Below are 144,179 nucleotides of genomic sequence, written 5' to 3'. Positions count from 1 at the left end.
CCTTGGTCTCGCAAGTGGTACCTTTGGCTTGTACTAGCGGTACAAGGCACTTTTATGCTCTTCATAGGTGCACGGTTAATTATATCCTAATTTCTGTCAGTTTTCCAAGATAGATATACACATATATACATATTATTTTCCGAAATTAACGGATGCACATGCACCCCAACTTTGCATATGAATCCGCCTTTGCTTACATGTAACTATGAATCGTAATTAAATCTCACTTTAAAGTTCAAAACTTCTGAAATATGGATTTGAAGTTGAACTTTACAAAATAACATTAACATAAAGTCCAAGTCCAATTAATAGTGACTCCAGAAGGGAGAAGAGGGAAAGCTATTACTCGTCCGGTAGGATGATTGACGATATCCTACTCTAGTTATGTTGCTCAGTCTTCACAAAAATGTCGTGCATGATGAATCTTTTATAAGTAGTGTATTTTTAGAGAATCCAACACGGATACACTAACACTTTTGAAAAGTCCGAGCGAAATATCCTCTAAATGTTTCTTAAAAACACACAAAAAAAAAAAGAAGGAAAAGTGAGGTTCTACCGAGATTTGAACTCGGGTTACTGGATTCAGAGTCCAATGTCCTGACCACTAGACCATAGAACCATCTGTGTTGCAATACTTGTACCAAATATTAATATATTATTTCTGTCTTAAGCAAAACACTAATTCAAAATTTATAAAGCCAAATACATAGTGCCTTTTCAATCAAAATAGTTTTTTACAGTAATTTTATAGTGTTTGAGTAAGATAAAAAAAATTATATAAGTTTAAGCACGAACAACCTCTTTATCTCTAATTTTTGTTTTTAATGCCAATTTAAAAAAGTATTTTCAAGTATGACATAATTTTGCTAAATAATTTTTATTTTATTTTTAAAGAAATATCTAAATTCAGTATTATCTAATTCAATTATAAATTCATGTCTTACTAGATATAAATTTAGTTTTAATATTTTATGCTTTAAAAAATTCATATTGCAGGTATTACACCGTGTGAGTTTATCCGGTGCGGACAAAGTGCTTACCTAAATCAGGCAGGTTAATTTTTCTCTTTAATTACTTGTTTCTACATTAATCCCAATATTCATTTTGAGCTTGTATAGTATTGTAGTCAAAGTGTTTGTGAAAATGCCTCAATGAAAGTTCAAAATTTGACTTTGCTCTTTGTAATTTTGTCTGATTGCAGTTAAGGGTTTTTGTTGGAGCAGTTGAATAGTGATGTTTCTTCACAGAGTTGGATTAAGAACAGCATTACCTTTATCAAGAAGGTTATTTAGTAGTATTGGTAACCATGATATGTCTAAAGCTATTTCCGAGCTCAATCAGGTATGCCTAGTTCAAATATCTGTTTGCTCATGAAATTTAATCTGATCAAGAATATTTTCAAGTTCCCAAAATATGGCTTAGATTAGTTTTTGGAGTTTTGGGATTTCCACTCACAAAAGTTCAAATCTTTTCTGAGTAAAATGCATGTCCAAACACCACTTCAAATTCCAAAAATCACAACTTTAAAAACTCAATTTGCAAGTTTCAACTTCAAAATTTATGGCCAAACGGAAGCTGAAGTTTTGTTTCAAGATTTTAACGTTTTTCTTTTTGAGACTTTAGTCTTATGTTTACTTATTAGATGAATGTTGTGGTTCATTAACAGTATAATGAACTGGTAGTTCAATCATTAAAGGCTTGAGATCTTTCTGTTGAAGACATTTTAAAATTCAATCAGCTGATTGATTTAAATAATATATCTGGAATCTCATCCTGTGTCCCATTGGGCAACTAACAGGTTGAACGGGTTGGTGTCGATAGATACCGAGCTATGTTTTTTCTTAATGCTTGGAAAATGCAATAGAGGGCCAATTACCTCTTGTCAGCTTCTATTGAATAAACCTTGGAGTTTGTGCATGAACCATTTATGTTAGTTGGTCAAAATGTTTGCTTATTTGCAGCCAGAGCTTTGAGAATGACTTAATCTGCAGAGTGTAAATGATGAGACTTGAAAGTTTACCAGGGTTCGTACTAATGAAAAGTGGGAAAAGGGAGGAGATAGTTAATTCTGGACTCATATTTTGCAAAAGAATATAAGTATTTAATCTCATATTTTCATTGGATATTACTCATGACTCATGAAGGAGACATAGCTTTAGCCGTTGAACCGAAACGATTTTTATGAGCTGTCAGTGACCGACTTCATTTTATTAGCCGTAATTATTTGCTTTGTTGCTTGAATCTTGTAAAAAATAGGCGTTGGATGCTTTCTGAAAATTTTTGCTCATCTTCTTACTAGGAAATGGAATCTGTATTTGGTGAACCTCCTCCGTCTAGCCTTTCTGGTTCCATTGACAATCAAAGTATGACACAAGACTTGAAGCTTGGTACTGTCGAAATGGATGATAAAAAATCTTTTGCTGGATTGACACATATTGGCAGCAAAGGTGAAGCTCAAATGGTGGATGTATCTCTTAAAAATATTAGCAGGAGAGTGGCCATTGCACGTGGCAAGGTTATTTTAGGACGTAAGGTATTTGATCTGGTTTCAGCCAATCAAGTGGGAAAAGGAGATGTCCTGAGTGTGGCAAAGTTAGCTGGAATTTGTGGAGCGAAGCAAACAAGCAATCTCATCCCACTATGTCACAACATCAACTTGACACATGTCCGAGTGGACTTGGCTTTGAACCCTCAAGATTTTAGCGTTGAAATAGAAGGGGAAGCTGCCTCAGATGGAAAAACTGGTGTGGAGATGGAAGCCTTGACAGCAGTAACTGTTGCTAGTCTAACAGTGTATGACATGTGCAAGGCCGCTTCGAAGAATATTCAGATTACAGATATCAGGCTTGAACGTAAAACTGGAGGTAAAAGTGGGGACTGGTCCAGGGACAAATGATCACAATCTAAAGACATGAGAAGGCAAGTGCATTAACAGCATGAAAGCCAGTGCTTGCGGGAATTATGTATGTCACTTCCATTCCATCAAATGTCCCTTTGCTATAAAATGTGGTAATTCTGCATTAGGATATAAATAGATAGCTAGTGAAAACATGATCCGTCCATAAACATAAAATGGTGATACTTCTGAAGTTGATTTTAACTAGGATCTGTTAAGTGTACGACATGTGTTTGAGAACATTTTCCTTGCACTCCTATCTATTAACTACTCTACTAACTATTTTGTCATGGTTAATTATATTTAGTTACAGGAGCATAAAAACCATCCACTCTATTAGTTCTTAAAGTACACAGCACAACCTCTGAAAGTTTCATCGCAAGCCTCACAGGAAATTTACACCATAAATACACTAGTAAATATAGTGAAGGAACAGTTACATCTCAGTAAAACTAGAATTTCAAAAATAACTTGTTTGAAAAGATCAAGAATTTGAGATGTAACATTCAGCTAGTTAAAAGAACATGCTCGCAAGAGCAATATCAAGGCTTTCCTCCGACAGTGTTGGTACTTGGCAGTATTTACTGAGGTATCATATGTCACTGGAAGTATTTGGTACTGTTACTGTGATATCATATATGTCGCTGAAGTATTTGAAGTTGTGTTTTATTTGTGTGTCAATGTATAGCGCATAGTTTAGGTCACTGAAGTATTTGAATAGAACAGTTGGAATACAGTAAAGAGTTGATGGCTCAAGTATGTGTTACACACAACCAATTGTAGATTTATCAATTGCTTTTACTATCAACTTTCTTTCTTGGCAATTATAAGAATGAATTCTTGTGCATTTATCTGAGTGAGAATTTTCATCACAGTATATTCTTCAATGAATCAGGTGTTGTATTCTTCACCCCATCTTTTTACATATTATGTTCCTTCTTTTTCTGGTTCTCTTTGTCATCTCCTTCCATTTTCAGTAGAGTGAAGATGGAACCCGTGCTGCGTAATCTGCTTACCTTTGAAGGAACTTCTTTTAATTTCTTTTTCCAGGAATAGTACTTGATACCTTAAGAAACTAGCTTGTCATTTACCTAACATCTTATTTCCAGAAACAACCTTTCTACCTCCACGAGGTAAGGAGTAACGTCAGCATACACCCTACCCATCCCAGAACCCACTTGTGGGATTTCATTGAGTATGTTATTGTTGTCAACATCTTATGATTCATTGACGTTGCTTTATAACTCCTCCTTCCATCCTTTTCTATGACAATTTTTGTTGGTAGGTGTAGGATTCATCATCTGTATTTTAAGTAGTGTGTAAAATCTGATGGAAAGAAAAGAAAGAGAGACTTGGTCTTGAGATGACAAGGAGGGACTAGGGGGCGGAACTCTGGGGTGCAAGGGGTTCAACTGAATCCTCTTCGTCGAAAAAGTACATGGTATATTCAAGGTCAATTTATTTATTTATGTGTTGCTACACTACTCTTTGTAGTGAAGGTGTTGTTGAAGTTGTTTCCGAGATGATTATAATTAGTTCTTTGAAAGAATGATTTGATCGATGAATATTACACTCACTCTTCAATGTAGATCTGATTACTTCAGTTCTTCTACTTTTTTTAAAAAATATATATAAAATGTATTACCTACTCTTCATCTTTACTAAAATTATTTACATTGTTATAGATACTAATTAAAGAAAAATCATTTTAGGAGATGGAATCTACACTGAAATTGCTTGTTTTCTAATTCTTTTTTGTCATTATTTGAATAAAAGTCCCCATCTTGGCCGTCTATTTACTTCTTATTTTTCTTTTACGTTTTGACATTTTCTAATAAGAACAAGTCAATATTCTTGATTTTAGGATAGAATAAAATGTCAGTGGCAGAATTTAAGCTAAAAAGTATAACTTGGAAAATACTACAAGTGAAAGGGATATTGACCAAGTCTTTCACAATTAAATGGGTTTGAGAAAATTATTAAAAACTTGTAAGTAGATATTAAAATTTTAATAATTATTTAAAAAATTCATTACTAGTTTTCAAATAATTTTAAATCTTAATTTTTCCTCGAGTTAGATTTATCATATGATTACTCAACGAGTAATTATTGTCTTAAAAAGCTACTTTGTTAAATAATTTGAGATTTTTAAACTATGTGTTATTAATATTGATTTATATTTATAAAGTATATTCTACATATATTAATTAAAACTTGAATCTCTTTTCCTGTATTTAAAAAAGACTCGAAGGTCTCTTTTAATTTAAAACTCCAAGTTAAAAAATATAGACAAGACTGACTATTAATTTTGAAATTATTTGGACAGACCATTAAAATCCAATTGACTATTGACTTGAAAGAAAAAAAAAATCTCTTCATGAAAACTATTTTAAAAATATGATTAAAAATATATAGTATTTAATTATAATTAAATAATAGTAATACATATATATAAATAAAAATATACCTTATATTTATTTATTTACTTAATATAAATATAGAGTATAATTTATTTTTTATAATAGTGACAAAAGTGAAAGTTGTTGGGGTTGGCCATAGAACGTGAGCAGCAGCTCGAAAAAAGGAAGAAGGAAAATGTGTGGTGACGTGCCGCATTCTGATTCGTGGTGTCCAAAATGAGGCAATAATGATACCTTCCTGTTTAGTGGGAAGGTAATGATTTGACATATTGGGGCCGAGTTTCAATTGAGCATATGAATATAAGGTTAAATTGCGATTAGTTTCAATTGAGCATATGAATATAAGATACATATTTCTATTAGATATAAACATAATCATAAATAAGGGTTTTACGGCTTATATGAGATTAATGTATATAATTAAAGAATGTGATATATTTTAACTGATTTTTTTTTATTTATATAATAGATGCTTGAGAATATACGTAAATATTTTCTCAATATTTGAATTAAGTATGTCTAACAAACACATATTATCATATATTCAGGTCCTCAACTGAAATAAGCTATAATTCAAATACCTAAATAAAAATTTATTACTAATAAATTTAATATATTAAGCCACTATTAAAATTGGGAAATTTTTTAGTGAATATTAAAACTTCTTAAACTTTTAAAAAGATTCCAGTATCCCATTATTCAATTCCACAAGTTTAAAATTTGAAAACCTCACCTCTCTCCTCTTCTCTTTTTCTTTCTTTTTTCCTTTTCTCTTTTTTCTTGTCATGTCAAGTAGAAAGATCAATTAAGAGAGAGGTAAATAATTTTAAATATAATTTTATCTTTTATATTTAGGGGGATTTTACTTGAATTTAAAAAGCTTAAGATCTTTTTTTTTGTTTTAAATAAGTCAAATCTCATTGATCACTAATTAAAGAAAAAAAGTCTCTTTCAACCTAAAGAAAAATCTTAATTTCTGTCTTAATTGAAGTTGAACAACCCTCTTAACCAACCCACCATTCTTTATTATGATGTACTTCCTCAAACAAAATAAAATGGCTTAATATGAAATTTCAATAAATTTTATTTATACATTTGAATTATGACTTATTTTGATTGAATATCTAAACATATGATACATTATTTTTGTTAGATATTTTTAATTTAAATTTTGATTATTTTTTAGCATGTTTTTAAGTGTCCACTATATAAATAAAATTAACCACTTAAAATATGTCACCTTCTTTAATTATACGTATTTGCCTTCAGAGGCGAATCTAGGATTTTTCGAACATGGGTGTACCAAGTAAAATGTATTGAAGTGAGAATTGATCCTTAATCCTCAAGGTCAAAAGCTCAACATTTAACCATGTGGACCGTTTAGACTTTTTGTAGTACGGATGCAAGAATATAATATTATACAAAATCTTAAAAAATATACATATAAAATATCTAATTTTACGAACAGAGCACGGGTGCGATTGCCCTTTTTTTTGGCTCTAAATTCGCCATTGTTTGCCTTAGTGAATCGTATTACACGTAGGAGGCCACGTAGGGACACAAAATATTCATGTAGGGTGTCAAGTAGGACGAATATGCCCATTTGCTCAAATTTATACAAGTTCAAATGTCTACTTGTGCACACCCAAAGTTAAACGTCATAGTTGTCAACTAATACCAAGTTAAAGGTCATGTTTATGTATTATGTCTTCCAATTGAGACTCATGCAATAATTAAAAGAGACAAGGTATGTTATGAGGTTAATTTACTATTCAGAGGTATGTCATGTTATGAGGATCTTATATACACAATATAATTTTTCAATTCAAGGGTTTCAAATGAACCCCTGAAGTTCACGTAGATTCATCCCTAATTAATTAAGATAACGATGTGATCATATCAAATTAGTCGGTACACAAAAAGAAATTTTTCATTGATATTTAGTAAAATAACATAAACAATACAATAGAATAAAATGGGGTAGAACCATCTTAATAAAGTGTAATAGAAACAATTTATCAAATGTTTATGTGCTCAATCAAAACATTGCAATTGAAATGTGGAAATTAAAATTTAGGAGGATATTTATGTATGAAGGCAAAATAGAATAAATACCCACAAGGTTTTAAAGCAAACAAAAATAGAAAAGCAGTCAATAAAAGTGGAAAAAAGCACCATTCTTTCCTCCAAGCAGAAGCTTAAAGGTTTCTGTCTCTCTTCTTTTGTCTCTTCAATCTCTGAATCAAAAACAATGATTTGAAAAAGAAAAAGAAAAATTGATGGAAACCCATCAACAAATTACCTCAAAAACCCAGAAATTCATCACATCTAAATACAGAGAGTGTTGAATTTGAAAAAAAAATCATACATTCTTGATTTTACTGAATAAAGAATTGATCTTTTTGTGTCAAGAATGGAGTTGGATAGCATTGAATGTGTATCATCTTCAGATGGTATGATAGATGATGATGAGATCCCTTTACATCACCCACATATTATTCATTCTCAATATTCATCTTCAAAGACACCCAACAACAACAACAACAATATTAACAATAGCAGCAGCAATAATGATGGGATTGCTGCAATTCATTCCACAACAAGTGTTCATGAGCTTCTTGAATGCCCTGTTTGTACAAATTCTATGTATCCTCCAATCCATCAGGTTTGTTCTCTTTCTACCTAAAATTTTGGACCCCTTTATTGGTTTGATTGAGGAAAGATTGAATTTTGATTGTTGGGGTCGTGCTATTTTTTGATGTATAGATTTATTAAGTTTCTTGAAATGATATGTTGGCTAGTTTTGGGGATCTATCTACCTGTTTGACTGTTTTTTGTTGCTAGAAGATTGTAATATTAGAAGCATCAATTTGCTTCCTCTGGTGAATCATCTGCAAGACTTTTAATTTCCTTTTCCTTTTTCTGTTTTATGGATTTGGTGAGTTGAGTAGTGAGGAGTGGTGTGAGTTAGGGAGTTTGTTTGTGGTTAGTGAATGAATTAGATTTGGTTTAGCTTTCAAGCTTCTGGAGCCTGGCTTATTAGGTGAACTCTGAGATTTGGTTCTGCATAGGACTATTGATGCATTGGGTGGAATTAGCTTGATTGATTGTTGTTTGTTTTAGTGTTCTATTTCTTCCTTGTGTGTTGAATCAACTCCAATTGCAAGAAGGGTTTGTGGTGTAGTGGTTTGTTTGTCCCTTTGCTCATGAGAGGCCTTACGTTTCAAAACTCGAAGCCATTCATTGCGGATAGTCTTTTCCTTTTTGCACCTATGGGTGTGTCCTAATGGTCAATTAAGAGACGAGAATCATGAGGTCTTATGCTCAAAATCTTAGTGGAGGCAAAAAAAAAAAAAATTACCTTTCTGAATGATATTGTTTTGCAGCGAAGAGGGTAGCCTAGTGTTTAATGAAGCGTCTGCACAACTTGGAGACCAGGTTCAAATCCTAGCAGAGAAGAAATACACTAGATGATTTCTTCCCATCTACATAAGCCTTGGTAGCCAAAGTTACCCAATACAAGAGGAGAGACGAAAACACTAAAATTAACCTAGTTGACCTCTTCTCCAGTTTAATATGGAAATAAACTCCAGCTCCTTGCAACTTGCAACTATAGCAAAGATTGGTTATTCTTGGCTCGACTTGATTTGGGCCAGTATTGATGCTCTCATCTTGACGTGCAGGGTGCTACTTGGGAAATTGGCTGGAATAGATAGTAAGACAATACCATTTCTTTTGAGCCTAGGGTCTATGAGAAACAACCTCTCTACCTCACTAAGGTAGGGGTAAGGTTTGTGTACATCCTACCCTCCCTAGTCCCCACTTGTGGGATTACACTGGGTATGTTGTTGTTGTAGATAGTGAGATGATAAGAAGCTTACAACCTGTTGTAAAGGTTTGAAAAATAAAAGAAGCTAATCTTATTCCACTGCAGGAAAGAAATTTATTAAGGTGCCCATTTTTCAATTACTCCGAAGCTGTCTATTGCAGAATCTGGCCTTGTTTATACAGCCCCGTAGTGAAACACTAATTCAATTGTAATATTCCCACAAGATATTTTGATTATGGAGTACCACGTAAGTACTGAATAGTGAGATGTGAACTTCCTTAACAAGATCCACATATTATTACCTGTAATTGTGCTTGAATCATGAAGCCTCTAATTTTGAAATTGAATGCTAAAAAATTTCAGTCAACTCCTTTGCTTTTCATAATAGGTCATATCTTATCCCTCGCGATGCTATGTATTACATACGCTTTCACCCTGTTCATGTTTTTCCTTGCCATCCAACAGTGGCATGAATTTTGATTGCAGGCAGTGTAATATCCTATGATCCACAGCTATTGCTTACCAATCAATGAATTTTGTTTGTAATTATGGCTTAAACTGACATGGAGTTTAGTTTATGAATTAGTTGAGCTTATCTATTATGAGTGTTGGGTGGCGTATGTAGGGCTCAAGTGGATGATCTTGAATGAAGGTTCCTCCAGTAACATTGTTGTTCATATTGAGTAAAACCGATGCTTTTGAGATGTGTTCAGTCTTCCTAGTTTATATTGTCACGGAGATTCTCACCTTATAGGCTTTTTGGGATCGAGTTACATCTAAGGTCCATTTCCTTAACATGGTATCGGAGCTAGCTTATGGATCTAAGATATACCAAGTCCATTTTCTTGCAAAATTATGCATGTTTTTAAGATAGATATCCCTACATAGCTTTATCTGTTCGTACTGGCATTAGGAGGCTTTCTGGTGTCTTTTTAATTACTTGTGTGGATGGAAATGATGCCTTAGCTTTTTCTCTAATTATTTGGTAGGAGCCATTTATAAGCTGCAAGCTAGTCCATTCAGTTATCTGATATGCTACTTAGCTGACTCTACCACCCAATGTACGGTACCAAATCAGTCTCCCAAACAGGGAAGCTAAAAGTGAATACACTTAATCATAACCCTGAATAGTAATGAATTTTGCAATGCCCTCTGCAACTCCATTTCTTGTTAATAAACTTATGGCACATTTGTTTTGCTGTATTAGCAAAAATGTCATGGTACAAAAACATGCATTGTTTGGTTACTAATTTTAATTTCAACATTTCTAATACTGGTATAACTTATTTCTAAACCAAACAACCCTTTAATGTATCATTTTGTGTGTTTTATTGCTGCAGTGTCACAATGGACACACAATCTGTTCGACATGTAAAGCGAGGGCTCACAACCGATGTCCCACTTGTAGGCAGGAGCTTGGAGATATCAGATGTTTAGCTCTGGAAAAGGTGGCTGAATCGCTTGAGCTCCCTTGCAAATATGGCTCTGTTGGCTGTCCTGAGATATTTCCTTATTACAGTAAGCTAAAACATGAGTCAGTTTGCAACTTTAGACCATACAGCTGCCCGTATGCTGGGTCTGAGTGCTCAGTTGTTGGTGATATTCCTTACTTGGTTTCTCATTTGAGGGATGATCACAAGGTAGACATGCACTCAGGATGCACTTTCAACCATCGGTATGTCAAATCTAATCCTCGAGAAGTAGAAAATGCGACGTGGATGTTGACAGTAAGTCGGAAATCTCCTTTTTGTTTTATTCTCAGTATGTAAATTAAAAGGATATTATTGGCCTTGTGTTTTGAGTTAACATGTTCTTCAAAATTTGAGCATCTGATATCTCATCAAGGCTCTTAATATTTAGAAGGTGCGTAGTCACCATTCAATGCGTCTACTCTACGTAAACCTTTAGCATTCATCTGCTTCATTTTTTTTCTCTTTACACTTGATAAAATGGCTTGCCATATCTGCACCTTAGTTTTTATCTTGTGGGAAGATTTTTATCAAGAATTACACTTCTGCTATTGAAATTTCGAGTTATGATATCATACCGTGTATGGTTTACTTGTTTTACTCCTTTAGGAACTATTTTAAATTTATTCCACAAGATCTCAAAAGCAAGTTTATCTTAAGCGACTGTTACTTTCTTTTCAGGTTTTCAATTGTTTTGGTCAGTGCTTCTGTCTCCATTTTGAAGCCTTTCAGCTGGGAACAGCTCCTGTATACATGGCGTTTCTTCGGTTTATGGGAGATGAGATGGAGGCTCGAAACTATAGCTACAGCCTGGAAGTTGGGGGAAATGGAAGAAAACTTACCTGGGAGGGTACACCCCGAAGCATAAGAGACAGTCACAGGAAAGTAAGGGATAGTCATGATGGGCTCGTCATACAACGTAACATGGCCCTTTTCTTTTCTGGAGGGGAGAGAAAGGAGCTTAAGTTACGAGTAACTGGAAGGATATGGAAGGAACAACAGAATCCTGACGGAGGAGCATGTATGCCCAACCTCTGTACTTAATGCTGGTTTTGAACTCAACACCTACTGTTCTTGCTGTCCCATGTACTGATTTTTCAAAACATAAACAGATTCAGACATTGAAGATTGTTCGAAAACTGTGTGGAAAGTTTTGTTCATATGTATGAACTGACCAGTGTATTTTTGTTATTAACGCTTGGAAGAGCTTGTACCATAAACATTTTAACTTACTTCTCCTAACAACACCTACTTGTGTGCCTGCATTGTTGCAAATCTGCCTTCATTCTATGGTAGTACTAAAATGCTCACTTGGCTCATCACTAACATTTTGTTTGGATGGTTGTTACCTATTGTTTGATAATGTATCGTATTGTATTGTAGTATATTGTTTTAATGAATACAATGTTTGGATAGATTGTATTGTTCGATGTTCTCTGTCCTTGCGTAATGTTACACTTCAATAATTTGGATGATAAAACTTCAAGAAAAGTAAAGTATGAGGTAGAGCTACTATGGAAATGTAAGGTAAAAGATAAAATAGGATTATCAAATAATAATAATAAAGATAGAATGAGAAGAAAATATTAAGGTTACAATGTGATCACACTAAATTGGTCGTTACATAAAATGAGACTTTTTGTTGTTGCATAGTGATGAATTTAAACAATATGACACAATTTAAGTAACAATCAAAAGGATTTAACTTATACTATACGTAAATGGTATAATAAATTTTTTGTCAATATATAGAAGTTAAATTCCGCTAAATAATGAGAGTTGGTTGGAAAAGAACCTCCATGAAATTGAGCCAGTCATCAAGAAGATTCAATAGGGTTTAGGAACAAATACATTGGTGCCAAAGGAAGTATCTGACAAGGCATCAGCTGATCTAGGTGGTCCGAAGAGGGTTCATCTGAACACTTTTTGTCGGAAAATTGTATGTAGGATCAAAATTTTGTTTTTATTTACAATAGATGTTGAAACCCCTTGGTACAAACTAAAAACTTGACTAATGGTAAAGGTGGTTCAAAATTCTCTTATATGATGTAGGTTCAATTTATGCTAGCCACAGTTTCTAATGTTTTTATCTTTTGCATGCTTGTTTCTTTAATTTTTTGAATCCCCTTAGCAAATTTTTTTGAATTCCCTTAGCAAAAATCCTGCTTTTAGCACGAGCAGCTGAGTAATTTAGTTTGAATTGAATCGACATTACAACATGCACCTCCTACTTAAGAACTTGAAGGTCACCTTTAAATGTTGAGAAATGGTGGACATTAATCGAAAACTCCTATAAATTCATTGTCACGAGTGATAGAAGTAATTTTCTTTAAAGCTTATGTGAGATAGATTGTAATTTGCAGTGTATCATAACATATTATGTCTTTTTACTTTTATCCATAACCCAAATATGAGTAAAAAACTTTACAGTATTTGTACAATTGATACTGACATAGAACTTGCTAAAAGCCTAGCAAGATCATTTCCAGTAAACTGCAAAAAAAATCTAAGGTTATCTCTTTCTTTTCTTTTTTTTCTTGTTTTTTGTTTTTACTTTTGACAAGTAAGAATCAAGATAGTCTCTTGAAATTGATGTTGGCAAAGTAAGGGTGTCCTCAGACACTCCTATGTACACCACCCCCCATATACCAACTCTTGAGTGAAATGTCGTCAGGCAATCTCATCAAGACGACGGTCCATTACATGGGAGACGGATACAAGGAACGAATCTTCACTTGAGCCAGGGGGCTTAGAGTCCAATGCTTCTTGAAGAATCTCCTCGATCACGGATTCCTTGTTCAAGGTTTCCCTGCACATGATGTTCCCTATGGTAAATGGTGTGAGACCCCTCTCTGCACCTTTCTTCAAAAGCATGGTGGAAATGCGCAGTGTGCGAGCACTTTCCAAAGGTATGTCCCACCCATATAACTTCAATAAGCCTATGTCTTCCTCAGCGTCAAGTGATTTAATGTACTCAATGGTCTCGGAGCTAAAAGGTTGACGAGCTTGTGGCCAGTAGAGCCAGTCAAATGTGACATCTTCAAACTGCATCATTGTTTAGGTAGCAAGGACTCAAAAGTCAGGATGACTAAACAACATAAGAAAACCATAAAACAAGCATTCACAAATCTACACATTCTCTGCCAATTCGTCTTGGAATATGTCATCAATCTTTAATCAAAAAGAGGAATGTAACAAGAGAACTTGAATGCCATGAACAAGCTGAGTGCTCATTAGCAGGATCATAGCAGAGAACAAAACAACAAAGGAATATACTAGTAAATGTTTATAAGAAGATCTTTTTGGTGCCCTTCTGGTGCAGATCATAACAGCTCTTCTGACAGCAAGGCAAAGGAAAGAGGGGTTCGGGTTGTAAAGATAGGAGCCTCTCAACTACTATTTCGCGAACTAAAATCCTATCGATACTAAAACATGATGAGCACAACATGATATTCCTTTTCATCCAACAGTCTATGCTAGGCTCATGCCCCCTATTGCAAGGGCTTGTAGTTACATGAAAATTCCTGATAAATAGTTCATATAGAGTTTAAAGCTACATCACAGTTGCTTCCTAAAATCATAAAAGAAAAAAAAATCTCTTGTTACAAGGACTTGAGAGAATAAACAAAATAAAAAGAAAGATTACTGACATGATAGAAGAATTATTCAACAAATGAAGGCCAAAATGAGGAACATCAAAAATATGACGAGATGCAACACGAACTATCAAACAAATAACAGCATCACATTTTTGTTTTTTGATGACAAGGGAACCCACAACAGCTATCCTTAGGGTGTGCACAATAACAACATCACATTATATCACCAAATGGACAGGAAAACGAAAGATGACTTACACTATCGGGCAAGCAGTAACCATGATCAATTGGAATGAGCTCAACCTGGCCATCTTCACCTTTGCTCATTAAAATATTACCTGCATGCCTATCTGCATTTGCCAGCCTCATATCTAATACTGCAATTTTATGCACCTCCTCTACAGGGAAAGAACTAGGACCTAAATCCTCACAACTGCCATTATTCTCCATGAATTTCTGCAAGGACCCAGCTTAACTGTAACACCATCAGGATGGTTGAAACCCTTATGAAGGCACTTCACAAAAGTAGTTGGAGGTACACCAGCAAAGCCTTTCAGCTCACCTGAAAGTGAGCGTCGTCCACTCTTTGGATGATCCAAAATGTAGGCAGCGCATTCCCTGAAACCACCTTCTCCAACTCTTGTTCCTTTCTTCAAGCCCTCGCCATTAACTGACAGAGGCAACCCTTGGGGGTTGTTCACAGCCATAGGCTCCTCATCAATTGGCTTAAACACTGCAACAAACTTATTCCCTGATGCATCACGCATAAAATATGCTCCTCCCGTGCCTTCAGTTGATCTAATAGGATAATTTCCTCTATCTAAGCCTTCAAATGCAGAAACAATCATATCCCTAAGTACCACAGGAATTTCAATCCTTGGGTTAACAATTACAGGTTCCAAATATATTTCCCTATCAGGAGGCTTCCTCGGGACCAAAACTTTGTGATCTGTTTCAGTCCCACTCCCGTTTTCTCTAACCACATCATTCTGGTATGGTGCCACAATGGACAACTCAAAATTTTTGTCCAATGGTCTAGCCCTAATTTTCGCTTTTTTACGCACAAACAAATGAATCACCCCATCATTATTCTTGCAAAGATCATATACGATCCTCCGATCTTCAACATATTCACCTTTACACAACACTTCCTGTTCATCAATATCACCTAAACCAACCTTCTTTTCAGCAAGTTGACGTTTAACATATCCAACATCCCGACTCCTCTCTACATTAAATGTAAACTCTTCACCACAAGAAGTTGTCACATTAATAACTTGAAGATCAGATAACCTAAGGACTAAATGAAGAACATTCCCATCAGAAACTCCATAATCCCTGATAAGTGAATCTCTCCTAGCCAATTCACGACCCCCACAAACCAATTTTTGATTTTTCACCACAAACCCTTTACAACTCTGAATCTGTACCTTCACAGATTCAATTGAATCATACTCCAAAACCCTTAATGGCATCATCGAACCCGACATAGCTACGTAAATCAAAATTGATTCTTGACCATGTACAAGCGGAATTACCATATTCTTTATACAAATTGGACTAATTGCAACCACCCCAGCAGACGACATTTTCCTCTACGGAAAATTTGTTCCAAACCCTATATTCACAAATCAACCTACAAATTATCAAAGACCCTAAACAAGTGAAAAATGTGTTGTGGGTTTCAACACATTTTTCACAATGCAATCTGTACAGATATTACTTACAAATGTAACAATAATTAAGAAAAAAAAGATAAAAAATAAAACCTCTCCCAAAGCCCCAGAGATTCAAGATTGGTTCTTTACTTGAATAAATGTTATAGTTACCAAAAAAAATATGAATTTTGGGAGCTTTGGGGAAAAAATTGAAAAAAAACTATTTGGGGGATGGAGAAAATGGAATAGCTTTAGATAGGGAAATTGAAAGGCAAAGAATAGAGGACGGATTCTTACAGGAGGAGGAGAAGAATCGAAGGAAAATTGGATAGCTTGAAGGATGATATACCGAGAATTTTTTAACGGTGCCGGCGAATTTTCCGGTGAATGAACGGAGAAAATACGTACAGTTGGAGAAGAATATTACTCAAACCACAAATCAATATTTTAGCCGTTTGAACTTTGAAATTGCCTTTGAATAAATAAATTACAAAATTTGTCATTCAAACTTTAAATTTAAAATAATTATAGAAAATAGAATCCGAAACAGATTAGAAATAATATACAAAATATTTTTCTACAAGAAAAAAATTAAATCCACTAAATACATAGTGTGTCCTTAAGGAAATTATTCATTTCAAATACCCAAGGTTAATGGAAACTATTCTCCTAGAAAAGAACGATCCTACTCAAGGATGAAACACCTAAAACTATAATGTCAGCGAACCACTCAACGGTAGGAAAGTACACTAGAATTTGTTTACATAGAAGAAGAAAAAGTCCTTAAGTTTAAAAAATTCGTTGTTGAAAAATAAGAGGAGGCCTCTATTTATAGACAATAAATGGCAGTTTAAACATATGTGTTTATTGTGCCTAATTGGAAAGATAATTCTTTGGAAAAGTCATAACCCTTGGTAAACGTCACAACCTTACAAAAAAGACAATTTTTCATAAAAATCGCAATTTTTCATAAAAGTCGCAATTCTTCATAAAAGTTACAACTTTTCATAAAAGTCTCAATTCTTCATAAAAGTCACAACTTTTCATAAAAGTCGCAATTCTTCATATAAGTCACAATTTTTCATAAAAGTCGCAACTCTTCATATAAGTCACAATTTTTCATAAAAGTCACAACTCTTCATAAAAGTCACAACTATTCACAAAAATCACGACTCTTCATTTTCCATTCACACCTTTTAAAACCCAACAATATTAACATATTGAGTGATAGTTCATAATTGAAATCTGAAGAGGATAAAATGTATTATCTCGTGGAAATAGAGAGTCGATTTTTGAAAGACTTTCGACTCGAGTACACAAGTCAGAGTAAGTATGAAATGAAAAAATGATAGTGAAGAAAATATAATAATTACTACAATAACGATAATAAAATGGTGTAATAACTAAAAACACCATAAAAACATTTGGTGATAGAAAGCAAAATCAAGACACTAAAATAATAAAGTGAATACTACGACAGACATCACTGAGCCTAAAACCTTTCGAGAAGCAAGAGAATACTTCACTAACTACTAATATTCTATCATAATTCGTGATCTCTACACCCTCTTATCTAAGGTCATGTCCCAGTAAGCTGAAATTGCGTCATGTCTTGTCTAATAACCTCTCTCTTATACTTTTTTGACCTACCTTTATCTTTTTTACACTCACTTTATCCAACCTCTCACATATCCTCATTGGAGCATCTGCATATCTCCTATATCCAACTAATATCTATAAAGAAAACATGTCAATTATTAAGAAAAAATCTTACCGAACATTCTAGAAAAAGATAATAACAATAATGAAGTAATGTGATAACTGAAATAAAACTATTTTAATTTTTTAAACACAATGTATGAACAAAAGGCTAGTCTATTCCCCAACCGTATAAACAATTTTTATATTTGAAATATATCCGTTGGTTTCAATTTATCGTTGCACTTTTTGATTATTGCCCACACCTTTTTGTTGAAACAATAATTTAACATTTCAGTTGTGATACAATGTCAATTTAAGTAATTAGTATTGATTTTAGTTTATTTAAAAAATAAAGTATACTTGGCAATTATCTAATTTCAATATGCTAGGGAATAGTACACACTCATGATATTCTAATAAATGGCTGGTTACATTCATAGTTATGGAGTATTATTTGGTAACGGTGTAATTGTATGTTCAATGATTGATTGATCCTTATTTTCAAAGTTTTAATCTTAATCGTTCAGAACTTATCATTAAGTACATTTGTTTTTTTTTTTTACAATCACTTAATGAGTTTGAATAAGTATGAATGATTAAGATCTATAACTAGGTATTTATATCATTAAGATGTCTATTTAAGATTTTTTACAAAAAAACTAACAGTTCACCGTTATTCCATCTGCTTTCACTCATCACCTACAACCACAATTTAAGCTAAAACTATCACCACCACCTATACTATCTACAACTACCATCCTCAATCCAACCACAACTATCGCTAATGTCAATTATCTAAATCAATTGCCATCACCATTAGCCATCATTTGTGATCACCACCACCAACCATTATTGCATCCATGAATCATTAACAATAATTATCATCATTAGTCAATATTATATATCGCTAACCACTAAGCATATTTCTCGAACTAGGATGATTTAGATTTGACCTCTATATGAATATTCCATCAATTTGTGGAATATTCGAGATGCCTTTTAAGGGAATTTAGTACCCTCTATATAGGCATGAAGTAGGGTTTAGGATTTAGCCTCCAAGAATCCTAATTGGAATTGAACACACCTTCTAGAGTCCGAATTCGAATTAAACACGTCTTGTAGAGTCCCACAAAATTTCAATGTCTACACCATCATCATTCACCTCCAATATCATTCCACTACTAATAATCAGTCATCACCACCAGGGGCGGACCTACAGTGGTTCAAGTGGGTTCATATGAACCCACTTCGTTGAAAAATAACACTGTATATATATGTATATTTAATCAGTTTTTAAAATTTTATATGTATATATTAAATTTTGAACCCACTAACACAAGTTGAAGTTTAGCCGAGTGGCTAAGGGGGTTCAATTTTCCCAGCCAACTCGGGATCGAATCCCTATAGCCACATTTCAGTTTTAATTCGTTTTTTTTTATATATAAAACATTCACACACAATTTTGTCCCAAGTAACTTTTGTCCTTTTAGTTACTTAGGAACTATAAAAAGTAGAACAAACTTTTTACTTTTACATTTAAAGTCCAATAGTCAACAACTTTTGTCCTTTTTGTTTTTAGTTTTTTTTTTTTAAAAAAAAAAAACTCAACTAAAAAGGCACTAATCCCTATTATTTTCAATTCTAAAAATCATTTTATCTTCTTCTTTGTTGAAATCTTCTTGAACCTCCTCTCTTACTTTTCCCCCCAAAATTTTGAGCATATTTTTTTGTTGAAGGAAAAAAACTCTCCCCATCTCTCAAATCTTGCACAAGTATGTTTTTCGCTCTTGATTCTAGTCTTTATATATTCATATATGATTATTGTGGTTATTTTTTATTTCTTCAACTAAAAAATCCCTTATCATTCTAAAATCAACAAAAAATTACAAATAATATTAGGTATGTTTCTATGTATTCAATTCTGAAATTAAGGTTATAATTATTTTGTTTAATATTTTATTTTTATTTGTTAACTATTGAATGAAGAGAAATCATTCATAATATTCTTTTATCTTCTTAGTTTATATTGAAGCCTAGTTTTTCGTTCATCTTGTTATTTACCGTCTCATTCATAAGTCAATGTAATTTTTTTTCAAATTTATTAACATTGTTTAGTATAGTCAAATATGTATGTTGTTAGCCTCATAAAAATTACAAATAATATTAGGTATATTTTTATATCTTGAACCCACTTCGTGAAAATCCTGGGTCCGCCACTGATCACCACCAACAACAACAGTTAATCACTACTACAAACCATTATACGCAGTGATTAACTATTGGTGGTGGTGATGATTATTGATTGTTAGTAGTGGAATGATATGATCAGTCAACACAATCACAAATCGACACATACAATAGCTATTGTTAGTCATCACCATCATCAATTATCATATAGAAATTTTAAAATATTTTGCCAATTTAGTATTTTATTTGAACTTTATAATTATGATTTTTTAAGCAACGACAAATTCTATACATTCAGATATTGAGAAAAAAAAAGTATTAAGTATTAGTATTTAGATTTTAATGCAACATCTTAACATTCAGATGAATAAAAAACAATATTAACTATTAGTATTTTGATTTTAATGCAACATATTAATATTCAGATGTCTATTCAGATTCATGCTTCTAAATCTTAATGCACTCTTAATATTCAAACATAGATTTAGATTCATACGTCTTAATCTTAATGAAAATAAATTAGGCTGTAGTCGCCCTACATGATGCCTACCAGTACATAGTATTTGTACTGATGCTACTCTTGAACTTTTTTTTTGTATAAACTGTGATCCAAAAGCGCCTACGAGACCCCATATTCAGCAGAGTTACTTCTAGATCTGAAGGTGAGCTTCTTCCGTTCGGGCTACCGTAGATCTTCCTTGCTTTGATGTCTTTCTTTATTAATTTACTTATTCATCAGCTACTCTCAGACAATTTTTGTTAGAGTTTTAGTACGATGATTTTGGAATTCTAAAAATGTAATAGTTTTGACTTTCGCTATTTTATTAATTTAGCTTGACACTTTAGAATTATTTTGTTATGCTTTGTATTTATGTCTGAATTTCTTAAATGTTACATGAGTTTGAGTGTTTAAGTGTTGATTAGCCTACATTGGATTGATGTGGGTGTCAATCATGATGATTTGAATAGTAACAACTAGTCTCTTAACTATTTTGATTAATTACAAAAACTGCCCTCTTCTAGTACTTCAAGTAATGCATGTTTCTATAGTTTTAAGATTAAACAGAATAAGTTCATAAATTATAGACAAGAGAGTAATTTCAGATGTTTAATAAAAATGTATACATATTTATTTTATTTAGTGCATGAATTGTCAATGTATTCATTATAGATCTAATTTCATATACTCGGAAACAAATAATCTTAGGCTTTAATATTAATGCATAATTAGTTTTGTAATATGAATAGCGTTTTTGTATATCTGTTAACAATAATAAAAATTTACGATTTTGATGTCGATATTATTTCAAGCTGAACTGAATTTCACTAGAAAATAAAGTTAAATCTCCCCAAAAATAATTATTTGTTGAATGAGGAAGAAAACATGTTTAATTCAATCATTTAAAGTAGAGAAGAAAGGTTATCTTGGAGAAATTGTTATCCCCTACTTTTCACTTTGATAATTGTAGAAGTTAAAAGATGTGAGGTAATTTTTTCATGGGAAAATTATGTGAGTTGGCAAACATTACTAGTTTATTATTCACTATGGTTACAGTTCCAATTAATTATTGTGTCTGGTTATAATTTAATATAATTTGCTATTAATTATGGGACCCACGAACGAATTGTATAATGAAAGAAAAAGAGTCCTTCCCTTATTTGAATTCTCTCTTAAAATCACTCATACACATTGATTTTGAATTTCGAAATATACTTTCTCCCTCCTAATCATGGTATCACAATTCAAGATTATCGCCCAAAACATGTTTCAACTCTTTTTTATTGTTTTTCGTTTGTATATGATTTATGCTTGTATGTTTTTCTCAAAAATCTTTCTTAAGTCTTCAAATTTTCAAAAAAAAATGGATGAAGGAACTCCATTCAAGAGGATTACTAGAGGTATGCCATTGCGTGCCAAATTTGTTGATGTTCCACCATCGTTCTCGTTGGATCTAACTCAAGCATTCTAAGATATTGCAAGATCTATTGTTAAATCTAGACCGAATGAAGAGACTAGTTGAAGAGCTTGGATCCAAGCACTGAAATGACTCAATTAAGATGCGACAAATTTTGAAATTTTTTCAAGAAAAACATAGACGCGGAAAAGTTGTGGAAAAAAGTTTGATGGTTCAACAGGGATGAATCAATGGTATATGTATTTGTCGTTTTTATTGTATATTTCCATGTATAATTTGTGTATATATATATATATATATCAATTGCATATATACAAAAAGGTTGTCAATTGTATATATATAAATAGTTGCCTAGCATTTATCATTTGTATATCTTATACGATTGAATCTGTTAATAATTTTCTAGCATTTATTATTTGTATATATTATACGATTGAATTTGTTAATGGTATTTATATACATTTTAATTTGTATATCAAATGATATATATGTATTTTTCATTTTTAGAAATAATATATAATTACTTATTTGTATATATGCACCAGTTGTATATATACCAATAGTTCTCATGCATTTATCGTATGTATATCTTATACGATTGTATATGCTCATGATAATTATATACATTTTGATTTGTATATTTCAGAGTTAATAATCTGAAATTAATTTTTTTTGTTTCAAATGAACAATTAGAAAGGAAGAACTAAATCAAATTATTAGTTTTAAATCGAAAAATATTTGTTGTTGTATTATGGATGAAGAAATCAAATCAAATTTTAATTGTTAAAACTCAGTAAAAATAAAAAAATCTGAATTTTAAGGGAGAATTTTATAGCTTGAAGAGTCCATTTTGGTAAGAAATGGTAAGGAAATACACTTGGAATGAATCATGGGATATTTTCTTTTTTTAAAACTAATTTTGTCGCATCAATTAAGGGATTAATTAACAGTTATATTTTGTTACCGTATTTAGCACTCATGTATTCATTTAATTATTAATTTTTTTTTGTATAAATTTAAAACAAAAAAAAACGAGATATACAAATCTAATGCTCCATAGCAAACTAAACTATACCCATAGAGCGTAATTCGATAAACTATAGTTATGGATCATTATTTGCTTAAATCTGTTTGTTATATATGAAATTTACCCTTTTTTCTTTTAATGTTGACTATAACAACAATAACATATCCACCGAAATTCACTATATAAAGTCCAGAAAAAATAGAGTATACATAAATTTTACCAGTACCACAAAAGTAGAAAAATAACCTCTTAATGTTATCTCTCCTAATAAAGATCGAGTCAAGTCACGTAAAGCACGACCCACAACCCAAAATCCAACACATAAGAATATAGGAACTATGGTTATTTGCATATGCAAATAGAACATAGAAATATTTCTATAAGTTAATAACCTAAATAAATGAATTAATTTACAAAAATATAAGAGTGCATTACTTATTTGTTTAGTGTTAGGTAAGTAGGTAAAAATAATAATATTATAACAAAAGTATTTATACGTAATCTAGGAAATACTATTGAAAAATCACGAATGAAATGTGGTAATCAAGAAGGAAGTTTACAACATTGAAGGAGAAAAGATACTGAACTTAGCCATTTATAACACTTGTTTTCTTATTTTAATTAAAGGAATAAATTTTCTAATTTTTAAAAGGAAAAATCTTTTTGGCCAGAAAATTTGGCTAGAAAAATTTTTTATCTATGTTATTTACCTTTTAAAACATTTTTAGCCTTTTAACTTTAATACCTTTTAACTAAAAAATGGAAAAAAGATCAATTTATTTTAAAATAAAAAAAATATTATAGTTTTTTTAATTTTCTGGCCATTTATCACTTCTTACAACTTTTTTCATAAATGAAGAACACCTTTATTTATCATATTTTCCTAAAGTTTTGAGCATTTAGTTTTCCCCCATTAATTGTTTTAAATCTATTTAGTGTAATTCAAACTACAAATACCAATTTATACAATTTTCACTACTAGATTTAGTTATAGCTTTGATCAAAGTTAGTGATTACTTCATAGACAATCCTAGTGATCCCATATCTATCTCGTTACTTTGTGCACCAACTTTCGTGTGCCCTTGTGACCCAACACCTATCATTTCCCCATATGCCTCGGTGTTCGGTGCCTAAATTTGAGCTTCGACTGAATTTAGATCACACATTGTAGGGCTCATTGAGGGGTTGACACTCCCAACATGATTTTCTCCATCCTCAGGAGCCCGAGACTTTTAGTTAAGGGTTAAACAGTCCCACCACTGGACTACAACTCATGATGGACATATGCCTATGCTACTCTACGTTTCAATGCTAAATTAGGTAAAGACATTTTTTAATTGAATTAATAATTATTCACGATTTGTTAGTTTAATATTTAAATTATATGATAGTATTGCTATACTTTGAACTATAATATTTTATTTGAGTGAGTGTTTGACTATGAGTAAAATATAGTGAAAAAGTGAAAATAGAATATTTCAAAATCTTAAGGATAATTGTAATTTTCAGAGTTTAATTTTGAAAAAAGTGAAAATTTCCTAAGAATTGATTCAGAGAAAAACGAAGCATAACATGAAATTAGCGACAAATAAATTTTCAATATTTCGTGACCAAACAATTAAACTCCTACAGTACTAAATGACATGAAAAATCATCTCATTTTCTTTACAATGTGTAAAAGCTAGAAAATAAAATATAAAAAGGCTACTTTATGGTATTTTCAATCATTTTTTATATCTGAATTTATGTAGTATTATTTTTTACTTTTCAAAAGTCAATTTAAATAATTTTAAAAATATCCGTAAATAATATTTTTTCTCATATCATCAATATAATTAAACGACAAATAATATATTAACTTGAGTTTCAAAAACACAAATAAATTAAGACTGAAAAAGGGTCCTGGTATTTTCTTAAAGCGGTTCTCCATTCAAATGCGAAACTCAAAAAGCTTTCTAATTTCAAAATCTTAGCTCTCTCACACACACAGCTGCACACAAAAATTGCGAAAAGCCTCTTTCTTCTTCTCTCCAATATCTCTTCATCTTCCCCTCTTTTCATCTTCTCATACTGATTCTTACTCTTGTTGACTATCAAGTCGCCGATTGATATGGAGAATCTCATAGCATTAGTTAACAGATTACAGAGAGCTTGTACTGCACTTGGAGATCATGGCGAAGAGAGTTCGTTGCCTACTCTTTGGGACGCTTTGCCTACTATCGCTGTTGTCGGTGGACAGGTTTTGACACATCTAGATTCTCTCTATTTTTATATATTCTGTTTCGTTACTGTATTGTGAAGCAAACGCAAATTCTGTTTTATTGCGGTGTTTTATGTATGAATCTGGAAGTGTTAGCTGGCGATTCGAATTTTTGAAAGTTGTTGCTTCGTTTGAATAGTCGTGTTCGTATTTATTGAGCTTGAGTTTGTTGATTTGCGTGTTCATTGAAGTCAGATCTGCGGTTTGTATTGTATTTTTTGGTACTTGTATGCTCATAGTTTCTGTAAGTAGTTGTTGTTTGTTGCAATATCTACGTTGCTTCCATTTTTGGTCATTTACTTGCCTTATTTTACCTGAAGGTTTTGTAGTGGAGTGATTTCTTCGGGTCTTGTTACTTGGCTCAGCTTGATTTTATGGTTAAGTTACTTGCCTCAGGTTGATCCGATAACATTAGTCATGAAATGCTCATATATGTAGGTTTCACATTTATTACTCTCGTTGTGTCAATTCTTGTGACACGGTTGGAATTTCGAGATTCAAATTTCTAAACTTTTGGCTTGAATTTGGACATAGAAGCTTTAAGTTTTTTGAAATAAAATTTATATATTTGAAAATTGCGTAAAAAAATACTATAAATCACAATAATTAACAAATTAAAATATTTAAAAGGCATATAAAAGAATTTCAGTAGAAAACTTGGTTGACTCTTGAATTCCAACTGTCCACATAAATTGGGATGGGGAAGTAGTTAAAGTATTCTCTCAATTTTATTTTATGTGATATTTGACTTATATAGTGATATATTAGTGATAGTGAAGAGACATTTGAGAATTTTGTTTAATTATAAAAGCATCATATTAGAAGGTCTGAAATTGAATAGTTAAATGAATTTGAATTCTTGAGAGTTGTAAAGTTCTATAGACATAAACATTTTGGAATGTCTCAAAAGGGATTAAAGGGGGCCGGACCTAGTATGTATGTTATTTGAATAATTCAGGACCAAGTTTTTTCTAGCTTTATTTGGGTTGAAACTTTGAGAATTTTGGTTCATGTTAGGCACATGGGAAGAGGCAATCTAGTACCATAGTTTCTGTATTGAAATGTAGAAGCTGAATGTATTAATGTAATATGTGGTATATGTTTATCGTATTGAAGAAGTTTTATGAGCTGCTTGACATCATTGCTAAGAACGTGCTGTTACATAGCTGGACATGTTTCTGAGTGTGCATTCTATGCTAATATACAATGGCTGTTGTGGAGAATGGACGTTTGGGTCCAGAAGTGAGTGATCCAATGCCCTTTCTGCTCAACTCAAACTTAGGTGCATGCTAATAGTTTTCTAATGGTGGTGTGCATGACCTGTATCATGTATCATGTGTCTCCTCTGTGATAATCTATCTTCTATTGTGTACTTAATGTCTTCCAAAAACTATTGATTCCTCTGATTTGTAGGTTTATTTTGCATTTATGTTGCTTAACTCCGTCTTTTGGATGACTTGTAGAGTTCTGGGAAATCTTCAGTGCTTGAGAGCATTGTTGGAAAAGATTTTTTGCCTCGTGGATCAGGTAATAATTCCATCAATTTGAATCATAGATGCAAAACTTTAACAATACCAGAATTCTCACATATCATGTACAGGAATTGTCACCCGCCGCCCCCTTGTTCTACAGCTTCATCGGATAGAAGAAGGTAGAGAATATGCAGAATTTGGACACCTACCAAGGAAGAGGTTTACTGATTTTGGTGAGTTTTTGACTAGCTATTCTACCGTATTATTTGCTCAATTCTACTTTTCATCTTCTGCATGTAGCACCTGTCAAGTGTGTTTTCTTGTTTTCATTATCTTCTGGGACTTCATTAGCAAACTTTTCCTCAACATTCACTTCAGTCTGCTGTTGATTTTGCTTCTAAGTCTTATGTGTCTTTCAGCTGCTGTGAGGAAAGAGATTGCTGATGAGACTGATCGAGAAACTGGCCGCAGCAAACAGATTTCTAGTGTGCCAATTTATCTCAGTATATACTCTCCATATGGTATGAAGAACTGTTTGTTTTCTATTTGTGCAATTCAATTGTCTGCAATGATGTATTTTTGAGGTTTTTGGTGGGTTTTTTTTTTTTGGACAAAGGTTGTTGATGATGTATTTGTTTTGAGTAAGCAGGATGTTGAAATTTGTAGGATGAGGTTGAATTTGATTACAAAAAAAAAAGTATTTTACTGAAGTCTGGTGTTAAATGTTTCTCCCCCAATAAATGCATTCAGGTACTAGCAACTAAAAGATTGTTGCTTCTGATAGCTGTGTGGACAATTGCTTTTAAAATCACCACTAACATATAGTGGATAGTTATCTGGTGAATTCCTTTGTTGTGTGTGCTTAACTATTGCTAATATTGCCTTTTCAGTTATACATTCACTTGTTAGAATCCATTTGGTGTTGAAATCAGTGTTTTTTTGGTAATTTGTTACCAGTTTGGCGTAGACTTCTAATTTTACTTGCCTCAGTTGCAGCATTTTTTGTAGCACCAATACATTGTATAGTTATCCAAAAATCTGAGAAAAGATTTTCTACTCATTCCATTCTAATTTTACATTGCCTCGACATTTACTACTTCATCTACTTATTTTGGATTTTTGTCATGGCAGTTGTTAACTTGACTCTGATCGATCTTCCTGGACTTACAAAAGTAGCAGTTGGTGAGTGTAGGGTTGCTGTTCATTCGTGTCATTGATTTCAAATGCAGAAAAATGTATATTGGTCGAACATGTTTGCATTGATACATAACTTTTGTTTTCAAAACAAAAACTGTTTCTGAATTGATATTCTGTCCATTAAATTTATGTAGAGGGACAGCCTGACAGCATTGTACTAGACATTGAAAACATGGTTCGGTCTTATATTGAGAAGGTCAGTACTAGTCTTTTATCCAAGAGAAAATGTTCCAGTATGTAGTGTTAACATTTTGAAAAACAATAATACTACAGTTCTCTAGTATTGCAGTAGTTTGCTATGCTTGCTCTAATATGTCAGGAAACATTTAAATTGTGTTTGAAGATCGCAATTTGCTCTTAATACTTGTGAAAGTCATTGCTTTCTGTTTTCTTGACATTGCAGCCCAATTGTATTATTCTTGCAATTTCCCCTGCGAATCAAGATCTTGCAACATCGGATGCAATCAAGATTTCTCGTGAAGTAGACCCTAAAGGTTAGATTCTGGGAATTTTCTTCGTATAATTTTCCTTCCCTCTAGCTCTGGATTGTTCTGAATGTGTTAATGGACATTTTCTTTTATTGGTGGGAAGTAGTTGTATCTAGTTTATTATAGTTGGTTTAGTTAATTACTGTAAGGCAAATTATACACTTTAACAGAGCTGCCACATGCATTATAGATCTGCCACTTGATTAATAAAATTGCTTACCTTATAAAAGACTGACAACTTTAGTGTAGACATGAAAAACTTTATCCATCTTCTCTACCTTTCTCCAAAACCTATCTTTAGCATCACAAAGTTCTAGAAGTTCCAATTCACGTGGTCATACACATTCTCTAGATCCAACTAACTTTCAAGAAGCCACTGCCTCATTTTCCACCAATCCTGCATGTAGAATTTATCTGCCCTCCACAGATACAAACACATCCTAAGAGAGAGACATTGTATCACCAGACCTTTATTCGTATACTTGAAACCATCTTAAAATTGATCTGTTGATGTTTCCTGCTAGACTAATAGTTCCACATTCCCCAATATTTGAGGCTCCCTCCTCCTTTTGGGTGATGCAATGAATGCAGTGGGGCTTTTTACAAGCTTTTCTGATTTCTGGAATGATGTAGCAGTCTTCATGTTGTCTTCCTTCACGACACTCCCAACATTGCTGGAAAAAAGTTGGAGTGAAGTCCTCCAGTCTGATGGTTTATCTCCCGCACAATTCTCCAGTCTCCCTCAACTCCTCTCCTCTTCTACTCTCCAACCACTCTTTCATTTTCTCTCATATTTGGTTAAACTCTATCCTCCCGAATTCAGTCTCTATTCTTCCTTTTCTTTGTACACACTCTCCAACCACTCTTTCATTTTCTCTCATATTTGGTTAAACTCTATCCTCCCGAATTCAGTTTCTATTCTTCCTTTTCTTTGTACACTCTCCAACCACTCTTTCATTTTCTTTCATATTTGGTTAAACTCTATCCTCCCGAATTCAGTCTCTATTCTTCCTTTTCTTTGTACACTAGGGAATAAAAACTGCAACTGACTTGACCTCTTCCTCATCTTTATAAACCATCTACCCCACTTCTGTTCACTTCACTAAGAACTTTTTATTGGACCCTCCTCTTTCAAACAGAGTGTTCCATTTATTTTGTTTTCAGCTAGTCTCCCAAGCTGTTGGTTCATCTTTTCTCCCTTGTTTAGCCTCCCCCCCACCCCCCAACACACACTAGATCTCCCGATTTGTTCATTACCTCCCGCATCTTAACCTGCACCCTTCCAAAGATGTCCCTATTCCACTCCTTGTCCTGTTTAACAGTATCTTAGCCAAGCAAAATGTAGTTTCACTTCATCTAAATTAGAATTCTGAGGATTACGAGTGCATTTTTATTTACTATGTTACTTGGACTCTTCAAAAATGTCAACGGGTGCGTGTCGGATTCTCCAAAAGTAGTGTGTTTTTGGAGAATCTGGCACAGTAACGACAATGAAAGTGAAGAGTCCGCACAACTTAAACCCTAGGTTTATTGATTATGAATCAAAGATAAATTCATACAACTTATTTCTTTTTTTTGATAAAGAAGATTAAGTCATACAACTTTTATATCTTCTGTAAGAAAATTGAAGTTTCTTCCCAGTGCTCACATTCTTCAAGGTGAACAAGAGTTGGGAAACTTGATATAACATAGACCTTCAATGTGCTTCACATTTGTACTTATCTCGTTTACGGTGGCAAAACTCCAATATTTGAAGCCCTAAATGTTTTTCAAGTTTGCCAATGCGTAATTTCATTTTTTTTTATGAACAGAAAGATCATCAGTGTTTACTTATCCAAAAAGAATAAGAGGAAAAATGAAGGCAAGAAAGACCATTCCTGTTTCTTAGTTACCTGCTAAAACAGTCACTACTAGTGAAGTCTAGTGAGACATGTTCCTTTTATTTTATGCTTATGTTTATTTCTAGTATTGATTACCTTTTTTACTTGTCGTTTTGCAAATTTGTTCATGTTGTGGATATGTCCATTCAATTATCTTTTACACTCAGAGAATTATTTGTTCTCACACTCATTTGTGATCATTTTTTGATTGAGCAAATAATGTAGTTTAAGTTTTATCTAGGTTCATAATCTCAGCTCATTTGCTATCTCTGACTCTCAACTCTCGTCTTTTCCTTGTGTGGTAATGTGCTAGCTCGATGCTAGTTGTACAATATGGTTCATTATTGGTCAAGATTATGCATACTCATATCAAGAACAATTACATCTTTTAAGACGTTTTTGACTCAGTATCTGACCACTTGTCTCAGGAGAAAGGACATTTGGAGTTCTGACCAAGATTGATCTCATGGATAAGGGTACCGATGCTGTCGATGTAAGCTTTTATTTGGTTGATAATAATTACTGCTATACTTGTTTGAACATGCATTTTTACTTAAATGTAGCTTCAATTGAGCGTATATGAGTATGGACCTTATCTATTTTTGTATCCTTGAGATAAAACTAGAGAAAAGTTGCTTTTAGTCTTTTCATTCGATCCAAATTTATGCCATAAGTTGATTTTTTAAGTTTGATAGTTAACCATACATGGGTCTAACGAAATAACCTCTCTACCTCGGAAAGGGAGGGGTAAGGTCGCGTATACCCACCCTCCTCAGACTCCATTTGTGGTAATATACTGGGTATGTTGTTGTTCTTGTAGTTAACCATACATTGGTCTTTCGTAAACAACCTCTCTACCCTGCAAAGGTAGGGGTAAGGTTTGCGTAGTTCCCACCCTCTCCAAAACTCACTTGTGGGAATATACAAGGCATGTTGTTGTTTTTGTAGTTAACCGTACATACATGTAGCTTTTTAAAATTAATGCCATTAAGTGTACTCCATCTGTTCAAGTTTTGTGGTGATGCTTGACTTGACACGAAGTTTATGGAAAAAAAGGAAGTCCGGGACTTTTCTTGTACCTGTGACATTTTTGTGACTATAAAAGCATGTCATTAAAGGTAAATGAGAAATTTAAAGTTCAAGTGTTGCCTTGTATAGAAATGTGTCATTCTTTTTGATAAAAACTCATAAGGAAATAATGCCACCTAAAATGGAACAGAGGGATGAGTTACATTCTTACATTGGGAAAAATGGGGAAGTATCTTTTATATAAAGAGAAATACCAAAGCTTCTGTGAAGAATAAGGAACCTCTGTACATAAAATGGAACAGAGGAATGTTTCATAATTTTTCTAGTTTTTGGAGAACTTGTGTATTTTGAGTTTGATTGGGTTAAGGTGATTGTAGTTTCTTATTCTAGTTTGATAAAGTCCAAATATCAATTTTTTGTTGATTGTTGTTGTAGACTTGTAGTAGATTAGTAGTAGTAGTAGTCTAAGTTGCTCGGACTCTTCACTTTTGGTGCTGCACCTGTGTTGACATGACATGGGTGTGGAATCCATGTCCGATTTGGTCAACTGATTTTGGGTACTTTGATCAAAATCGATGGGGAAAGTCTGGACAGTTTTAATCATTTCAGTAGCCAATACTAAAACTAAGGTGAAATTGAAGAAAATGGTATACCTTTTATATAGAAGTTTTTATGTCACTCCTTTTCCTTTAATCTCCTTCCAGGATTCTCCTCAAGTTCTCCACATAATTTACGTTTAATAACTCTTATTTTTATATATTTTAATTATTTTTAGGCGAATCCTCGCACCCGTATCCATACATGGATCCATATCCCCAAATCTTAAAAACTAGATCATGAAGGATCCGACCTTTAGATCTGCACTTGTATCGGATACCCGCACCGAGTCCGAGCAACTTAGGTAGTAGTATCTTAGTGAATACATATTCTCATATTGGGTGAAGAGTTATTTGAACAGATCTTGTGATAATACCCAAGGAGATACTATTTGAGTTTGCTTTATTAAGTAAAGAAATTAAGGCAATGCACATGACATGACATGATGTGGAGGATGAATGTTATGATTTTGCCAATCACTCTACTTGAGTACTCTTCTTTTAAATTTATGATTTTGGACATTGAAAGCCTATCCTTGTGTTCTTAGTCTGAGCATCTTAAAATACTACCTATTGGAATAGACAAAGGCACTTCTTCATGCCCTCTTGACATTTGTAGGAGCAGAAGTGGTAATCATATCTTTATTTGTTTCTGCAAACGTGTTTGTCAGTATCCACTGTTTAATTCACATTCCTATGATTTATGCTTTCTGATTAAAACTTCTGCTGCCATCAAGATGTCTGTTAACATTTACAAGAAAAAATTATAATGGTTCTTATTTACTTACAAATATTATCAATTGTTGATTATTCTAAATCAAGTTCTTGGATTTCCAGATGTTGGAAGGAAAATCATATAAGCTACAGTTTCCATGGATTGGTGTTGTCAATCGTTCACAAGCTGATATCAACAAAAATGTGGATATGATTGCTGCTAGGCGTAGGGAGAAAGAGTACTTTTCTAGTACCCCTGAGTACCGGCATCTTGCTAACAGGATGGGTTCAGAACATCTTGGGAAAGTTCTGTCGAAAGTATGTCATATTCTTTCTAATGGAATATTCAGGGGTTGAAGTTTTTTTCTTTTTTAAACTAGAGCATTGTTCATCTTATTTCACTTTTCTGCCTCCAATGAAATTCCTCTTGGTGCTCTAAATGAAGCCTAAAGGTCTTTATGCTTTTCCTATTTGATGTAGACTTGTAGTTGTGGTTTATGTTGGATAGCTAACTGTTTTTCTTTGATTTTCTGTCTACGTTTTTAGCATTTGGAGTCTGTTATCAAGTCTCGGATTCCAGGTCTCCAGTCTCTTATCAACAAAACTATAATTGAGCTAGAAACTGAGTTGAGCCGTCTTGGAAAGCCCATTGCCACGGATGCGGGAGTAAGTATCCTATTTAAATCTCTACCTTTCTGTTGTATTGGTTATTGAAACCTGTGAGGCAATTTACTTTCTTCTCTGTGCTTCCATTAGTCTGTAGAATATGAGTTTGCTTTTGTTGCTCTTCTGAGCGTGAATCATATGTCTTGTCCTTGTTTTGCATGTTCTGATCAGGGAAAATTGTACATGATAATGGAAATCTGTCGTAGTTTTGATGGAAATTTCAAAGAACATCTTGATGGAGTGTAAGTGTTCCATGTTTATTTTTTGTCAACATATCCAAGTAAACTATATTTTTATGTGGTCTAAGCTTGTTTTCTGATGTCTGGATGTCACAGTCGACCAGGAGGTGATAAAATATATTACGTGTTTGATAATCAGCTCCCTGCTGCATTGAAGAGACTGCAATTTGACAAGCAACTTTCAATGGACAATGTAAGGAAACTTATAACTGAAGCGGATGGATATCAGCCGCATTTGATAGCTCCTGAACAAGGATATCGTCGTCTCATTGAATCTTCCATAGTTTCTATGAAGGGTCCTGCTGAAGCAGCTGTTGATGCGGTATGGATTTTTGCCCCCTGTTGTTTGTACCTAAAATATACTATTATAAGTTGCACTGTGTATAATGGTTTCAACTAGCTTTGTATCTTTTCGGAATGGGTCAGATGTCTCCTTTTCTTCAGCCGTTTTTTGATGAAGCCTCTTTTCATCAGCCATTGATTCTTCTTTGCCCTTTTTTGGGATTTCCATTCTAGTATTCTGACTCAAATTATCGAGAATTGGAATAAAACAGGTCCCCAAATGGAGCAAGCTGGATTCTTATAGCAGACACAACTAAATTGAAATTGAGGCTTAATTGTTGTTGTGTACTGCTTTTTGTTGATTTACATTTCAGTCTTCTTCATGGAGTAGTCAGGTGTGTAGTAGCTGGGGAAGGAATTTCACTAAGGGATTCAGAAAAAGAAAAAAGAGAGGCCAAAATGCAGAATTAGGAGTTGAATCTGCAACCTAGGGCATTTTTTAAACCTCTGCAACTATATATACACATAATTTTTTGTGCAAGCCCACTACATGGCTGTTGTTTTAGTCTTGTCAAGTTACAAGAAATAATAGCAATGAGACTTGAAGCTTGGTATTGCAATATGAGTAGATGGGGTGTTTTATGACATCAGGACGAGTACGATGTTCATTCTCAGAATGCCAGTTTTTTTCTCACCGTAGCAGCTTTTGGAACTTTGATAATATGTGACTTCAAAGTTGGCATTACTGGGAAAAGTACAAACTACTAAACAAAATGATATTAGGAAATAATTTTTGACATTGAAAGTAAAGCTGGAAATTGGCAAGTGTGGGTCCTCTGATTAGGGATCACTTTGTCAATAATGTCAACCGAAGTAGATATGTGTAATTTGATTTTGCTGTGTTTGATTTTTCATTGACTTGTTCCTCCCTGTCAACTTGACTTACAAATCTTGTTAATCTCCTATTAAAAAACAAAAAAGTAGTGAACGAAATAGAATTTAGTTATCTATATTTAATCTTGTAGATTCCTTTCTTAAAATTTAATCAGCTTATCTGACTATTCTGACTGTAATTAGATGCTACCAAGATTAGGAAACATTGTCTGAGTTGTTTTCTGCTTAGTATGGGAGGTTTTTCTCCGTCATTAGGGGCAAAAATCTTGTACAGTTGAGCAAACAAATCACGGAGTACTAAGTTACTTCCTTTGTGATGATTGCAGGTTCATGCTATACTGAAGGAACTGATTCACAAGGCAATCAGTGAGACTGCGGCAAGTTCCCTTTCGTTTCTAGTTGCTGTTCGGAGTTAATGATACATAAATTGTTATAATTATTATTCTGGTGTGTTAAGGGTCTAACAGCTGGACGCATGCTTCTTCTCTGTGCAGGAGCTAAAGCAATACCCCTCCCTACGAGTAGAGGTCAGCAATGCAGCTGTTGAATCACTAGAAAGGATGAGGGATGAAAGCAAAAAAGCAACTCTTCAGCTGGTTGAAATGGAGTGTAGTTACCTGACCGTAGATTTCTTCCGAAAGCTTCCTCAAGATATTGAGAAGGGAGGGAATCCGACACATTCTATTTTTGACCGGTACAATGATTCCTATCTTCGCAGGATAGGTAAGTTGTGAACTAGCAATCTCCCCTTAATTCTTTGATTCTCCGAAGTATTTTGATAAATGCATTAAAATTTTCTGCTAATTACTCGTAAAATAGTCACCTAAGATCTTTTCCCTTGCAACTTTTTTTGGGGTTATCCTCATAACTGCCTTTTGTGAACAGGGTCAAATGTCTTGTCTTATGTCAATATGGTTTGTGCAACTTTGAGGAATTCAATTCCAAAGTCTGTAGTTTATGGTCAAGTGCGGGAGGCCAAACGCAGCTTGCTTGATCATTTCTTCACTGATTTAGGCAAGAAGGAGGTGAGATTCTGCCTTATTTGTTAATCTACCTGAAACTCTTTCTGGGTGAGAGGAGTGCAGCAATGGTATGACTTACACGGATATTAATGTTCGCCTTATTCTTTTGCAGGGGAAACAGCTTGGTACTTTGTTGGATGAGGATCCAGCAATTATGCAGCGTCGCCTCTCTCTGGCAAAGAGACTTGAGTTATACAGAGCTGCTCAAGCTGAGATTGATTCAGTAGCATGGTCTAAGTAAACAGAACTACACAAGCTTCCATTTTTCATCACTTCTCGTTCACCACGATTTGCGTATAGAGATAGGTGACCAGTGATTCTTTGCCTCGATTTGTATTTCTTATTGTAGTAGTTATAAGTAGTGATTAGGTTAAAACTGCTGCTTGCGTGGGTAGTGTCATCGACAGTACTAAAAGCCAAGTGTATGGACTTGATATTGCTATTACATAGAAAACCCCTTTGCTTGTAGAGTATATAATATATTGAATGTGATGTCTTGCCATTTCATACACATTTTGGCAGGATCAATGCGTCTTATAATATATCGACAGAATTAGCAAGTCACATTTTTGTGTGACCTTTCCTCTTTTGTTGGCTCTGATTACTTGGCCATTATATTGTACGAAGCTCAGTGGGGTTTGGTTCGGGGTTGACTCGACCCAATACTATAATAAGTTTGGTCTAACTCAGCTTGGCTCCAGTCGACTTAATACCATAGTAAGTTTCGTTAGACTTGGCACCGAAGCCTATGTCGTGCGCTGTAATTGACTTTCTTTGTGGAAACTGAATTAAGAAAGGAAGTCAACGTGTTTTCGTTTTAAGCATTTTCTTCCTTTGTTTTTGTAAAATATAGTCTCAGTTAAACGAGCTCATTACATACGCAGAACGTAGTTAGGAACATAAGCCTTGTGGTGGCTTCTGCCTTGCGGTTTTTTGGTTTTTCTAGAAAAATAAGTAAATTTGATACGTAAGCAAAATATATTATTATAAAAATATTTTTATAGAAGTCTAAATTTTCTTCATCCCACTAATGTGAGACTTTACATCCAGCCTCATTTCCAAGGTGCATGGATAATGTAATATGGATGTCCAACATTGATAAATTATATATTGGAATGGATCTGGCTCTATTACCGTTTCACCAACCATATAAGCATTTTTGCAAAATTCACCTTGAAATTGGTCTTGGGCGTAATTTACATCCCGAAAATTAGCTATTATCCAAGTCCATATAAGGAGTTCAAATTTTCCTCATCCCACTGTTGCGAGACTTAACAGGGGTGGGGGTGGGAGGTGGTGGGGAAAGGGGCTACAAGAGTGTGGTGAAGATGAGGTGCGGTGAAGAGTGGGGAGGACACAATCAGTGTGGAATGCTATTTTTTCAGTCCTTTCCATCTGCCTGCATTTTTCAGCAGTATATAATCTGTATACTAGCAAACCACACTTTTTCAGCGTTCAATTAGTAACAGACATTTAAAAATTATAATCAAAGAAAAGTTAGGTGTTACAAATGTTTGTATAACATGACGAAAGAGAGGGTATTCTCAATTCATATGACACTCTTTTTCATTTTGGACAGGTATAAACTTTAAGCAGAAACTCAGAAAGTATACGAGTATATTGTCGGAAGATATCTAGATCAGATGCAAATACACTTCCATTAGAGGTGTCAAAAGAATAATTTTGCTTCGTGTACAAAGTAATGAAATCAATGAGTAGCATTTGAGGAAAAAAATGGAGCAATTGTCACTGGTGAACTAAACAGTGAATACTGCTCCTTAATGCCAAAAAGTATGATCAAACAAACCTGCACTAAAAAAATACTCATCAGAAGGACCATCTTTTTCCTCAGGTGGCAGAGGGTTGGATAGGATTAACAGCAATATTTGTCTTTGTTCGAAAGAACTAACCTTCAAAACAAGTTGATGTGGCATAACAAAACGCAAACAATATCGAACTGTGAGTACTACCAGCGCTTTTAACCAACACCTCAGCAGTCTTAGCATGTGAGCAACAAAAAACGTGTACTCAGCTTAAACTGCCCATCCTGCTACAGTTATCTTGTGAAAGCTGTAAAACTACCTCAAGGAGTAATCTCTATACTAGTTCCATTTGGATCAGAACTGGTAGAGTGGGAACCTCAGTCTCTTATTACCCTGCAACATACAGCTTTGAAGGGCTGAGAAGTATATGGTCTCTTAAGCAAACTCATCGGCATTCTCAGAGTTTGTTTGCGGTTCCTCCTACCCCTTACTAAAATGTTGAAGGTCTTCTCCTCATCAGTCTTACAAGGGTGTCTCTGTATGTAATTATCACAGGATCCAGCATTCTCATTTGGAGCGTCACCCTTCTGTGATTGATTGTCCGACAAGGTAATGTACTCTGAAGCCAATGTGTCCATTGCTCTCACTTTTTCTGATCCAACCTCAGCTATATCATTCAAAGTTTCCACTGCATCTGGTGCTGGAAGATTTGCTTCTGCCTTAACCTCATCCCCGGAGATGAGATCAACACGAAAGCTTGGTACCAGACTCGAGCGCTCAGAATTATCAGATGACTCTTTTGTGACCGAAACCAAAGTTGACTCAGTAATTGGTTCAACCACAGGTAGCGAGACAGAAAACTCTATTGGATGGCAGCCAGACCAAACTGAGCCTGGAACATAATCTGATGCTTTAGGAGTCATATTGCACTGCCAAGCATAATGATTGGGATGGAAAGCGCTGCTGTTTACTGGGAATGTAGTTGGAGCTAACATCTGGGGTTGAGAATAGGGAGGGTACATAAAGGGCAAACAGTGCATCATGTTTGGGGTGGGCGGAGGTGAATGATATGAGTGATGAGGGGAGGAGCACATTGGGTTGGGCAAAATAGTGGGTGTTCCTGGATGACCACTCATGTTCATTGGCCAAGGACCTACTGGCGGTAGTCTTCCAGGACCAGAAGGGCGATTAATGTTCATAGGCAGTGGCACTATACGAGCAACGGCTGGGAATGGGCTGAATGGTGCCGCTGATGCAGATAACTGTTTATTGGACAATTCTCGACTAATATCACTTGAATAAGATACTGAAGCTTTTACCTCTGGGTACTCCATCTCTTGTAAGGTAACATTTGAATTACCATTTGAATCTAAATTGTCAGAAATACACATGCTATGAGTGTTGACACCTTCCTCTTCCATTGGACTAACATCAACATGGCTGGATTGAACTGAAGGCAAGATTGGACACATGACATCTGAAATTTCACCACCTCCCAAATAACTCAAAGAAATTCCTTCTTTGTTGTCAGTAGCTACTGTTTCATCCCCCAGCTTGATGGATTCTGCATCGCTTCTCATTACCTCAGAATTTTGTTCCTCCCCATTGGCTTCTTCTCCAAGTTCCAGAACTTCTTGATTATCAGGAACTTTGTCTTCAGAAAAACTCTTCTGCAACATACAGATGGTACCTGGTGGGGCAACTGCTACATCCTTGTAGGAAGGAGATATTCCTAAGCTTACTATGGAACTCCTCTTTGGTATTGGTCCAGCCTCTTTTACTGCAGAGACTTGAATCTGCACCACTGAAGAACATAATAACTCACCTCCAGTATTAGAGGTCAAAGCAACAACATCTCTGACAGACGATGGCACAGACTTGACCCGATACATGACAGCTTTGGCAACTCTTCGACCAAGTTTGGTACTGGGAGATGGACTCTTTGCTACATAGTAATCTGCATTATTTCCGTCTGATGTCTTTTTCTTTAAGACAAAATATCTACCAGCTTGATAGTTATTCTTCAATCTAGCATGGCCAACTTCAGAAATTGAGTCTTCATTCTGATAATCAATGACCTTGCTGATGGTTTGCCACCTCTGTCTTAGTTTTTGGCCATAAATACCAGCTGATCTTGGTTTCTGTACTGGCTGCCATCCATCATCTGCTTCCGCATAAGGTTCAGATAAGTTAGTGCCATTAACACACTTCTCCAATCTAGGTTCAATGGGTTTGTTGTACTTCTCTGAAATTCTTCGGTCTGCATTCAGATTGGACTTAACTACTATGTCAAAGGGTTCCTCATTCGTCTGGGAATCATTATCATCTTTGCAAATTAGTTTCTGATCATCTTGCTTCACTTCCAGGACATTTTTAGGAGTGTCGGAGTTTGCTGAGGCATAATTGGTCTGATCAGATTTTCCCTTTACCTGAGAAATAAAAGCATGAAGCATAAAGAGGGCAGAAGCATTACGGAGGTTTATGCTATGCAAGCCTCAAGCTTCAAGCTAAATCTAATTTCACATAAATGTGGAACAAGCAAACGGCAAGAGTTCTTGAGACGTAAAAAAATAGCACACTGTAAAATTTGAATTTCACAGCAACGCATTTGCATTAACATATAGCAGGAAGGCATACAGACCTTTGGAAGCCTGAAACATATGTTGAAGCATCTACCTAGAACCAAAGTTTCCTTTTAAGCTAATTCAATCTTTCTCTGTAGGCTTGTGCTGGCATTATGGACGGTAGACCTTTCCAACAAAACAGCTCACGCTAGACTTTGAATTTCACAGTTTAATCTATGATATCCTCCAGCCATTTCACTTACTCGAAGTTTAATATGATAATTAGACTTATGTATCATATTATTGAAAGTGGACGAAAATATTACAGTATTCGTTGAAAGTTTGATAGGGAACATCATATCAAAATTTAAAATTTTGAATAGTTAAATGAATTTGAGATTGAAAGATGTAAATGTTGCACAGTATAACCTTTTAATAAGCTAGTGTTACAAATTTTTTGAAACGTCCTAAATGGAAAGAGTGTTATATAAATTGTTTGCATATTGCATTAACATTTTTCTTTGTTAAAGAACATATTTGCATTAGCATATACAACTTTGTCCCAAATTACAATTACTTACCCCTTCACGCTGATAAATATTTGCAGCATTTAAGGAAAAAAACAAAATATAGAAACATCACAAGCATCCTGTACCTTTGAGGCAAAGCCTTTTCTTTTTGCTAAAATAGCGTTTCTCCCTTTGGCATCAGAACCAGGATTGATATAGTCGAGCAAATCCGACACACTGTCCATCAAGATAGTATGTCATAACAAGATCAAAACCCAAGTGTTTTACTTATCAGTCTCTAGAGTAAAGCTCTGTCGAAGCATTCTTTTGAGAAGTTATTGTGCAAGTAAAGCAAATTACAAGATCTTTATGTAACATCTAAAAATTTTACGTTGACAGCATAAAACATTGTCACTTCCTAAACAGATTCATAGTCAAACGACTTAGCTTCTCAAAATAAGCAAAATATACCGCATGGAATGTCATAACTCATAACAAACTCAAATGTAAGTAGGTGGATTGAAGGTGTTAAAGAAACATGAAGACAGGACCTAACTTAACCCCAACTGTTAGCTCATAAAGTGAGGATCATTCAAAATGATACAGAGGAACTACAACTCATATCCTCAATCAGTGAGATTCTAACATTCCCCTCCCTGGCACAACTGGAGCTAGACATCTGAAACGTGAATAACATAACATGGGGTCCAACATAGAGTAACCCAACATAAGATATGGGTCTAGCTTTTATACCATGTTTAAAAACTGGTCCTTGGTCTAACTAAATCCAAAAAGCAAGCTCATGACGTCAAAATTGACAGAGATCATATGAAGAGACTCATTGTATCTTCAGTCAACTTGTGACTCTAACAATAGGACTCTGATTTAACAAAAGAACCAACAAACCTTAAGCATAAGTCAGAAGAAAGTAACATAGTAATGTCCAAAGATATTTCAAAGGAGAAGGACAAAGGCAGCAGTCAAGGGAATGGCAAGAATAATGATCACTTAAACAATGGGAGCTCAAGCCCTCCAATTATCACATCAGCTAGCCATGTAATTAGATGTAAGACAAATTGAGACAAATTCTTCTTTGCTGATTATGCCTAACAGTATCTAATCCAAATAAATTTAAGAAAGTAAAAGTGCTAATATACCTTAAATGGCCCTTGCTGGCTATTGATGCATCTGGCTTCCTAGTCCCATTTCGAGCAGCTTCTTGCTGTTCAAAAGCCTTGGACTCGAAATACTCAAGCCAAGCAGCAGCATCCTGCAGAATTCAGTAACAATATCACAACAAGATAAACTTGGTTGAGGTTAAAATAAGCAAGCCATAGAAATTGCCGTAAAGAACTTTATCATATTTCAGCAGTCTCATTGCTCATTCCCATTACTTAAATGTCAGCTTATGAAAGAAAAAGATATTCACATAAAGACTATCTAACTATTTGCGTGCATACTTACAGTATATGAAACTCTGAGTACATATTTTTTAATTAAATTGGACTGTTATTTTGTCAGTATTATTTGCCAAATAAAAAAAAGTAAAAGAAACAGACAAATACTCAAGTAGTAAAGTGACAGAAATTGTAATTCTTCATGCAGCACCACTCTGGGAAGAGAGCATTTGTTTGTGCTTGTATACATGTGCATGAAACAGAAGGTACCTGTGTGCGAAGGTCATCTGGACCAAGCTTTGTTTTGAGTATCTGCAAGGTTGTTTGCTCATGTTGAACACTCAAAGGATAAGCTTCCATCAAAGAGAGAGCAATTGCTATAGCATGGTAACTCGCAGCAGTCTGGCAGAGAAAGTGTAGCATATTAGAGAGATGCAGGCACGAATTTGATACTTTTTTTCCACGCACATTAGTTTAAAACATGTCTAACTGTTGTATAAGAAAGACAGTTCCCCAGAAATTCTGGTTTGAGCACAGCTAGGGATTTCACACGGTCATCTAGTTCAAAAATTTATAGCACCATGCTCTAAAGAGAGATTTATTTCAGTTATATGACCAGAGACAAAAATAAGTCGGACTGAAGAGGTTAATCAGGTCTCTTGACAGAACAAAATGACTTATTACAAATTCCACTACAGAAGAAACTAGTAACTGTCATCAGCTCAGTGATAATTATCATCCCACAAGAAAAACTTCAATGATCACCCGTTCTGTTAAGAATTAGGAATCACTAATATGACAAGAGTTCATTCCTTGTTTATATAGGAAATGTTTAGAATCTCTATAATGCGTAAATAGGAATTGCAATTAATAGAAATTGCTTCCCGTCCCATTTTAGGATTACTTGCATACTTTGCTGTCTTTTGGGGGATTATTTGTATTTGTAAACACTATATAAACTCCAACATGCCAGAGGAACAATCAAGATATTCATTCCCATCATCTCTTCTTTTCTCATTCTTCACACCATTCTTTGTCAGGCTGTTGGGGTGATGTGCTAGTAAATAGTACTGTCTTTAAATCACAAACATAGAATCAAAAGGCTGAAGTAAGCTCGTCTGTCAATGATAGCACTTTAACCAAAAAAAGAAAAGAAAAGATGCACACAATTTGGAATATGAATGAACTTTGAGTCCAGCACTGTTAGTCAGCATTTCTTGCTGATTTTGAGGTAGATAATTGATTACCCTGGAAACTCAAAACCCCTGGCACTATAGCAAACAAAGAGAACCGAAAAAAAAATCTATTTCAAACAGAGACTGACACTGTGGAGACCTAAACCCTTCACTCAAGCCTACAAAATCACTTGAATGGCACAACTACTTGTTTTTGCCATGGTCAAAGAAGCACACAATAGAAATTGGAAATGAAATAACAAATCATTCCTAAGGCACATACTTTGAGAGGGAAATCATCCTCATTCCACCCTTTCGTAAATCAGCAAATTAATACATAGCTTGTAAAATAGGAAATAAGAAACTGCAGTGTGCCGTTAAAAGCCAGTTTGTCCAGACATGCATGGATGTAAGCAGAAAGTTGTGAATGCTAAAACCAAAACAAAATATACTCATAACATCAGTCAAAGAGAACCTGAATATGGTCAGGCCCGAGTAACCTTTGGTTGCACTTCAGAGCTTTATGGAGATATCTGAGGGCAACATGCACATTACCAAGCCCTTCTTCCATCATAGCCACATTTATGTATGTTGCGGCAGTGTTTGGATGTGAGGGGCCACATGTGAGATGCAACTGATAAAGAGCTCGCTTTACATAACTGAATAATGGGAAGGCAAGTTGTCAATAAGGTATGAATAGAGCAGTTCAAATTACACCATAAACAATAGCAGAGTTAAACAGGATTAAGTTGAAAAGGTAAGGAGCAAATATGAGTGGTTTAAATTTTTAAATCATGGGGGCATAAAAAAGGTGCACAGTTGGTGTTTGTTTAGTTCATAGTAAAACTAAAAGCTTGTCCTTCATAAGCTAACAAGGTCATTGTGTCAACTGTGCAAATTTGTTATTTGAATTGTTTCAAGATCATATTCACATCAAGTTTTTTGAGCTATTATATCCATCCCCAAGCTGTCAACTATGCAAATTCATCATTTGAATTGTTTCAAAAGATCATTTTCTTTACCAAGTTTCAAGCTGTTATTTCCATACTCCAGACTCGTTATTTCACCTTCCCACTATAAATCTTGGATCTAACTCAACATCAGAAGCTAGCTCATTAAGTGAGGGTTGGTCAAGATCATATAAGGAGACCGGTCATTTCCCTCAATCAAAGTGGGACAATTTTAACGCCCCATATTGTGTAACCAAGAATTGGGATGGGTCTGGTAACACACATCATCATAATTGTCACCAGCACAAAAATTTTAAAATACTTGGCCATCTTAGAGAACTACATACTTGAGAGCCAACTCTGTGTGTTGAAGTCGGTAATAGAAAACTGCAAGATCTCCGTAACTTTTCATGGTATCTGGGTGATCAAGCCCTAACTCTCTTTCATTGATGTCCAGGGCTTTTTGCTGATAGACAGTTGCCTGTCATTGAAACACTAGTATTAACATACTAGAAAGTATAAAAGGACAAGAGGCCGCATATTTCAAATATACAGGAAAAAACATGTTTTAGCACAAACCCTAAGCTAATGAGTCTTGAAGAATACCTGATTAAAATCACCGGTGTGATACAAAACAACAGCTAAAAGGCTATATGCTCCAGCTGTCATTCGATGGTAGGGACCACATACTGCAACCAGCTTAGCGAGAGCCTGAAAGCACCATAAATTGCACTATTGACCAAATGGTGTACAAAAATTTAATTATTTGTTACCAAATGCATGCCTAAAGATGACAAGAAGCTATAGAAAATCGATGGTTTCAATACGAAGAAGGGAGAATGTAATGCAAAGAAACTTTCTTTATTTCTATCTTTAATATTAGTTACCTTAGTCCCATAGCTGACAGCATCTTCGAGTTTACCCTTATCCAGAGCTGTCTTAGATGATTCCAAAAGCTGTCGCCCATCTGCAGAAGAGCAAACAGCTTGCTGCAGCGTATAAAACACACAGATCCAACGGAAAGTGGGAAAAAATTAGTGACTCAAAAAAAATGCATGGGTGACTCTAATTATCACATATGATAGCAGGGTTTGCATTGTCACCTTATGCACAGGTACTAGGCTGACAATGTCTTCCTTTCTAAAAGGATTTGAAGAATTCACATCATAATCTCTTGGAACAAGTTCAATTCCCACCTAAAATAGACAAAATATACTCTTCATAGCTCTTTTCCTTTCAATACTACAATATTCGAAACAATATCGTGTACCCAAAAAAATAAATATACAACAAGATCGTGGGATGATGAATCAAATGAATATCGAATCACTGAGGCTATGCACCAACCGCACTAAATCGACAACATAAGTGACATACAACAATTATGTGCCTATTTGCATTGATCTAAAAACAGGGCAAGCTAGTCAATAGTTCTTTGGTTCTATCACCAATTTAACGAAAACAATTTTCAAGTATTCTAGTTGGCTGCTTGATACATCTTACTAATAATGTTGACATAGTCAAGATGTAGAGTCGATTGGGGTCCCTAGAATACGTATGGTATTTTCCTGGAAAAGAAAAGGCATATATTCCTTTATCATTAAATCATTTCATATAATTCTATGTATCTACTGATGCATCAAATGTGACCACATAATTATACATGTTGGACATATATTGACAGACGAAATAAAGAGTATTCCTGCTTTTCCGTGGCTTTGATCACAAAACTCGAGTTCGTCACTGCTTCCTTTTATTTCACTTGGACAGTATTTATCATTCCGAACACAAATTGAAGCATGCATAATGCCAGGATTATGTTTATTCCTAATTGACCAAGTTTTTTTTTTTTTGAAATACCTTATGGCATAAACCACGAAGAATTGTGATTTTCCTCACATCCTTGTAATTTAATCTGCCAGTCTCCCATTCATATCGATTCTTCAAAAATAACTCCAGCCATCTCCACACAAGTGGGTCAATGCCATGGGGTTCATTTGGTTCATCATTTCCAGGAAACCCAAGCATCATATTTAATGTAGCAGCAATTACTGCAGCCAAATCCTCTATCTCAACGACCGAAGCAATAACAGCTTGCAGAATATGCTTAAAAGCTCTTATTATCATCTCATGTATACATAGAGATTGCACATGAGATAATTTGTCTGAAAGTTTTATCTGCCAAGAAGAGAATACATAGAAAGGGTTCATACAAAAAATGATCAGCATAATATTTTCTCACAGTTGCAACTGTATTCATTCATAATGACCTCCTACCAGATCAATGTAGAGGCAACATGTACAGAGATGAAAAATGTGAAGTTAGAAGTTCAGATTATCTTGGGATACTTTCCATAGCACTTAGCAGTAACAAATTTGCAACGTTATTATACGAGAATCTAGTGTTGCTTTAATTTCTTATGCATATTAGTATTATGATTGGGACACCAATATAGGTTCTTAAACAGCATGACAGTGCAGACATTCAAGGGTACAAAATAATAAAAGACGAAAGCTTACACAAATAAAGGTTCTTTATGGATGGCGAAAAAACTAATTTCTCAGTAGATAGTAAATTAGATTTAAAAAATGGAGTGTGCTTTTTTTCTTGGCAATTGAGGGGGAAAAAAGAATATCATAGGGACGCTATAGATATAAAAGAAATTCCTAAGGGTATAAAAATCAAAATGATCACGAAGACTTACAATGTGTCCAAGAGAACGCATTCGCAGACCTCTAGTATGCATGAAATCAGTTAAGGTTCGACCATCAACTGGTGAGAGTTCCAGAGATCCAAAATCCGCAACCTGTAATACATTTATCAATTAAGACACAGTTAAGAGACCAATTTTTTCATTTATAATTCATCTCTATACAGTAATTAATTACGGTTACCAGTTTTGGAAGGGCAACTTCATTGTAGTACTTCTGTGACATATCAATCAGCTCTTCCATAGACTATCAAAGCAAGGAGGATGTTAGAAAATGACTAAATCTATCTTGTACCCTGTCACTGAACATTTTTTGATGAAGTAACCTGTCAATAAATAATAAAGACTTGCTAGGTGCCACCTTAATGTGAAGTCCGGTCTCCGACTCTTTCAGACGAGTAAAACCATCATCAGACAACAATGACTTCAGTATGAGCTGATTTTGATTGGCATCAGTCTCACGTTGAGAATCCTCTGATGGAATGACATCTTTTTCTGATCTCCCATCTACACTATCTGTGACAGGTTTGAAGCTTTCAGACTGGAGTTCGTTCTGCTTTCTGTTCTTAAGGGATTTGAGATGTATTCCAAGTCCCTCAACCTTGATCTCATCTTTTGTCTTCATTGTATGAGTTTTTTTATCTTTCTCTGATTTCTTTAGATCCCGTAAGTGTTGTATCCAGCAAGCTCCAAGTTCCCATCTGATAAAGGAGTCACCTTCTATATTCTGTTCTTGAAGCTTGATAAGACTCTCTTCTAGGATTCTCTTGACAAATGCCCGAGAGGAACTGATCTCTTCAGATTTTGAGGGTTTTGAATGCATTACCTTGTTGTCATCTTTCGCATGAAGCAAATACCTTAAACTGCAAGATATAGTGTTAAAGCAGGATTCGTAGATAATAAAGGACTTGAGGAGATCAAGGGAAACACGGCCCTACTAGCAAATTGTCCTAGAAATATCTGAATCAGTAGTTGGTTTATCATCAGACATCAAAAAGTTAGAAAATAACGATAATGAACCTTTAGTAAAGGGCAAATTAACTGATAGGGACTAGGAGGTTGTAAACATCCAAGATGATACAGGAGTATTTAGAAAATTCGGGGATCTTGCATAACATTTTCCATGTTTTCAGAAGTTCTAGAAGCTCCTAAATTTTAACCACCACCCAACCCCACCCCGCCCCCCCTCCTATTTTTTTTCTTTATTTGTTCTTGTGGTATCAAGAGTCTTTTCAATATCAATATATACTTTTGCATCAGATAATATTAGTATGGTAATTTCTGGTGATCACCTCTTCTGACATGCCATCTCGGAATTAGTTCCTAGTTGAATTCATTTTCTCCATAATAATCTCTTCCTCCTACAAGTCTCTTCTTTAAATGCTGAACCAGATTGAGCATACAGAGTTATTGAAGTTAATTGTTTTTGCTTTTTTTTTTTTTTTTATGACAAGGAAACCCGCAGCCGCTACCCTTTGGGTGCGCACAGGGTAAAACCCCCACTCCTATGCAATAGCTCGCAAACCACATAGGAGAGGTAACCCGCACTAGGCAAGCCCGGTGTGACGAGATCGACCCAGAAGGCAAACCCCTTGCTTTCGTTGGCAAGGGGTTTCGAACTTGAGACCTCCAACATGGAAGTCCCAAGCCCAAACCACTGGGCCACCCCGAAGGGTAATTGTTTTTGCTAAAAACTTTTGAAAAAGTCTTCAAAGAGCCTATAATTCTTTCTGCAAGTAAGTCATAACATAAGTTTATTGTTTGTTTTAACTTAACATGGAAAAAAGAATGAAAGAAAAACCTATATCTTTTGTTTCATGAAACCACCATGGAAGATAAACTAGCGTGTACTTATTTTGGCTCTGTAATGCATACTTACTAGAAAATTCAACGTACTTCTTATGAGAAAACATGCAATACCTGTTGATATTAAGCGCATTTGCACCACCATCAGGCTGATCAGCAAGTTCAATGCTTTCCGATGGAAATCCCACTTTGTCACTCTCTTTCCCTTGAACTTTTACAGTCGCAATATAACCACAATGCCTTACATTCAAAACACCTAAAGTGGCAATATCCTGAACTCAAAGTCCAGCAATTTTCATTTCAACAAAATGCAAAACTTCAGACAGCAAACAATAGATCAACGTCATTCTCTTTAGTATTTACTTACATGGGCAGCAGTATTTTCATCAGCAGTAATCCCCTTGAGTAGATGTCTTTCAATCAGATTTTTCTTAGCTATTCCGGTTGTTTGACATCCATCAATTTTGGTATCGATTTTGCAGCTAGCATCCGCCAGATCTTTGGTGACAGATATGCTCAAGTCCCCAACTCTCTCATTATAAATGATTTCTCTGTTTGCCTCAGAATGACCTGGTTTAACTTTCTCCATTACATGTCGCACAGCTGAGATGGCCCGAGAAATTGCAACATCAACAAATAAACTATGAAGAAGAAAAGCCCTTCTATCTCGAACCTGCCTCTCCTCTGTTGTCTTACAAGGCATATATGCAATAAACAAAAGTTCACTTGCATAGGGTAATAAATCACTTTTTCCATCTTGGCCTAGACCACCTCCATTTCCTCCCCACTTGTCATCCTCCACAGGCAGAGATGGAAAGATTGATGGCATCTGTGCAACCACAGGGGGAACAAGCCATGTGTTGGCTCTGAGACCATAAGGAAGATTCCCAAACTGTAGCAAAAAGAAAAAAAATTTACATCCTTTGTGTACATGAGTCTCAAAAGGAAGAGGATATCTTTTTCACTATAAGCACTCGTTCTAGAATTTAACGTGGTCAAAAATATTGACGGCACCTTGTTACGCTCCAGAAATCCTTTCATGAGCTCATTGTAGGCCTGAAAAAGAGGGATCATCAATGCTAAGAGTTCAGTGAGTACATACCCTGGCAAGCAATTGCTCACACTTAATCTGAAGAAGAAAAAAAATCTGCAGAACTCACATTGTCAAATGCTCTGCTTAGTTGTCTCAACAAATCCACAAGATTGTGACAAAGTATCCCATGCTTTCCAGTGTTATGAAAACCTTTTCTGCAAGCTTCAACCAAAACCAACTTCCCGTTAAAGAGTTTCACCTGCAAACAGTTAGAGATGCCCATTAATAGATTATTTCATGGTTAAACCACATCTAAAATTTTACATCAAAAGACATCTGAAACTGCATTAGTCAAATTATTGGAACAAGGCATAAGAAAGAAGCTAGTTGGAGAGAGGCCTACTTCCAGTGAGAAAAGATAATCATTTGGTAGAACTTCATCAACCTTTCTTGTTTCCCTTCTTATAACTGCAATAAATATGGTTAATTTAGTTAGTGCACAGCTATAATATAGGAAGAATTTGCACCTATGATGATGAGAAATGAATCCCCTCCCTAAGAGAAAAGGATGAAAGGCAGATCTTAAAAGGGATAATTTGCCATCTAAGTTGTTTTTTATATCCTTTCTCCAAGATGTATTTGATGCTACAAAAAGAAATTTGGTGTCAATTGGTATTGCTCATTACACAATCAAATCTTGGTTGAGTTCTAAAGATTAAGGAACATTTATAAAGTTACTGGAATTAATTTGTTAGAGATTTGTCAAAGAGAACATACTGAACTTATGATATGAAGGAAAAAGAATATAAACACCAACTGGGATGCGATGAGTCACACACAAATATAGTAGAAGCTGATTAACATATTTTCATCAGTAAAGACAGATGGTATCTTCACATCAGACCTTTAACTTGCATTATATTTTTAGCTTTAGGCATTAAACTGCATACCAAAGACAAAGATTGATCTTTTCTACTATTAGTTATGTCATATTGATTAGGTGATTATTTCTTTTCTATTAATATTTCTACATTTTTATAGGTGAAACTGCTCAAAACTATAGAGTAAAAAGAATAATTTGCATACACCACGAATAAAATACATGCTCACTTAACAATAATAATAAAAGAAAAACGCATGCACCCAATGTTTATACCAAGATTAATTAATTTAATCCTAGGAGTCAATATTAAGTAATTACAAAAGGTTTATTAATATGATAAACATCCAACATTTTTAGAGAAAATATATTTTTTATAGTGGTTAAACATTCATTTTCATGGTTTATGATTCAAAATTCATTTGGTTTTTTCGTTCATCACGAAATTTAATACATATCTTAATTCTCAAAGTAGTTTAGTCTATTATTTGAAGTTCCCTTCAATTTTTATTTAACTTAAGCATTGTTACAACAACCTACACAATGGGGTCTGAGAAGTAACACTACTCCCATTAACCAAAGAAAGAAAAAAAAACAATCTTTTTACTTTTTTAGGAATTAATATCTTTAGAATGTAAAAATATCATGTAGTTATGAAACAAAAGTTAGCTCCTCCAATATACTTTTTATGTCCATTTTTATGTATCAACCTTTTCTTTTTACTCCATATCAAAAGAATTGTCATTTTTCCATAATAAAAAATAATTCAATTTTAAAATTCTCTTTATCCTTAAAAAAATATTTATAGACACACAAATATCCAACATTTGTTTTACACCTTGAATTTCACATAGTATTTTTTAAATTTCACACTGCCCTCTTTTCACTTTTACTTATCACGTTTCTCTTCACGGGAATCAATATAACTAATCTTCAAAGTTAAATTGGATTACTACAATTTTTAAATTTTGAATTCAGATATTGAAAAACTATACGAAAAATTACACAAGTTACTATTTTTCTCATTTAAATTAATCTGATTAAAAAATATATATCTTAAAATTTATGTTAAAGTTGACACAGTTAACTCTGGCTGAAAATCGAAATGTGACAAATAAAAATCAACCTAAAATAATACAGAGAGTGGAAGAGAGAAAAAGAGCAAATTAAGAAGTTTACACTGAAGAGGTGGCGTGAGATGAGAAAGTGAGAAGAATTCGTAGAAGCTACCAAGCTTCGGGCAGGAATTACTCATTTCTCCGTCTTCATCCACCACCGTCGCCGCAGCCTCCGGCGGTGAAGGAGATCGCTTATCCTTTCCATTTCTCCGCTGCTTACTCGATTTCTTAACGCTCTTCGATTCATTTGTAGCTTCAGAATTCTCGCCGGAATCTCCATTAGACGGCCCAAAACACGTCGTACAGGCGACGATATCCAGCAATCGTTTAACGTGACTCGTCGCGCTCTCTTCGTCGTAGTCCTCTGAAAAGGAAATAATCAAAAAGTTAAAGGGTAAAAATGGTAGTGTAAATTTCCAGTACGGCGTCGTATAATATTTCACCTTCTATGAGTGTGAGGACGCATGGCTTCAAGGCGGAAATGTCTACCGTGTCCTTTAAACATGGCCCCCTTACCTGTTCAAACGATAGTTTTTTATTTCTTTTTTTATAATGAATATTTAGAATAAGAATTTATAGTAATTAAAATGAATCACCACAACTTTTCCAATACAAAAGGAAAAAATGTAAGTCGATAAGTTTTTATTATTATTTAGATCAAAAAGAGAAATCAAGTTTAGAAAAAAAAAGGATAAATTACTTAACTACACTTCTTTATTTACCTTAATATTCATTTATCCCTACTCATTTCAAAAATTTCAAAAATCTCTTATTTACCTATGTATCCCGCATGTATCTCGTGCACAACGCTATGTATCCCGCTATGTGGAATGTATCAAACGCTATGTATCCCGCATGTATCTCGTGCACAACGCTATGTATCCCGCTATGTGGAATGTATCAAACCTAATGTATCACGTGCACAACACTATGTATCCCGCTATGTGGAATGTATCAAATCTAATGTATCCCGTGCACAATGCTATGTATCCCGCAAACATCATTTTAAGGAATTTTTGGTAAATAGAAAACTAGAAGGGATAGGATGTTATTTAATACTTATAATATGTGGTTCCTATAATTTATACAAAAAAAAAAAATCCTCCTTGCATATACCTAATATAATTTATTTTAGAAAAAGACGTTCGACTGATCATTCGTTATTAAAGATAAGAAGGCAAAAAGGAAAAAATCTAAAGTTGTTGGCATGCAAAATTGGAATTTGGTCCTAATAAGTTACCTCATGAGATAACGAAAAATTGGTGATATTACACGTTGCTGTGTTCACTGATAATAATCGACGAACATCGATTATTCTATCGGTAGATATTCCCTGCCAAACCAAAAAAATAATTAAAAAAAAATCATACAGTAACAATTATTTTCTCGAAATGTGTAACAACTGCTGTAAAAAAAATATAATCACTCTTAAAATCGACGCAAATTATTAATTTCATTTCAAATTATTTACGATCTTAAAAATATTTCTTTACTTGATTAATTAAACTTAAATATGTCACCGATGTTATAACATGAGTGTAATGCACTCCTAAATTCTCGTCAAGTTTAGGAGTGTTTTCAACACTACTTATTTGACTTTTTATTAACAGTTTCATACTTCTACGAGAGTCTAAAACCACTGGTTATATCATGTGATAGATTGGAGATGTATGACTTTAGTTAGTCAAGTAAATAAGTGTATTTAAGACTATCAACAAATCGGAGACGAAATTAATAATTTGCTCTAAGTTTAGAAACATTTTCAATACTTCTCTTAATTAATAAATGATTTAATGACCACTTATGAATTGAATAAAAGAAAAGAAAATTTTCTCTCTGATAAAAAAATAAAATAAAACTATAAACAATTTTTTAAAAGACGATAAAATCAAATTTCCTATTTCCTTAAACATTTCAATAATATTTCTAATATTGAAAATTCAGCATTAAACGATAATCTTATCTTATAAAAATAACAAACCTTTAGAATAATATGAGTCTCATCCGGAAGATTAACTGTTATATCCATAGCAACGGGAATAACTGCAAAAGAAAAAAAAATCAAAACTAAATTAACAATATTAATTATGATTATATTTTTTGTCTTCCAAAATATAAAAATTAAAATCAATATTAGTAGCTCTTAAATAAAATTTCAAAAAAGTACCTTTTTCTTCTTTCTTCTTCTTATCTCCTTTTGTCTTGCCACGACCATTCTTGTTTGGTGCCATTTTTCCAACTAAACCTGAAATTACTCCAAATTTTCTAATGTAAGAAATCACTATTTTTTTCAGTTCACTTAGAAAAATAAGTAGCCAATAGCTATTTTTTAGATATTTTAATTAAATCAGTGAAAAAAAAATAGTAATTATATATGAAAAAAATTAGAAAATTTCTCAATATTAAAATTATATTGCATAGCACAAATTTTTCATTAATTTGAAATAGAAAAACATCTGTTTCTAATAATGTGTAATCATACATATGAATCTCTCATAGCCAATGTGAAAACCATAATATTCAACAAGAAATTTTTTTAAAATAAAATAAAAACTATAATTGTAACAAATTTTAAATCACATTTGTCGGTACAAGAAAGATTTATAAAGTTTTTTTTTTTTTTAATTGCAACTAAGGGATAACAACTTTTTAATTCAATAGAAGAAACACCAATAACAAGTAAAAGAATATTTGAAGTATATACGTAAATCTTATCCTTACCTTTATGAGATAAAAGAGATTGTTTCCAATAAACAGTCGACTCAGAAAGTGAAGTTGTAGAGTGGAAGCAAGCAAGTTTAGCTGAGAATTATAACTAGTTGTTTCCTTCAATAATGGTTATGTATTTATAAATATATATGATGGGTTTAAGGGTTTTAAAGTGGAAATGAATTCTCAACAAGTAGCTAGAATGAAGAAGAAGAAGAAGAAAAGGGAGGCTAAGTTAAGTTAGTGGGGATTTTAGTATATAGTGAGATATAAAAGGATGATAAGAAATGAAGGGTGGAGATTTAAAAGTCAGAAATTTTAATGGCTCTATCTGCATTACTTTTTTATTTTTAATTTAGAGGATATTTTTTATAAGGTTATTTTTATATTATATGTATATATATCAAAAATAAAAGAAAGATTCAAAATTATATGTATATATCAAAATAAAAGAAAGATTTAAAATGGACTGTTAAATACATAGATAGACTTTTTTACCAATTTATAAAAGGGAAAAGAGTTAGAGACGTTTTTAATGTATTGTAAGTGGTTTTAAAATGTCTTTCTTATATTTATTTGATTAAAAATGCTCTTAATGTTTTTAGGTCTAAAAATACTTTTTTAATAGCAATTTAAAACTAAATCAAATTATATAGGAATTTAAAATTCTCAGTTCTTTTTTGGCTCCATATTTAACTATAATGGTAAGGCGTTTTTATGTAAAATTTAAAATGAATAAATAATAGACATGAGCGCTCCATTTTCAATAGTTTAGGAATATTATTACTCAACTTAGGTGACAAATATAATTGCTCTATTTCCAACGTTCAGACATATCTTATTGCATTTAACTAACTGTAAAAATATATTTATGTTAAAAAACAAACAATAACATTATTATTTCATTTTTATTGTTTAGGAGCGTTTATTAGCGTTTCCGAAATCAAGGATAGATAGTTTGATAGACATTCCACAGGGACATTGGATTTACGTTAAAATTTGTTTGGTCAAACATTTAAAATCAACTTCTTTTGATTATTATTTTTATAAGAAACAATGAAGATTTTGCCAGTTAAATGTTAAATCACTTTTAAATGATAATTAATATTTAAATAATTTTTAAAAATATTTTTAAATATAACTTTATCAAATAGGCTATTTATTGTCTCTATCCCCCAACTAGCCAATTCATACCGACCGTTCATGCGTGGTGACATTGGTCTACTTATTTTTAATACATACTAGAAAAAGTTAAATTACTTTATGTTTGCTTGATTGTGTTTGTGGTCAAATAGGAAAATATATTTAAAATAAATATTTATTTTAACTAGTTTAATTTGAAAAATCCAAGACTAAAATATTTTATTTAGTTTCTAATTTATCTTTATTTTAAAATTGAATACATAAATAATCTTTTAAATTTGACACGATTTATAAATTAGATAATTTAACTTAATGAGTGACGAGATAGACACTAAAATATGACCAAGAAAAATGTCTTTAAAATACATGAATCCTACGTAGCATTTGGAGTGTTGTTTTGTTCATTATGGATAGGTGAGTTTTGTTTAATCTGTTGAGTCAACTCTTCTAATAGCAGGACCGGATCTATGTATGAGTGAACATATTCGTTTGAACTCTCTTTGACAAAACAATATATTGTTTATGCATGAATAAAATTATTTTTTATGTTCACTTTTTCATATTTTGAATCACCTAAGTGAAAATTCTAACTCTGCCACGATCTTTAATATTCTTAATTCAAATCTCCCCTCATCTTCACTCTTGTAAAAGGTAAATACCTAGCATAACTCTCTTCTCCATATCTAAGCAACACAGCAGAAGATTAAAAATCTCATAACAACTCCTATTTTTATAAAGAAAATAATAATTATACATTCCCTAATTTTATCCTGTGAACTTCATATTCTTTTGACAATATCATATTTTTGATACTTTCCAAACTTTTAATTTTTTTTTAGAGATGGTCATTATTCGGGATCCAAAATCTTATTAAAAAGAAGAGTAATTCAGGAAAAAAAAATTAATACATTCTTGAACTTTGAAAAGTTCATTTATTTTGAACCATAAAAAAATGTCGAAATTATTCATATTGAATAGAAGGAGTATTAACTATAATTATTTTTCAATGTATTATTCAAAAACACTAAATTAATTTTATATATAAGGACTGACATTGTAAAAAATGTCATTTTTTATTACACTTAAAAAGAAATGCGTCAAATCAAATACTCGAGAAGTAAAAATGGATGAAAAGAATACTTAATAATGAGGCCTAATATATAATAATGTTTCCAACCGATAAATTTATACTCTTTTTGTTTATTTTTACTTACTCAGTTTGAAAAATCAAGAGATATTTTATCACTTGATTTCTATTTTGCGTTTATTATAAACTACCGTCATTTCCCAATTTATTTTTCAAAATAATTTATTATATTTAAAAAATAATAATATTGTTATTCCATTAATTCTTTCTTAAAAAGTGTACCAAATTAAATACTGAACAAAGAAAATAATACCATAATAAGTTAGTGTTATCTATGTTTACGAAAAAGGGTTATATTTGCTTTTTTGAGTACTATCGAAAATAAGCTATATTTACCTCTCATTAATTAGAGCTAGTAATATGTATCTCTTATCTATTAAAATTGTATTTCAATTTTTAAAAATCATGTGTTAAACAATAAACAACTTAATTGACTTTAATAAATTATTTGTGAGGCGCACTATCAACATGAAATCAAATGGGGCGGTATCAGATTATGTTCTAGTACTTGAACACTTAAAAATAAGTTTTTTAAGAAAGTACATTAGTGTCAAAATAAATAAGTATTAGTTCAGTTTGAAGATACATACTCGAACACTCAGATAAATTCAGAATTTAAAATTTATAATTACTATAATAACTTTTAAGTTAACATTATAATAATAGTGAAATTCACGATCAGATATTTAATAAATTTCACAGTTATTAAATTCACATGAATCTACCCTCAAACTTGCTTGAACATGATGTCAATCCAACATTATTTGTTGATTAGTACTTATATCTGGGAAATTAATTAGGGGGTTTATCTAACCTTGAAATGTCATGCATGAATCATTATGCAGTCGAAAAATATTGTAAAATAATTTGATTTCTTTAGTTGGAGCTCCACCAAAACTATATTCCAATTAAATAAATCATAAATGGAATTTGTTCAATAAGAAAGGTATGATTGGTGTGGGATAACCAATGAAATAATCCCAAGGAGCATTCTTCAACTTTTTCTATTTTTGGCCCAAAGAAAAATACTACCCACATTTTCTTCCAATAATATATGAAAAAAATAAGAAGAAATTTATATTAATAAAAAAAACTCATTTTACCCTCTTAACATTTTAGATTTGGAAAATAATACCCTCTTCACATATCCTTTAATCATAAATCAAGGGTTAAAAATGAATTAAATTATTGCGTATATTTTTAAAATGTCAAAAACTATTAAAAACAACAGAGTTAGATATCAAAGTGTCATAATATTACATATATGATTTTAGTTATTTAATGCCACAATACCATAGATTATTTGCACAAACAAATGATTTATTACCTATACAAAATATATATTCATACGATAACTTTAGACCTACTTTCAAACTTAAATGAATCATTTATATCATTTTTAGTGCTATATATATGTATATCGTGCAACTCGACTAATTCCACAGGTATGCGACCTACTACCAACAAAAGTTTCAAAATAAAATGAAGTTCCTCTATTTTACAATTCAGTCCACTTATGTAACAAGGCCTCTAAATTAACATAGTGAGTGCACTATGTAAACAGATTAGTGCACTCACTAACAGCAAAATGGACACCGTCTCTTTGATGTTATTGTGCATATTCTGTTAGATGAACTACAATGACTAATGCTAGCGCATACACTTGCAAGTTCAGATCAGCAGAATTGAGGTACGAAGACGATGATATCAGCAAATTCAAGTTAAAGAAACAACAAAAGAGGTTCTATCAAAAGAATGTGATTGTTGTAAGACCTTTCAAGAATGAAATAAAACAGTTTGAACTATCACATCTTTGCTCATTCTTAGTTACTCAGGCACAAAACATTCAAACTTGTATAACAGATGAATTGAAATTAACTCATCTCTTTTCTTGCAAATACAAGTAGACAAAATTCCAAGCACAAGTACAAAAAACAGATTAAATTTGAGAAAAGAATCATCCATCATATATTCATATTTCAATTCTTGAATCATTTACACAATTTGAACATAAAATTTGAATTTCTACAAGCCCCTAATCATTCAATACAGCCCTACATATTAATTTGAACATAAACATCTTTAAGAATGTGTAATGTGTAATGTGTCTCCTGATGTACCTTATGTTACTCGGATAAAATATTATAGCAGGGCCTGTCGTCTCTATTAGCTCTCGAATCATTACCCCTTGTGTGTTAGAGAATGTCTTCTTCCTACAAACCTTTGAAATGAATTTGAATTCAAACTTTGAAATAATAGGATTCCAACATAGCCCAATTTGATCATCAACACCCAATCCACGATCATTGATCAATGTCATGCACGATAGAGAATAGTCATCACTACACAGCTTCCTAAAAGTAATACTTGCATCTTCATACCTATTAGTCCTGCCATAATTCTCCTCTGTTACATCCCACAAGCCAACACGCTCCACGTTCCCATTCACCAAACTTTTGGCCTTGTCCAACTTCCAGAATGGAAGAATGTTCTCAGACGTCCCGAAAGATGAAATACACAGTGTTCCTTGAGCGATATCTACATTGGTAATGTATTTCCTGATGTACCTTCTGTTACTCAGATCAAATATTATGGCAGGGCCTGTCGTCTCTATTAGCTCTCGAGTCATTACCCCTGGTGTGTTAGAGAATGTCTTCTTCCTACAAACCTTAATTTGAATATGAACTTTGAAATAATAGGATTCCAACATAGGAGAATTTCATAATCAACACCCAATCCGCGATCATTGATCAATGTCATGCACAATAGAGAGTAGTCATCACTACACAGCTTCCTAAAAGTAAAATTTCCACCTTCATACCTATTAATGCCATTCTTCTTCGTTGCATCCCACAAGTCAACACACACCACGTTCCCGTTTACCAAACTTCTTGCACTCAAACGTCAGGAAAAATGGAATTCGCAGATCTCCAAAAGTGAGATCTTCACAGGTAATGCTTTTCCTCATTTTTCCAGTATGGAAGAATGCATTCAAACCCAGTCGATTTAATGAATTTAGAAATCACATTCCTCTATTCGACTTGCCCAAATACATTTCTATATACTGCACTCTATTTAGGATTATTAGTTCAGAAGTTGATGATTTCTCGCTTAATTACAAACAACAGATTCTAAGAGAAACTGGAATTCATTAAATGCTTCTGTCAGAAATGGCTACTTAGGCTATGACTCAAGCTTATAGGATGCTTAAGAAAGAGCCTGTTTGCTCCAGCTATGATGAATAAGTTCAGCTGTGGCATTTTCACCCATTGCTAAGAGCCACGAGCAATGACCATTCATTACGATTAGCATCTCCATTCGGATGAAAATTTGTCCATTTCTATCAACAATGACTAATGCTAGAACAGAATCGACAATGATATCAGCAAAAACAGACAATCATCGTAGCCAAGAATCCAGATATTCCAATCACAAGTACAAAAAGCAGACTAAATTTGAGAAAAGAATCATCATATATTCATACTCAATTTTAAACAAACCTATGATCCTATTTCTTGAATCGTTTACAGAATTTGAACATAATATCCCAATTTCTACAAATGAATCAGCCGCATTCTTTGATTATAAAGTAATTTGAACATAAAATTTGAAGATCTAGGATCCCAAAACAGCCCAATTTCATCACCAACGCCCAATCTGTTATTGTTGAACAATTCAATGCACGAAAGAGCATAGTCATCGTTGCACAGCATCCATAAGTAAACACGCTCACCTTCATACTTCTTAGGAGCATTATCCGTTGTTACATCCCACACTTGAACACACACCCTGCACCCGTTCACCAAAATTTTGGCCATGTCCAATGTCCAGTATCGAAGAATGTACTCAAATGTCTCGATATATGGAATCAACAGGGCTCCTGCCTCAACCTCATAACTGGTAATCTTTATCTTGATCTGCCATGGGTTTTCCAAATCGATTTTTGGGGGAGGATATATATCCCGTATCTCAATTAGCTCTCGAGTCACTACATACGGAGTATTGTTAAGTTTGCAAGCTTCTTCTTCTTCTTTTGATGGAAAGAAATTGTAAAAGAAGGTCTTCTTAAGGCTAAGCAAAGGTTTTACAAGGAGAAGTGAACATTCCCTTTCACCCATGCCGTTGACGATCAAGAATTGGAAATTTGGGAGAGAATTTTAGTGGGAAATAGAAGAAGAAGTAGAAGAAGAAGAGGGAAATTTATAGGATAAACAGAGTTAAAAGAAGCCGTTACAAATGGCGGGCATAACCATTTTTTAGTTTTCAGTTTTTGTTTTTCTTTCTTTTTTCTCTATCACTTTTTTAAAATTATTTTTTATGCTGGAACTAAATTATTTTTTAATCATCAACAACGGAATGGTTTGTATTAAATAAATAAGAATAGTATTCAATATCATGAATTAGTAATGTTGAAATTACTAGAGATTAGTTATGATTGAATTAACTTTCTTTTTTATCAACAACTATATGGTTTGTGTTAAATGACTAAAAATAGTAGTGAATACGATAGATTAGAATTGAAATAGTAAATCTAGTTCTACTAACTTACAAGGTTGATTTCGGCCAAATATGTGTTGAATTTAGAGTATAACACATGTTATGTTAATCTCAATTTATGTAATATTGTTAAAACGGAAAAAGGTCATATTTGTCTTTATATTCTTAGAAAAGCGTTATATTTGTCATTCGTCATACTTTTTTGATATATTTGATCATGTCATCCAACTTGAGACAAATATTTCCCATTGGAGTATTACGTCTCACGTTACCCCTTTTATCATCTGATGTTTTTATCTTGAACACCTTAAATTAGCTTTTCCAACGTATCATAAAATCTCATAAACTAGAAAAGCTAATGGTTATAATTTTTTTCTTTCTTTTTTAAAAAATTGACATTTTCTTTCAAGTCGAAACTCCTAGTTTTGCACCAAGTAGACACACACATTTTGCATGACATAATACACATAGAAAGTCGTGTATGACACAAAATTATTATTACGAAGCCATGTAGGACAAATGTATTAATTCTTTTTACAAATTTTATACAATTGTATCTATATATCTTTCTAATATTTAAAATTTTTAAATTAAATAAAATTTTCTTATTAAATCTTTCCTTATTCAAATTATATATAAATTTATAATATATAACTTTAAATTCATTTTAATTTTAGTCTATATAAATCACGTTCTTACTATTTGCACTCCGTCATTACTTTTCTTGATTGGAAACATATAAAATATACAAATAGTTTTTAATAAATTTCATTAATTTTCTACATCTTATAAACAAGTAATTTCATTAGAGATATAATTTCAAACATAGTTGAGGTTGGATAAAATTGTTGAACTCAGACTTTGACAATTTTTGGATTCTAAAATCTTGCAAACTAGAAACATCTAACTTAAGTATAAGTCTTGGGTTTTTCCGTCACTGATTTCAAGTTTTATTTGAAGTATAAATTATTATTGAAATTATTTTTAAAATACATGTTCATTTCAATTTACTTATCTTGCAACAAAAAAAAAATTTAATAACAATAAAGTTCTCTTTCCGCGACAATATTATTGTCATAGAAATATTTAGTGACAATTGAGTTAGTGTCATTGCATCCAGAGTCGCTAAAGCCTTAAGCGAAATTAATAAAGAGTGTTGGTTATAAAACTTATATTTGTTATTGCCGCTAAATAAAGCAATTCTATTATCATCGCTAAATTCTTTATTTGTTATCTGTCATCTTTCCTACAAATGTCAGCTAAGACACCTGAAGCAAAAGGTGTGAAATGTTAGATACCCCTGTTTAGAATTTCGACTTCTTGATCATCGAGCTAGATGATTTTAAACATAAACGTTTAAAACCTAGGATCCCAATTTCATTGGCAACACCCAATTCGCGATCATTATGCAGCTTCCTAATGCTAGCACTTGCATGAATTGCACTTTCGTACTTCTTAGGGCCATTCTCCTGTGTTGCATACATGAACACACATCACAGACTCGTTCACCAAACCTTTGTCCATGTACAACTTTGAGTATGGAAGAATGTACTCAAAAGTCTCGTGTTATAGGTTTGGCATGTGAGGGGAAGACAGAATGGATAATTAGGAAGCTCACCAATGGACCAGCTGAGGTTGATGTCATTTCCATAGTTGGCATGCCAAGGCTTGGAAAAACTACTCTGGCTTACAGAGTATTTAATGGTAAGTCAGTTGTTGATCATTTCGACATTCAGTACCAAAATTACTTTGGCCTACAGAATGCATATAAAGGTTGACATACGACTTATATGTCTGTTTCAATTTATTTCTTTCTTTTTTGGCAAGTAGAGCATACAATAAAAATTCAAGTACAAAGAAAATGATCAGATCAGCAGAATCAAGACGATGATATCAGCAAATTCAAGTAAAAAAAAGCAGAAGAGGTTCTATCAAAAGAACGTGCTTGCTGTAAAACCTTTCTAGAACGATACAACAAGATGTTTTGGAGAAACTGTGATCAAACAGCTCGAGGATCCGATTTGACAGGTTCAGTCACTTTTTCATCAGAATAGAGATGGCATGCTTAAATCAAAGGAGTCTAACTGCTGATTGCCTGATTTAAAAGCATCGCATTAACCCCAATGACATAAACTCTTCCAGCTTGATCAGACGAGTTCTTTAGGAGGAGAACAATTCTCACAACCCTGCACCTATCTCTGTATTGTTTGACAACCAGCTATAATGAAAGAATTTTGATAATATGAAATAATCATGGGCATTAATAGGAAGAGTGATCATGTCTCTCCTCGACTCTTGAAAAATGTCAAAAGTTGGCCGCCCTCCTCATGAATGTTTATTATATGCTGAGTTGATTTACTCATCAATATAACATTGCATTGAGCATGAAATAATTGATTATTCTCACTGATGGCAAATTGTTCATTCTTTTGGCAGTGTTGGAGGTATCCATTCCTGTTTGCAACTTAAAGGAGAAATCTACCAGTGCAGAAACAAACTTTGCAACTCTAGACTTTCTGAATAACATACCCAACACTTAGTATTTGGAGTTTTGCTAAGCTATGACTTGTGGGAATCAATGATTGTTCTGTCTTTGAACTAACTGTGTTATAAAGTTAAAGATATTGAGAATATTATATCAGTATTTGGAAGACGCAGAGGAATCTTTGCTCGTACTTGAGGAATTATTAATATTATGGAGTGATCAGATCCCAAACAGTTTTCTGGGATATTGATTCATTAAAATTAATCACACTGTACGGAATGCATCAACTTAAAGATGAAAGTAGCAACTGATCGTCGGCTTGTATCCTTCCTAAACTATCATCGCTTTGTGAAATTTCATGCCTAAGCAATTGGGTGCTCACAGAACTACATTGTTCTCATAATTTTTTTATTTTTTATTTTTAAAAAGAGAGCACTATAATAATACAAGTACAGGAAGGGGATCATGTACTTGTATTATCGACTAATAACACAATTTCAACTCATTTGTACAACTCGCGTAGTTCTAGATTCTGTTGGAAATTCATAAACACAAGTAAAATTATCGACTAATAACACAATTTCAACACCTTAATTTAACTAACAAATTGGTAGAATGGTAACAGTTGAATCAACGCCAAGTTCTGTTCCGTGACTAACAAAAAGAGGAGATTCCAACTCTTAATCGTAAATGGTTGCTGCAAATCCCAATTTGATTTCGACTTCCGAAATAGGTGTCTGTTTAAAATTAACATAGATATTCCCAGCACTGAAACGCTTATGAATCAGACCCAAATTATGAAGATCAAACAAACCCAGAAACGCTTGTTTAAGAGCAATAGCAATACAATCCTCTGGTAATCCGTTGTTAAATCGAGTTGACAGAATGTAACGGAGCGATCCTTCTGACATATAAGGCAATGCAACACAGTATCCTCCTTGGAATTTCTGAATAACCCATTTTTCGACGTTAATAATGTTCGAATTGTGGATTGATTGTCCTGCCTCTATGCTCCAGGGGACATCTTGTGAGGGTCGGATGAACTTGACAGTGGTGTAACCGGAAGGGAGTAAACTGTCGTTGTGGATCCAATCGGATGTGTAGTAACAAGCTTTGTAAAGGAGATCGAAAGTATTGTGATTGTGTGTATGCAGCAGTTGGACGTAATTAATTCCAACGTACTTAGTGCCAGTGTTTCGTTCGATGAAGACATTTCCGGGTCGAGGATGGTAGGTGAATTGAGGCGGGGTACTTAGTAGCAATTGAATGTGTAGTAACAAGCTTAGGGGTTTCGTCGCAGGCAATCTTTTTCTTGATCGAAGAATGTACTCAAACGTCGCGGGCCATTTCCTAAGTCCAGTATCGGAGAATGTACTCAAACGTCTTGAAAAGTTGAACCACCATCATCCCTACAACAATCTCGTCGCGAGCAATCTTTTTCTTGATCTGCCACCGGTTTTCCAAATCTATTTTAGGGGCAGGGGATAAGTCCCTTATCTCCACTAGTTATCGAGTCACTAACCATGGAGTGTTGTTAACTTTGCAAGCTTCTTCTTCAGCTTCTGATGGAAAGAAATCGCTATCCATGGAGTGTTGTTAACTTGGTACTCTTTTTCTTCGATTGCTCACACCAGAAGGAAGTTGAGATTTATTAGGGAAAAGGGTATTCGGAGAAGAATGTTGCCCTGATGAACTATTCGTCGTTGGAGAAGAAATAGCCTGAAAGTGTGCAGGGCTTCCTTTGCTACTTGATCTGATTGGTGGTGTCATTGCAATGAAGGAAAGGAAAAGACTTTGTCGCTTGAAGTTTACGATAACATTGAAGCATAGAAGCTTCAAATATAGAGCTCCTTTACTCATACTTTAATTCTTTACTTATTGATTGCACAATATTCAACTATTAATGAGAAACTTCACACACTAAACTGATAACCCGTGTCATTGACCTCATACAAATTTAACTGTACCGTTTTCCTGATAACAATTACAGTATGTCATACTTTAATTCTTTACTTTTTGTTTTTCTTTCTTTTTTTTGTCTTTCACATTTTAATTTTTTTTTTTATATGCTGGAACTAAGAAAAAAATTAATCATCAACAACGGTATGATTTTATTAAATGATGAATAAGAATAGTATTCAATATGATGAATTAGTAATGTTGAAATCACTAACATTGAGATTAGTTATACTTGAATTATATTTTTTATATCAACAACTGTATTAAATGAATACAAATAGTAGTGAATACGATATATTAGAATAGCAATAGTAAATCTAGTTCTACTAACCTACAAGGTTGATTTCGGCCAAATACATGTTAAATCATACATATCATATATAAATATATATAAACCATCATCATGCGGTATGGGTTTTTTTTTGGGAAAATGGTATATAATAGCAAATTATTAATTTAAATTAAATGCTATAAATATAGTTTGATTTAATTATACCTCATAGCAAACTGTTGCTATTTCACCTCTCTCCTGGTGAATCTCGCTCGCCATTCTCGTTCTCTCCCTCGTCTCTCTCGTTTTTTATACAAACGCAAGTGTATAAAGTGCGTTTGTGTTTGTATAAAGCGAGAGAAAATTGTATATATACGTATATTTTCGTTCCCCTCTCCTTTTTAAATTTATTTTTAAAAAATGGTAGTTATCCAAATTAGTATCCGAACGTCTAAATTTTTTAAATTTGAATAATAATTTGATTTTGTGTATCCTTATTTCATGAATTTATTTTTGTTTAATTAAATGAAAATCATTTTACGTTACAAGTTTGAACCAGAGAGGAGTGTGCTAATAGGTTGCAATATATTTTGCAAATTATATTATTATTTTTACTAAAGTTAGAGTTATTATTTTTAATGCTAAATTCAAATCCGGTCTATAAATTTTAAATTTAATTAATTAACACAAATATCAATCTAACACACACCACATATGCTATTACGAATTTTCATTATACAATGAAAAATAGAAGTTGTTAGAAAAATGTGTGATCTCTTTAAAGGATAAAGTTTTATTAGCATCAACTATTAATATAAAATAAAAACATTATATATGACTGCACCTGCAATTTTAATACTCAATAATAATTCATATGAATTATTTTTAAATAAAAAAATTATTCATTTTCAAATATTTGCGCAACGTGTGGGTACGTATACTAGTATAGTTAACAAAAGAAAAGTGATTTTTTATTTTATTTCTAACATGCCGCTGACATGGCAGTGATGTGGCAGCGAGTGTAATGCACCACATATTGTGAGAGTGGTGTTAGACGTCTTAGGGGTAAATAAATTCACTTTTAAATAGCAAATGTGTGTAATAGATCGTCATAATAGTTTAAACATATAACTGACTTTTCAGAACGAGTTTAAGAGGGAACCTATTTCTTTTCCCTATTCTTTAGAGTACATCGTATAACTCTTTAGCCACCAAAATTTAACAAATTTAAGAAATTAAATAAGGTAATATTTTCTCAGGGATTAGACTCTAATTTCTCTTCTCTATTATTTCTCTGTTCTTTTTTTCATTCTCTTTGTCCATTATTAGACGTTGAAAAGGGAAAATTAAAGTGGAATGCAACGATAAGAAAACACATGGAAGACAAAATCATTTTCTCTCTGTTCTTTTTTTCATTCTCTTTGTCCATTATTAGACGTTGAAAAGGGAAAATTAAAGTGGAATGCAACGATAAGAAAACACATGGAAGACAAAATCATTTTCTAAATGTGTATTTTCTAGAACTCCAAGAAAATAAAGTGAAAATTTATCTATTTAGTTGAGGAGAACCTAACGTAAAGTTAACCAATTGTTCAAGAGGAGGATAAATTTTCTTAAAATATATTAAGTTAAATCCAAGTTTACCATTAACTATTATCTATACTGAATAAATGAATTGCTAATTTTTGAGAATAGTAAATCAGAGGATCAAACGTGTAAGCAATCCAATTCATTTCTTTTGGACCATAATACATGCCGACCATCGATGAACAGATCCAATTAATCAACGAAAGTTGGTACAAAAAATAAAAGCCTCAATATTGATCGAACGATAGTAGAAATTATAGCAAATACAAGTAAACGTAATCCCCCCCCCCCCCCCCCCCCCCCCAAATAATAAAATATATTTACGTGGAGAAGAACATATTTACAAGCCGCAAATGTTTTGGATCTCAAGTGATAACTGGAAGAAGTGATAAAATCAAGCAATGCAGTTTGCATGGCAAATCCGTTATCGTCCAGAGGTTAGGCTATCTGGCTTTCACCCAGGAGACCCGGGTTCGATTCCCGGTAATGGAACTTTTTGCATTTTTCGACTTTTTTCTTATTTCCAACCAATAACAACAATATATTCAATGTGATCTTATAAATGATTTTTTTTTCAAAAAAAAATTGTAAGTTAAATAAAATAATATAAAACAATAATCATGAAATGATTTTTCTCTGTTTTATTATCATTTTCCAAACTAGAAATTTTGTCAAAAGATTAGTTATGCTTTGGAAAAAATGAATTGAAATTAGTAATAGAAAAGATGGTTTTAATATTTTGCCTCAATGGATAATTATCATTTTGTTTTTCAAAAGTCATTTAACTTTGTCAAGGTAATTTTTATGGTTATATTTTAGAATATAATTTTCTATACTTATTTAATGACATGACTGTGTCATGTAAATTTTTAGAAAATAAATGGGGCCTTATATATAATGCGTTTTGTACTTTGTGGTTCCTATGAGTAAGGTAGGCATGATATAGCACAATATGAATTATGATTATTTAATTTTAAGTTTTGATTTTTGAAAATGCTATTCAATTACTATATAAAATTAACTCAGTATGATATAATATTTTTATGTTTAATTTTGATATTTTATGCTAAAGTAATGGGTAACATAGTTTGATCGACTTCATCTTATATATAATAATAGAAAATTATAATTTCGACTTTCCAAGAAATGCCTTAATCATATCATACTAACACCGCATGTAGAAATATTTAAAATAAAGTACAAGCAATTACATTCGTTAATCAATCTCTCAAAGAGGACATTTCAATCAAGGTAGAGAAATCAAAGTTTCAATAATTAATTTTATATTAATACTATTTTATATATTTTATAGTATAATAATAATATATATAATTTTCTGTATAACTACCTACTTCAATATAATATTTGATATTTCAATTTTTTTTTTATAAATATTAAATACCATATCAATTATCAAACTTTTATGAAATGCATTGCTTACTTTATAACATCTTCTGTGACGTCCACTTTTAAATTAAACTAATCCAAAAGATAATGTTATTATGCAATTAGATTAATCACAAACTTATCAACTCTGAATTTTTTTTTTTATCATTACACATGAAAAGGCTCCATTCATGCTCTTCATGGGAATCTAGGAATTTCCAAATTCAACTTCTTTTTTAGTGAGTATTGATTAATTTCCCATGGTACTCCATTTGTTTCTATTTGCTTTTCAGTTTTTGACTTAGACAGATCTATTAAGAAAATAATGTTTGATATATCAAATTTAGCTTTTTATCCTTATTAATTGATAGGCTCTCAAACATATTTATTCACTACATTTTTCTAAGACATTAACTCAATGTTAATAAATTAAGGGTATAATAGGAAAACAAAAATCGTCTTTTTTTAATTTGTCAAAAATAATAAATAAAAAAATAAATCACATTAAAAAATAAATAGAGACGAGGGAGTATCATGCATGGTTTTATGAATTTAAATTCCAACAACCATAAAGTCATTCTTTCAATCCCAAAAGTTTTTTCTTCACCTAAAAAAAGAATCAAGTAATATTTCTTTGTTCTAGATTTTTTTCTTTTTAATTAATTTTAAAAATTAGGAAAAAGGGTCTGATATACCCCTCAACTTTGTCATTTGGAGCTGATATGCCCCTCGTTATGAAATTGGCTCATATATACCCTTACCGTTATACAAACGGTTCACATATATCCCTACCGTTACAAAATGAGCTCACATATACCCTTCATTTAACGGGAGTGAAAAAATTAGTTTTAAATTTATATATTTAGCCTTTAATTTTTTTTAAAAATCATTTAGGGGTATATATGATCTTTCTAGCAAAGTTCAAGGTATATTTTAATCTTTTGCATACATAAATTATTTTTTTGACTTCTTTGATTATCATTACTTGAGTTTCCTATTCTTATTTTATTTTTATTCCTTAATGTAAGAAAAAAATTAAAACAATTTTTTTTGGCTATATTATAATTTAAAACTATTTTTTCGGCTATATTGTAATTTAGTTTTTGTATTTGAAAAAAAATTTGGGTCATCTATAATAAAATTTACAAGAATATTAGTGAAACATAAATAAATTTGACTATCAAAATAATAAATATAAATTAGTCATTGAAACAAAAAAAAATCAAAAAAATATATGCTTGAGGAGGATTAAGTATACCCATATGGGATTATATATTTTTAAAAAATATTATTAAAAAATTAAACTAAAAATAATTTTTTCACTTCTGTTAGAGAGAAGGGTATATATGAGCTATTTATATAACAATAGAGGTATATGTGAATCACTTTCATAACGAGGGGTATATCAGCTCTAAATGACAAAGTTGAGGGGTATATCATGCCATTTTCCCTAAAAAGTATGATATTATTATATAATTAAAAATTTTAATTTTTTTACACTCAATAAAATGTTTTATAATAACACAAATATTTAATAGTTATTTTAACCACAATTTTTTTTTTTTTAAATTATTTTTTTCTTAAACCTCACAATAAGTTAAACATGCTATAAAAGATATTTATCATATTTTTCTTAACTATTATGGTAAGTCAAATATGTCATATAAATTGAGACGGAGAGAAATCAAAAACAAGTGTAGTGAAGTCAGAAAACTATAAAATACTTCTTTCTTTGTTTAATTTGTCTTTATCTCATTTTAACTTGTCATGAATTTTAGAAAAATAAAAAAAATTAATCATAAAATTTAAAATTAACAAATAAAATAGAAGGCGGCCTTATCCACGCCCTAGATTTAGAAGAAACAACAAGAGGGGTTTTTGTAATTGTTATCCAATTGGAAGGGCAATTTTAGGAACAGATAAGTACTAAAAACCATGACATAAGGCAAATGAAAAGCCTCTTTAAATTTCACACTTCGATGATTCAACAGAAAGAGGAAACAAAAAAAACAGCAGAATAGTTGAATTGCTTAGTGACAAGATTTTTTTATAAGCCATGGCTGCAGTAGCAACAGAAGGCAAATGGATCAAGGTTTTGGCTCTTTTCCCTATTAATTTCACCTATTGCATTCTTATTGAGTCTTCTTGTTGTAGTTAGTTCTTTTTTGTTTGTATGGATGGAATTAGAATTTTAATTTTATGAGTACTGAATTTTAGAATGATAAAGTTACTGAGTTTGGCTGAACCTGTATACGAGTTCTTAGTAGAGAATTGAGATAACATAGCTTATGCTGGTAAAATTGATAAAGGTTTAGTTGGTGATTTCAACCTGAATGAAAAGGGGATAAGTTATGTGATTAAGAATGTACGGAGTAAAAGCACCTGAATTGTCCCAATTTATTCGTCATAGTTTGATTTGACACGGAGTTCTAAAACAAAAATAATAATTTTGAAATAAGTGATAGTTGTTTGTGCAGCTATAGATCAATTTATAAAGTAAAATGGGCATTTGAGTTAAATTGCTATTAAATAGAGAAATGTATCATTTTTTTTTAAATTGACTAAAAAGGAAAGCGTACTAGCTTGACAACCTTTGGTTGAACTTAATTTATTCTAAACTCAATTAACGAACAAATAGGTGGTCATTTTGGTTTATATTTTAAAAAAAAATTGGGGTAGGGGAAGTGGAAATGGGGGAGGAGATTGCAAGATGGGGAATCTAATTTTCACCGAGATCAACAAGGTGAAAGTTTGGGTTATAGGTAGTTAGCCAACTGAGCTACTAAGATAGTTTCAAGAAAAAATATTTCTTGTGTTCTTTCATATAGAACTAGTAATAGGATGTGATACAAGTATATACCTTGAAAAATGCTTATGTTATTGGGGATTAAGCTGTAGTTTAACCTATCTTGTGCAGAATTGATGTCAATTGATGCAGAATTGGTGGTCACCTTCATACATTAGCAGTTGCACATTTAGGATTACCATAGTTTTGGTTTTTTTCAGAAATGTAGTTCTCTGCCTTAATTATGAATTGTTTCTCTTGATGGTTTCTACTAGATAAAGTAGCTATTTCTTGATTGTTTCAGTAACCCGTTTGTAGTCTTTATACTTTCAAGTTGATGTCATGATATTGTTACATAGACTTAGAATGGTGTTTGTTTCATTCTCGTAAACGGGATAATATTTCAATTTTCCTTCAAGTTCCTAGGCTGTGGAAGCGTGTGACCAATTTTAAACTTGTTGTTGGATTCTTATTTACATTGACCCTCCAAATGCAGCTGGAGGAAAAAGGCGCCGGACCTGGGGCAAGAAGCTCACATGCCATCACTATTGTGGGGCATAAGGTCTATTCCTTCGGGGGTGAGTTCACACCTCGTGTCCCTGTTGACAACAAATTGTACGTGTTTGATCTCAATAGCCAAGAATGGTCCGTGGCTGATGCTGCTGGGGATGTCCCTCCACCTCGTGTAGGTGTCACTATGGCCACTGTAGGGGAGACTATCTATGTCTTTGGTGGCAGAGATGCTGAACATAAGGAGCTTAACGAGCTTTATTCTTTTGACACAGCTACAAACAAATGGACCTTATTGTCTTGTGGTAATAATGGCCCTCCTCACCGGAGCTACCACTCGATGACTTCTGATGAAAGGAGGATCTATGTATTTGGTGGTTGCGGAAATGATGGAAGGCTAAGTGATCTTTGGGGTTATGACGTTGTTGATAAGAAATGGATCAAATATCCTGTACCAGGGGAAAATTGTAAACCAAGAGGTGGACCTGGTTTGACAGTGGTCCTAGGCAAAATATGGGTTGTCTACGGATTTTCTGGTGATGAGCTTGATGATGTACATTACTTTGATACAATTGAAGAAAAGTGGATGCAAGTTGAGACAAATGGTGAAAAACCTACTGCTAGGAGTGTATTTTCAACAGTTGGGATTGGGAAATACATTTTTATCTATGGTGGTGAAATAGACCCTAGTGACTTAGGTCACTTAGGTGCTGGGAAATTTTCGGGTGATGTCTATGCACTCGACACAGACACACTAGTTTGGAAACGGTGGATGGATTCCGGTGACCATCCAGGGCAACGAGGATGGTGCGCCTTTGCTAGTGGACGGCGAGATGGCCAAGAGGGGCTGCTGGTTTATGGTGGCAATACGCCAAGCAATGATAGGCTTGGTGACATTTTCTTTTTCACTCCTCTGGTGGAGATTTGAGTGCTGGAAATGACATGTTTTCAATGTTGTAAGAAAAAATAATCTGTAAGGTGAAATTTGAGTTTTTAGCCTTGTATTGGATAAGGGTGGAAAATATGTTCAGTGACTGTTTATTGATATTTTTGTAAAGGTTTGTTCAATTTGTTAAACCAGGGTATGTGTTGTTGAAATTCTTGGTTTGGATCACTAATTTTCTCTGTTCAAATTTAGGCATAATACATAAATATGTTCTTTCACTTGACTTCAACTCACATTTATGCTCTCCAACTTAGATGTGCATAAGTAGACACTTAAATTTATATAAAGTTGAACAAATAGACATACACATCCTACGTAGCATCCAACATGGAAATTTGTGTCCTACCATGTGTTATGCCACATAGGACACGTTTTTTTTTTTTTAAAAACATTTATATATTATATCTTAAATTTACTCAACTTTAGTACATTAAAATAAACTCAACATTTCATTTTTAGGTTTAAGTTTTATTTACCTAGTAAGGCCTTAATGGGTACTCCTACATAATTCAAATAAGGGAATAAATTCAGTCTTTAAGAAACATTTATTAAATATGTAACATCTCGCAAATTGAAAGAACTAGAAAGAGTGATTTTTGGAAATAATAAAAAAATCTGGAAAATTGGTTAAGTTAAGTTTGATTAGGGAAAAGGGTATTCGGAGAAGAATGTTGCCCTGATGAACTATTCGTCGTTGGAGAAGAAATAGCCTGAAAGTGTGCAGGGCTTCCTTTGCTATTTGATCTGATTGGTGGTGTCATTGCAATGAAGGAAAAGGAAAAGACTTTGTCGCTTGAAGTTTACGATAACATTGAAGCATAGAAGCTTCATATATAGAGCTCCTTTACTCATACTTTAATTCTTTACTTATTGATTGCACAATATTCAACTATTAATGAGAAACTTCACACACTAAACTGATAACGTGTGTCATTAACCTCATACAAATTTAACTGTACCGTTTTCCTGATAACAATTACAGTATGTCATTCCACTTAGCCTTGACATTGTTTCTAATGTAATTTATCTTTACGATGGAATAATAGAGAACCAACAGAAGAAATGTAATTCCCTTTCCAGCAATAAAGTGTGTAAAAACATGAACTACTACAGTATGACATTTCTATGTAACAATATGCCCTTTTTCTGGTGTAACATTGATTTATACTTGTATAGATGATCTTGATCTTCCACGAATTGTTCATCGTCATACATCAGCAATAAGGCATTGGACTCTTTGCATACAACACGCGACGTTGAAACCATTTCAAGTTCTTTGCATACCGAAAAAATGGTCTCTGCAGTAGATCTACAACTGATGGCCTCTTTGATTCTTTGCTAGAAAGACAATCCAACACCAACTTCTCAAACTCTTTCGAAAACTTTCTTTTACCTTTTACATACTTCAGCTTGTCGTTAAAATATACCACAGCTTTCTACATTTTCCCTTTCCCTTCTTCTACATTAATCTCCTCAAGCACATCTTCCAACTATCTGGTAATCCCCTCGACCTCTTTATCTTCTTGATCATTGCCTCAAAATCTTTGCGATTGCTTATTCTTAATTCAATTCTTAGCTACTCAGGCACAAAACATTCAAACTTGTATAACCATCTTTAATAGGGAGTGAACAGATTAGTGCAGTCACTAGCCCAGATAACAGCAAAATGGACACCGTCTCTTTGATGTTACTGTGCATATTCTGTTAGATGAACCGTGGAGAACTACAATGACTAATGCTAGCACATACACTTGCAAGTTCAGATCAGCAGAATTGAGGTACGAAGACAATGATATCAGCAAATTCAAGTAAAAGAAAAAACAGAAGAATGTGATTGTTGTAAGACACGATGGTACAACCATCTCTAATTAAAGAAATATAACAGTTTGAACTATCACATCTTTGCTCATTCTAATTCAATTCTTAGCTACTCAGGCTCAAAACATTCAAACTTGTATACCAGATGAATTGAAACTCATCTCTTTTCTTGCAAATACAAGTAGACAAAATTCCAAGTACAAAAAAACAGATTAAATTTGAGAAAAGAATCATCCATCATATATTCATATGTCAATTCTTGAATCATTTACACAATTTGAACATAAAACTTGAATTTCTACACGCCCCTAATCAATCAATACAGCCCTACTTATTAATTCAAGCATAAACTTTGAAATAATAGGATTCCACCATAGCCAAATTTCATCACCATCACCCAATCCGCGATCATTGATCAATGTCATGCACGATAGAGAGTAGTCAAGACTATCCAGCTTCCTAAAAGTAAAACTTACATCTTCATACCTATTAGTCCTGCCATACTTTTCCTCTGTTACATCCCACACGCCAACACGCTTCACGTTCCCATTCACCAAACTTTTGGCCTTGTCCAACTTCCAGTATGGAAGAATGTACTCAAACGTCTTGGAATGTGAAATCTCCAGTGTTCCTTGAGCGATATTTTGAGGGGTAATGAATTTCCCTAGGTACCTTATGTTACTCAGATCAAATATTATGGCAGGACCTGTCGTCTCTATTAGGTCTTGAGTCATTAGCCCTGGTGTGTTAGAGAATGCCTTCTTCCTACAAACCTTTGAAATTAATTTGAATATGAACTTTGAAATAATAGGATTCCAACATAGCCCAATTTGATCATCAACACCCAATCCGCGATCATTGATCAATGTCATGCACGTTAGAGAGTAGTCATCACTACTCAGCTTCCTAAAAGTAAAACGTCCATCTTCATACCTATTAGTCCTGCCATACTTCTTCTCTGTTGCATCCCACAAGGCAACATGTGCCGCATTCCCATTCACCAAACTTGTTGCCAGCTCCAAGTTCCAGTATGGAAGAATGTAGTCAAACATGTCTAAAGATGAAATCCTCAGCTCTCCAAAAGTGATATCTTGACTGGTAATCTTTTTCGTCATGTGCATCATGTTATTTGTATGGATTGTCTGGGCAGGGCCTGTCTCTATTAGGTCGTTGGTAACAGAGAATATCTTCTTCCTACAAACCTTAGAAATTATTATGAACATAAACGTTTGAAATCTAGGATCCCAATATAGCCCAATTTCATCACCAACACCCAATAGGTGAATGTTGAACAATCCCATGACGGATAGAGAATAGTCATCATCTTGATTATTCAGCTTCCGGAAAATGAAACCTGCATCTTCATTATACTTAGTATCATTGATTACATTGCACATAGCAACACCCTTCCTGGCCCCCTTCACCAATTGTTTGGCTTTGTCCAAGTTCCAGTATGGAAGAATGTAGTCAAACGTCTCGGAATGTGAAATCATCAGATTTGCTTCATTGAGAACTTGAAGGGTAATCTCTTTCTTGATCTTCCATGGGTTATTCGAATCGAATCTCAGGGGAGGGCCTATCTCTTCTAGCTCTATTACTTCTTCAGAATATGAAGTCATGGGATTGAAAAAGATTTGCTTCTTCCTCCAAATGGGATAAGCCATTTGACGATCAAGAATTGGAAATTTGGGAGACAATTTTAGTGGGAAATAAAAGAAGAAGAAGAAAGAGGAAAATTTATAGGATAAACAGAGTTAAAAGAAGCCGTTACAAATGGCGGGCATAACCATTTTTCAGTTTTCAGTTTTTGTTTTTCTTTCTTTTTTTTGTCTTTCACATTTTAATTTTTTTTTTATTAAATGATGAATAAGAATAGTAGTCAATATGATGAATTAGTAATGTTGAAATCACTAACATTGAGATTAGTTATACTTGAATTAATTTTTTTGTCAACAACTGTATTAAATGAATACAAATAGTAATGAATAGGATATATTAGAATAACAATAGTAAATTTAGTTCTACTAACCTACAAGGTTGATTTCGGCCAAATACATGTTAAATCATACATATCATATATATATAAACCATCATCATACGGTATTGTTTTTTTTTTTTTACATGTTCTCTAATTTTCTTCAATGATTTTATTTTACAAAATCATCTCTTTAATTCATATCTCTTCAATTACATAAATTCAGATCTTAATTAATTTAGTAATGTCTATAACTCCTAACCTTTCAAATTAATAACCTTCAAATTATTTAATTTATAAATTTATAACTCCTTAAAATCACACTTATAAAAACCTATTTTGAAAAATGTATGATGATTATTTTTTTTATTTTCATTTTTCTATTCATCTTTTGTATCTTTGGTTGATCAATTTTTTGTCTACTTTGATTTGATTTTGCACGAAAATGTATGATGATTATTTTATTTTCATTTTTCTATTCTTCATCTTTTGTACCTTTGGTTGATCAATTTTTGTTTTCTTTGATCTGATTTTGCAGGAGAGATGTATAATGAAGAATGTTAGATATTTTTGCATAGTTTAATTTTACAAGGTTGATTTAACATGTATAATACAATATATTTAATTATTATTTTTATTCTTAACTATAAGAATTGTGAATTTTTTTTAGAAAAAATAATTTGTTTTTTTCTCTTTGCTTCTCTTTGTAGTGATCTCTAGAGAATATTAATGTTAGACAACCTTATTAGAATCCTATTTATGTTTTTTGTGATTTTTTTATATTCATCATCTCTCTTTCATATTTTTTCTTCTCATTACTCTATTACTTACTTTAATATATTTGTAATGCAGAAAAACGACACTTTATTACGAGAAATATATGACTAATATTAGAATGTATAAGACATCTGTTTGAGGAGGAATTGCATTTGTTGGAATAGTGAAAATTCGCCAGTAATGTGTGATCACTAAAAATGATAGTATAAAAGAGAGAATTTGACAATCAAATAGTAAATGAGAGATAGAAGGAGTAAATTACTGATTGCTATTTAATTATTTTGGTAAATCAACGCATATGCAAGAAGTTTTATGCCAAGCCTCAAAAGTTCATTTTATATGGATTGCACCTAAAGTTGCATCATCCATAATAATATGATTATTTTTATCATTTATATGTCCAAGAGTCGTTTTAAAAAAATCTATACTGTAATTCTATATTAATTTATAATGATTAGTTTTTCTGTTATTTATTTTTCCATTCCTAACTACATTGATTACTTGCATTTTCTCAAATTTAATTGAATAATCAATGAGTAATAATGTTTTAACTTCTTCATATGTTACAATATGCTTTTATTCAACGTTTCTTGAATTATTATTTTTACATTTTATATAGAGATTTGGAAATATATTTTGATTATTTAGAAGTTAAAAGATGAAAAAGAAGAGTATAATTTAATGTTTTTTAAAAGAGAAAATATGATTTAATATTTTTTTTTAAAAGAGAAAATGAGTGATTATGTCGGAAAGTAAGAGAGGGAAAAAACGTTAAAGATAAAAAAAATGTTCAATTTTGTTATACATATACAGATACTTACAGAAAGTGTTTGATTTTTTTGAACTCCTTCAATTTTCTTTCTTTACCTTCTTTTAAGAAATAAATGAAAATATTGTTTCACTTATATTAGATTACTAGTTTCTGAACACGTGCGTTACACGTGTCTCATGTTATTTTTTTTATAAATACATTAGAACTATTAGAATTCTATGAAAGCGTGCATGTAATGAGTAATAAAATATAGCAATGACAAATTAATCTTAAAAAAATATGACAAGAAATAAAAATGAGGGACATATTTTAATGTTTAAAATTAATTCTTTTTAAGTAACCAACTACAAATTTTGAACTTTGCGTAGTAGTTAGCAAACTTCTAATAAAGTCATGAATGTCTAATTTGAGCTCAATAAAAATATAGACTCACGACAATAAGAAATTAATAAAAAATTAAACCAAAAAAGCCTAGTAAAGAAAAAACACAACCAATATAAATTTAAGAGTCGTCTTTATAGAGTCAAACTAAAGTATGACTTAAATTAACTAATACAATGATTCGCCATTTTAACTATATAATGAAAAGAATAATCTTAGGTAGCCGTTGAAACAAAAAAATGAATTTATATATATAAAAATTAAGGAATATCAAAAGATATAGGTTATGAATATAAAATATAGGAGAGTTATGAACACTAAATATATCAATTGAATGAGTAATTGTATATAGGGGTGTCCATGACCAGGTTGGTTCGGGTTTTTCAAATATCAAACCAAACCATTTGTGTAAAATTTTTAAATTTATAAACCAAACCAAACTAATAAAATTCGGATTTTTTCGGGTTTTTCAACCTCGGGTTGGTTAACCATTTTGTCGAATTTTTAAATTTATAAATCAAACCAAACTAATAAACCTCGGATTTTTTCAGATTTTTGGATTTTTTTGGTAAAGTTTGCATACAAACATATAATTAACTTGTGCTCCAAATATTTCTTTAGTCCAATCAAAATACAATTATCTAAGGTGTTTCTTAAAAAAATAACACAAAATATGATATTAGTACTGATGACACAAAAATATTCAATAAAAAATAATAATGAAATCATCAAATAAAATAAATATTGCAAAGTCATAATGAAAATGATCTTAATTAAAAGTTCTAAATCATGCTAAAATAAGTTTAATAAGTATTAGTTATATTACTAAATATTTAAGGAAAATTAAAATTAGATTATGTATTTTAATTGTCTAAACCAATGTAAAACTAAAGAACAAATATTCAATATTATTGTCATTCTTAGTGTTGAATTGATTTTCTTTTTGCATTAGTACTAATTTGATTTTGATTTAAGTTTTATTATAATTATCAACATCTATGAACTATAATCTTTATTGGACCATTCCGAATTCTGAGTTTTAAACTTGAAATATTGTATTTAAAGATAAAAATTATGAAATAGTATAAGAAATATTTTAAAATTATATCAAAGTAAATATTTTTATGTATAAAATAAAATTTTAAAATTACATATATAATGTCGGGTTGGTTTGGTCTCGGGTTGGTTTTTTTTTTAGTTAAAACCGAACCAACCCAAATATAGTCGGGTTTTTTTCCCAATACCAAACCAAGTCAAACCAAACCACTAGTCGGGTTGACTCGGTTTGCGGTTTGGTTTGGTTTTGTACACCCCTAATTGTATATAAGATATGAAGATTAATATTTAGAGCAAATAATATAGAAAAGTAGTATTACTTAAATACTAAATAAATTGACCAGATTTAATTGTTATAGATTGGCTCGTGTGTTTAAGTGTTAGAGAAGAGATCGTAGACTCAACGAAATAATAATACGTTTAAGTTAGAAGCTTTATAGTCATTTGACAGTTTCACCCCAAAAAGAATAGGAATTGATTGTATCATGTCATGCTATGACTCTTCACCATCTCATTTACTGCAATTCTTAATTTCCTTCGTAAATCGTAGAGCCGTCAATATGAGCTAGGTCCGTTGGGCTGGCTTGATCTAACTCGTAATTTAATAGGGTTGGGCTACAATTTTTGGAGCCCATTTATGATAAGGGCTTTTTAGCCCGGGCTGAATAAGCCTGCCGATTTGTGGGGCTTGAGAAATATGGATAGGGCCGGCCCGTGGGCCAAATAAAAATTAATTAAAAATAAAAAATAAAATATATAGTATTAAAAATAATAAGTGTCTAAACTCAAAATCTTTTTAAAGTTTGAAATATTACAATTTAAATACAAATTATATTTATAAAATATGTACTACATAAAATAAAAATTCCATAAAAATTCTAGGGAATCACTACATAGGCCTATGGAATATTGTGTTTTATTATGATCATTGGAAATCAATTAGGTTAATATTTCTATTTAGCTATTTATTTAAAATCAAACTTAATAAATATTATAAAGATAATTTTATTTGTGGATTTGATTAACAAGTAGTAACACTAACACCATGTAATATTGTCTTGTCGATATTTATGATAATATTTTTAAATCATAATTTAATTTGAAAAATTATAAAAAAAATACACTTTTAAGAAAAGAGGGTTGGTCCGGCAAAGCCCGTTGCCCGTGTACTTGTGGGCTGGGCCGACCATTTACTAGCCCACACCAAAAATGGGCTAGTCCGGTCTGACCCGTAAAATTTCAAAGCCTATATGGGTTAGCCCGGATGGGGTGGGCTAGCCCATATTGACAGCTCTAGTAAATCGTAATTCTTCACTCTACCTAATTGGCTGTTGCTATTCATTTTGTTGTTAGAGGAATCGTTTGCAACATCCGACAATTTGAAATAGCTTGGAAGAGGCTTAGAATCGGAAATAGTCATTTTGGAAAGAATTTGAAAATCTGGAAAATTTGGCTTAAGTGTGGAAAAAAAATGAATTTTTGTCCCACTTTGAGCAGTCATAACTTCCAGCTCAGGATGAGTTAGGAGTAGTTCCAGTTATGGTTGTGAAGCTTGTGGAATGATCTTTCCAACGCCACCGAGTTTGCTCAATTTCGAGTTCGTATGAGCGAGTTATGGCCATTGAAAGTTGGGCAGTTGACAGGGAATCCGTCCGGAAAATTAAGGGCATTTTAGTCTTTTCCCTAGCCAATTCTTTTGGGATTATATTGTTGTATAGGGCTGATCCTTGGATCATTTTGTCCCATTTCAAAGAGAGAAAGTTAGGGTTCTTGAGAGTGAAGAAGAGAAGAAGAAGAGAAGAAGGAGAAGAAGAAGAGAAGAAGAGGAGATCAACAAGTTTCCGTCGTGGAAATCGTTGGGGGTGATCCCTACCAAGGTATGTGAGTTCTTTGTGTGGGTTATCCTTTCCCCCACACACCAAGCTCCTTTTATGATTTGAGGAAAGATTGGAATTGTTGTTGAAGTTGTTAGTTGTGTTGTTGAAGTTGTTGTTGGTTGTGAGACATGATTGGGTTGTGTTTTGAGTTGTAATCCATGGTATGTTGAGGGATATGATGATCCTTAGTGTTTGGGGTTAGATCATTGAAGTAAGGATGGTTTAGAGTTGAAGAAAAGAGGGAGAAAAGTCGAGTTTCTAGGCAAGGGGATTGGCGCGTCGCGCCTGTCATCGTGCCCCAAGAGGGGCTCTGAAGCCCAGCCCTTGGGGCGACGCACCACTCAGAGCGCCAGCAGGCCATCTCTGAAGTTTTTGGCTTGGCGCTCCGCGCCTCTTAGAGCGCCAAGTTTTCCCTTTCTTTCCCCACTTCCTCATGCATGTTCCTAGGTGTTATACATATGTTCCCTAGTTGTTTCCAACACCCCAAAGTGTTTCTAAACACCCCGAACTCATCTATAAACATGCGATTATATGTCTTGAATCCATAGTTCAATTCAAGGCAAGTTAGTATCAAGTTAAAGAAAAGTTAGAGTCAAGTCAAGCCATGTTAAGAAGTAAGTTCAAGCAAGTCCTCTAATCTTTTCAAGAGTCTTCATTGAACGTTTTAACTTCATTTTTAGACTCAAGTTTCAAGTCAAGCAAAGAGCTTAGAGTTTCAATCTAAGTAAAGAGCCTCAAGACTCAAGTTAAGTCAAGAGTGTAAGTTGAGTTCATTTCTCAAAAGCTATTAGGGAACTATGTATTCCTAAAAAAGTTTCTAAATGTTTTTACATTTGAGTAAGAAAGGGACTATGATTTCCAAAAGAGCCTTTGGGCTAGTTTTCAAGAAAAAGGAACATCGTTTCCAAGTGAGCCTTTGGGCTAGATTTTGAGTAATTATCTCATTTAAAGAAAGATGTGTTTAAAACACTTATGAGTCAAAAGCATTTTGGGAGTAGTATCGAGCACCGATTTGGGGACGCAAGTTCATATTAAACTCAACTCTCCATAAGAACCATGTAGCCAACATGGGAGTTAACGGGTCATACTTTTTAGATGAACCCGTAAGATTAAGCTAGTGGATCCACTTAGTAAAGTTAGCTTCCTATATCAAGACCAGATATAGGATAGTCCTCAGGCAACGTGAGGTAAAACGTTGTATCATTAGCTTCCTATATCACGGCAAGGTATAGGATGGTCCTCGGGCAACATGAGGTAAAACGTTGTATCACCACTCATATTCATAGTGGTGGTTTGTCGGTTAGAGAAGCTCCCACAGTAGAAAAAGAATGGTTCCTTGAGGGTTCTACTTAGTATGGATGGGGGGTATGGGACTTCATTCATACATTGCACAAGTGGACCTTGAGAGGAAACATGGTATTTTCATGATATTATAGATATGATTTTTACATCATGTTTCAAGAGTTTTACAAGCTTTATATATTGCATGTGTCTTATTGCTTTATATATTGAGTTCAGTTATTCATGAGTTGAATAGAGCCAAGGTAAGTGTTCTCTTCTCTTGTACTCTTTTCAAGCTTAAGTTGTGGTTTAGCTTTCCAGCTCGCATACTCGTACATTCCATGTACTGATGCCAGTTGGCCTGCATCTTATGACGATGCAGACACAGGTACCCCAGATCAGCATCTTGCACGTCGTTGATCCAGCTGAGCACTCCAGAGTCAGTGGTGAGCCTCCTTGCTTTCCGGAGGACTCAGATATTTTGTTTCTTTTAGTTTTGTGTTATTAGGATGTTGCGGGGTCTGTCCCAACATCCATCTCAGTATGTAGAGGCTTCATAGACAGTCAGTCAATTAGTATTGAGTCTCTCATCTATGTTTATATGTAAATATGTTATTTTGAGACTCGAGCTGCCTTTTGGCATGTTATGCATCAGTTGGTTGTTTTATAACCTTTCTTTGCATTGAGTTGTACTGTTGAGTCAGGTTTCCGCTGAGTTAAGAAAGCCAGGCCAAGGGTTCGCTTGGGGCCAACAATGGTCTCCGAGTACCGGTCCCGCCCAGGGTGTAGGCTCGGGGCGTGACATCGTTAAATTTTATTATAATCCCCATGTATATATTAAATTGTTAACTATAAAATTAATTTGAAAAATTCAAACAAAAAAAGGAAAAAAAATGATAAATGCATTTGGAGACTATAAAGAGTGATACATCACCTTGTTTATTGCTACTTTTATCTTGTATATACACGGTATGTGTTAAGTAAATTGAAAGAGAGAAATGAAAATAAATACAAAAGAAAAGAAAAAGGTTTTGACAATATACTTAAATTTAGTTGTTTAAAGGATAAAAATATCTAATTTAGACTTTCTATTGATATTTTCATTTTTCAACTTTTGACTACTTCCACTTTAAGTATATAATTAATATTTTGATTTAGTATAGGGGTAAAATGGTAATCCAACTTTGCACTTTGGATCTTCCCACTTATAATAATACTAGTATTGGGCACGTGCGTTGCACGTGTATTCGATGCTAATAGTTTAAAGTTCTTAAGACATTAGAAATAACACCAAAACTGAAAGTGAAGGATACATGCTCAATTGATAAATAGTTCAATCGATATTCACTATCATCACAAAGTACATCACACCAAAAGTTAATATCAAATGAAGTTGAAATGATCCCCTTAGTTTTAAAAAGAAAGAAGTTCCTTTAGCATTGTATTCTAATACTTCGATAACTACTACTATAGTTAGCAGTTGTATACAGTCAACAAATTATATAACGTTTTCTTGGGCTTTTACTCTATCAAATATTCGACCTAAATGATGCTTCAACGATAAATAGTGTGGATATGAGCAACGCCACCAATGGATACAAATACTTGAGGCCCATCAAGTAGTTATTGTCACATGAAAGTAGTGTTTGTTAAAGTTGTCTAAGAGAAATAATTTAATATATATAAATCATAAGTGCATGTATAAGTACCCTTATTTGATTTACTTACATGAATAATTTAATCTGGAATTTGGTAGAAAATTAAATATTAGTTGAATAATATGTATATTGTATTATAAAATATAATGTGATAGTAAGCCAACATCAATGTATTTTGTGTGAGCATGAAACACCATATAAAAAATAAATTCGTATTTCAAATCAAGCCTTCTCAAATTCAAGTGCACCTTGATATCACCATCTCGACTTCTTCTTCTTCTTCCCCATGCAGTCCATCTACCATTTTTGGATCCATGTTTTTTTTATCTAGTTTGTTGTTGCATCTCAAAATCCGTAGACTTCTCAAAGGAAGATTATGATAGATACTGTAAGTGAATAAACTAACACAAATTAGTGTACTTTTATTGATAAAAAAGATTAATAATACACTAAGTGGTGAATTCTTACAAAGGCAGAAGCATCTATTTTTCTCACTTCAAATGGGGTATTACTAACCAAAGGTTAAAATCTATAGAACGTTACTGACTTGTTGAGTTAATCTATCTATATATAATAGGAGAGGAAATAGTGCCACATGTCAGCACCACATAATTTCTATATATATTAAATGATAAATACAACAAATTAATTTCTACATATATTAAATAAATAAATAACAATTTTTAAAAAAAACTTAAACAGTTTTTAGAATTCATGTACGTCAAAAACTGTTGAAGTGTTCTCTTTTTAAATATTAATAAATAAATTAAATAAATTTGTTCCTAATAAAATGCAAACTAACTACTGTTTTCATGTTTGAAATCACTACAACTTCTCACTCAATTTACTTGATTTTTTAAAAATAGAAGAGATCAAAATGTCAGCATGACAAAGAAAAATCAATAAAATTATATATATAAAAAAAAAAGACAGAAACAATAAAAGTATAATAATAAATAAGAAATATTTTCTTAGTCATTATCAACATCCTACAAATTAGCAACAACTGAATATAAACCGTTTAGCATTATCCTTCATGGTAGTATATCAGTTCATACCAAATGATTTTTCTTTCATTCAAAAACTCTCTTGCAATAATCAATCATTAGCAACCAATGGATCTATCACTTCACTTCGTTTAATAAACGATTAATATTTGTTTCCTTTACGGCAACAAATTTAATTTTTACAACTTCTCACTCTAATATATCTATATGCATGTGTTTTTCCCAGCAATGTCATCTCCTGGCAAATTTAATTAGTAAGATTTCTCCCTTTATATTTATGTGTCTATATATATGAATTTATGTATAAAATTCTATGATCATTTTTTCTTAATTCTTAATTGCTCTTTGAAAATTTATTAGTTATATGAATTAAAAATAATTGATAAATCGGGTTTATGTCTTTTTATGAACTTTATTTATTAGTCTAGATTTTTTTAACACATTTATTTCGCATGTATATGTGTATAATTTGATGTCAATTCTGACGCTTCAGGATATTGTTGAAATCTGTTATCTTACTATTTCAATTCAATGGCTATGAAATTTGAATTTTATATTTAAAAAAAATCATAATATCAAACAAGGGATAGATCAATTAATGATGATGTTTGCTTTCAAAGAAAAACAGACTTGATAATTATAATAATAAATAAAATCTATATTGTGTTATTGGAGAACTAATGGGCCATCAAAATACATTAATATTTTATAAATTTATGATAGTGATCCCCAATTAAATTTTATAGTTTTTATCACTAATTATATGAGTAATATGACCATTGGAGTTTCTATTAACAAAAAAAGCTCCCTTTAGAAATTTTTTTATTATATATATTTGATGGCAGGAACTTAGAAACCATTAATGGAAAGCGAAAAAGTTACATTTATAGTTAATTCTACTTTTGTTCTATCTTAAAATTGTAATTTTAGAAGATTTTATAATTTAAAATAAATTTGAAAATAAAAAAAAAGTTTAACTATCATATTTTTACTATTATTTTAGCCTTTTACGGTTTTTTAAAATTCCAATTTTAATAGTAATTAGTTACATGTGTGTTTCCTTTCTTCTTCTTTTTTGGAAGGGGGGAGGGGGGATTATTATCTTTTTAATAATAAATATGTTGAATTATTTTAAAATGCAAAAATTAATATAAAATCAGAAAAAAGAATTTTAAAGAAAATCTGAAGGAAAAAAAAACAATTAAAAAAAAACATAACTTCCCTTATAATTTCAAATTTTCAATTGTGTAGTTAAAGTAATTACAATTTTTAAATTCAAAAAATATAAATATTGATACGTTAGTCATTTTATAAATTTAAAGGGTGATTTTAGTGCCCCTTATAAATTCAAATTATAAATTGTTTCAAATTTTAAATTGTGAAGTTAGTGTAATTATTAATTTTTAATTCAAAAAAATATAAATGTTGATAAATTAATCATCGGAGAAATTTAAGGATGAAATAAAAATAGAACTTGCAATTATAACTATCCTTATAATTTCAAATTTTAAATTGAAAACATAATTACCCTTATATATTAACTACCCGTGTTCCAAACTCCACGCATTTTATATTCATCACTTCCTTTGAACAAATAAATTTTGGTCTCTACTAATTAGTGAATCAAACATTATACTGAAAGAAGGGATAGGGATAATGAAGAATGATTATATTTCTTTCCTCTTAAAACAATAGAAATAATTTTGAATTGTCTGATAAATTTCAAACAAAGAAAGTGAGATATACAAGTGGTTCCATCAAATCAATAATAATTATGTATGAGAGCTTGCCACAGATTCAATTATGCTTTCGCACTCAATGTGTATCAAATTCTTCTCCCATGTAATTCCATCACACTACTAAAAATATTGATGTGTTTGAGTTTAGTTTCTTCTAGAATATTAACACGATAGTGAGAATATATATATATTATAGCAAAATGTTAGGTTTTTTTTATTCTTTTTTTAAAAAAAATTAAAATTTTTAATGCTTTTAATTTTTTTTGTTTGTTTTGCAGGATGGTTAGTGTGTGAATTCTCTGGATTTAAATTATTATTTTGGAGATATTGTTGAAGTTATTACTACATATATTTAAAGTGTAACATTTTATTTGATAATAATTGTATCTTATAAAATTATTGGTAAAGTTATTACTACACATATTTAAAATTTAACATTTGTTTGGTAATAATGATATTTTATAAAATTATTATTTCATTTTGTTGTTGATTTAATTGATATTATTAAGCAAATGCTCAATACTAAAATAAAGTATTCACCAAAAGTTCATCTACAAGCCAACCAAAGAAATATTTTAATTCTATTTTATTTATGTTATATATTTCATAATTTAGTAAAGATCACATGCTTCTTTATATCTTTAAGTTGATAATAGTCGGATAAGTTAATAAGATATTATTTTCTAATTTTTCATTATCGATGATCTTTATAAATACTATTATCTGTGTATTACACAAATAATCAGTGCATGCTATAGATATGTATTATAGTTTTGCTAATTTGTACTAAATTTTGAATTTTGTATTAATTGTCTTATGCACATTTATAAGATAATTAATTTCCTAAATTATACATATATTTAATTGTCTTTCATATCGGAGGAGAAAATGAGAAGTGAAAAATGTTTGGTTTTATGTAAAAACCTTTTAGTAGTGATTCTTTTGGCTATAAGTCTATATGAGTATTATTATTTTGTCATGAATTGTTATAATCATTTTAAAATTGCTGACTTATTTATTTATCAAATTTTGGCTATTTTAAAAAAAATTAATATAATAAAAATATAATCTTTAATTTTTGATAAGTGATACATATGCAACAACTTTTTTACTTACTATTTTTGCCTAACTTCTTAGTAAAATTCTATTGCAATAAAAAATAAATGTTATAGAATTATCTTTCTTATACATCCTTATCCATTTAATGTGTTATCTGAAATTGATATAAATTTATGAAAGTATCTGTAAAATATTGTAATATATATATTTAAAATATCACATAGTTGGTATATGACTTTTAGAATAATAAAAAGACATTATTTAAAATTTTGAATAACATGCCTACATTTTGGTATCCAAGTGATAAAACCTTTTTGGTTGTATGCTTAGCATTATAATAAGACTTTTCTTAGTTATATTTTTATTTAAATCTAACTATTAAATTTCCTTACATCTTTATTATTCTAGCAAGAGGAAAATATGGATAGGGTGATAGTATTTATCATTTTAAATAATTTAATAAATAAATAAATTAAATAATGATAAAAAAATTATTATTATCAAATTTAGACAATGAACTAAACTTATATATTGATTTATTTACAAAACTATTCTATTATAACAAATCAAGATGCGAAATGTTAACATTATCAAATAATATGGATAAGGGATAGTATTTATCATTTTAAATAAAAAAAAATGAAATAGTAATAAGATATTATTATTTTCAAATTTAGACAATGAGCTAAGCTTATATATTGATTGATTTACTTAAATATTCTATTATAAAATATCAAGATGCTAATTGTTAATATTCTCAAATAAATTTTATAATATTATCTTATAATAAGTTAAAATTTTCAATTCTCAATAAATTAATATTTAGTATTACATTTATCAACTAACCGCTCAACGCGCGGGCACGTATACTAGTTCCTACAAAAGAAAATAGAAATTAGTGAAAATTGTGCCATTTAAAGTGCAAGTTGATATTGATTGACAATGAACCTATCTGAATGACTTGATTATTGCATTTATGGAAAATAATTGTCCAAACTTGTAAATTTGAGCATCTAAATATAGTTAGTAGGTAGACTGTATAATAAATTATAACTTAAAGCTAGTAGATGCAATTTATAGTAATTCAAAAGGTCATAGCCACTGAATTTTAATATTTTTGTTGAGTAAGAAAAAAAACAGCAATATAAATATTTTTCATACGTACCTCTAGATAAATGAAGTATGATCCTTACCTTTATGCTACAAATGTTCTCTAGATAAATGACATATGTTCATCCAAGTCAAAAGAGAAATGATTGCTTCATGAAAAAAAAAAAAGTGCACAGCTTACAAAAAATACGAAAAAGGCTAAAGTCAAGTGTGAATCATCTATGAATATAACATCAATAGTAATGTCAAGAACTTAGGCCTTTTTATATAAATTCTATAAAGAAAATATTTTTCCACCATTAATCCAGGGAATTTGAAAAGACCAAAAATGAATCATATGAATGAATAAATTAATATCAACCCTTCCTCTTCTTTTAGCTTTAAACCGGTAGTAATTACAATGACGGCATTGTCTTTTCATATGATGATAATATCATTAGTATTAATTAGTATACCATGGTCAGTTTATTGTTTAATATTTTAATACTTAATTAATTATACATTTTATGAAGAGATTTTTGGATTATTATTATTATTATTATTAATTTATTATTATATACATATAGATTATTTCAATTAATAATTAATCTAAGGAAGTGCAAAAGTCATAAACATGTTAATTAGAATTTAATATTTAAATTAAATAATTAAATGTTTCATAATATTTTAATTTATAATAGGGTAAAATCGTAATTCAACTTTTAACTTTTTTTGTTCCCACTTATAGTAATATATGATGATATGATATGATATGATATGATATACAAGTTTTATAGAAGACTCTAAACTTTCAAGTAATGAAAAATCATAAAAAAAAACGTATTTTAATAATATAATTGATTAAAGTTTAAAATATTTTTATTAGAAATTTAATATAAAAAAGTCTAATACACGCGAAGCGCGGATTTGTTCACTAGTTTAGAGTATAACACATATTATGTTCATCTCAATTTATGTAATATTTTTAAAATAGAAAAGGGTCATATTTGCCCTTTTATTCTCAAAAAAGAGTTATATATGTCATTCGTCATACTTTTTTTTTTTTGATATATTTGATCCTATCATCCAACTTAAGACACATATTTCCCATTGGACTATTAGACTTAGACACACACATTGTGTGTGACATAATACACTATATGACACAAAATTGTCATATACGAAGCCATGTAGGACAAATGTATCTATTTCTACAAATTTTATACAATAGTATCTATATATTTTTTTAATATTTAAAATTTTGAAATTAAATAAAATTTTCTTATAAAATCTTTCCTTATTCAAATTATATATAAATTTCTAATATATAACTTTAAATTCATTAAAATTTTAGTTTATATAAATCCCGTTCTTACAATTTGCACTCCGTCATTACTTTCCTTGATTGGAAACATATAAAATATACAAATAGTTTTTAATAAATTTCATTAATTTTCCACATTTATAAACAAGTAATTTCATTAGAGATATAATTTCAAACATGGTTGAGGTTGGATAAAAGTGTTGAACTCAGAGTTTGACAAATTTTGGATTCTAAAATCTTGCAAACTAGAAACATCTAACTTAAGTACAAGTCTTGGGTTTTATCGTCACTCATTTCATGTTTAATTTGAAGTATAAACTATTTTTAAAATACATGTTCATTTCAATTTATTTATCCTGCAACAAAAAAATTATTTAATAACAATAAGTTCTCTTTTCGCGGCAATAATTATTGTCATAAAAATATTTAGTGGCAATTGAGTTAATGTCATTGCATTCAGAGTCGCTAAAGGCTTAAACGAAATTAATAAAGAATGTTGATTGTAAAACTTATATTTATTATTACCGCTAAATATAATATATCAACAATTATAGTATCGTAGATAAATCCTTTATTTGCTATCTGTCACCTTTCCTACAAATGTCAACAAAGACACTTGAGGCAAAAGGTGTGAAATGTTAGATACCCCTGTTTTGGAATTTTGACTTGTTGATCATCGAGCTAGATGATTTTGAACATAAACGTTTAAAACCTAGGATCCCAATTTCATTGACAACACCCAATTCACGATCATTATGCAGCTTCCTAAAGCTAGCACTTGCAAGAGTTGTACTTTCATACTTCTTAGGGTCATTCTCCTGTGTTACATCCCACACGTCACACACTCGTTCACCAGACCTTTGTCCACGTACAACTTCCAGTATTGAAGAAAGTCTCGTGTTATAGGTTTGGCATGTGAGGCGGAGACAAATTGGATGATTAGGAAGCTCACCAGTGGATGAGATGAGGTTGATGTCATGTGAGGCGGAGACAGTTGTTGACATTCAGTTCAGCAGAATCAAGACGATGATATCAGCAAATTCAGATCAGCAGAATCAAGACGATGATATCAAAATCCTCCTAAACTATCACCGCTTTGCGAAATTTCATGCCTAAACAATTTGGTGCTCACGGAACTACATTGTTCGCACTATAATAATACAAGTACAGGAAGGGGATCACACAGACTAAATTGGCAACTTTAAGAATCATCATATTGAAAGAGTAATACTAACAAAAAGACTATGGTAGGTTGTTTTTGGTTCTAAATTCTAGGGCTAACTTGAGAAAGCACTTTGAACATAAAATTTGAAGATCTAGGATCCCAAAACAGCCCAATTTCATCACCAACACCCAATCTGCTACTGTTGAACAATTCAATGCACGAAAGAGCATAGTCATCGTTGCACAGCTTCCATAAGTAAACACGCTCACCTTCATACTTCATAGGAGCACTATCTGCTGTTACATCCCACACTTGAACACACACCCCGCATCCGTTCACCAAAATTTTGGCCAGGTCCAGTGTCCAGTATCGAAGAATGTACTCAAACGTCTCGATATATGGAATCAACAGGGCTCCTGCCTCAACCTCATAACTGGTAATCTTTATCTTGATCTGCCATGGGTTTTCCAGATCGATTTTTGGGGGAGGATATATATCCCTAATCCCAATTAGTTCTCGAGTCACTACATGTGGAGTGTTGTTAAGTTTGCAAGCTTCTTCTTTTGATGGAAAGAAATTGTAAAAGAAGGTCTTCTTAAGGCTAAGGAATTCCTTCTGATCAGACATTGAAGAAACGATACAATTCGCCAAAAAATATTACGCACTGAGAGAGGCAGGAGTGCTTCAATTTATAAGAGTAAACTCTTAAAGAAATTAGGTTTTAAAATTATTTTCCTACTTTGAGAGGGAAACAGAAAAAATAATATTATTTTTGGTGTGAAATTGATGGTCAATTTTTTTAATTATTCTATTTGTTTTAATTTTTATTTATTTATTTTGACTTAGTATGGAATTTAAGAAGATAAAAGAAAATTTTTAAATCTCGCGGTCTTAACTGTACCGTTTTCCTGATAACAATTACAATATGTCATTCCACTTAGCCTTGAATTCTAATATAATTATCTTTACAAAGGAATAATAGAGAACCAACAGAAGAGGCGTAATTCCCTTTCCAGCAATGAAGCGTCTAAAAACATGAACTACTACAGTATGACATGATTTCTATCAATATTATTGACTTATATTTCTTTATGTAACAATATGCCCTTTTTTTTTGGTGTAACAGTGAATTTAGCTATGAATGGGCAATATATTTACATTGGATTCTTTGCATACAACACGGACGTTGAAACCATTTCAAGTTCTTAGCATACTGAAAAAATGGTCTCTGCAGTAGATCTCCAACTGATGGATTCTTTGATAGAAAACAATCCATATTATCGGAATGAACAGTGCAGGCGTCATCTCGGGCATTTGTTGCGAGTATAATCTTCTTTTTAGAAGTGTTGAGGAGTTGATGTATTCTTGCACAGCATTTCCCTGAAGTTCCTCTATTTTGCAGTTTAGTCCACTTATGTTAGCAGTTAGTCAATATTAATCAAGTGGTTAGTTAGTTGTGGTTGTTAAATGAGCTGGAAATTAGCTGACAATTGGACTCCATATAAACAGATCAATGTACTAGTAGAATGGATCGGATATTGTACATGTACTTTTTTCACTTGAACCAACTGTATTAGAAGAGGATTCCAGAAATTCATGATATCATTACGGAGGTATATTTTCCGTATCTATTAAATGCACTGCTTGACTATGTGAGTCCAGGAATAAATATCTCTTCAGTAACTTAAATCAGGAAGCAGTATGAATTAGAAGAAATGCAAAATCTGCATTATTCGTGGAAGACAAACCTTTATCCCTATTGCCTCACATACATAGAAATTGATACCTATAGTCAAATTTAACCATTGTGTTATTTGGAGTCTTGCAAAGCTAAGACATGTGAGAATCGGTGATTTTTTCTGTCTTTGAACTAACTGCTTTAGAAGAGAAAAACAGAGAATATTTGGGTATCTGCAAAAATCATCATAGCCCGGAATGCAGTTATTCCAAGCACAAGTACAGAAAAACAGAGAAAATTTGGGTATCTGCAAAAATCATCATAACCCGGAAATGCAGTTAAGTACAAAATGCAGATTAAATTTGAGAATAGAATCATCATATATTCATATTCCAATTCTTGAATCATTTACAGAATTTGAACATAAAACTTGAATTTCTACATGCCCCTAATCAATCAATACGTGCCTATTTCTTGAATCACCAGCCTTAGAAAGTAACATGAGAATAAATGCTGGTAATCTAGGATCCCAAAATAGCGCAATTTCATCACCAACACCTAATCCGCTGTCATTGAACAGTTCCACAATCGTTAGAGAATAGACATTATCAGGCAGCTTCCTAAAACTAACAGTTTCACCTTCATACTTCTTACGGTAATTCGTCCCCATTATATTCAACACACGAACATGCTCCACGTACCCGTTCACCAAACTTTTGGCCTTGTTCAACTTCCAATATGGAAGGATGTACTCAAGCGTCACGAAAGATGAAATACACAGTCTTCCTTGAGCGATATTTTCATGGGTAATGTAATTCCTGATATGCCTTACGTTACTCAGATCAAATATCATGGGAGGGCCTGTCTCTATTAGCTCTTGAGTCATTACCCCTGGTGTGTTAGAGAATATCTTCTTCCTACAAACCTTTGAAATTAATTTGAATACGAACTTTGAAATAATAGGGTTCCAACATAGCCGAATTTCATCACCAACACCCAATCCGCGATCATTGATCAATGTCATGCACGATAGAGAGTAGTCATCACTACACAGCTTCCTAAAAGTAAAATTTCCATCTTCATACCTATTAGGCCTGTCATTCTGCTCTGTTACATCCCACAAGCCAACACGCACCATGCTCCCGTCCACCAAACTTCTTGCCAGCTCCAAGTTCCAGTATGGAAGAATGCAGTCAAATGTCGTGAGAAATGGAATCCACAGCTTTCCAGAAGTGAGATCTTGACTGGTAATCTTTTTAGTCATGTGCATCATGTTATTCGAATGGAATGTCCAGGCAGGGCCTGTCTCTATTAGCTCTCGAGTCACTACCCCAGTCGTGTTGTTAACTTTGTAAGAGAGTATCTTCTTCCTACAAATCTTAGAAAGTAATTTGAACATAAACGTTCGAAAACTAGGATCCCAATATAGCCCAATTTCATCACCAACACCCAATCCGTAAACGTTGAACAATCCCAGGATCCATAGAGAATAGTCATCATGATTAGGCAGCTTTGAAAATATAAAACCTGCATGTTCATTCGTTACATCCCACATAGCAACACCCATATACACAGCCCCGTTCACGAATTGTCTGGCTTTGTTCAAGTTCCAGTATGGAAGAATGTAGTCAAATGTCTCAGAAAATGAAATCACCAGATTACCTTGATGGAGAACTTCAGGAGTAATGATTTTCTTGATCTTCCATGGGTTATTCGGATCGAATATGAGGGGAGGGCCTGTCTCTATTAGCTCTATTACTTCTTCTTCATCAGAAATTAATGAAGAGGTAATGGAAAAGATTTTCTTCTTCCTCCAAATGGGATAAGCCATTTGACGATCAAGAATTGGAAATTTTAGCGGGAAACAGAGACAAATATATCTATTTCTTCTGGAAACTCATTTCTCAACTTTAGGTCTATACTGCCTATTTATATATCAAAATGACATGTGTATTAGCAACAAAGTATATATTTACTTTTTTGGTGCACAATTATTTATTATGTCTTTTTTTTCTCATCTATTATGCTGAATTAAGCTAATAGATTATGTGAACTTTGTACAAAATGGCACGTGTATTAGCAAAAAAGTATATAGTCCTAATTTATGTGACATTTTTCGTTTTTTGAGAGTCAAATAGTTTTAGTTTGACCGACAATTTGCGCATGAAATCTTCAATTTTTTATTTCTCTATAATTTTTCAATATAAAGTGGTCTTTTATCTCTTATAACATATATAACCTCCAACTTTTCATTAAACTCATTATTCTACCTCTTTATTCTTATAACTCGTGTAACATCTAAGCCATTTACCTACCCAATTAACTACCTCATTATCTTCCTATTTATTGTAAGGAAGAATTCATCACCTGTAAATAGTGTGGTCTTTTATTATATTGAGGATATGAGAAAGAGTAAAAGAAATGATGAGAAGTATTATATTGAGTATATAGATATTGAATTTGTGTAGTGAAAGAGAGTTGAGATAAAGAATATATTCAAAGTCTTCAACTATATTCACTATATAAAAGAGAGCATTTATATGTTGAATTAGGAAGGTGTTCTTATGTGGAGCTTTGGACTCTTCAACTAATCCGGAGTTGCTTGAGTTGTACGACGTTGTTGGGTTGTTGTATCCTGGAGGGGACAAGTCGAGAGTATTACTGTTGGATCGGTATAGATTATGTCACAGTGGACTTGGATATCCTTAAAGAGAGTGAGATATTTGTGTCTCAGCCTAAATATATTTTTATTCATTTTTGTTAATTTATTTTCAACTGTAATTTATTGTATTTGTGGTATATTACACCAACAGTAATTAAAGTAATCTTTCTTTAATCCTAGTGTCGAAATATATTTAGGATTTGGATACGGTAATTTATTTTATGCTCAAAGCAACAGGCTTTATGATAATACCCAGGTTGTTAAACAAATACTCAAGTATCTTAGAATCTTTTATTATTAAAAGAAAAAAGAGAACTTCATGGTATAATTGTCTCTCGTAAACTTTCTAGTGATGGTTTTCATTTAACTCAGATCAGGCCTCTAAAACAGCATGGCGTTTCTGATGGAGAAGTACTGAAGATTTCGATATGTTAATACGTTAATCTTTTACTTGTTATAGTGTTTGCTCTTGCTCCTCATTTAAGGTATGGACTCTATCTACTATTATGGATATCCATTTTTCTTTAATGGCATTTCAAGAGTTGAGGCTGCTCCCAACTGCTGCTATTAATTGAATTTTAAGTTTGACTAGACAAGACGATAAAATCTTAAAGAACCTTCTATATATGTTAATACTAACAAATTATGGGAGGAAACCGGCCAGATTTATTTCTTAAATTGTTTCCTTCGACGATGAACATGGTTTATGCTCATTTCTGTACAAAGATCTAAGATATGACAAATGTTGTCAGTTTAACTTATGCTACGAAAAACTGCAGAGCAAACTGAGAGTTCCCCTCGAGAATGTGTTGGCTGAACTAGCATAAATGGCTCACGAAGAGCATTCTATGGTAATGTCATCATTTTCAGAAACAGTTGAGCAGCCAGCAACTCTTGTAAACAGATTAGTGCACTCACTAGCAGTTCCCTTCTGTTAGCAGTTAGTTGAGATATTAATCAAGTGGTTAGTTAGTTGTGTCTGTTAAATGAGCTGACTTTATGTAAACAGATTAGTGCACTCACTAACAGCAAAATGGACACCGTCTCTTTGATGTTACTGTGCATATTCTGTTAGATGAACTACAATGAACTTTGAAATAATAGGATTCCAACATAGCCCAATTACATCATCAACACCCAATCCACGATCATTGATCAATGTCATGCACGTTAGAGAGTAGTCATCACGACTCGGCTTCCTAAAAGTAAAACTTACATCTTTATACCTATTAGTCCTGCCATAATTCTTCTCTGTTGCATCCCACAAGGCAACATGCGCCGCATTCCCGTTCACCAAACTTGTTGCCAGCTCCAAGTTCCAGTATGGAAGAATGCAGTCAAACATGACTAAAGATGAAATCCGCAGCTCTCCAAAAGCGATATCTTGACTGGTAATCTTTTTCATCATGTGCATCACATTATTTGAATGGATTGTCTGGACAGGGCCTGTCTATATTAGGTCTGAGGTCGTGTTGTTAACAGAGAATATCTTCTTCCTACAAACCTTAGAAAGTATTATGAACATAAACGTTTGAAATCTAGGATCCCAATATAGCCCAATTTCATCACCAATACCCAATCGGTGAGTGTTGAACAATCCCATGACGGATAGAGAATAGTCATCATCATGATTATTCAGCTTCCGAAAAATAAAACTTGCATCTTCATTAAACTTAGTATCATTGATTACATCCCACATAGCAACACCCTTCATGGTCCCGTTCACCAATTGTTTGGCTTTGTCCAAAACGTCTCGGAATGTGAAATCACCAGATTTGCTTCATTGAGAACTTGACGGGTAATCTCTTTCTTGATCTTCCATGGGTTATTCGAATCGAATTTCAGGGGAGAGCCTATCTCTATTACTTCTTCTTCTTCAGAATTTGAAGTCATGGGATTGAAAAAGATTTGCTTCTTCCTCCAAATTGGATAAGCCATTTGACGATCCGATCTTAAGGAAACCCAAGTTTACTTTACGTTGTTGATATTGAGTCTTAGCATTCCTGAACGACAGTTCCATCACCGGATCCAACGTTTACGATAACATTGTAAAAGAAGGTCTTCTTAAGGCTAAGCAAAGGCTTTGGATCAGACATTGAAAAATGAAAAAGAGATTTCTGGACAGTAAAATCTAAACTTGCAGTAGCGCTTCTATTCATCAAGAATTGGAAATTTGGGAAGCAGAAGAAGAAGAAGAAGAGGGAAATATGGTTTGTATTAATTGAATAAGAATAGTACTTGATATAATGAATTAGTAATTTTCACAACCCTGCTTTGAACTAACGAGGACACAAAGTCATTGCTCACAAGTCACAATCCTGCTTTGAATTAACGAGGACACAAAGTCATTGCTCTCGAGTCATTACCCCTGGTGTGTTAGAGAATGTCTTCTTCCTACAAACCTTTGAAATTAATTTGAATATGAACTTTGAAATAATGGGATTCCAACATAGCAGAATTTCATCATCAACACCCAATCCGCGATCATTGATCAATGTCATGCACTATAGAGAGTAGTCATCACTACACAGCTTCCTAAAAGTAATACTTGCATCTTCATACCTATTAGTCCTGCCATACTTCTTTTCTGTTGTATCCCACAAGCCAACACGCTCCACGTTCCCATTCACCAAACTTGTTGCCAGCTCCAAGTTCCACTATGGAAGAATGTTCTCAGACGTCCCGAAGATAGTGCCACATAGGTCGAAAAGGGGTAGAAAATTATTTATAAAATAAGTTTGGGGGTAATAGGACCTTAGTATAGTATAAGTGTGTCTCTGAGATTTCGGGCATAGCTTGGGGGTACTTATGCATTTTCCCTTAAAAGAAAAAAGAGAACTTCTTGCTCTAATTGTCTCTTGAAAATTTTCTAGTGTAGTTACTCAGATCAGGCCTCTAAATCAGCATGGTGTTTCTGATGGAGAGGTATTGAAGATTTCGACATGTTAATACGTTGACTATTACTTGTTATAGTGTTTTCATATTTCATTGTTGTATGGACACAACTCTGCATGATTGCCAACTTTCACCTGGAATATGTTGATCAAGTGTTTGCTGTTGTTCCCTCACTTGATCAAGTGTATGCCAACTTCCAACTGATGCTATTAATTGAATTTTAAGTTTGACTAGACAAGACGATAAAATCTTAAAGAACCTTCTATATATGTTAATACTAACAAAAAATGGGAGGAAACCGGCCTTAAATTGTTTTCTTCAACGATGAAGATGGTTTATGCTCATTTCTGTACAAAGAGCTATGATATGACTACTGCGCTATTAGATTAACTTATGCTGCAAAAAACTGCAGACTAAACAGAGCAAGCTGAGAGTTCCCCTCGAGAATGTGTTGGCTGAACTAGCATAAATGGCTCAAGAAGAGCATTCTATGGTAATGTCATCATTTTAGTTTTGATCTTATATCCCGCAAATAAGAATTTCGACTGCCAGAAGATGAGTTTTTTAAGGCATTTTACTTACAGCCGTCATTTACGCTAAATGCAGGTATTTGTCCAGAGGGTTATACATCTGTCTCTAAAGGCCATGCCCAACAGTTGAGCAGCCAGAAACTCATGTTGCCTTTCTTCTTGTGTTAAAGAGTGTAGACCCTATATTGTTACAAAATCAGTTTTGTCTTAAGTTAATATATCTCTGTTCAATTTTCTCAGTCATTTTAGTTGGACGAAACTATCAAGTTACTGATTGAAGATAATTTTGATGGATGAAATGTGACATCTGAATTTCAAAGTTGAATATATAATGTACAACAAACTAACAACCCAACTAAGTCACTAGTGATCTTGAAACATCTCGGGCATTAGTTGAGAGTATAATCTTCTTTCTAGAAGTGTTGAGGAGTTGATATATACTTGCACAGCAGTTCCCTTCTGTTAGCAGTTAGTTGATATTAATCAAGTGGTTAGTTGTTTGTGGCTGTTAAATGAGCTGGAAATTAGCTGATAATTGGACTCTGTATAAACAGATTAGTGCAGTCACTAGCCCAGAAAACAGAAAAATGGACACCGTCTCTTTGATGTTACTTTGCATATTCTGTTAGATGAACTACAATGACTAATGCTAGCGCATACACTTGCAAGTTCAGATCAGCAGAATTGAGGTTCGAAGACGATGATATCAGCAAATTCAAGTAAAAGAAAAAACAGAATCAAAAGAATGTTTTATGTGATTGTTGTAAGACCTTTCAAGAACGAAATAAAACAGTTTGAACTATCACATCTTTGCTCATTCTTAGCTACTCAGGCACAAAACATTCAAACTTGTATAACAGATGAATTGAAACTCATCTCTTTTCTTCCAAATACAAGTAGACAAAATTTGGGTATCCAATTATTCCAAGCACAAGTACAAAAACAGATTAAATTTGAGAAAAGAATCATCCATCATATATTCATATTTCAATTCTTGAATCATTTACACAATTTGAACATAAAACTTGAATTTCTACAAGCCCCTAATCATTGAATACAGCCCTACTTATTAATTTGAACATAAACATTGAAATAATAGGATTCCAACATAGCCCAATTTCATCACCAACGCCCAATCCGCGAATATTGATCAATGTCATGCATGATAGAGAGTAGTCAAGACCAACCAGCTTCCTAAAAGTAAGACTTCCATCTTCATACCTATAAGTCCTGCCATAATTCTCCTCTGTTAGATCCCACAAGCCAACACCCATCAAGTTCCCGTTCTCCAAACTTTTGGCCTTGTCCAACTTCCAGTATGGAAGAATGTACTCAGACGTCCTTAAAGATGAAATACACAGTATTCCTTGAGCAATATTTTCTAGGGTAATGTGTCTCCTGATGTACCTTAAGTTACTCGGATAAAATATTATGGCAGGGCCTGTCTCTATTAGCTCTCGAGTCATTACCCCTTGTGTGTTAGAGAATGTCTTCTTCCTACAAACCTTTGAAATTAATTTGAATTCAAACTTTGAAATAATAGGATTCAAGCATAGCTGAATTTCATCATCAACACCCAATCCGCGATCATTGATCAATGTCATGCACGATAGAGAATAGTCGTCACTACACAGCTTCCTAAAAGTAATACTTGCATCTTCATACCTATTAGTCCTGCCATAATTCTCCTCTGTTACATCCCACAAGCCAACACGCTCCACGTTCCCATTCACCAAACTTTTGGCCTTGTCCAACTTCCAGTATGGAAGAATGTTCTCAGACGTCCCGAAAGATGAAATACACAGTGTTCCTTGAGCGATATCTACATTGGTAATGTATTTCCTGATGTACCTTCTGTTACTCAGATCAAATATTATGGCAGGGCCTGTCGTCTCTATTAGCTCTCGAGTCATTACCCCTGGTGTGTTAGAGAATGTCTTCTTCCTACAAACCTTAATTTGAATATGAACTTTGAAATAATAGGATTCCAACATAGCAGAATTTCATAATCAACACCCAATCCGCGATCATTGATCAATGTCATGCACGTTAGAGAGTAGTCATCACTACTCAGCTTCCTAAAAGTAAAACGTCCATCTTCATACCTATTAGTCCTGCCATACTTCTTCTCTGTTGCATCCCACAAGGCAACATGCGCCGCATTCCCGTTCACCAAACTTGTTGCCAGCTCCAAGTTCCAGTATGGAAGAATGTAGTCAAACATGTCTAAAGATGAAATCCTCAGCTCTCCAAAAGTGATATCTTGACTGGTAATCTTTTTCATCATGTGCATCATGTTATTTGAATGGGTTGTCTGGGCAGGGCCTGTCTCTATTAGGTCTCCAAAAGAGAACATCTTCTTCCTACAAACCTTAGAAAGTATTGTGAACATAAACGTTTGAAATCTAGGATGCCAATATAGCCCAATTTCATCACCAACACCCAATCGGTGAATGTTGAACAATCCCATGACGGATAGAGAATAGTCATCATCTTGATTATTCAGCTTCCGAAAAATAAAACCTGCATCTTCATTATACTTAGTATCATTGATTACATCGTACATAGCAACACCCTTCATGGCCCCGTTCACCAATTGTTTGGCATTGTCCAAGTTCCTGTATGGAAGAATGCAGTCAAACGTCTCGGAATGTGAAATCACCAGATTTTCTTGATGTAGAAGTTGAGGGGTAATCTCTTTCTTGATCTTCCATGGGTTATTCGAATCGAATTTCAGGGGAGGGCCTATCTCTTCTAGCTCTATTACTTCTTCTTCAGAATTTGAAGTCATGGGATTGAAAAAGATTTGCTTCTTCCTCCAAATGGGATAAGCCATTTGACGATCAAGAATTGGAAATTTGGGAGACAATTTTAGTGGGAAATAGAAGAAGAAGAAGAAGAGGGAAATTTATAGGATAAACAGAGTTAAAAGAAGCCGTTACAAATGGCGGGCATAACCATTTTTTAGTTTTCAGTTTTTGTTTTTCTTTCTTTTTGTCTTTCACATTTTTTAAATTTTTTTATTAAATGATGAATAAGAATAGTAGTCAATATGATGAATTAGTAATGTTGAAATCACTAACATTGAGATTAGTTATACTTTAATTAATTTTTTTTTATCAACAACTGTATTAAATGAATACAAATAGTAGTGAATACGATATATTAGAATAGCAGTAGTCAATCTAGTTCTACTAACCTATAAGGTTGATTTCGGCCAAATATGTGTTGAATTTAGAGTATAACACATATTATGTTCATCTCAATTTGATATATTTGATCCTATCATCCAACTTAAGACATATATTTCCCATTGAACTACTAGTCCATAAGTGCACCAAGTAGACACACACATTGTGTGTGACATAATACACTGTATGACACAAAATTATCATGTACGACAGTACGAAGCCATGTAGGACAAATGTATCTATTTTATACAATTGTATCTATATAGTATTTTTTTAATATTTAAAATTTTGAAATTAAATAAAATTTTCTTATTAAATCTTTCCTTATTCAAATTATATATAAATTTCTAATATTTATAACTTTAAATTCATTAAAATTTTAGTCTATATAAATCCCGTTCTTACAATTTTCACTCCTTCATTATTTTCCTTGATTGGAAACATACAAAATAGTTTTTAATAAATTTTATTAATTTTCTACATTTTATAAACAAGTAATTTCATTAGAGATATAATTTCAATCATGGTTGAGGTTGGATAAAATTGTTGAACTCAAAGTTTGACGACTTTTGGATTCTAAAATCTTGCAAACTAGAAACATCTAACTTAAGTATAAGTCTTGGGTTTTATCGTCACTGATTTCATGTTTAATTTGAAGTTAAAATACACGTTCATTTCAATTTATTTATCCTGCAACAAAAATGTTATTTAATAACAATAAGTTCTCTTTCCGCAGCACTAATTATTGTCATAAAAATATTTAGTGACAATTGAGTTAGTGTCATTGCATCAGCGAAATTAATAAAGAGTGTTGGTTGTAAAACTTATATTTATTATTACCACTAAATATAATATATTAGCAATTATAGTCCTGATTTAAAAGCATCACATTAACCCCAATAACATAAACTTGGAGAAGTTCAATTCTCACAACCCTGCGAGGACACAATTGGGAACTACATTTTTCTCTTAGGGTGTGTTTGGTATGAAGGAAAATGTTTTCCATGGAAAATGTTTTCCTAGAAAATGTTTTCCTGGAAAACAAGTTGATTTTTGACTTATTTTCTCATGTTTGGTTGGTGAGTAGAAAATATTTTCCGGAAAAGATTTTTAGTGTTTGACTTATGAATAAAAAATATTTTTGAGAAATATCTTTTATTTTAACTAGAGTAGAAAATAATTTTTGAAATTGAAAATATTTTTTAAAAATAAACTTAAATTTTTTTGGGGGGTGGGGGCTGGTAGGGGGTGGGGTCGAGGGTTGGGGTGAAAAAATAAAATTTTGAAGTTGAAAGTATTTTTTAAAAATGAACTTAAATTTTATTTTTTTTGGGGGGGGGGGGGGCTGGTAGGGGGTGGGTGGGGTGCCGGGGGGTGGGTAGGGGTGAAAAAAATTAAATTTTGAAATTGAAAATATTTTTGAAAAACAAACTTAAAAATTATTTTTTGAGGGTGGGGGGTGGTAGGGGGTGGGTGGGTGGGGGGTCGAGGGTAGGGGTGAAAAAATGAAATTTTGAAATTGAAAATATTTTTTAAAAAACAAACTTAAAATTATTATTTTGGGTTGGGGGCGGGGGGCTAGTAGGGGGTTGGTGCGTGGGGGGTCGAGGGTAGGGGTGAAAAAATGAAATTTTGAAATTGAAAATATTTTTTAAAAACAAATTTAAATTTTTTTTTTTTTTGGGGAGGGGGGAGGAGGCTGGTAGGGGTGGGCAGGTGGGGGGGGGGGTTAAGGGTATGGTGAAAAAATGAAATTTTGAAGTTGAAAATACTTTTTAAAAACAAACTCAATTTTTTTTGGGGGGGGGGGGGGGGGGGTGGGGGGAGCGGGGGGGCTGGCCGGGGAGGGGGTGGGTGATCTATGATCGGGATTTTACTTATTAAAAATAAGCTTTAAAATTATTATTTTTTGGGGGCTGGTTTGAGCGTAGGGACAAAATAAATTGATTTTTTCAACAAAAAAATAATTGTAATTTGAAGTTGGAAGAGAGGTTTGGAAAATGTTTTCCTTAAGTTTTGAAGGGAAGTCATTTTCCTTAAATTTGAGGAAAATGAGTTGATTTGGAAAACATTTTCCAAAACATTTAACCCAACCAAACATGAGAAAATTGTTGAAAATGTTTTCCTTCATACCAAACACACCCTTAATTTTAAAAAAACAAATTAGAAAAGAGCACTATAATAAATTGGGAATCATATTATTGCAAATATTCCAATTTTGATAATCAACAGTAATACTAACAAAAAGACTATATATGGTATGTTGTTTTTGGTTCTAAATTGTAGGGCTAACTTGAGAAAGTAATTTGAACATAAAATTTGAAGATCTAGGATTCCAAAACAGCCCAATTTCATCACCAACGCCCAATCTGCTACTATTGAACAATTTAAGGCACGAAAGAGCATAGTCATAGTTGCGCAGCTTCCATAAGCAAGCACGCTCACCTTCATACTTCTTAGGAGCATTATCCTCAGTTACATCCCACACTTGAACACACACCCCGCCCCCATTCACCAAAATTTTGGCCATGTCCAATGTCCAGTATAAAAGAATGTACTCAAACATCTTGATATATGGAATCAACAGCACTCCTGCCTCAACCTCGTAACTGGTAATCTTTATCTTGATCTGCCATGGGTTTTCCAGTTCGAGTTTCGGGGGACTATATATATCCCGTATCTCAATCGGCCTAGCTGCTGCTTCTTCTTCTTCTTCTTCTTCTTCTTCTAGAAAGATATTGTAAAAGAAGGTCGACATGGAAGAATCCAAAAAACTGCGCACAGAGCCCAAAAAATATTACGCACAGAGAGAGGCAAGAGAGCTTCAATTTATAAGAGTTAACTCTTAAGAAATTAGGTTTTAAATTATTTTCCCACTTTGAGAGGGAAACAGAAAAAATATTATTATTTTTGGTGAAATTTTTTTAAAATTATTTTATTTATTTGTATTTTGACTTAGTATGGAATTTAAGAAGATAAAAGGTCTTAATTGGCATTTGACGAAAAATTCTGAATCAGATTTCTAAAAATTGTGTTCAACTTTTATTTAACCACTAATCCCTGGACACGTGCAACACACGTGATTCGTTAGAACAATAAATTTTTGGCATAATACATATATTGGACCCTAAACTTGGCTTCAAATTTTAACTTTGACCTCCAACTTTCAAAGTGCACAAACAAACACTTTAACTATCCAACTTTTAAATAAATAAACACACAATTTTTACAGCCAAAGAGCGTGAAATGCAAATGCTCCAACGTGTATTAGTGAGCCACTCAATGGCAGCCAACTAATTAAATATTTTACATGTCATTTTAGAACAAAAAACAATCAAAATTAATTTTAATTTATATACAAGAATCAAAATTAATTCCTCCTAATGGGTTTTAGAGCTTGGAGCTCATTGTTTGACGGAGCTTAGAGTTTGTTGATGGTTGGCTTCTTGGTTTAGGTGTTTGTGGTTGTTGGGTCTATTTTCATGGGGTTTGGGGGGTCATTTGGATTCTCGCCGGAGATGGCGGATCTGATGGGTTTGGGGTCGGGTATTTGGTGGGTTTAGCGAGCTCGAAACTCGTTCGCTTCATGGGTTGTGCTCCGGTGTGAGGAAGAAGGAGAACGGCTGGGTATTTGGTGGCGTTTTGCCTGAAAAAGAAGAAAATGAACGGAGGTTTTGGGTTGTCGGAGATTGGCCGGATCCGGGGGGTAGAGTTACGTTGTCATTTCAGCATTTTTTTTTACTGTTGTGGGACTCAAAAATTACTGCTAACTCGCGCAGAATACGTGCACATCACGTGTTTTGCCAAGTAGGATTCGCGTGTTTATTTATTAACAGGTTGGATAGTTAAAGTGTCTGTTTGTGCACTATGAAAGTTGGAGGTCAAAATTAAAATTTGAAGCCAAGTTTAGGGTCCAATATATGAATTATGCCTAAATTTTTTATGCATATCCTGTGAAGTGAGTAATTTTTTTTAATGTGCGTCAAGAAACACCAAATGAGGGGCACATTGTAATGTTTAAAATCAATTCCTTTGAAGTTACCATCAGTAAATCAATTCCGTTGAAGCTATTATCGGTAATTTTTAAACTTTGTTTAGTAGTTAACACACTTCCAATAAAGTCACAAATGACTAATTTGAGACAAATATCAATACAGACTAACGCTAATGATAAAAAAATTCATAAAAATTAGATTGGTGAAGTCTAATAGAGAAAAAGCAAACAAACAAAAAAATAGAAAAAAAAAACAATATACGCATCATTCGTAAGACTTTGTTCATATAGATTATAGATAGAAAATAAATATAGAATCAATAAGTTATCCATGGGTTATTCGGATCGAATATGAGGGGAGGACCTGTCTCTATTAGGTCTATTACTTCTTCTTCATCAGAAATTAATGAAGAGCAAATGAAAAAGATTTTCTTCATTATATATCTTTTTCTTCTGGAAACTCGTTTCTCAACTTTAGCAAATTATATACTGCCTATTTATATATCAAAATGACATGTGTATTAGCAACAAAGTATATATTTATTTTTGGTGCACAATTATTTATCATGTCATATTTTTCTCATCTATTATGTTGAATTAAGCGAATAGATTACCATCTATGAAAAACTTATAATAAAAAATAGACTTGTTTGAATCTCGAAATTCAAAAAGTATCACATAAAATGGGACGGATAGAGTATTTATTTTGGTGGACAACACGCACCAGGACAACTTTAGGTGTATGGCCTACAAAGTCAAAGAAAAAATCCTATAACTTTTCAATATGAAGGGGTTTTTTATTTCTCTTATAACACATATAACCTCCAACTTTTCATTTCACTCATTATTCTTCCGGGAAAAGGTACAAGTACCCTTCTAGACTATGACCGAAATTTCAGAGACACGCCTTAACTAAACTAAAGTCCTATTACCCCCTGAACTTATTTGTAATTTTGGGCACCTTTTTGACTTACGTGACATCCAAATATCTCCCACGCGCCTCAATTGTGTGGAGTCACGGAGCGTGCCACGTAAGACAAAAGGTGTACAAAATTACAAAAACAATAAGTTCAGGGGTAATAGGACCTTAATTTAGTTAAGGTGTGTCTCTGAGATTTCGGTCATAGTCTAGGGGTACTTGTGCCACGTGTTTTCCGAATCGATTTTAGGGGCAGGCTATAAGTCCTTATCTTCACTAGTTCTTGAGTCGCTAACCATGGAGTGCTGTTAACTTTGCAAGCTTCTTCTTCAGCTTTTGAAGGAAAGAAAACACTACCCATGGAGTGTTGTTAACTTGGTACTCTTTATCTTTGATTGCTCACACCAGAAGAAAGTTGCGATTTATTAGGGAAAAGGGTATTCGGAAAAGAATGTTGCCTTGATGAACTATTCGTCGTTGGAGAAGAAATAGCCTGAAAGTGTGCAGGGCTTCCTTTGCTACTTGATCTGATTGGTGGTGTCATTGCAAGGAAGCGAAAGAAAAAGATTTTGTTGCTTGAAGTTTACGATAACATTGAAGCATAGAAGCTTCATATACAGAGCTTCTTTACTCATACTTTAATTTTTTACTTATTGATTGCACAATATTCAACTATTAATAAGCAACTTCACACACTAAATTGATACTACAATTCTAATATAATTATAATAGAGAGCCAACAGAAGAAATGTAATTCCCTTTGCAGCAATAAAGTGTCTGAAAACATGAACTACCACAGTATGACATTTCTATGTAACAATATGCCCTTTTTCTGGTACTGTAACATCATCAGACATCAGCAATAAGGCATTGGATTCTTAGCATACAACACGCGGCGTTGAAACCATTGTAAGTTCTTAGCATACCGAAAAAATGGTCTCTGCAGTAGATCTCCAACTGATGGCCTCTTTGATTCTTTGCTAGAAAGACAATCCAACACCAACTCCTCAAACTCTTTCGAAAACTTTCTTTTACCTTTCACATACTTCAGCTTGTCGTTAAAATATACCACAGCTTTCTTCATTTTCCCTCTCCCTTTCCCTTCTTCTACATTGATCTCCTCAAGCAGATCTTCCAACTTATCTGGCAATCTCCTCAACCTCTTTATCTTCTTGATCATTGCCTCAAATTCTTCGCGATTGCTTATTCTTAAATTTCCATACGCTAATTCCAATGATGCTACACCGACTAACCAGATATCGGAATGAACAGTGCAGGCATCATCATATAGAGATTGAGATGGTTGAGCTTGACTTAGTGAACGGAACACCTCCGGCGCAGCAGCCCATTTGTACAACTCGCGTAGTTCTAGATTCTGTTGAAAATTCATAAACACAAGTAAAATTATGGACTAATAACACAATTTCCACACCTTAATTTAACTAACAAATTGTTTATTACCGGATGTCCAGCAGGATCTTTTGGTAGAATGGTAACAGTTGAGTCAACGCCAAGTTCTGTTCCGTGACTAACAGAAAGAGGAGACTCAAACTCTGAATCGTAAATCGTTGCTCCAAATCCCAATTTGATTTCAACTTTCGAAATAGGTGTCTGTTTGAAATTAACATAGATATTCCCAGCACTGAAACACTTATGAATCAGACCCAAATCATGAAGATCAAACAAACCCAGAAGCGCTTGTTTAAGAGCAATAGCAATACAATCCTCCGGTAATCCGTTGTTAAATCGAGTTGACAGAATGTAACGGAGCGATCCTTCTGACATATAAGGCAATGCAACACAGTATCCTCCTTGGAATTTCTGAATAACCCATTTTTCGACGTTAATAATGTTCGAATTGTGGATTGATTGTCCTGCCTCTATGCTCCGGGGGACATCTTGTGAGGGTCGGATGAACTTGACAGTGGCGTAACCGGAAGGGAGTAAACTGTCGTTGTGGATCCAATCGTATGTGTAGTAACAAGCTTTGTAAATGAGATCGAAAGTATTGTGGTTGTGAGTATGCAGCAGTTGGACGTAATTAATTCCGATTATTTCTAGGAGAACGTACTTAGTGCCAGTGTTTTGTTCGATGAAGACATTTCCGGGTCGAGGATGGTAGGTGAATTGGGGTATGAAATGGGGAACGCAGCGGCATGCAGCCATTTTTTCTGAGGGAGTTTTTTTTTCTTGATGAAGAAGATGAAGAAGAGGGAAGTTTACAGAGTAAAACAAATTGGGGCCAAAAAGCCGTTACAAATGGCGCGCACCTAACCATTTTCCAGTTTTCTGTTTTCATTTCTCTTTTTTTTTTTTTTAATTACCATGGCGCACATTATCACTTATAATATTTTTTAAGTAATTATCAAATAAGTAAATTATTGTGCTGAATAGATCAATAAAACGGATACTCATCTGGATGTTTGATACTCGTATTGGAGTCCACCGATTCCGAATTCGCATCTTATAGAGCTCTTTTAAGGGGAATACACTCTCTACCAATAATTGTTTAAATTGACTTGTTTTAAGTGTTATTTTTTGTGTGTGGGATGTTTGGAAAAGATAACAAATGCTTAAACATAAATTACTTTTGGACTAAAAAGTGTAAAAATAAGCTTAATACTAAAACTTAAATATGACCAACAATGATTTTTTAACTTTTAACTTATCAATTATTATTTTTAAAAGGGAAAATGGTCTGATATTCCAATTTCATAATCAACAGTAATACTAACAAAAAGACTATGGTATGTTGTTTTTGGTCCTAAATTGTAGGGCTAACTTGAGAAAGTAATTTGAACATAAAATTTGAAGTTCTAGGATCCCAAAACAGCCCAATTTCACCATCAACGCCCAATCTGCTACTGTTAAACAATTCAATGCACGAAAGAGCATAGTCATCGTTGCGCAGCTTCCATAAGTAAACACACTCACCTTCATACTTCTTAGGAGCATTATCCGTTGTTACATCCCACACTTGAACACACACCCTGCACCAGTTCACCAAATTTTTGGCCAGGTCCAATGTCCAGTATCGAAGAATGTACTCAAACGTCTCTATATATGGAATCAACAGGGCTCCTGCCTCAACCTCATAACCTTAATTGGCATTTGACCAAAAATTGTGAATGAGATTATTTCGAAAAATTGTCTTCAAAACCAATCATTTTTAGATTGTGTTCCAAACCAAAAATTGAGCTTCATCGTTTTACAGAGGAAAATGCCGCTATCTAATATTGAAAGGAAGAGCTTTTGGCATTTTCTTCACCCATTGCTACGAGCCACGAGCAATGACCATCGATTCGGATGAAAATTTTGTCCAGTATAGACAAGCTTGTGTGATAATTCCCTTCCCCATAATATACGGAGCTTCTTTACTCATACTTTAACTCTTTACTTATTGATTGCACAATACTCAACTATTCATAAGCAACTTCACACACTAAATTGATAACGCGTGTCATTGACCTCATACAAATTTAATTGTACGGTTTTCCTGATAACAATTTCCACTTAGCCTTGACATTGTTTCTATTTTTAAAAAAAACTACAATTCTAATATAATTATCTTTACCATGGAATAATAGAGAACCAACAGAAGAAGTGCAATTCCCTTTGTGGACTTGGATCTCCTTAAAGAGAGCGAGATATTTGTGTCTCAGCCTAAATATATTTTTATTTGTTTTTGTTATTTTATTTTCAACTGTAATTTATTATATTTGTGGTATATTACACCAAATGTAATTAAACTAGTCTTTCTTTTATCTTAGTGTCCAAATATATTTAGGATTTGGATACGGTAATTTATTTTATGATCAAAGGAACAGGCTTTATGATAATCCCCAGGCTGTTAAGCAAATACTTGAGTATCCTTGAGACCTTTTATCATTAAAAGAAAAAAGAGAACTTCATGTTATAATTGTCTCTCGTAAATTTTCCAGTGCTGGTTTTCACTAAACTCAGATTAGGCCTGGTGTTTCTGATGGAGAGGTACCGAAGATTTCAACATGTTAATACGTTGATCTTTTAATTGTTATACTGTTTGCTCTTGTTCCTCATTTAAGGTATGGACTCTATCTACTATTATGGATATCCATTTTTCTTTAATGACATTTCAAGAGTTGAGGCTGCTCCCAACTGCTGCTATTAATTGAATTTTAAGTTTGACTAGACAGGACGATAAAATCTTAAAGAACCTCTATATATGTTAATACTAACAAAATATGGGAGGAAACCGGCCAGATTTATTTCTTAAATTGTTTCCTTCGACGATGAACATGGTTTATGCTCATTTCTGTACAAAGATCTAAGATATGACTACTGTTGTTAGTTTAACTTATGCTTCGAAAAACTGCAGAGCAAACTAAGAGTTCCCCTCGAGAATGTGTTGGCTGAACTAGCATGAATGGCTCAAGAAGAGCATTCTATGGTAATGTCATCATTTTAGTTTTGATCTTATATCGTGCAAAGAAGAATTTCAACAGCCAGGAGATGAGTTTTTACTTACAGCCGTCATTTACGCCAAATGCAGGTATTTGTCCAGAGGGTTATGCATCTGCCTCTTGTGGGGTCCATCCCCATGTGCCAAACTTTGAACAATTCTCACAATTTCAAAGGTTGGCAAATTTGGATATACCTGTGCTGATTTATTTTTTTGATTTCCTCAAAAGTCAAATGTTGGTAAGCTGTGAAGAAGAAAAAAATGTTTTTCTTCTGTAGCACATTTGGAGGCTACTGCATTTGTTCTCTATAAAAGGGAGGGTCATTTTTCTTCTAAAATGCACCAAAAACAAAGGAGAGAAAAGAAGAGTGAGGCATCACAAAGAAAAATAGTTTGTGAGGAAAAATAGAGAGTGTGAGCGATATTGTAGTGAGGTGGGAAAATCAAAATAGGGTTATTTCTTTTTGAGTGTGTAGTGGTCTTTGGAGTTTTTTACTCAGACTTACAAGTGGAAAAATCCTTACTATAGTGATATCATTGCTCCTCTCGGGCCATGGTTTTTTCCCTTATTCAGGAGGGTTTCCACGTAAAATCTTGGTGTCATTATTGCTCCTTTTATTCTCGTTGATTAATTGTATTGTTGTGATCCACTTTTATTGCTTTTATTATCGCAAATATTATTTCTATTGCGAGTTTATTCCCAACAATTGGTATCAGAGCACAAGTTCTGCTCATTTACAGAAATATTTTTTACAACTTATCGTACTATACTCAGTGAAAAAAAGATGTCTGGAGTAAAGTACAAGGTAGAAAAATTCAACGTGAGCTGTTTCTCAACATGGCAGAGAAGGATGAGAGACTTGCTCATCCAACAGGGTTTGCACAAGGCACTAGGCGGCAAATCCAAAAAGCCCGAATCCATGAAACTTGGGGATTGGGAAGAAATGGATGAAAAGGCTGCTAGTGCAATCAAGTTGCACTTAACAGATAATGTGGTTGATAACATCATCGATGAAGAGAGTGCATGTGGCATTTGGACAAAGTTAGAAAATCTATACATGTCCAAAACGCTGACAAATAAATTGTACCTAAAGAAGCATTTATACGCCCTACATATGGGTGAAGGTACAAATTTCTTGTCCCATTTAAATGTGCTTAATGGACTAATCACGCAGCTAGCAAACCTCGGAGTAAAGATCAAGGAGGAAGATAAAGAAATAGTGCTCCTAAACTCATTGCCATCGTCCTACGATAATTTGGCAACAACCATTTTACATGGTAAGGACTCTATTGAGTTGAAGGATGTCACATCAGCCCTTCTTCTTAATGAGAAGATGAGAAAAAAGCCTGAAAATCACGGACATGATCTCATCACAGAAAGTAGAGGCAGAAGTTACCAAAGGAGCTCAAGTAACTATGGTAGATTCGGAGCTCGTGGAAAGTCCAAGGTCTGATCAAAATCAAAGGCCAGAAATTGCTACAATTGTGATCAACTAGGTCACTTCAAAAGAGATTGTCCAAATCTAAAAAGGGACAAATGAGAAAGCAGTGGCCAGAAGAATGATGACAACATAACTTCCAAGGTGCAAAATAATGACAATGTTGTTCTCCTCATAAACGATGAAGAGGAATGCATGCACTTGGTAGGTGTAGAGTCAGAATGGGTGTTCGACACAGCAACATCTTACCATGCCACACCGGTAAGAGATCTTTTTTGCAGATATGTAGCAGGTGATTTTGGCAATGTGAAAATGGGTAACACAAGTTACTCAAAGATTGCAGGGATCGGAGACATTTGCTTAAATACAAATGTCGGATGTACATTAGTTTTGAAAGATGTGCGCCACGTACCTGATTTGCGGATGAACTTGATCTCAGGAGTTGCTTTGGACCAAGATGGATATGAAAACTACTTTGCAAATAAAAAATGGAGACTCACCAAAGGGGCATTGGTGATTGCAAAAGGAGATGCTCGTGGCACGTTGTACAAGACAAATGCAGAAATATGCCAAGGTGAATTGAATGCGGCTCACGAAGAGATTTCTGCAGATTTGTGGCATAGAAGAATGGGTCATATGAGCGAGAAAGGATTGCAAATTCTTTCCAAAAAATCACTCATCTCTTTTGCCAAAAGTACAACGATAAAACCTTGTAACTACTATTTATTTGGTAAGCAACATAGAGTCTCATTTCAGACATCATCTGAAAGAAAGTTAAATATACTTGATTTGGTATATTCTGATGTTTGTGGTCCAATGGAGATAGAATCGATGGGAGGTAATAAATACTTTGTTACCTTTATTGATGATGCTTCACGAAAATTGTGGGTTTATATCTTGAAAACCAAAGATAAGGTGTTTCAAGTATTTCAAAAGTTTCATGCTCTGGTAGAAAGAGAGACGGGTCAGAAGCTAAAACGTCTCCGAACTGACAATGGAGGTGAGTACACTTCAAGAAAATTTGAAGAGTATTGTTCAAACCATGGAATCAGACATGAAAAGACAGTTCCTAAAACCCCATAACACAATGGTGTAGCTGAGAGAATGAATCGCACCATTGTTGAGAAGGTGAGAAGCATGCTCAGAATGGCTAAATTACCTAAGTCATTCTGGGGTGAAGCAGTTCGGACAACATGTTATTTATCAATCGTAGTCCATTAGTTCCATTGGAGTTTGACATTTCGGAGAGAGTTTGGACCAACAAGAAGATGTCTTACTCGCATTTAAAGGTGTTCGGTTGCAAAGCTTTTGCACATGTACCGAAGGAGCAGAGAACCAAGCTAGATGATAAATTAGTTCCTGCATATTCATCGGATATGGAGATGAAGAGTTCGGGTACAGACTGTGGGATCCTGTAAAGAAGAAGGTCATCAGAAGCAGAGATGTAATCTTCCGAGAAAGTGAAGTTCGAACTGTTGATGATCTATCTGAGAAGGCCAAGAAAAAGAATGGTATAGTCCATAATCTTGTTACCATTCCTTATTCTTCTAACCATCCCATAAGTGCAGAAAGTACGATCAATGAAGTTGTTGAACAGGAAGAGCAACCTGATGAGATTGTTAAGCAGATGGAGCAACTTAGTGATAATACCGAGCAAGTGGAGTACCCGGAAGAAGAAGAACAGTCTCAACCTCTGAGGAGATCAGAAAGACAAAGGATAGAGTCATCCAAGTACCCTTCCTCAGAGTATGTCCTCATTAATGATGAAGGGGAGCTAGAAAGTCTTAAAGAGATGTTGACTCATCCAGAAAAGAGCCAATGGATGAAAGCCATGCAAGAAGATATGGAATCTCTACAGAAAAATGGCACATACCAATTAGTTGAACTTCCAAAAGGCAAAAGACCGTTTAAGTGCAAGTGGGTCTTTAAACTCAAGAAAGATGGAAATGGCAAGTTGGTCAGGTACAAAGCTCGATTGGTTGTAAAAGGCTTCGAACAAAAGAAATGTATTGATTTTGATAAAATCTTTTCACCTGTTGTCAAAATGACTTCTATTCGAACTATTTTGAGCCTAGCAGCTAGCCTAGATCTTGAAGTGGAGCAATTGGACGTGAAAACTGCATTTCTTCACGGGGATTTGGAAGAGGAGATTTATATGGAGCAACCAGAGGGATTTGAAGTATCTAGAAAAAAAACACATGGTGTGCAAATTGAATAAGAGTCTTTATGGGTTGAAACAAGCATCAAGGCAATGGTACAAAAAGTTTGACTCTTTCATGAAAAGTCAAATGTACACAAAGACCTATTATGATCCATGTGTATACTTCAAAAGATTTTCTGACAACAATTTTATTATTTTGTTGTTGTATGTGGATGACATGTTAATTGTAGGACAAGACAAAGAGTTGATTGCAAGGTTGAAGAGAGATTTGTCCAAGTCATTTGACATGAAGGACTTGGGCCTAGCATAACAAATTCTAGGGATGAAAATTGTTCGAGAACGAACAAAAAGAAAGTTGTGGCTATCTCAAGAGAAGTACATTGAACATGTACTAGAACGCTTCAACATAAAAAGTGCTAAACCTGTTAGCACGCCTCTTGCGAGTCATTTGAAGTTGAGCAAACAGATGTGTCCTATAACAAAAGAAGAGAAAGAGAGAATGACCAATGTTCCTTTTTCTTCAACAGTGAGGAGTTTGATGTATGCAATGGTGTGTACAAGACCTGATATTGCTCATGCAGTTGGTGTTGTTAGCAGATTCCTTGAAAATCCTGGAAAAGAACAATGGGAGGCAGTTAAGAGGATACTCTGGTACCTAAGAGGTACCACAAGAGATTGCTTGTGTTTTGAAGGATTTGATCCAATCTTGAAGGGCTATACAAACGCTGATATGGCAGGTGACCTCGATAACAAAAAATCCACTACTGGATATTTGTTTACATTTTTAGGGGGAGCTATATCATGGCAGTCAAAGTTGCAGAAGTGTGTCGCACTCTCTACAACTGAGGCAGAGTATATTGCAGCTACTGAAGCTGGTAAAGAGATGGTATGGCTGAAACGATTTCTTCAAGAACTTGGATTGCATCAGAAGGAGTATGTCGTCTATTGTGATAGTCAAAGTGCAATAGACTTGAGCAACTACACCATGTATCATGCAAGGACGAAGCATATCGACGTGAGCTATCACCGGATTCGTGTAAAGATAGAGGACGGATCTATGCAAGTCATGAAGATCCCTATTAGTGAAAACCCTTCAGATATGCTGACCAAGGTGGTATCAAGAGACAAGTTCGAGTTATGCAAAGAACATGTCGGCATGCACTCAAGCTAGAAAGCTAGAGCTACCTCCTTCAGGTGAATGGGTCTGGAGGGGGAGATTGTGGGGTCCATCCCCATGAGCCAAACTTTGAACAATTCTCACAATTTCAAAGGTTGGCAGATTTGGATATAATGTGCTGATTTATTTTTCAAATTTCCTCAAAAGTCAAATGTTGGTAAGCTGTGAAGAAGAAAAAAATGTTTTTCTTCTGTAGCACATTTGGAGGCTATTGCATTTGTTCTCTATAAAAGGGAGGGTCATTCTTCTTCTAAAATGCACCAAAAACAAAGGAGAGAAAAGAAGAGTGAGGCATCACAGAGGAAAATAGTCTGTGAGGAAAAATAGAGAGTGTGAGCGATATTGTAGTGAAGTGGGAAAATCAAAAGAGGGTTATTTTTTTTTGAGTGTGTAGTGGTCTTTGGAGTTTTTTACTCAGACCTACAAGTGTAAAAATCCTTACTATAGTGATATCATTTGCTCCTCTCGGACATGGTTTTTCCCTTATTCAGGAGGGTTTCCACGTAAAATCTTGGTGTCATTATTGCTCCTTTTATTCTCGTTGATTAATTGTATTGTTGTTTCCACTTTTATTGCTTTTATTACTGCAAATATTATTTTTGTTGCGGGTTTATTCCCAACACCTCTGAAAGCCATGCCCAACAGTTGAGCAGCCAGAAACTCATGTTGCCTTTCTTCTTTTGCAATAGCTATTAGCTAGGATTTTTCAGAAACAGTTGAGCAGAAAAAAATGGAAACAAAGACTTGATATATACTTGCACAGCAGTTCCCTTCTGTTAGCAGTTAGTTGATATTAATCAAGTGGTTAGTTAGTTGTCTGTTAAATGAGCTGGAAATTAGCTGACTCTATGTAAACAGATAAGTGCACTCACTAACAGCAAAATGGACACCGTCTCTTTGATGTTACTGTGCATATTCTGTTAGATGAACTACAATGACTAATGCTGGCGCATACACTTGCTAGTTCAGATCAGCAGAATTGAGGTACGAAGACGATGATATCAGCAAATCTATCTATATATAAAAGGAGAGGAAAAAAACGACACTTGTCAGCACCACAATTATTCTTGAATTTTATTATTTTTAGTTATTTTAAATAATAAATTCAAATTCAATAACTTAATTGTCTTTAGTTAATTTAAAAAATAAATTACATTTTAAAACAAAATAACAATTTAAAACAGTTTTTAAAAAAAAACAGTTTTTTTAAGAATTTATTATTTTATTTTTTAATGTATTGCCGATGAAAAAGTGGCTAATAATTCACTAAATTTTAAAATACTTTTAATCAGACATTATTATCACTAATAATAATTATAGTATTAATAATAATAATAATTGAATTTCAAAAATATGTGTAAACTTATAGAAACCACCATAAAATTTTGATTTTTTAATTACAATAATAATAATAATAATTGAATTTCAAAAATATGTGTAAAATATTTAAATAACAAAATTTTAGAAAAATAATAAATAATAATAAAATAAAATAAAAATTGGCTTTGAGTCAACCATTTTCAAAAAATAAAAATTTAAGTTTTTAACTCTTATTAATAATAGATAAAAAGCAAAAATGGCCACTAATTAATATGGAAAAATCATTTAAATAATAAATTTATAAATTGAAAAAGAATAAATGAAAAAGAAAATTAAAAGGGTTGTGAATCAACCATTTTCAATAAATAAAAATTAAATAAATTAAATAATAATGAAAAGTAAAATGGCCACTAATTAAATGTGAATTTTTCAAAAAAATAACCAACTCACGGATTTATTTATTTTTAAAAAGAAAATGTATATAAAAAAAAGACCCCAAAAAAAGAAAAAGAAAAAATCTAATAAATTCCATGTTTATCTAACTTCCCATTTAAATATGAAAATTTGCTTAAAGGATAATCAAATACGGTTTAATTTAAATCTGAAAAAAAAAACATATCTAAAAATACGGTTTTTTTCAAATATGTAACTACCTTTTATTTTTGAATTCCTATAATAAAGGCAACCACCTACCCATTTATCAATTTGCTTAATTCATTCTATAAATAAATGTCTTCTTTTTTCAGAAAAAATTTATTCATTTTGTTAGTATTATCCTTTAGAACAATCATTTTTCAGAGTGAGAAACTCATCTTCAATGCACAAATGTATTGCTTCAAGCAGTGAATTATCATATGCATTAATTTAAAATCAGGTATGAAAAACTATCCAAGATTTTTTAAAATTACATACCAAAAATGTGGACTTCTATCGACTATCAATATGGTTACAGTTGATTAATTATTTACAGACTATTGTTCTTCTTCTAATAAATTAATAGTTTTAAGGAAAAATTGTTGTATAAAGGAGTATGGGTGGTCGTTGATTATTTATATTATAATTATAATAAATATAATTCTTTATTTATCATGCGAGTTTCTAATATAAATAATAACATACACTAATATTGTTTTATATCTTGCAGATTTGAGTTTATGTGATCCCTGCAACATGAAAATTTTAAGTTGAAAGTGGTGGCTTTTGTGTGTGTGTGTTTGTGTGTGTATAATTGTATATTGCTTTGTGAGGAAATTTACTATGTCATTTGTTAAATTAACAAGTACTAATTTTTTTAACTTATTTTAATTAGAGAAGAAAAAGTTTTACAATTTATGGGGAAAAAGTCATTCTAATGATACCATTTAAAATATTAATATAAATATATCAATAAAATTGTCACGAGGTATAATGTGTTGTATTTGCAATGATAAAACTGAAGGAAGAAGTCATCAACATTCTTGCTAAGAGTAGGCAGATCTGATGTTCACTTCATATTACTTTCAAATTTACATTTTAAGAGATTGTGCTATCGTATTTTTCATGTAGAAAACTTATTTTGCTTTCCTAATTTTCTATCAATTTCTATTAGTTTTGCCTTATCTTTTACATTTTAGTTTGGAGATGTTATTTGCATTATAGAGAATGATGTTTCATACTATTATTTGAAAAATTATATGTTGGTTACAAAAATAAATTGACGAACTATTAAAAAATATTGCAATGAAGACATAGTATGTGCTAACATATATGCAATCATCTGGAATTTGATAACTGAAGAAGATGATTCACATAATTTTGCCGAAAATGTTCAGGAAGTTCTATTTCTTAATTTATTTCATATTTATTAATGATTATCTTTATTATGCACTATGACAAAATGACTTAAAATAGTGTGATTTTTTTTCTTTAGATTGAAGGATTGCATAGCATGTTGAGGATTGAAGGGTTGCATAGCCTATGACAAGAAATTTCTTCTTTTTTTTTTTTTAAATTTAATAACTCAAACTTATTATTTATTATAAATTATAATAATAAATTGAATTTAAAAAATAATAATTCCTCTTTAGCCAAAATAATAAATTAAATGATTTTTAAATAATAATTTATTTTAATAATACCTCTTTAAAAACTAATAAATTACTCTTTTATTTTTTTAAATTTAAAATGATTTTAAAGCAGTTTTCACAATTAATAAGGATGGTTAAATATATGTAGGTATTTTTTATTTTTTATTTTAAAATAGATAAAGATAATAAGGAAATGAAACTAAACCTAAAATCCCTTATCCACTTACCTAACTACTCTAATCTCTCAAAACTCAATTTACTCTTTTACCTACATAATAGGAAAAACAAAAGTACCACGTTTAACATCACATACAAAAAACAAAATTTGAATTTTAAAAATAAATTTAAATAATTTTAAATCTATATTTTATTTTTAAAGATGTCATCAAATGTATTCGAGTTATCATTTAAAAAAAAAAGAGAATAAATTCAAACTACTCTTTATGAGTATTTCAAAAATTATACTCCATATATGCAAATTTAGGATAAGAAGCATCTCATATTATATTTTTTAATTTCAATTTAACTGCAAAATTTAGGATAAGAAACATTCCCGATTATATTTATAACTTTTAATATATAGGCTAACTTAGAATAAGAAGTATTTCCTATTATATCTTTTAATAACGTGTAAACTAAATTTTCATAATGTAAAATTGTTATAGCTTTTTATCCTTTATAAATAAAATAATAATAATTAAAGCTAATGTTGAATTGTACATACAAAATAAAAGACATATGGACAATTTTATAAATATATGGCTTATCTTACTATACTAGAAATTATATTTGAAAATGGATGAGATTCACGTTGATAAAGTTAGGATTTAGATTAATGAGAACTTATATAGTCAAGCTTAATTTGTGTTATAATTCTTATTTCTTTAGCAATTTAACATGCTCAGAAGATTTCAATATAATGAATGATAACTTGCAAAGTGTTATTTTTGGATTTTCATTTTGATCAACTTTATTTTATCATTTAAAAATTTTCATTCTATCATATAAAATCTCTCCACATGTATTTCAATTTAAAGATAATAATTGATATCATTGCTTTCAAATTTCAAATTAAAATTGATTTGAAATGAAATACCATGTATGTTTTCACGTTATATTCATAATAGCATGTTGGTGACGTTTATAATGTCTAACCTTTTTCTAATTAATATTATAAAAAATATATTAATTATTTATATAAAATTAATTTAATTTTTTAAAAACTATATCCTAATATTATATACATGCACTTTTGTTACTCAATAATAATAATTCATATTAATTATTTTTAAGTTTAAAAATTATTATATTTTAAAATATCCGCGCAACGCGCGGGTATGTATACTAGTTCAAGTAAAAGAAAAAACAGAATCAAAAGAATGTTTATGTGATTGTTGTAAGACCTTTCAAGAACGAAATAAAACAGTTTGAACTATCACATCTTTGCTCATTCTATTTCAATTCTTATCTACTCAGGCACAAAACATTCAAACTTGTATAACAGATGAATTGAAACTCATCTCTTTTCTTGCAAATACAAGTAGACAAATTTCCAAGCACAAGTACAAAAAACAGATTAAATTTGAGAAAAGAATCATCCATCATATATTCATATTTCAATTCTTGAATCATTTACACAATTTGAACATAAAACTTGAAGATATCCCAAAATCAATCAATACAGGCCTACTTATTGAATCACCAACCTTAGAAAGTAACATGGTAATCTAGGATCCCAAAATAGTGCAATTTCATCACCAACACCCAATCCGCTATCATTATGGGGTAATACGTCTCCTGATGTACCTTATGTTACTCGGATAAAATATTATGGGAGGGCCTGTCTCTATTAGCTCTCGAGTCATTACCCCTGGTGTGTGAAGATGACGATATCAGCAAATTCAAGTTAAAAAAAGCAGAAGATGTTCTATCAAAAGAATGTGCGACCTTTCAAGAACGATATAACAAGATGTTTTGGAGAAAGTGTGATAAAAAAGCTCGAGTTATCACAAGACATTCAAAACTGTGATCAAACAGCTCGAGGATCCGATTTGGCAGGTTCTAATCTGGTTCAGTCATTTTTTCATCAGAATAGAGATGACTGGCTGCTTAAATCAAAGGATCATATCTCTCCTTGACTCTTGAAAAATGTCCAGAGTTGACCGCCCTCCTCTTGAATTTTATTATCTGCTGATTTCATCATCAATGCCCAATTTGCTATCTTTGAACAATTCAATGCACAAAAGAACATAGTCATAATTGTACAGCTTCCGTAAGAAAACACTCTCCCCTTCATACTTCTTAGGAGCATTATCCTCCGTTACATCCCACACTTGAACACGCACCCCGCACCCCGTTCACCAAAATTTTGGCCATGTCCAATGTCCAAAATCGAAGAATGTACTCAAATGTCTCGATCTATGGATTCAACAGCGCTCCTGCCTCAACCTCGTAACGGGTAATCTTTATCTTGATCTGCCATGGGTTTTCCCGAATCAAATATGGGGGGAGGATATATATCCCTAATCTCAATTAGTTCTCGAGTCACTACATGTGGAGTGTTGTTAAGTTTGCAAGCTTCTTCTTCTTCTTTTGATGGAAAGAAATTGTAAGTATCGGAGAATGTACTCAAACGTCTTGAAAAGTGCAACCACCATCATTCCTACAACAATCTCGTCGGGGGCAATCTTTTTCTTGATCTGCTACCGGTTTTCCAAATCTATTTTAGGGGCAGGGTATAAGTCCCTTATCTCCACTAGTTCTTGAGTCGCTAACCATGGAGTGTTGTTAACTTTGCAAGTTTCTTCTTCAGCTTTTGAAGGAAAGAAATCACTACCCATGGAGTGTTGTTAACTTGGTACTCTTTATCTTTGATTGCTCACACCAGAAGAAAGTTGCGATTTATTAGGGAAAAGGGTATTCGGAAAAGAATGTTGCCTTGATGAACTATTCGTCGTTGGAGAAGAAATAGCCTGAAAGTGTGCAGGGCTTCCTTTGCTACTTGATCTGATTGGTGGTGTAATTGCAAGGAAGCGAAAGAAAAAGATTTTGTTGCTTGAAGTTTACGATAACATTGAAGCATAGAAGCTTCAAATATAGAGCTCCTTTACTCATACTTTAATTCTTTACTTATTGATTGCACAATATTCAACAATTAATAAGAAACTTCACACACTAAACTGATTACGCGTGTCATTAACCTCATACAAATTTAACTGTACCGTTTTCCTGATAACAATTACAGTATGTCATTCCACTTAGCCTTGACATTGTTTCTAATGTAATTATCTTTACGATGGAATAATAGAGAACCAACAGAAGAAATGTAATTCCCTTTCCAGCAATAACATGTCTAAAAACATGAACTACTACAGTATGACATTTCTATGTAACAATATCCCCTTTTTCTGGTACTGTAGCATCATCAGACATCAGCAATAAGGCATTGGATTCTTAGCATACAACACGCGGCGTTGAAACCATTGCAAGTTCTTAGCATACCGAAAAAATGGTCTCTGCAGTAGATCTCCAACTGATGGCCTCTTTGATTCTTTGTTAGAAAGACAATCCAACACCAACTCCTCAAACTCTTTTGAAAACTTTCTTTTACCTCTCACATACTTCAGCTTGTCATTAAAATATACCACAGCTTTCTTCATTTTCCCTTTCCCTTTCCCTTCTTCTACATTGATCTCCTCAAGCAGATCTTCCAACTTATCTGGCAATCTCCTCGACCTCTTTATCTTCTTGATCATTGCCTCAAATTCTTCGCGATTGCTTATTCTTAAATTTCCATACGCTAATTCCAATGCGGCTACACCGACTAACCATATATCAGAATGAACAGTGCAGGCATCATCACATTGTGAATAGAACACCTCTGGCGCAGCAGCCCATTTGTACAACTCGCGTAGTTCTAGATTCTGTTGGAAATTCATAAACACAAGTAAAATTATGGAGTAATAATAACACATTTTCAACACCTTAATTTAACTAACAAATTGTTTATTACCGGATGTCCACCAGGATATTTTGGTAGAATGGTAATAGTTGGGTCAGCGCCAAGTTCTGTTTGGTGACTAACAGAAATAGGAGATTCCAACTCTGAATCGTAAATGGTTGCTGCAAATCCCAATTTGATTTCAACTTTCGAAATAGGTGTCTGTTTGAAATTAACATAGATATTCCCAGCACTGAAACACTTATGAATCAGACCCAAATCATGAAGGTCAAACAAACCCTGAAGCGCTTGTTTAAGAGCAATAGCAATACAATCCTCCAGTAATCCGTTGTTAAATCGAATTGACAGAATGTAACGGAGCGATCCTTCTGACATATAAGGTAATGCAACGCAGAATGCTCCTTGGAATCTCTGAATAACCCATTGTTTGACGTTAATAATGTTCGAATTGGGGATTGAATTTCCTGCCTCCATGCTCCGAGGGACTTCTTTTCCGGGTCTGATGAACTTGACAGTGGCGTAACCGGAAGGGAGAAAACTGTCGTTGTCGATCCAATCGTATGTGTAGTAACAAGCTTTGTAAATGAGATCAAAAGTATTGTGGTTTTGTGTATGCAGCAGTTGGACGTAATTAATTCCGATTATTTCTAGGAGAACGTACTTAGTGCCGGTGTTTCGTTCGATGAAGACACTTCCGGGTCGAGGATGGTAGGTGAATTCAGGTATGAAGCGGGGAATGCAGCGGCGTGCAGCCATTTTTTCCGAGGGAGTTTTTTTTCTTGATGAAGAAGAGGGAAGTCTACAGAGTAAAACAAATTGGGGCCAAAAAGCCGTTACAAATGGCGCGCACATAACCATTTTCCAGTTTTCTGTTTTCATTTCTCTCTTCTTCTTCTTTTTTTTAATTTTTAAGTTGTTTTCAAATAAGTAAATTATTGTGCTGAATAGATCAATAAAATAGATACTCACTTCATCTTCCTTTTTTTTTTCTCATCTGGATGTTTGATACTTGTATTGGAGTCCAACTATTTTGAATTCGTATCCTTTAAAGCTCTTTTAAAGGAAATACATTCTCTACCAAAGATTGTTTGAATTGACTTATTTAAAGTGAGTTTTTTTTTTTGCGTGATGTTTGGAAAAAATAACAAATGCTTAAAAATAGATTACTTTTAGACTAAAAAGTGTAAAAATAAGTTAAATACTAAAACTTAAATATGGCCAAGTATGATTTTTTAACTTTTAACTTATACTCCCTCCGTCTAATTTTATATGTCACATTTTTACTTTGCACTTGTATTAAAAAATGATGTAACTTTACCCTTCTACCCTTATTTAATGTTTTCTTAAGTCAATTTTATTAATAAATGACAAGATTAATTAACTATTCTATCAAGAATATAATAGGCAAAATATGCATAAATTTTATAAAATGACAAGTATTGTGGTCCAGCTATTTATAGAAAGAGATGACATATAAAATGAGACGGAGGGAGTAACACATTATTTTTAAAAGGGAAATGGTCTGATATACTTTTCAACTTTGTCATTTAGAGCTGAAATTCTTTTCATTACAAAATTGGATCACATATACCCCTTACCTTTACAGAAGTGACTCACATATACGCATACCCTTACAAAAGTGATAAAATTAATTTTACTCGAGATAATACCAGATATGTGTCATTGGCGGAAACGATATACAGCAGTTACAATCATTGTAAAAGGATGTCCAGAGATATATGCCTAAATGTATTACTACTTGGATATGTGCTCTTTTTGTGTCTTTTCACCTAAGACTGTCCTCGGGCCATGAGCAATAATCTTGCTGAAGTGATGAAGGTGTTCACTCAATCAATGACTGATTCCTCTCCCGGTGTTCGTTTTGCTGCTATTAGAACACTAAGAGCTATGAGTGTAGATCTACCTCCACTTATAACCTTCTTAATACTTGGCTACTTTTTGCACTTTCAGATGGCAACAAACCCGTCAACACAGGTGACCAAAATTACACTTGTGTATACTTTCTAGGAAGACGAATATAAAACTGTCAAAACACGTTAAAATTACATTCCTGTTGAGAACTTGTAAGAATGGTCTAGGATATGAAAAATGTTTACATTTTGTATGAATGTCTTGATAGAATAAAAGGTACATACAATATATAGATTCTTATGGTCCAGCTCTTCTCCAGACTCCCACGTATAGCAACAGCGTATAATTTTCCATTATACGTTGCTTATAGTTTTCTTTTCTTTTCTTTTTTTGGATGAGAAATGATTGGTTATAGGTTTCACTAAAATCCCCAAAAATTAAGTATTGTAATAACATATTTAACTTGGATATAACCATCACACATCATTACAACTGAAAATTGTCCTAAAAAAGAAGGGTGATATGCCCTAGTCTATAATCCTGATGACTGGAAAATGGTAGGGGTAAATACTGAAGAGAGATGAAAGGATCATTAGAGGGCCACGAAAAGTGGTCGTCGATGAGCAAATCTAAATCAATTCTCAAACTGGTGATGAAACAAGCTTTACAAATGCTGTCATGGCAATATTTCGGGAGTAAATTTCACCTGACAGATTGGCAAAATTGCCTTTCATCAATGAAGAACAGTGTTTCATAATTATCACCAACTCCTCTGCTTCACCTGTCTCTACCATGACCAATTGTACATCAAAGCTACCTAGCAAGAATCATTACTGGCAGAAAATTTGATCTGTTTACAACATCATAACGGGCTTTACTGTCAAGTCTTGTGGATCTTGAAACCAAACACCCTGGGGACAAAGTTTTGCGTTGGTTTTTGCGGCTTGAGGTGTCCATACGTCATCAAGAAGAGATGAGGAAATGTTGTCCCAAAGTAAGCTCCATCAATATCTTGAACAGTTAAAGAAATCATATCCAAGAATAAAAATAGGCTATTCAAGCAAGTAACAAACAGCAATATGCAATTTATGAGTAGAGACCTAATCTCAAAATTGATACGAGATTTAGAAGTGCATGTGCATGTGTGCAGAGAGAGAGAAAGAGAGCACATCAAAAAAGTGGTAGCAGAAAAGGATACTGCCTTGGTACTTCGATCGAGGGTAATAGATGTCTTCACACTTCGGACAGTATATTTTTACAGTACTTGCACGCGGAATATCTGATTGACCAACGGGAAGACAAGGCTGTCCACTGCAGTAAACTCGTGGGCATCTTCCAAAGTCGTAGTTTTTGTACTTCTCCAACTGAAAAGGTTTGTCCCAGATATTAGGCACCACCATCTCATGGACAGGTTAAATGTTACACAAGTAAAATGAAACATCAAAAGAAGGAAAATATGAAAGTATACAAGAGAATGTGGACAAACAATTACCATAGCCGCTATTCCCTTGCTAGTCAAAATGTACCGAACATGAATCAAACCATACAACATCTCTGCCGCCGATTCAACCAATTCATTCTGCTCCTCTGTGAACATATCACCTATTCAAAGCAGGAAAAAATTGACAAACTGCAATTGTCTTAATATGAAATATGATACAGCATTTTGGATATAGGACAGTATTCTTGGTCTCATAAAGATACTGACAGGGAAGTTTTACTTAGATTATAAAGGAGGATGTGTTTCTAACTCGAAAACATAAAACAAAAAATGAATGAATCATTAAGCTCAGTCTGCCCCAAAAGTCCAAGGATGTACTGGTAACAAAGACATTTTCAACTTGAACATCTGAAAATAGATTCAAGACTTGCAACAAATAAATAGCTTGTTAGATCATGCAACAGAATTTATTCAGAAACGCCACATATATCATTTTTCCAAAACATCAGAATTAGTTAAGAGCCATGATAACAGATTAACCCCCCAAAGCCTTACTACTCCCTCTATCCCAATTTATGTGAAGGTGTTTGACTAGCCACCAAGTTTAACAATGAAAGGAAGACTTTGAAACTGCGGTTTAAAATAAGCCATAAATATTTAAAATCATCTCATTAAGTGTAAAGTATTCAATTTAAATTGTTACTAAAAAGAAAAGAGTGTCATAAATTGGAGCAGAAGGAGTACTACATATGGGCTATAAAATGACTTAAAAATCATATGAACATAAACACTTAAAATGACTTAAAAATAAGATTTATACACACCTATGGGCATTTCTACACATCATAGTAAGATGGATACAGCCTACACCAGTTGACTGAACCTGGTAGTGTGTGACTGAAAAAGTATAACAACCCGACTCTAAATTCTAAGTTTTAATTTAGGATCTGAGACTTTGTACAAGTCAAAATAACCATTTGGGACTTGTTTGAGGGGTTTGGGTTGGGGCACAAGGGGACAATCCGCAAATGGACTGCAGATTTTTTTCTGGTACTGTTTGCTTCACAACGCGATCATAGCAGGGGAATTTTTGTCATCGCGATCGCATAGGGTAGTGTAACAGGTATAAAAGCTAAAGTTTTGGGATTTTATTTCATTCCAAGACATTTTTGGGGTGCTCTGCACTCGGTTTGGTGCAATTTTTGGAGAGGAAATATCAACTAAGTTTGGGTAAGTTTCTTAAGACTTGTATTTAGTTATATATTAGGACCATGAGATTCAAACCTTCAATCGTTGATTTTGAAGTGTACAACGGAGGGATTTTGTACTAGATTCTAGAATGTGCATTTTAGGATTTGAAGATCGAATTAATGTCGGATTGAGAATCTAATTATAGATTTGAACTCGGGAACTTTCAGGTAACTGATTTTCAAATAAATTTTGGATTTTGACCCCGGGGATTGAGTTTGAATTTTATTAACTTTAACTTGGACCATGTATTAAATTATAGGAATTGATTCCTTAGCTTCATTTGACATTGTTGAACATTCTTTTGGCTAGAGTTGAGCCATTTGGACATATTTGGGTGTGGAAAGGCGGTCATAAAAGGTTGAAAGCTTGCTTTAATCGAGGTAAGTCAAGACTTTGACCTCAATAGGGTAATAATTCCCAACTTATGTGTTATTCGTGACTTGTAATGTGTAGGGATGATTTATACATGGCGTGACATGTATATATACTATTACGTGTAAAAGGGTATACTTAAAATGCTAGGCTTTTGCTTTAGTTCCCATATCCATATTTTGATGAGTTGAGCATTATATATATGCCATGTTGATGAAGTTTAGGCTAGTTAAATACTAGAACCCCCCAGGCCTAGCTCGAGTGGCAAAAGGAGGAGGATTTGTGGCTTAGGTCGCAGGTTCAAGCCCCACACCATGCAAAGTGAAGCCCGGTATTTAAGTGGAGAATGGTAGAGGGGCAGGCCCATTATCCACCGAGTTTAGAAGGTTGTGATTGGTCCAAAGGGCAGGTCACAAACAGATATGTGGTGTATACTGTGATTTCCTTTTTTTTATGACAAGGGAAACCCGCAGCCGCTACCCTTTGGGTGCGCACAGGGTAAAACCCCCGCTCCTATGCAATAGCTCGCAAACCACATAGGAGAGGTAACCCGCACTAGGCAAGCCCGGTGCGACGAGCTCGACCCAGAAGGCAAACCCCTTGCTTTCGCTGGCAAGGGGTTTCGAACTTGAGTCCTCCAACATGGAAGTCCCAAGCCCAAACCACTGGACCACTGTGATTTCCTTTTCAGCTCCTGATATGGGATTGATATAGATGTAGAGCTTAGCTGTGAAGGATTAGGGACCGTGTGAGTCCAGTTTGATGCAGATATGTGGGGACTATTGAGTTTAGATTGTGAAAGTAACATGTGGGACTATTGAGTATGTAAGATCATTGATATGATCATTCAGTTTTTAAAAAAAAAGATCATTGATATGATCATATGCGCGTGTGGATATGGATCTGTCCCTCATGAGTCAACGACTTGGTACTTCCCTAGGGGTGTGCACGCTAATAATGAAAGAGTTAGCCAACTGAGTTGAGAAGTGAATTATGTGATAAAGATTTTACCTTTACTGTCTTCTTTTGACTATTTTACTTTATTTGATACATTATCTTTATCGAAAATTTCTATTCTGTTGGTTTGAATTGGGATAAATGCTTAAATGCTGTTAACTGGCGATTCATGCCTATATTCTTGTTAATTGCTCATTCCCTTATAAGTCCATTTTTTTTGTTTTGTTTTTTTTTGAGAAAGTTAACATTTAAAATGCATAAACTAAAGGTAAAGGTGTCTTTTTAAGTAACACTTGTCACTACTCTGTTGGGGGGCAGTCAATGAGACTTATTGGGTACACATTGATTTTCACACGCAAGCTACACTTCCTACACTTTTTGGTACAAGTTTGGATCATAGTACCAACATGGTACGCGAGTGAGTTCCTGTTGTGATCCAGTCTTTCAGTAGTGAGTTGTTTTCCTTCTACCACAGTGGTCATGACATGCTTTTATGTCATTATGTTGTTGACTTTTCCATTGTCGTACTATGTACTTGTTGAGAAATTTGTACCTTTCTCTTTAGTTTGCTCATGACAATATAACATCAGTTAAAGGGAATTTAATTATGTGTTTTAAATTTGGGTTCCGTGTTGTATTAAATCTCTCTCATTTATGACTTTGTTGATTGTTAGCTTTTATTGTTAATGCTTCCGCGTAATTAGATTTGGGTAATAAATGTTTTGGTTTGCGTAGACTGGGATAGTCAATCATAGCTAAGGGAGGATTTGGGTCGTGATAAGAAGTTACTCATTTATTCAATTTTATTATTTCTGAGAACATGAACTTGACCCAAAATTAACCTTCACTAATTTCTCCCAGCCTATTTAAGAACTTGTCGTCCTAATCAACCTAGAACATATCAAGTAAAGTTGACTAGTTTTCCGCATCTTCCATTCACTAGGTACTAATTTGTGGATATAGTCCATAAGAAACCAAAAAAAAAAAAAAGTGAACCCAACAATTTCAAAAACAAGAAAATTATATCCTTCAATATAATGAAAAGATAAGTCTAAAATTAATTCTCTGGAATTTCATAACAAAATATGAGGTAATCTAAATAAGAGAAAAAATATGTACCATGGGAGGATTCAACATCAAGGATGAGGTCAAGTGCATAGTCGTAGTAGGGAACTTGACTGCTCAATCCACATAGGTTAAAATCATCCTGAATGTAATCATCATCAACTTCACAGAAGAACTCATTACCACGCAGGTTACAAAACCAAGAAATCCATGAAGTATCATCCCCATCAGAACCACTAACATCAGACTCTTCACTGTCCGTTTCAGATTCCTCTACAAAGTAGATAAAAATGAGAATATACTCCTGTCGATTTTGAAATTCAATTGTAGTGCATTATGGGTTGGCATCGTATGTCATACTATACCCCACCGAAAAAGTTGCACCTCAAGAAGACTAAATTATGTATTTTATTGAGAAAAACGTTGCGACATGCTTTCCACAACTCAACATAAGAACCAACTACAAGTAAAAGATCAAATTATTCTACTTGAAAGGCTAAAGGTTTTTAACAATCAAAACATTAAAGCCTGACTTGAAACAGGATAAATAATTCAGGAACATAAATGATAAATAGTGTTAATTAGTTAGGGAAATATACCATATAAAAATATCAAATTTTAACTTCATAACTTCTATCCCAGAGTACAATTGACTGATACTGCAGCAATATATATTGACCAGTACTAGCATAAAAAGACCACAAAAGTCTGGCCTGCACTTATGAGTGCACATCACAACACAAACTATTTTAGAAAAAAGAACTCAACTTTGTAAGCCACTAACAAGAATTGACTATGTACAACCAAACAAATTACATATGATTCCACAAGGATAATCTCATTTCGTCATGTTGAGAATCTGAGAATATCAGAAATTCAATTTGGAAACATCCACAAAGAGCAAGCAACAAAATAAGCAGATTCGGGCCATACTCATTTCATCCATGTTCACCCTTTGACACTTGATAAAGCTTTATCTGAAATTCATTCCATGATGCTTTTTGGATAAAAGGAACATTGCAATTACTTCCAAACAAGTACATTATTACAAAATAGGGGAAACGAAAGCAATTTTACAATAAGAAGAACAAAAACACGCCAAAGATGGATTAAGCTCCCATAAATTTAACTAATTTCAAATCAATGCAAAGGCAAGTGGATTAAGCTCCCAAATACTTTACAGCCAAAGCCGCAATTAAAGCAAATGATATATCTTTCTTCTAAGCATGACCAACAACAGTTGAAAACCATTATATAAAAAAAAAAATAATAAGAAGAAGAAACTACATACTCCCCTGTTTTCATTTGACTGTCTCGCTTTAACTTGGCATAGAGTTTAAGAAACTCAAGACAACTTTTTTAAATCTCATGGTCTTAAACTAAAAATACATAGAAAAGAACCCAAAATATCGTTTAATCTTGTCATCTTAAACATATCATTTGAAATTAAAGATTAGCCAAAAAGTAAAGAAACAAGTTTTTGAAACGGACTTAAAAAGGAATGTAAGACAAACAAATTGAAACGGGGAAGTAGCTAAAACCATGGTATTATATCACAACTAAAGCCTAAAATGCTCATCTCCAGCAATTACTCCCAAAATTACATCTCTATTAAAACATGTTAAACCAAAACAGCTGGATCCTCTATTCTATCAGCAGCTGCAGAAATGATATCAATAGCTAATCACAAAATACTACAGTTTTAACCCGATAAAAACAAAATTCAATGCTTTCTAAAAATGGAAAATATTTAATGACAGAAAACAAAAACAAAAAAATCCTAACCATCGGAGCACTTGTTTTTGTTGGTATTACGATGATCAAAATGAGATTTTCCAGCACCACCGGTTGACGTAGAGGGAACAGCTTTATCCTTCAAAGACCTAGATGTAGAAGGTGACAACTTCTCTAAGTGCTTATCCAACGCATCATTGATTCGTTTCCGATCCAACGGTCCACCGATCATCTCCGACTTCGATGAACCACCACCACCTCCTCCGCCACCTCCTCGATCTCTATACATTTCTATGAAGTATTTATCAAACCTTGCTACTATATATCAATATGTGCATTCAGAAGATTACAAAAAGTTGAGGAAAATTGGAGAGAAATTGAAGCTGATAAACAGTGAGTCGGGTTGAGGAAGATAATTAGGGTTTCGAAAGGGGAAAGTGGTAGAAGAAGACACAAAGAGCTTCTACGAGGTTCCTTCTCTCTATCTCTCCTTTCTTTTGATTTTGTTATTGTTAGATCTTTTGTTTTCTTTCTCCACCTTGTTTTTTTTTTTTTTTTCGAGGCTTAATACATCAATAATCCTTAAATTATGAGCAAATTTTATATACATGTTAGAAAATTTATTTATCTTAATTGATTATCGAAAGATATAATGTGTTTTTATCAAATATTTTTATTCAAATTTTAAAAAAATTATTATCGTGGTTTCAACTCTTTTTTTGTGGAATCCAAAATAATCTGTGTCCCAATTTATGTGAGACATTTCATTTTTCGAGAGTCAAATAGTTTAAGTTTGATAGAAAATTGCGCATGAAATCTTCAAATCTGAAATGTGTCACATAAATTGAAACGGAGGGAGTATAATCTTTGTTACGGACTTTGTATACACTAGCTAAACTATCTACTATGTAATAGCTTGAAAATCACACAGGGAATGTAAATCGCTCTAGGCAAGTTATAAGCGACAGGCTCAAGTTAAAAGACATTTAAGGGATCATTTTTGGGTCATCTGTGTCGATAACCACCCTCTAAACCAATTGAGTTATCTCGAATGACGGTTTGAACGTATTATTAAATAGATAGATAGATTAATCATTCAAAATATGACACCTCCTTTAATTATAGAGATAATTACTTGAAAGTATAATTGACTCAAGTATATTGCCAAGTAATGGACTAGAGGTCGTTTGGTTGGAAACAAGTTGTCCAATATTAGTTATCATGGGATTAGCTATCCTAGATAACTTATCTCACTATGTATATGAGATAACTTATCACATCACTGTGATATAAATGGTGGATTAGTTATCCCAAACATGACAACCAAACAAGATATAAAAAAATTATTTCATCACTATTTATTTTTAGCCCTCTCACCAAACTAAAGGAAAAAACTTTATCATATTTGACCACTAGATTATTGATATTTTTTATTTTCTCTCTCTTTCCTACATGCTCAAAATACACACTCTTTCTCTCTTTTCTCATACATTACATTCTCTGATTATTTATTATTATTATTTGAAATTCTCAAATGTGATTTTTATTACCATAAGAATTTCGTGATAGCTAAGTTCATTGCTGATCGTTTTTTTTTTTAAGGTAGTTGTTAGAGTAGTGGTGGTAGTGTTTGTTTGTTTTTCTTATTCAGAGTGAAATGAATGGTCTTTTTTATATGAAAATATAGCTGAGTGATTAATAATAACTCAAGATTTTGAAGAAATATACCTATTAAATCATTATTTTTCTCCATTTCCATTTCATATCTAAGAATACATCACAAGTATATCGAGATCATACATTTTGTTACATAAAATTAAAAAATAGAATACTTATCTACACTCAATATCTACATCAAACCAAGAAATTTAATCTTAGGAAAGGACAAAGAAACAATTGGTAACGCCACAACAAACATTTATGAGATATTTTGATATCAACTAAATATATTACTCATATCTCAAAATTAAAAGACATATTTTTATCACTTAGCACGATTCACCAATGGAGATATTCAAAAATATACAAATTCTTCATGCCACCCCCTGCGCCTAGTTTGACTATATCTTTAAAAATATTTTTTTTCGACATTCACTTCCCAATAAAATTGATAAATTATATTTAGAACTTGATAATCAATAATGTCTGGTATTCTCAATTAATCAAAAATAAAATTATACCTAGTAATACTTTTTTTTTTGATAGAAAATTATTGCAATCTCAATTGATCACAAATGTGTTTGGTAACTAAAGAATTCAATATCTTCATATTCAACTGGTTAGAAAAGCAAGTGTATCAAAAATCAAGAAAATAACTTGCCTAATGGGATGGAATTGGGAAAATATGTTCCAAAAGTAACATTTCTCATTGAATTTTTCCTCTCACCCTCCAACACACCAAGCCACCCAATCTCCACCTCTACCCTTCACCAACCATAATGTCTACCTAGATAATATATAGATATTCTTCAGACGCTTATTTTTTTTATTTTTCACCAAACACTAAAACAAAAGTTTAAAAATCACGTGTTTTTTGAGAAAGCACTCTTTTGTAGCAGCTTTTGTGATCTATAAATGTCCATGAAGTAATTTTATGGGTCTAACTTGATTTTATATTTTGTCCACTAGTATTAATAAAACACTTTAATAACTTTCAATTTGCATGTTTAAAATAAAAGTTAAAATAAAGGTATAGCTACACGTTGTGTCATGAAACAAGGTCTTCTTTATCCCACATCGTTTTTAAACAGTGGCTTATTTATCTTTATATGTAAAGTGAGAAGATACTCCATTGCCGAGCCTTGTAACGTGGGCTTGTAACTCAAGTGGGGGCAACAATGTGGTGGAATGTTGGGTTGTTCCTGATGGCTGGGCTTTGGTGGGCTAATGTCAGGTCTGCCCTATCCAAGCACGGAGTTGAGCCATGTGGTCCAAACGAAAGTTTGGGCTGCTTGGCTCCTAGAGTGGGGTGGAATGCGTGAGGCTGGTTTCACAGAGCAACGAACAGTCTCCACTTCATGCAGTGGAAGGATAACGGGTCAGTGCTCTCCAAGTTCAATTAAAACCAAATGGTATCTAATTAGACCACCACTTTTTGTCTAGCTTAGCCAACTTAATTAGTAATTAGTTTGCTAAATGTTTATGACCAGGAAGTCTAAATTAGTGCCTTGCATGACAAATATAATTTTGTGGATTTGTAATATTAACATATAGTCCATTAATAACTCACTTTGCACCTTGCATATCATGGGAATTCTGTACATGAAAATTTTCAGGTCGATTGGTGAATAATGCTAACACTATCGACAGTCCTGGTGATATGATTGAAATCTCTATAATTCATTTTTAATTATTAAAGGTTTCAGTTTAAGCTCGAAAAATGAAAGAACTTTTGATATAGGGAGCATTTAATTGGACATGAATTCTAATTAATCAAATCAACAAACATTTGAATATCGAATGATTGAATAAACATAAATAAATAATGCTAATTAAGAGCTAAATAAATCTACCAAGAAAGGAGAACGCCACATTGCCCATAGAGTGTTGCAAAACAAGCTTTAGTTAATAGGGCCAATTTTCCTTTATGCTATATAATCTTGGATCCCCTAGACTGAATATCTCAACTCTTGGGCCAATTTACAAAGGCCATGACTCATACACTAATATAATTTTTGAATGCAAGGAGTAAAATAAGGTGACTGATAAACTAGCTAAGGAAGCAGTAAAACTAACGAAAGATATAGATTTTGTGGAATGGACATCTCCACCTTTGTTTTTCGCGAAGACTATAGATGATGACAAGGAGGGAGCAACTTTTGCTAGGCATGACATGCCTCTTTTATTACCTAAACTAACTTTAGTTGGTAACTTAGCAAGTAATTCAATTGTTTGTAACGTTTCAGGCCACATAAACTCCTTTTTAATCAAAAAAAAAAAAAGGAATAAATTTGAGGTATGAAAGGAAGTAGAGAAATAATCTTGATTTCTCATGTTCTTCAGAGTTAATCAATTTGTATTTTTCATTCATCTTTTGTATCCTCCTAAATCATAAGGGTATCACTGAAAACTACACATTATTATTTCATTCAATTTTCATGCTTTGTACAAGGATTTCATTGCTTGTGTGCATATACCACATCTCCACTTTTCTTTAGATTCGTGGGTATTATATGCATTTTTATCAAATTCAACCGCTACGATGAGTACTGCTTATAAACGATGATGATGATAGGTGATGAAAGAATGCAGTGGATTTATAAATTTAGATGTCTTCTCCTACAAATGATTTTTTCTATGGTAACATTTTGATCGAAAAATAATAATCAAAGCAAGGAAATACTGTGCAAAAGGAGTAGAATAAATAATGTGTTTGGTAACGATGGAAATCAATTTTTCCACGTTCAACTGGTTAGAAAAACAAATTCATCAAAAATCAAGAAAATAACTTATTTAGTGGATCAAAATATGTCCGAAAGTAGTATTTTTCATTGATTTTCTCCTCTCACCCTCCAACACACCGAACCGGCTACCCAATCCTCACCTCCACCCTTCACCATCCATAATGTTTATCTAGGTAATATATCAATGTTCTTAGGACAATATATTTGTTTGCTCACCGCACACTAAGATATAAGTATTACAATCACTTATTTTTTAGAAAATCATTTTTCGTGAAAAACATTTTCCTGTCAAACACACTCAAAGGTTTAAAGTCAATCAGAAGAAGTTATACTAAACTTTTGAACTATGGTTGAAAAATAGATCGATTTCACTTTTTTTGTAGCATCTTTTGTGATCTTTAAATGTCCATGAAATAATTTTATAGGTCTAACTTGATTTTATGTATTGTCCACTAGTACAAAACACTTTTAAAATCCTAATTAACTTACAATTTTCATGTTTAAAAATAAAAGGAAAGGTAAATCTACATATTGTGACACCAGACAAAGTCTTCTTTTTCCCACATCGTTTCTAAATAGTTTCTTATTTATGTTTATATATGGAGATGAGAAGATACTCCATCGCCGAGCCTTGTAACGTGGGCTTGTAACTCGAGTGGGGGCAATAATGTGGTGGAATGTTGGGTTGTTCCTGATGGCTGGACTTTGGTGAGCCAATGTCTGGTCTGCCCTATCCAAGCATGGAGTTGAGCCATGTATTCCAAATGAAAGTTTGGGTTGCTTGGCTCCTAGAGTGGGGCGGAATGCGTGAGGCTGGTTTCACAGAGCAACGAATAGTCTCCGCTCTGTGTAGTGGAAGGATAATGGGTCAGTGCTTTCCGAGTTCAATAAAAACCTAATGGGCTATCTAATTAGACCACCACTTTTTGTCTAACTTAGCTAGAGTTGCATACTGGTCAAACTTTTTGATTCAACTAATTGATTATCGATTTATAGACTTCCTAAAACTGTGAAGGAAACCCTCTCAACATACTTCATCAAAAGACTAAGAGAGTTTGCAAAAAAAAAACTCAGTGATTAGTCAAGACAGGCTTTTGGAGACCTTTATGACTATGAGGAACCTAAATAGGTTAATCACCAAGAAGTCTTAATTAACACTTTATAACATGGCCAAACATTATCTACCTCTGTTAACTTTTACTTGTTACATTTAGATCTAACACACCCATTAAGAAAACAATAATTGACATGACTATTTTACTACACTATTTCTATTAATTGATGTTTAATATTAGGTCTTAAAAAATAATTTGGGGAATAAGTAATGAATGCTAAGAGTTATAAAACATGAAAAAAATAATTATCTTTTTTTGATAAGTTAAAAGTGACAAACAAAAATAAAAATCTATTTTAAAAAGAGTCGACAAATAAAAATGAACAAAAAGAGTTTAATTTTGTGGGTTTGCAATATCAACATTAATAATTAATTAGTCACTTTGCACAATTGTCACGAGAGTTCAGTAAATGTAAATTTTCAGGCCTATTGGTGAATAATGCTAACACTATCGAGTATCGAAAGCTATGGTGAAATGATTGAAATCTCTATAATTCATTCTTAATCAAAAGTTTTAGTTTAAGCTCGAAAAATGAAGAACTTTTAATATAGTTTGGAGCATTTTCCGGACAATAATTCAAATTAAGAACGATGAGTAGTGTTTATAAACGATGATGATGATAGGTGACGAAAAAAATATGATGGATTTATAAATTTTGATGTCTTCTCCTACAAATGAATTTTTCTATGGTAACATTTTGACCGGAAAATAATAATCAAAGCAAAAAAATAACGTGCAAAAGGAGAAGAATAAAGGATGTGTTTGGTATCGAAGGAAATAAATTTTCCCATGGTCGATTAGTTAGAAAAACAAGTTCATCAAAAATCGAAAAAATAACTTGCTTAGTGGGATCAAGTTAGGAAAATGTGTTCCAAAAGTAATATTTTTCGTTGATTTTCTCCTCTCACCCTCCAACACACCAAGCCACCCAATCCCCACCTCCACCCTTCACCGTCCATAATATTTCTCTAGATAATATATCGATATTCTTAGGACAATATATTTTGTTTGCACAGCATACACTAAGAAATAAGTATAAAAATAACTTATTTTTTTTAGGAAATTATTTTCCGCGCCAAACACATAATCAGAGGTATAAAGTCAATGAGAAGAAGTTATACTAAACTTTTGAACTATCTTTGAAAAATTGATCTCACTTTTTTGTAGCACCTTTTGTGATTTATAAATGCCTATGAAAATAATTTTATTTATGTTTTGTCCACTAGTAGAAAACACTTTAAAATCCTAATTAACTTTCAATTTTCATGTTTAAGAATTAAAATAAAGGTAAATCTACATGTTGAGTCACCAAACAAGGTCTCCTTTATCCCACATCGTTTTTAAACAGTGGCTTATTTATGTTTAGATATGGAGTTGAGAACATGCTCTATCGCCGAGCCTTGTAGCGTGGGCTTGTAACTCGAGTGGGGGCAACAATGTTGGATTGTTCCTGATGGCTGAGCTTTGGTGGGCAAATGTCAGGTCTGCCCTATCCAAGCACGGAGTTGAGCCACGTGGTTCAATTGAAAGTTTGGGGTGCTTGGCTCCTAGAGTGGGACGGAATGCGTGAGGCTGGTTTCAGAGCAACAAATAGTCCCCTCTCCGTGCAGTCGAAGGATAACGGGTCAGTGCTCTTCAAGTTCAATAAAAACTAAATGGGCAATCTAATTAAACCAGCACTTTTTGTCTAGCTTTTAGCTAGAGTTGTGTACCGGTTGAAGTTATGGATACAACTTATCGGTTATTAATTTATAAACATCTTAAACCGTTAAGATATCAGTTATTGATTTAGTATGTTTTTCTCAAAATCTTAATACTGTGAGGGGAACCATACTTCATGACTATGAGGATGCTGAATGTTTATGACCAGGAAGTCAAAATAAGTTTTCATCTTATTGTACTTTTGTTCAAATTAATAATCATAAAAAGAGTCAAGTGAATGAGTTTTTTAAATTAAGAAATACAAATCGATCACTATGCTCCAACAATTTGCCTCTTTAAATGAGCTGGTCTTTAATTTTTGTAAAAAAATTATAGAGCGTTTTATTTTGGTCACCTTATTTAATTAATATTTTTTTTATATTTTATTTTGTACAATATTCAGTATTAAGTAATATTCCGGGTAAAAGTGTGTATGTATGTGTTTTTTTTTTTTTGCCTTTTCTGCTTCTGCATTTAGACATACATGACTGAAATTTTAGTTAATTTTAATATGTATGTGTATTAGTCATGTATGACTGAGCACAAACATACATGAAAATTCAAAGGGTGTTAATTGAGTTTGTTAGATTTTGTTGCTGTTTTGACAAATTAATTATTGAAGTTTGTTTTTTATGATAAATGAAATTTGTATTTTAAATTTGAGGTTATTTGGGGGTTGAAATTGGAAAATTAAAATTATTATTTCTTAGCAAAAAATAAAAATAAAATCAGACGCACACAACATGCATATTAACCATTTTTAACATGTGTCGGAAATCTAAATATCTATCTAAGAAAAAGGCATAGATTCCCCCTTGAACTTGTCCTAAAAAGTCAGTTACATTCTTAAACTATCTTGACGACCTATTACACACATTTGCTACTTATAAGTGAATTTATTTACTCCCTAAAACTGACGTGGCAAAAAAATAAAAAATAAATAAAAAACTGGCGCGTCAAAAAAAATTAAAGTTAAAAAAAGAATTAAAAAAATCAAAATCTTCCTTTCCCTCCCATTACCCTTTAGAAAAGGAATTAAAAAATCAAAATCTTCCATTCCCACCGATTACCCTCTTCTACTTCATTCTTTAAGTTTCATCACAACTTTTTATTTTTCATCACAACCTCAAAGATTCACAATGACGTGAGTGTAGTAGCGGTGTTGTTGGTTGTGATTATTTGTTGGTAATTCAGATCTGAAAGTGTGGAGCTCTTTGGAACTTCATCAGAGCCATGGTTGAAGCTTTGAGCTTGCCGACACACCTGTAAAACAAATCAAAAGAATAAAATCACAAAGGGATAAGGTAAGGGGGTCTGGTTTGGTGTTTGTTGGTGATTGATTTGGATTTTGAGTGGTTGTTTTTGTGGTGGTTGTTTGGTGGCTGATGGTTCGTCGAAAAAGAAGAATAAATGGCATTGTGGAGGTGGACTTATGGTGGTGATGGCTTGGTTGTTCTTCACCGGAGAAGACAAAGAAAATTCTTGTATAAATTCAAATGAATGATTTCTCCGATGAGATTAGAGATAAAGTGGGTGGGATTTAGTGATAAAAAAGATATAACTATTAGAGAATTTTAATAATGAATTAGTGTAAAATAGAGTTAACAAAAAGAAAGTTAATTAATAAAGAAAAGAAAATAAAAAGATTATAAGAAATTATAAAATTTGACGTGGCGATGATGTGGCAGTGAGTGTAATACACTACATGCTGTGAGAGTGGTGTTACACGTCTCAGGGCGGTATTAAATTCATTTTTAAATAGTAAAGGTGTGTAATAGGCAGTCACAATAGTTTAAGCATGTAACTGACTTTTCGTGACAAGTTTAGGGAGCAATTTATATGTCTTTTCCCTATCTTCTATCTATATATAAAAGGAGAAGAAAAAATGACACATGTCAACACCACAAATTTTCAGTATTTTAAATAATTAATATTCAATGATCAAATAAATAAATATAGACACATGTCAACACCACAAAAATAAAATAAAAATAAATAAATAAATTGTATATAAACTATTTAAAATACAAAAAAGTAAAAAAAAATCCCAACGGACAAAAAAGAGGAAAATGCATAAGTACCCCCCCAGCCTATGCCCAAAATCCCTGAGACACACCTAACCTTTACTAAGGTTCTATTAGCCCCCCCCCCCCCCCCGAACTTATTTTATATATAATTTTCTACCCCTTTTCTGCCTACATGGCACTATCTTGTGGGCCCAACGTGTGTTGACAATTTTTTCAAAGATAGTGCCATGTAGGCCGAAAAGGGGTAGAAAATTAATTAAAAAATAAGTTCGGGGGGGGGGGGGGTAATAGGACCTTAGTAAATGTTAGGTGTGTCTCAGGAATTTTGGGCATAGGCTGAGGGGGTACTTGTGCATTTTCCCGACAAAAAAGTAAAAAATGTTAAAATATGTTAAGATAGGTTTATGTATATCTTTCCACAACCTCCTTATTTATAGCAAAAAAATGTAGATGATAATAATAATAAATTTTCAATTTTTAAAAAATCATTTCATTAAATAGTAAAATATTTTTATTTTATTTTTAAAAATAATTTTGATGTAAGTTTTTACAAATAAACGAGAAATAATTTTAAATCAATTCCTTTTTTTCTTCCTAAAATTAAAAATTGGTTACTATTCTTTGAATTTGATTTTTTTTTTTTTTAAAGAATTTTTTGTCCAGTGGACCTTTTATTCATTCATAATTCTAAATAATCCACAAAACCAAATAGGAAACAAATTGAGACCAACCCAAATACTTGGTCGGTCCAAAATCTACAGTTTGGGGTTTTTTAGAAACCATCTACATCTTTGTCTCAGTTGCCTCTGGTTGGTGCCTCCATATCCTTCTCTGCTGAGCTTGCAGCTAAGGTAAGCATTTATCCTACTCTCCATTGTTACTCCATTACTGCATTTCTAGTTGTTGATGTCAATCCCGCTTCCATGAAGATCTCTTGAGTCAGGCGCATCGATGTCGGCGATGCAATTCTCAGATCCAAAACACCGACGATCCTAAAGGTCGCAACAGCATGGAGGTTAGTCGAATTTCTATAGTACACAACTAAAACTTGTACTATTTCTCCATTTTCGTCCATGTTCTTGTTGCGACTATTATGCAAAAGCTTTTACTTTATATCTAATCTTTGAATGAATGGCCTCTGTATACTCTGTTGTTTGATTGTTGATTGATCTAGTTCAGATTCTCAATGAAGGAACTTGAGCCTTGTCCATATTCAAAATGCATCTTCCTTTCGTAGGTAGACTAATGAATGTGTCGAACTAAACCACTCCTACTGCTCTTATCACTGCATTAGCTACGAAATCCGCTAAATTGTTCCCCTCCCTCAGTGTATATTGAATCCTTGCTTTGGTGATCTTCATTAATTCTCTACATTCCTCCACTTGTTCAACTCTTTCCCAGGGAACTTTCCAATAGTTCCTTAGACAGTTAACAATGCTGAGTGAGTCTGATTCCAGCCAAAACCCCTCTAATCCAGTCCTTTTACAGTATCTCAATGCCTCCAATATTGCCATGATTTCTGCTTTCATGTTGGTTCTTAAACCAATATCTTCTCCCTGTGCATATACAAGATTACCAAATTCATCCCTAATGCAAAATCCATAAGCACTTTGTCCAGGATTCCCTCTGCAAGCACCATCGGTATTCACTTTAAATTTATTTCTTGGTGGTGGAACCCATCTTATGCTCATGGCATGAAGCCTAGGTTTGTAATCACTAAGACATTTGACTATATTATTCCATTCTGTAGGGATCTTTTGTATCCAAGGGTATTTCACCTTAATTAAAAGATGTATCTGGACTTTGATATGCTCCTTCATCTGATTATGACTGCATTTTCCTCCATGTTTGATTGTGTTCCTTCTCCTCCACAGAGACCATATTATCATTGCTGGAACTGCTCTCTGAATTGCCATTAGTTTTATGTTAGCATTTTTGGTCCACCATGTTGTGATTACTTGTTGCAACTGCATGCCTTCTATGTTTATACCTGCACAATTAGCAAAATGCTTCCATAGCTTGTTGGCAATAGAAGTTGTTAGAAAAAGGTAGGTCAT

The 144,179-nt window shown here is 33.0% G+C and overlaps 10 protein-coding genes, 2 non-coding genes and 1 pseudogene across 13 annotated transcripts; 5 read left to right on the top strand and 8 right to left on the bottom strand.

Annotated features, from left to right (window-relative positions):
• Positions 1 to 547: 547 nt before the first annotated feature.
• On the bottom strand, positions 548 to 619 carry TRNAQ-CUG (transfer RNA glutamine (anticodon CUG)). Its single transcript has one exon. It is a non-coding gene; the product is annotated as a tRNA-Gln (tRNA).
• A 457-nt stretch (positions 620 to 1,076) lies between these two features.
• On the top strand, positions 1,077 to 3,177 carry LOC125831721 (cyclic pyranopterin monophosphate synthase, mitochondrial). Its single transcript, XM_049510907.1, has 2 exons — positions 1,077 to 1,341; positions 2,300 to 3,177. The coding sequence occupies exons 1-2, from the start codon at positions 1,234 to 1,236 to the stop codon at positions 2,894 to 2,896; spliced, it is 705 nt and encodes a 234-aa protein (XP_049366864.1). The 5' UTR covers positions 1,077 to 1,233; the 3' UTR covers positions 2,897 to 3,177.
• A 4,278-nt stretch (positions 3,178 to 7,455) lies between these two features.
• Positions 7,456 to 11,889, top strand: LOC125831713 (E3 ubiquitin-protein ligase SINAT5-like). The gene is made up of 3 exons (XM_049510898.1): positions 7,456 to 7,981; positions 10,486 to 10,872; positions 11,296 to 11,889. Exons 1-3 carry the CDS (start codon positions 7,730 to 7,732, stop codon positions 11,656 to 11,658), a joined length of 1,002 nt encoding a protein of 333 aa, XP_049366855.1. The 5' UTR covers positions 7,456 to 7,729; the 3' UTR covers positions 11,659 to 11,889.
• A 1,124-nt stretch (positions 11,890 to 13,013) lies between these two features.
• LOC125831699 (phosphatidylinositol 4-kinase gamma 4-like) lies at positions 13,014 to 16,296 on the bottom strand. The gene is given in 3 exon segments (XM_049510884.1): positions 13,014 to 13,659; positions 14,472 to 14,683; positions 14,686 to 16,296. Coding segments are annotated over 3 exon segments (1,704 nt in total). The 5' UTR covers positions 15,803 to 16,296; the 3' UTR covers positions 13,014 to 13,284.
• An 8,333-nt stretch (positions 16,297 to 24,629) lies between these two features.
• On the top strand, positions 24,630 to 35,951 carry LOC125831703 (dynamin-related protein 5A-like). Its single transcript, XM_049510888.1, has 15 exons — positions 24,630 to 24,941; positions 26,426 to 26,489; positions 26,563 to 26,667; positions 26,854 to 26,955; positions 27,566 to 27,616; positions 27,766 to 27,827; positions 28,035 to 28,125; positions 30,428 to 30,492; positions 32,462 to 32,656; positions 32,885 to 33,004; positions 33,176 to 33,246; positions 33,340 to 33,565; positions 34,746 to 35,142; positions 35,305 to 35,444; positions 35,554 to 35,951. Exons 1-13 carry the CDS (start codon positions 24,813 to 24,815, stop codon positions 34,833 to 34,835), a joined length of 1,371 nt encoding a protein of 456 aa, XP_049366845.1. The 5' UTR covers positions 24,630 to 24,812; the 3' UTR covers positions 34,836 to 35,142; positions 35,305 to 35,444; positions 35,554 to 35,951.
• A 1,219-nt stretch (positions 35,952 to 37,170) lies between these two features.
• On the bottom strand, positions 37,171 to 53,608 carry LOC125831692 (protein REDUCED CHLOROPLAST COVERAGE 1-like). The gene is made up of 23 exons (XM_049510870.1): positions 53,515 to 53,608; positions 53,329 to 53,390; positions 52,588 to 52,680; positions 51,791 to 51,863; positions 51,409 to 51,711; positions 49,753 to 49,817; positions 49,477 to 49,608; positions 49,331 to 49,372; positions 48,684 to 49,208; positions 48,431 to 48,588; positions 46,872 to 47,373; positions 46,695 to 46,757; positions 46,505 to 46,606; positions 45,660 to 45,977; positions 44,903 to 44,995; positions 44,687 to 44,788; positions 44,406 to 44,510; positions 44,147 to 44,280; positions 43,325 to 43,508; positions 41,945 to 42,076; positions 41,435 to 41,547; positions 40,424 to 40,514; positions 37,171 to 39,633 (listed from the first exon to the last, which is right to left on the bottom strand). The coding sequence occupies exons 1-23, from the start codon at positions 53,576 to 53,578 to the stop codon at positions 37,582 to 37,584; spliced, it is 5,508 nt and encodes a 1,835-aa protein (XP_049366827.1). The 5' UTR covers positions 53,579 to 53,608; the 3' UTR covers positions 37,171 to 37,581.
• Positions 53,609 to 59,900: 6,292 nt separating this feature from the next.
• On the bottom strand, positions 59,901 to 60,464 carry LOC125831480 (uncharacterized). Its single transcript, XM_049510661.1, has one exon. It carries the CDS (start codon positions 60,462 to 60,464, stop codon positions 59,901 to 59,903), a length of 564 nt encoding a protein of 187 aa, XP_049366618.1.
• A 3,463-nt stretch (positions 60,465 to 63,927) lies between these two features.
• On the bottom strand, positions 63,928 to 64,915 carry LOC125831479 (uncharacterized; annotated as a pseudogene).
• Positions 64,916 to 67,565: 2,650 nt separating this feature from the next.
• TRNAE-UUC (transfer RNA glutamic acid (anticodon UUC)) lies at positions 67,566 to 67,637 on the top strand. The gene has a single exon. It is a non-coding gene; the product is annotated as a tRNA-Glu (tRNA).
• Positions 67,638 to 70,517: 2,880 nt separating this feature from the next.
• On the top strand, positions 70,518 to 72,898 carry LOC125831715 (nitrile-specifier protein 5-like). Its single transcript, XM_049510899.1, has 2 exons — positions 70,518 to 70,623; positions 71,813 to 72,898. The coding sequence occupies exons 1-2, from the start codon at positions 70,588 to 70,590 to the stop codon at positions 72,752 to 72,754; spliced, it is 978 nt and encodes a 325-aa protein (XP_049366856.1). The 5' UTR covers positions 70,518 to 70,587; the 3' UTR covers positions 72,755 to 72,898.
• Positions 72,899 to 108,475: 35,577 nt separating this feature from the next.
• LOC125831478 (serine/threonine-protein kinase BLUS1-like) lies at positions 108,476 to 109,785 on the bottom strand. The gene is made up of 2 exons (XM_049510660.1): positions 109,081 to 109,785; positions 108,476 to 108,994 (listed from the first exon to the last, which is right to left on the bottom strand). Exons 1-2 carry the CDS (start codon positions 109,783 to 109,785, stop codon positions 108,476 to 108,478), a joined length of 1,224 nt encoding a protein of 407 aa, XP_049366617.1.
• A 13,869-nt stretch (positions 109,786 to 123,654) lies between these two features.
• LOC125831477 (serine/threonine-protein kinase BLUS1-like) lies at positions 123,655 to 124,940 on the bottom strand. The gene is made up of 2 exons (XM_049510659.1): positions 124,236 to 124,940; positions 123,655 to 124,146 (listed from the first exon to the last, which is right to left on the bottom strand). Exons 1-2 carry the CDS (start codon positions 124,938 to 124,940, stop codon positions 123,655 to 123,657), a joined length of 1,197 nt encoding a protein of 398 aa, XP_049366616.1.
• A 1,588-nt stretch (positions 124,941 to 126,528) lies between these two features.
• On the bottom strand, positions 126,529 to 133,370 carry LOC125831717 (putative casein kinase II subunit beta-4). 2 transcript variants are annotated; one of them, XM_049510901.1, is made up of 5 exons: positions 132,928 to 133,370; positions 131,197 to 131,415; positions 127,549 to 127,658; positions 127,255 to 127,420; positions 126,529 to 127,067 (listed from the first exon to the last, which is right to left on the bottom strand). In XM_049510901.1, exons 1-5 carry the CDS (start codon positions 133,163 to 133,165, stop codon positions 126,937 to 126,939), a joined length of 864 nt encoding a protein of 287 aa, XP_049366858.1. In that variant the 5' UTR covers positions 133,166 to 133,370; the 3' UTR covers positions 126,529 to 126,936. The 2 variants fall into 2 exon arrangements, with proteins under 2 accessions (XP_049366858.1, XP_049366860.1); XM_049510903.1 differs by having other exon boundaries at positions 127,549 to 127,643; positions 132,928 to 133,331.
• Between the last annotated feature and the right edge of the window lie 10,809 nt (positions 133,371 to 144,179).

Source organism: Solanum verrucosum, unplaced genomic scaffold, assembly GCF_900185275.1.
Source record: "Solanum verrucosum unplaced genomic scaffold, falcon-dt-bn FXZP01000049.1, whole genome shotgun sequence".
In the NCBI taxonomy this organism is placed as follows: domain Eukaryota; kingdom Viridiplantae; phylum Streptophyta; class Magnoliopsida; order Solanales; family Solanaceae; genus Solanum; species Solanum verrucosum.
Note: the sequence above shows the minus strand (reverse complement) of the source record. Positions and strands in the feature narration are given on the sequence as shown.

What these genes read in the sequence shown, in the direction of transcription:
- LOC125831721 (XM_049510907.1), top strand. Translation starts at nt 1,234, where the DNA reads ATGTTTCTTCACAGAGTTGGATTAAGAACAGCATTACCTTTATCAAGA. An exon ending in CTATTTCCGAGCTCAATCAG is followed by an intron (nt 1,342 to 2,299) that starts GTATGCCTAGTT and finishes TCTTCTTACTAG; the next exon opens with GAAATGGAATCTGTATTTGG.
- LOC125831713 (XM_049510898.1), top strand. Translation starts at nt 7,730, where the DNA reads ATGGAGTTGGATAGCATTGAATGTGTATCATCTTCAGATGGTATGATA. An exon ending in TGTATCCTCCAATCCATCAG is followed by an intron (nt 7,982 to 10,485) that starts GTTTGTTCTCTT and finishes TTATTGCTGCAG; the next exon opens with TGTCACAATGGACACACAAT. An exon ending in ATGCGACGTGGATGTTGACA is followed by an intron (nt 10,873 to 11,295) that starts GTAAGTCGGAAA and finishes CTTTCTTTTCAG; the next exon opens with GTTTTCAATTGTTTTGGTCA.
- LOC125831703 (XM_049510888.1), top strand. Translation starts at nt 24,813, where the DNA reads ATGGAGAATCTCATAGCATTAGTTAACAGATTACAGAGAGCTTGTACT. An exon ending in CCATTGCCACGGATGCGGGA is followed by an intron (nt 33,005 to 33,175) that starts GTAAGTATCCTA and finishes TGTTCTGATCAG; the next exon opens with GGAAAATTGTACATGATAAT. An exon ending in CTGAAGCAGCTGTTGATGCG is followed by an intron (nt 33,566 to 34,745) that starts GTATGGATTTTT and finishes TGATGATTGCAG; the next exon opens with GTTCATGCTATACTGAAGGA.
- LOC125831692 (XM_049510870.1), bottom strand. Translation starts at nt 53,578, where the DNA reads ATGGCACCAAACAAGAATGGTCGTGGCAAGACAAAAGGAGATAAGAAG. An exon ending in CGTCCTCACACTCATAGAAG is followed by an intron (nt 51,712 to 51,790) that starts GTGAAATATTAT and finishes TTTCCTTTTCAG; the next exon opens with AGGACTACGACGAAGAGAGC. An exon ending in CTGTCAGCTATGGGACTAAG is followed by an intron (nt 44,511 to 44,686) that starts GTAACTAATATT and finishes TGGTGCTTTCAG; the next exon opens with GCTCTCGCTAAGCTGGTTGC.
- LOC125831480 (XM_049510661.1), bottom strand. Translation starts at nt 60,464, where the DNA reads ATGGGTGAAAGGGAATGTTCACTTCTCCTTGTAAAACCTTTGCTTAGC.
- LOC125831715 (XM_049510899.1), top strand. Translation starts at nt 70,588, where the DNA reads ATGGCTGCAGTAGCAACAGAAGGCAAATGGATCAAG. An exon ending in CAGAAGGCAAATGGATCAAG is followed by an intron (nt 70,624 to 71,812) that starts GTTTTGGCTCTT and finishes CTCCAAATGCAG; the next exon opens with CTGGAGGAAAAAGGCGCCGG.
- LOC125831478 (XM_049510660.1), bottom strand. Translation starts at nt 109,785, where the DNA reads ATGGCTGCATGCCGCTGCGTTCCCCATTTCATACCCCAATTCACCTAC. An exon ending in AAGATCCTGCTGGACATCCG is followed by an intron (nt 108,995 to 109,080) that starts GTAATAAACAAT and finishes AATTTTCAACAG; the next exon opens with AATCTAGAACTACGCGAGTT.
- LOC125831477 (XM_049510659.1), bottom strand. Translation starts at nt 124,940, where the DNA reads ATGGCTGCACGCCGCTGCATTCCCCGCTTCATACCTGAATTCACCTAC. An exon ending in AATATCCTGGTGGACATCCG is followed by an intron (nt 124,147 to 124,235) that starts GTAATAAACAAT and finishes AATTTCCAACAG; the next exon opens with AATCTAGAACTACGCGAGTT.
- LOC125831717 (XM_049510901.1), bottom strand. Translation starts at nt 133,165, where the DNA reads ATGTATAGAGATCGAGGAGGTGGCGGAGGAGGTGGTGGTGGTTCATCG. An exon ending in CAAAAACAAGTGCTCCGATG is followed by an intron (nt 131,416 to 132,927) that starts GTTAGGATTTTT and finishes TCTACTTTGTAG; the next exon opens with AGGAATCTGAAACGGACAGT. An exon ending in TCGATCGAAGTACCAAGGCA is followed by an intron (nt 127,068 to 127,254) that starts GTATCCTTTTCT and finishes TAACTGTTCAAG; the next exon opens with ATATTGATGGAGCTTACTTT.